General features: G+C 55.0%; 3 protein-coding genes across 3 annotated transcripts; 2 read left to right on the top strand and 1 right to left on the bottom strand.

Annotated features, from left to right (window-relative positions):
* Nucleotides 1-16381: 16381 nt before the first annotated feature.
* On the top strand, nucleotides 16382-80846 carry SAMD11 (sterile alpha motif domain containing 11; the record flags this gene model as incomplete). The annotated part of the gene is made up of 12 exons (XM_066340341.1): nucleotides 16382-16560; nucleotides 21259-21309; nucleotides 33682-33806; nucleotides 48504-48596; nucleotides 57784-57960; nucleotides 61793-61943; nucleotides 69625-69740; nucleotides 70030-70108; nucleotides 71026-71708; nucleotides 77006-77130; nucleotides 78654-78764; nucleotides 80595-80846. Coding segments are annotated over 12 exons (2121 nt in total), but the record flags the coding sequence as incomplete, so codon positions are not given.
* A 649-nt stretch (nucleotides 80847-81495) lies between these two features.
* Nucleotides 81496-113015, bottom strand: NOC2L (NOC2 like nucleolar associated transcriptional repressor). The gene is given in 24 exon segments (XM_066340339.1): nucleotides 81496-82983; nucleotides 84039-84179; nucleotides 85575-85710; nucleotides 88959-89036; nucleotides 89038-89073; nucleotides 90553-90599; nucleotides 90602-90695; nucleotides 96350-96420; nucleotides 96423-96450; nucleotides 96638-96751; nucleotides 99658-99772; nucleotides 102954-103090; nucleotides 105273-105464; nucleotides 106204-106317; nucleotides 107252-107362; nucleotides 108923-109001; nucleotides 109456-109546; nucleotides 110130-110181; nucleotides 110183-110248; nucleotides 110775-110897; nucleotides 111280-111386; nucleotides 111389-111450; nucleotides 111867-112043; nucleotides 112972-113015. Coding segments are annotated over 24 exon segments (2322 nt in total). The 5' UTR covers nucleotides 112992-113015; the 3' UTR covers nucleotides 81496-82852.
* An 11073-nt stretch (nucleotides 113016-124088) lies between these two features.
* On the top strand, nucleotides 124089-137570 carry KLHL17 (kelch like family member 17). The gene is made up of 11 exons (XM_066340340.1): nucleotides 124089-124332; nucleotides 125546-125667; nucleotides 126064-126285; nucleotides 127148-127264; nucleotides 129531-129744; nucleotides 130649-130793; nucleotides 132099-132266; nucleotides 132558-132646; nucleotides 134087-134160; nucleotides 135548-135729; nucleotides 137338-137570. The coding sequence occupies exons 1-11, from the start codon at nucleotides 124122-124124 to the stop codon at nucleotides 137564-137566; spliced, it is 1773 nt and encodes a 590-aa protein (XP_066196437.1). The 5' UTR covers nucleotides 124089-124121; the 3' UTR covers nucleotides 137567-137570.
* The last annotated feature ends 1075 nt before the right edge of the window (nucleotides 137571-138645 follow it).

Genomic DNA, 138645 nt, shown 5'->3' on the forward strand with positions numbered 1-138645 from the left:
TCCCATCCATCCCATCCCAACATCCCATCCCAACAATCCCATCCCATCCATCCATCCCATCCCATCCATTCCCATCCCATCAATCCCATTCCCATCCCATCAATCCTATCCCACCCCATCCCAGTCCCATCAATCCCATCCCATCCCATAATCCTATCCCACCCCACCCCATCCCATCCCATCCATCCCATCCCAATAAATCCTATCCCACCCCATCCCATCCCATCCCATCCATCCCATCCCACCCCATGAATCCCATCCCATCCCAACCCTGCCCCTGAGCCCTTTTATCCCGAGATGGATGGCAGAGATGCTGCTGGAGCTGCTGCTGCTGGGTTGCCAGGACAACCAGGGCTGGCCCCTGAAGACAGGAAAGGGCAAACATTCCTTTCTGCTCCAGTCTGGAGCATCAGTGATTGAATGAGATTAGATGGAATTAGATAATCCTGAAATTCGCAGTGATTTGACGCCAGGCTTTATTAAATAAGTAAAGTACCAGCCCTTATAATAAAAATGAATTCTTTTAGATCAATAACTTGCCCCGCTGCTCGTCACAGCTGTGATTCTTGAGATTTTTTATTTTTTTCCTGTGGCAGGGGGTGAACCACACCAACCTGCCTTTTTCTTTAATTTTATTTTATTTTTTCCCCCTCTCCCAGAGGGGACAATAATATCAAATCCTGTTTATTTCCCCCTTGTGATTCACACCACTTAACCCTAAAGCACCCTCGTGCTGCAAGGTTCTTCAGGGATGATTCAGTGCACTGGAATTTACAGCTCTGGGGTTACTCCAGCACTGCACACCATTGCTCTCAGGTATTAACAGTGTTTTAGAGTTAAAGAAAATATGTGAGAATACACCAGAGTGGCTGGGCAGTTTTTTATGGTTTAGAGTTTAAAAAAAATTGAAAATAGATGAAAATACACCAGGAGTGGCTGGGCAGTTTTTTTGTGTTCTAGAGTTAAAAAAATTGAAAATACATGAAAATACGCCATGAGTGGCTGGGTGGTTTTTTGTGTTCTGGAGTTAAAGAAAATGAAAATACATGAAAATATGCCATGAGGGGCTGAGTAATTTTTTGTGTTTTAGAACTGAAAAAAAATGAAAATACACCACGAGTGCTGGGTACTTTTTGTGGTTTAGAGTTTTAAAAAAATTGAAAATACATGAAAATAGCCATGAGTGTCAGGGTAATTTTTTGTGTTTTAGAACTAAAGAAAATGAACATACACCACGAGTGGCTGGTTAGTTTTCTGTTCCTTGTGTGTTCAGACTCTTGGGAGCTCATCCTGGTGTGGGCACAGAGGGACTGATACCATCAGTGTGATTTCTTAAAACATCTTCGTCTTGAAATTCAGGAGCTGCTCGTGCAGGTCTGGGCTGGGCTTGTTTGTATCAGAAATGTGGATCTGGGGTTTTTTTGGGTTGTTTTTTGAAGTCTCACCTCGCTGTGATGGAGTTCTCAGGAATAAGCTCAGTTCAGAGTCATTCCATCAGGCTGGGGGAACATTTCTGTCCCCTGGCGTGTGCAGGGGGCAGAAAATCATCCTCGCTTTGGAGGATTCAGTTCTGCCTTTGATGTGCCTCCTGTTGTCTTTAAATCCGCTGCAGGACCTGCAGAAAGGGTGTTTAAGGGATATTTGAAAGGATGTGCTCCGAGTTGCTGTGCTTTTCTTTGGCTGAAAAACTTCCATCCCGAGAGTCGTTCTGGCTCGTGGTGGGAACTCCTCCAAGCCCCTGCACTGATTCATGGCAAGCTCTGGAAAAAGGAGTGAAAATTCATGTTTTTTCCTCCCCATATCATAAGGAAATACTGACTTGGAGCAAAGGGGGAGAGAGGGAAGGACAGAGGAGGCTGAGGAATGGATCTGCTCTGGGAATAAGCCCACCCTCACCCAAGGAAACAGGACCAGTTGCTCACTTTTAGGATGCTGGAATCCTGATTTGGGTTGGAAGGCACCTTAAAGCCCTGAAATCTCCTGGTGGGAGGATCCAGGCAGAATTCTCCTTGGCACATTCAGAAAGTTGTGTGGCGTCAGGGCAAACGCCTCGCAGAAATCCGAGCACCACCACTATTGTCTCAGCAAAAAAAGAGATATATTGGTTTAACAATCTTTTCCATTAACAAGCTTTAATTTGCATAAATTATATCACCCTCTGTTAATTTATTATTACCTGTTCGGTTTTCCTCTATTTCATTCTTTCTCCTGGGGGTTATAAAAATTACTTGGATCGTTCTGCTTAAGCTTTTTTAAAATCCAATCCCAGGGCTGTGTTTGCCCACCTCTCTGCTGCCCCAGCTCTCCCTCTGTGCTCTGCTTTCCTCATTGGGAAGGAAATTTCCATTTCCAGGGTGAGCCCAGCTGGTTTGAGCTGGGCCAGGCTGTGCTCCTGCTGTGTCCCTGCAGCATCCTCAGCCTCCTTGGGAGTGTGCCCCGAGTGTCAGACAGGGCTGGGCTCGGGAGGGTGGGGATGTGGGGAATCTGAGCCCCATTTCCAGCAGGGAATTCCCTCCCTCCTGCCCTGCTCCTTCCCTTCCCTTCCCTTCCCAAACCTTCCCTTCCCTTCCCTTCCCTTCCCTTCCCTTCCCTTCCCAAACCTTCCCTTCCCTTCCCTTCCCAAACCTTCCCAAACCTTCCCTTCCCTTCCCTTCCCTTCCCTTCCCTTCCCTTCCCTTCCCTTCCCTTCCCAAACCTTCCCTTCCCTTCCCTTCCCAAACCTTCCCAAACCTTCCCTTCCCTTACCTTCCCTTCCCTTCCCAAACCTTCCCAAACCTTCCCAAACCTTCCCAAACCTTCCCAAACCTTCCATTCCCAAACCTTCCCTTCCCAAACCTTCCCTTCCAAACCTTCCCAAACCTTCCCAAACCTCCCCTCCTCGCTGTCCCAGCCGCTCTCCTGGGCTGGGAAGTGACACCCAGGACCCCACCGGGGCTGAATTTCCTTCCCCCTCAATTCCCACCCCGTGGCCTTGGTGAAAGAATCCGCAGCTCTTGGACCTTCACCTTGTGTTTATAAATCTGCTCCTGGTCTTGTGTTCACCTTCCCGAGCTGAGATGTGATTCCAGGGGGGATTTCTCCTGGAGCTGCAGCTGTCAGTGGTGTCCACACCGAGGAGGGCTGTGCCTGGTGTGTGCTGGGGCTGCTCTGCTCCTGCCGGGTTTGGGGAGAGCAGCCGAGCCTCTGGAGCGGTCTGCAGGGATTCCTCCTCTGATCCCTGTTGGTGTGAGTGGGGCATTTACCTCTCAGGAGCCCCTCAGGTCTGGTGCCTCCAGAACTGATGGGTGTAGGAGTTGGACCCTGATTTGATTGAAGCCTTATTGTGGCTGTTTGTGTCAGAATTTGGGTTTGGGCTGGGGTTTGCCTGTGCAGAGATCACCCTGGGGAGTTCAGGGGATGTTGTGCTTTGTGCTTTGAGCTGCAGTGGTGGAAATCTAGAGGAAGATTCCTGGAGCAGGATTTGTCCATGGCAGGGCTGTCCTGAATTGGGACAGGAATTCCTGGAGCAGGATTTGTCTTGAACTGAGGACAGGGATTCCTAGAGCAAGATTTATCTGTGACAGGAATGTTCTGAGCTGGGGACAGGAATTCCTGGAGCAGGATTTATCCTGAGCTGTGGGAACAGGAATTCTGGAGCAGGATTTATCCTGAACTGGATAGATTCCTGGAGCAGGATTTATCCCGAACTGGGACAGGAATTCCTGGAGCAGGATCAATCCTGGAGCAGTGTTCATCCATGGCAGGGCTCTCCTGAACTGGGACAGGAATTCCTGGAGCAGGATTTATCCTGAACTGGGACAGAAATTCCTGGAGCAGGATTTATCCCGAACTGGGACAGGAATTCCGGAGCAGGATCCCTCCTTGACCTTCCAGGCAGGTCTCACCTTGGGGCTGGGTGTGAGCAGGTGAAATCCAAAGGTGTGAATTGGAAGTGGCAGCTCCCGCAGGAGGAAAACTCGATGGAAAACCACTTCCCGGGTGGGATTTCACTTTCCCTCGGCCATTCTCTCCGTGCCGGTGCTCCCAGGGTGACCCAGAGCTGCTTAGCAGAGCACAAGAGGATCAGGGGGCCTCTGAGGAGTCTGTGTCTGCTGCAGCTGCAGGGGGGGAATTAGGATTGGCAGAGCTTGTGTTTGGCTCGGCTCTTTGTATTGTTTTTGTTTAAACAGGCCTGGAAAATCAGCAAGTAAATAATAAATCGGGGCTCAGCAAGTAATAATAAATGGGCACTCCGTGGAGTTTTGAAGGGGAAGTGCCACCTCTGGCCTCAAGGCTCCCCTCCTCAGCAGCCTCAGCACAGGTGTGTCCCACCTGAGTTTAGCCAGGTAGAATTCCCACCCAGGGATGGTCCAGCGCGGGCAGGAGCCGCAGCCTGGGGTGATTTACTCCTCCAGGAGGAACCCAGAGTGTCCACACTGAAACCTCCCCGGGTTTAGGTGGGTTTAGGTGGGTTTAGGTGGGTTTTAGATGAGTTTTAGCTGTGCTGTGTTTGGGCAGGGCACGGCAGCTGCAGAGTGGCCACCAGCAAAATCCGATTCTGCGGCTTTAGTTTTGGTTTAGAAAAAAACGAGACTGAGCCTTGGGGGGCTCTGGGTGGAGGGAGCAGCTGGGATTCCTTCAGGGCAGCTGGAATCCCATCAGGATCTGCTGGAATTCTGTCAGGAGCTGCTGGAATTCCTTAGGAACAGCTGGAATTCCACCAGGAGCTGCTGTGGTTCCTCAGGAGCTGCAGGGATTCCTTCAGGAGCTGCTGTGGTTCCTTCAGGAACAGCTGGAATCCCGTCAGGAGCTGCTGGAATTCCATCAGGAGAAGCTGTGGTTCCTTCAGGAGCTGCTGTGGTTCCTTCAGGAACAGCTGGAATTCTGTCAGGAGAAGCTGTGGTTCCTTCAGGAGAAGCTGTTCCTCAGGAGCTGCTGGAATTCCTTCAGGTGCTACTGGAATTCCATCAAGAGCTGCTGGAATTCCTTCAGGAACAGCTGTGGTTCCTTCAGGAGTTGTTGGGATTCCTCAGGAGCAGCTGGAATTCCCTCAAGAGCAGCTGGAATTCCCTCAGGAGCTGCTGGAATCCTCCAGGAGCTGCTGGAATCCTCCAGGAGCAGCTCTGTGGCACTGCTGGAGGCTGTGTCCATGGTGTCAGTGCTGCTGGAAGCCACCTCAGCCCCGTGGCCCAGCTCTTCCCCACCCTGGGAATTCCTCAGTCCTGAGAGGGGAAAGAAACAATTCCAGATAAAATGTTCCACCTCTGACCCTTCTCCTCAGTTTTCCTCCAATTAACTTTGCTTCTGGTTTTCATATAAATCTTTTTTTTTTCACCTTCTCAGAAAACTCTTCCCTCTGGCATTGCTTCTTTTCCTTTCTTCCCTTCCAGCTTCTTGTTTTTTCATTCTTTTGATGAATTATTTACCTCTCTTTGTTGTTTTTTGGGGTTTTTTTTCCTATTCTCTTTGTGTTTACCTTCAAAACACACAGCTCCCAGCACTCCCCTCATCCTCCCGTGCTCCTGGGGAGGCCACTGCCCTTTCTGCTCATTCATTTCCCAGTGTCATTGATAAACACAAATGTGGTAAATCCTGTGGTGTCACCTGCTGCTGCTCCCAAGGTGCTGAGCCAGCTGGGAGTGTGCTCCTGGTGTTTTTTGGATTCCAGAATTTTGGTTTTTGGAGTCCAGAATTTTGGTTGTTGGAGTCCAGAATTTATCATTTGCAGCTGGTTGTGTGTTCCTGGTGTTTTTTGGAGTCTAGGGGTTTATCCATTGCAGCTGGGAGTGTGTTCCTGGTGTTTTTTTGAGTCCAGAATTTATCCTTGGCAGCTGGGAGTGTGTTCCTGGTGGGGTTTTTGGGGTACAGGAGTTTATCCTTTGGGATTGTTGGTGCTCACAGTGTCAGGGATCTGTGCTTCTGGTGCAGGGAGTGACCCCAGCGCTGGCAGAACACACCTGAGGGTGTGCTGGGGCCAGGGTGTCCCCTCAGGTGTGTCCCTCCTCCCTGGAGCATCTGTCCCCTCAGGTGTGTCCCACCTCCCTGAGACTCTGTCCCCTCAGGTGTGTCCCTCCTCCCCGGGGCTCTCAGCACCCGCAGGTGCCAGGAGCACAGGATTTGGGGTTTGGGGTTTCTGTCCCCGCTGAGGGATGCACTGGGTGCTGCAGCTGGGAGCGGCCCCCAGCCCCGAGGAGCAGGGGAGCTTCGTGTTTTACTGGATTTGGGTCAGGCCGAGCCCAGCCCCAGGGCTGGCTGCAGATAATTGACTTTCTCTTCTGGGGACACCCTCCGTCAGACCCACCTGAGAAACCTCCTGGCCTCTGTCCCTGCCCCTGCCCCTGTCCCTGTCCCTGTCCCTGTCCCTGTCCCTGCCCCTGCCCCTGCCCCTGTCCCTGTCCCTGTCCCTGTCCCTGTCCCTGTCCCTGCCCCTGCCCCTGCCCCTGTCCCTGTCCCTGTCCCTGTCCGTGTCCCTGTCCCTGCCCCTGTCCCTGTCCGTGTCCCTGTCCCTGTCCCTGCCCCTGCCCCTGCCCCTGTCCCTGTCCCTGCCCTGTCCCTGCCCCTGTCCCTGTTCCTGTCCCTGTCCCTATCCCTGTCCCTGTCCCTGCCCCTGTCCCTGTCCCTGTCCGTGTCCCTGCCCCTGTCCCTGCCCCTGTCCCTGTCCGTGTCCCTGTCCCTGTCCGTGTCCCTGTCCCTGCCCCTGTCCCTGTCCCTGCCCCTGTCCCTGCCCCTGTCCCTGTTCCTGTCCCTGTCCCTGTCCCTGTCCCTGCCCTCTCTCCCTGTCCCTGTCCCTGTCCCTGTCCCTGTCCCTGGCTGGCTCAGCCATCGGGAGGAATTAAATCTGACAAAATTGAGCGTCCCCCCTCAGCCGTGGGGCTGTGTGACCCCTCGTGCACACAGACAGAGCGCAGAGGAGCTGAGCTTTGGAGCCTGCTGCAGCATTCCCACGTCCCTGGGGTCACCTGCAGGACGTGCTCCGGGCTCTGCCTCAGGTGCTCCCCTCCTGAGCGGGGCTGAGATGTGTTTTGGGTGCCAAACCTGCCATTCCTGCTCACAGATCACACCTCCTGGAAGCCTCCCTGCCTCCTCCTCCTCCTCTTCCCTCCAAAACAGCGGGCTCAGGGTGACAGGAGTGTCCCCAAAGGCTGTGCTGAGCAGGGGCTGCTGCCACCCAGCTGTCCCCTCTGTCCCCAGCTCCTTCCCCTGCCTTTGCTTGGCCTCGGGGCTGCCTGAATCTCTTTTAAAACAATTTATTCCCTTTATTCTGTAGAATTCCTGGGTCTGGTACCGACATTTGCTGCCTCTCTCTGTAGCCAGGGTAGGAATAAAAGCCCCAAACCCTCCAGTGGTGGTTTTGGAGCCCTTGGCCATCCATCAGCCAGGGGTCACAGGAACTGCAGCTCCTGTGCCCAGGCCCCCAAACCTGCGGGAGATCAGTCTTTGTTACACGTGAAATAAAGCAGTCTATGGGGAAAATAACCATAAATGTTCATTATTTGTACAGGAAAATCAATTTGTAGGCCAATTGACCAAATAAAGTAATACAATTTGCTGGGAAATCCCCCAGGTGTGGCAGGCAAATCGCAGAGCAGGGGTGGAGGCTGAGGTCTGGGTGGGAATGTGGGGTGGGTTTGGATAGGGGATGTGGGGTGGGTTTGGATAGGGGATGTGGGGTGGGTTTGGATAGGGGATGTGGGGTGGGTTTGGATAGGGGATGTGGGGTGGGTTTGGATAGGGGATGTGGGCTGGGTTTGGATAGGGGATGTGGGCTGGGTTTGGACAGGGGATGTGGGGTGGGAGGGACCTGAGGCTGAGAAAAGGAGTAAAACTGCAGAAAAGGGAGCAGCCCATGGGGGGGGAGAGGGGAAAATGTTTAAATGTTTGAGTTTTTTGGTGGGTTTTTTGTGGTTTTGCATCGTTCTGTGTGTGATACTGAGGAAGATGCTGTGGGGAGGGGATGGCAGGAGCACAGGGGCAGGGACAGGGGACAGGGACAGCTCTGGGAGTGAGGCAGGAGCACAGGGACAGGGACAGGGACAGCCCTGAGAGTGAGGCAGGAGCACAGGGACAGGGACACAGGGACAGCCCTGGGAATGAGGCAGGAGCACAGGGACAGGGACACAGGGACAGCCCTGAGAGTGAGGCAGGAGCACAGGGACAGGGACAGGGACAGCCCTGGGAGTGAGGCAGGAGCACAGGGACAGGGACAGGGACACAGGGACAGCCCTGGGAGTGAGGCAGGAGCACAGGGACAGGGACAGGGACAGGGACAGCCCTGGGAGTGAGGCAGGAGCACAGGGACAGGGACACAGGGACAGCCCTGGGAGTGAGGCAGGAGCACAGGGACAGGGACACAGGGACAGGGACAGCCCTGGGAGTGAGGCAGGAGCACAGGGACAGGGACAGGGACAGCCTTGGGAGCTGCTCTCCTGTTTTTCTGCCTCTGCAGAGGTGCAGCAGCGAGGTGTGGGAAGAGGAGGGGACACGTCTGAAAGCATCCACACCCTTTGCTCCTTCTCTTCACCTGAGAGGTGGAGCAGCCAAGGAAAGAAAAAAGGGGAAAATCTCCAAGTTTTGCCTTTGTTTGGGAGGCAGCAACAGCGTTCCTCTCTCGGCTGCTGTAAGTTGACTTCTGCTCCATCAGAAGTGACTTACATTGCCCGAGGACCTGGCCTCACATCTCTGCTGCCTCCTTTGCGACCTCAGGCTGAAAGGGCCAGGGTCATTTGATGTGGAAGCAGACACAGAAAACAGAGAGCGGGACACTTCTCAGCCTCCTTCCAAAGAGGTTTTGAAAACAGGCAGCTCCAAAGGCCTGATGGATTTTCTGTCTTACACCTACCTCCCTTCAAAGCCTGGAAATTCCAATTGGCTTTTCCCAGCAAAGCGTGCCTCTTGCTCTATTAACAAATTGTCCTTCGGGTTTTATCGCTCACTGAGAGATTCTAAATGGGAAATGTTCCCTTCTGTTCCCAGATCTTGTTCATCTGTTCCTTCAGAAGCGCGTTGTTAATATTGATGGGAAGAGCTGCAGCTTCACTTCTGGGCAACTTCCCTTTGGGTTAAAACTCCCCGATTTTCTTCAGTCGTTGCAGGACCCGATTTCTCAGCCTCCACTCGTCCTCCCCTGCCCCAAAGAGCTGGGACAAACCCCACAAAGAGCACCAGGGGCAGGAAATGTGTTGGTGATGGCTTTTGGAGCAGAAGGAGCTCCAGGGAGCTGTTCGGGATTTCTCAGGGGAGTTGTGATCAATGGAGATTTTCTTCTCTGCTGCATTTACAGATGAAATACCCCAAACTCCAGCTGGGCTCAGAACCAGCTGCTGCCAACCGAGACCATCACTGAGGGGTGGCTCTGGGGACAGCTGTCCCCAAGGTCTGCTGTCCCCAGGGTCTGCTGTCCCCAAAGTCTGCTGTCCCCAAGGTCTGCTGTCCCCTCCTTCCAGCTGTGGCACCTGAGCCCCATTTCTGTCCTTTCCCCCTCCTCAGGTCACTGCCAGAGCCTGTTCAAGCCCTTCCAAGGGCCTGCTGAAGGATGGGACAGTCCCCAAAAACCTGGCCAGAGTTCGTTTTGTGCCTGGCCATTGGGCTGTGGTGTCATTATCCCTCCCCTGCAGGGAGCCCGGCTGCTTTTCCCAGGAATCCTGCCTTTTGCAGCTGCCTTTGGAAAGTTCAGATCACTTGGGTGTGGTCTTTTGGGGTTATTTTTTGGTTGGTTTTGGTTTTTTGGTGGTGGCGATTTGTTTGTTTGTAGGGTGGTGTGTGTTTTTTTTTTTTTTTTTTTTTTTTTTTTTTTTTTTTTTTTTTGGTGTTTTGGTGGTTTTTTGGCTTTTTTTTCCCCAGAGAAGCCGTTATTATTCAATAATAGCTGTCTGTTCCCTGCTGCTCTCCCTCCCTTCGGGCCATCCCTGCTGGGCTGGGACACTCCCAGTGTGACACTGGTGTCCCTGGGAGCAGCTGATGGAGGATGAACCCATCCCCAGGCAGGTGACAATGCTGCCAGCAGGGGAGGGGACACCTGGGGAACTGTTTTATTCTATTTTTATTATTTATCCTATTTTATTATTTATTCTATTTTTATTTTATTTTATTTTATTTTATAACTATTTTATTTAGTCATGTGTGCTCATGACTAAACCCCGGTCCAGGAGATGGGCTGAGAACCTGAGCACCTCCTGCTGCCTGTGGGATCAGATCCTGCTGAGCCCAGGGCTGGGAGCAGCTAATGACAGCGCAGGGGATTATCCTGGAGGGAACCTGACCCTCTGCGAGGTGTTTGCACTAATCACGGCTGAAGGGAAATGCAAACTCGGCCGCTTTTCCCGCAGGGGATGTGTGGTCCCCGCTGCCCCGGGAGGATGGCCCTAATTAAAGCCATTCTGCCGGGTGGATTTATTTGGAAAAGCAAAAAGAAAAAAAACATCCCGTCCCCGAAACCTCCCCCTTTTCCTTTTCCTATCTTTATTATCAATAAAAAAAAAGGAAGGGAGAGAAAAATGCTGTCTGGGCTCGAGGATTTCCTTGACATCTGGAAGAGATTTTGGGTTCTCCTGCTGCCCCCAGCACTCCCTGGCTGCTCCCAGGTTCCTTCCCAGCCTTACCTGGGGAGGAGGAATCCACGGGCTGGGCGTTTTCCTGCAGGGGTTTTTAATCCAAAAGCAATTCTCCGTGGAGGGTTGAATCACAGGCACGTGAATCACCTTTGCAAACAGCTTTGATATTTTGAGGTGGGAGCAAATTCTTGGGGTGTTTCTGTGCCTTTTTTGGCGGCTCGGCTGCTGTGTGTCCTCAGGGATGCACCTGCTCCTCTGCTGGGGCCAGTTCCCACTGGGATCAGCTGTCCGGGCTTCCACTGGGATAAAACCTCTGCTTTCATCTGGGTTACTATGATTTTGGTTCTTTTTTTGCCTCGCACCTCTTGGCTGGGATCAATGAAATGCTCCCCCCAGGGATTGTCCCAGGCTGGGCTCTTCCCTTCCCTGGCTGCTCCGGGGGTCAGCCCGGGGTGTTCAGCTGCTCCCAGGGCAGGAAACTCCTTCCCTTCCCTTCCCTTCCCTTCCCTTCCCTTCCCTTCCCTTCCCTTCCCTTCCCTTCCCTTCCCTTCCCTTCCCTTCCCTTCCCTTCCCTTCCCTTCCCTTCCCTTCCCTTCCCTTCCCTTCCCAAACCTTCCCTTCCCAAACCTTCCCAAACCTTCCCTTCCCAAACCTTCCCAAACCTTCCCTTCCCAAACCTTCCCTTCCCTTCCCTTCCCTTCCCTTCCCTTCCCTTCCCTTCCCTTCCCTTCCCTTCCCTTCCCTTCCCTTCCCTTCCCTTCCCTTCCCTTCCCTTCCCTTCCCTTCCCAAACCTTCCCAAACCTTCCCAAACCTTCCCAAACCTTCCCAAACCTTCCCAAACCTTCCCAAACCTTCCCTTCCCTTCCCAAACCTTCCCAAACCTTCCCAAACCTTCCCAAACCTTCCCAACCCTTCCCTTCCCTTCCCTTCCCTTACCTTCCCTTCCCATACCTTCCCTTCCCTTCCCTTCCCTTCCCTTCCCTTCCCTTCCCAAACCTTCCCAAACCTTCCCTTCCCTTCCCAAACCTTCCCTTCCCTTCCCTTCCCTTCCCTTCCCTTCCCTTCCCTTCCCTTCCCTTCCCTTCCCTTCCCTTCCCTTCCCTTCCCTTCCCAAACCTTCCCAAACCTTCCCAAACCTTCCCAAACCTTCCCAAACCTTCCCAAACCTTCCCAAACCTTCCCAACCTTCCCTTCCCAAACCTTCCCTTCCCAAACCTTCCCAAACCTTCCCTTCCCAAACCTTCCCTTCCCAAACCTTCCCTTCCCAAACCTTCCCTTCCCAAACCTTCCCAAACCTTCCCAAACCTTCCCTTCCCAAACCTTCCCTTCCCAAACCTTCCCAAACCTTCCCAAACCTTCCCACCTTCCCTTCCCAAACCTTCCCAAACCTTCCCAAACCTTCCCTTCCCAAACCTTCCCTTCCCAAACCTTCCCAAACCTTCCCAAACCTTCCCTTCCCTTCCCAAACCTTCCCTTCCCTTCCCAAACCTTCCCTTCCCAAACCTTCCCAAACCTTCCCACCTTCCCTTCCCAAACCTTCCCAAACCTTCCCTTCCCAAACCTTCCCTTCCCAAACCTTCCCAAACCTTCCCTTCCCTTCCCAAACCTTCCCTTCCCTTCCCAAACCTTCCCTTCCCAAACCTTCCCAAACCTTCCCTTCCCTTCCCAAACCTTCCCAAACCTTCCCTTCCCTTCCCAAACCTTCCCTTCCCTTCCCAAACCTTCCCAAACCTTCCCAAACCTTCCCTTCCCTTCCCAAACCTTCCCAAACCTTCCCAAACCTTCCCAAACCTTCCCACCTTCCCCACTCCCAGAACCTGTTGCTGTTCCCAAGTTCTTGGTTCGTTGGGGTTTTTTTATTTTCTTTTTAAATTGCAGCTCCATTTCTGGACTTGGGTAACTTTAAATAATGCAATTTTTATTTTTTTCCCCCTAGGGAAAGGAAATATTCCTGGCTGTGATTTTTTTTTTCTTTTAAAAAAACCAAGCCACCCTCTACCCTGCCCATATTTTTAAGAAGCAATGAAAGCAGTTAGTGGTGTCAGAAGAGCCCCGGGAGGGTGGAGAGGCAGGAGCAGAGGGGGAATGTGGGGTGACAGACTCCAGCTCCGGCTGTGCTTCCTTAGCTACAACCAGAAACCACCAAATGACTCCTTAACGATTCATTTAGAAACACCTAAATAGGTGTGGAGAGAGCCCTGGGACACGGGGCTGTTCTGCAGAGCCCTCAGCCCTCACTGAGGTTCTGGAGATGCTTTTGTTATATTAATTAAAGAGGAAAAAAAAACCATTCTGCTCCCCATCACTGGGCTGGAGGAATTCCTTGTGTTGGGAGAGGAGGATTCACAACCTCCAGAAGGATTCACAACCTCCAGAAGAGAACCCAAATGTTCCCTGGGCTCAGTCAGTGCTGGGGATCTCCTCCAGGCCAGTTGTGGCCAGAGAATTGATGCTGGAGCAGGTTCTGGGCCAGGCTGCCTTTGTGCCTCGTTGGCCAGCGATGTGTGTTTGCTGCTGGGCTCCTCTAGACACATTAGAGAAGTGCAGTTGATTCCAAACGGGCTGTGGATGAATATAAAAGGCCAAAAAATTGATTGGCTCAGTCTGTGTTTTAATTTTCTGGCGACGGAGGGACGTGGTGAGTAAATAAATAAATGAGAAGTGCCCCAAAGCTGAGGGTAAAAATAAAAATGAAAACAGGAGTTGGAAAGTTGCTTTCTTAGGGCTGAAATTCTGGGTTTGAAGGAAGAGCCAGTCGTGGTTCTTCTCCCCTTTTTGGCTGAGTTTGCTCCTGTTCCTGAGCTGCCTTTGGGCAGAGGCTGCAGCTGGGTGTTAGAAATGTGTGTTAGAAAATGAGCCTTTTGCAAGATGTGTGCTGTGTGATTAATAACTTTGTAGTAAGAGATGTGAGGTTTTATTTCTGCTATTAGTAAAAAAAAAAAAAAATTAGATGTAGTAACAGTAGTTGGTATAGTAGTTGCTTGGACTGATTGTTTAGTCAAAATAACATGCAGTGAACATGTAAAAAAGAGCCTGGTGTTGATATAATATGATTTAAATTGTTTAATCAAAATAACATCCAGTGAACATGTAAAGAAGACCCTGGTGTTGATAAACCAAATATCAGCATCTACCATTTAAAAAAAAAAAAAATATGGACCAAAACCCTAGGGAAAAGTGATAATGAAGCTAAAATGAAGCCAAAATCCCCAGAAAGGCTCTAGAAAGGCAGACCCGAGGAGGGGCCGTGCAAAACAGCTCCTGGGGTATAAAAACTAGTTTATGGGAAAATAGGAATATTCAACAGATTGATGCAATGAAATGGGTATTTTTTAAAAGGCTCTGGAATAGCAGGGGGGGGGACTTAGCTGAATGTCGAGTCACCTGGCCTGACCATGCTTCCTTTCCTTCATTTGTGTCCTATTTGTCTTATTTTTATTAATTATTATTAATATATTATTATTATTATTATTACTATTGTTATTTTATTATTAAACCTATTTCTTAAAATGGACCAAGGAAGTGAACTCGGTTTTTCTCCCATGGGGCCCGTTCCCTGTGTGGAGGAGTGGAAAAGCCCCGGGAGGGTTTGAGGGCAGGAGATGCCCAAAGTGGCTCATTTCTGCCCAAATTTGCCCGTTTGAGGCCGTTTTTAGGCGCTGCTCCTGCCCGGGACCCGCAGCTCCAGGGAACGTGGATTTGGGTGATGCCTTCCAGATGTGCTCAGCTCGTTATCGCTGTGATTGGGGCTGCCCTTAACGAGCACAGCTGGAATTTATGGACGGGGAGAGAAGCTTTTGTTTGCTGTCGGTGGGAAAGTTCTTAATTAGGTTAATTAATGAAGCCTGGGCTGTGCTCTCAGCGCCCCTCCCCTGCGGAGAGCCGGGCCCAGGATTCTGCCTTTGCCAGGTGCCTTCGGAAAGGTAAAATCAGGGTGGTTTTTTTTTTTTTCAGAGAAGCTGAATTTATTATTTAGCTGTTCCTAAATAGTTGAAATCAGGTTTTTTTTTTTAGCGAGGTTGTTATTATTTTGGTGTTCTTAAACAGTTGAAATCAGGGGTTTTTTTTAGAGGAGCTGTTATTAGTTAGGTGTTCCTAAACCGTTGATGGAACAGTTGAAATCAGTTTTTTTTTTCAGAGAAGTTGTTATTATTTAGATGTTCCTAAATAATTGAAATCAGTTTTATTTTCAGAGAAGTTGTTACTATTTAGTTGTTCCTAAAGAGTTGAAATCAGGTGGGTTTTTTTTTTTTTTTAGAGGAGGAGTTATTATTTAGTTGCTCCTAACCATTTGAAATCAGGTTTTTTTTCACAGAAGTTTTTATTATTTAGGTGTTCCTAAACAGTTGAAATCAGTTTTATTTTCACAGAATTTTTTATTATTTAGTTGTTCCTAAATAGTTGAAATCAGTTTTATTTTCAGAGAAGTTGTTATTATTTGGGTGTTCCTAAACAGTTGAAATCAGGTTTTATTTTCACAGAAGCTGTTGCTATTCAGTTGTTCCTAAACAGTTGAAATCAGTTTGGTTTTTTTTTTTTTAGAGAAGTTTTTATTATTTAGTTGTTCCTAAACAGTTGAAATCAGTTTTTTTCCAGAGGAGCTGTAATTATTTAGATGTTCCTAAACAGTTGAAATCAGGGGGGTTTTTTTAGAGAAGTTGTTATTCTTTGGGTGTTCCTAAACAGTTGAAATCAGTTTTTTTTTTTTTTTTTCAGAGAAGTTGTTATTCTTTGGGTGCTCCTAAACCGTTGAAATCAGGTTTTTTATTTTCACAGAACCTGTTATCATTTAGTTATTCCTAAACAGTTGAAACCAGGTGTTTTTTCCAGAGGAGTTGTTATTTTTCAATTGTCCCTGTGCAGTTCCTGGCCCTGTTCCCTCCCTCCAGAGCTGTGGCCTCACTTTCCCTCTCTGCTCTTTTTTGGATTTTGGTGGCCAAAACTGGATCTGAGGGGCAGTGGCAGCGCAGCCCCTGGTCCTGGGGCATTTCCCTGAAATCCTGCACTGTGACCCCTGGCACAGCTTTAGTCCAGTGGGGACATGAAAATATTCGGTGGGAAATATTCTGGAGCTTCAGAGAAATATTCAGAAATTGGGGCCTGATTCTTCCTTTCCCTCTGGGAGGGGAGGAGGTGAAATGGGAGAGGCTGGAAATGCCTGGGTTGGTCAGAACTGGGGAGAAAATAAAATAAAATGAATATTAAATAAAATAAAATGAGAACTAGAAGTGCTGGAAAACCCCTTTGCAAAGTTTGAGCAGGACAAAGCCTGAGGCATGCAGGGACTGGCAGCTTTGACAGAGTGACCTTTTTTGACCGAGATAAACAAGGGATCTATTTCTAATATATATATATGTGTGTGTGTGTGTGTGTGTATATATAATCTATATAATATATATTATAAAAATTATATCTATTATAAAAATATATATTATATAAAATATATTATTTTATATATTATAAGAAGATACATATTTATAGAAAAAATATATTTATATATATTATAAAAATATTTTCTGTAGTATAAATATCTATATTTATATATAGATATATATTATATGTAAATATTTATAAAATATTTATATATGAGTATTTATAAAATACTTATATATTTTTAAATATTTAAATATTTAAAATATTTAAAAATAAATATATTTATATATAAATAAATATATTATATATAAATGTATATATTGTACATACATATATATATATAAAATATGTATATATTATATATATATATAATATGTATATATAATATATATATATATATTTGTGTGTGTGTGACAATACCGACCCTCCTCACCAAATAATTTGATTTTTTTGCCTTTTTTCCCCTGTGCCCTGGCAGAACCGGGGCCGCCTGGCGGAGAAGAGGAGCCTCCCGCTGCCCCCCGGCAGGGTCCCCAAGAAGGAGCTGAGCTGCGTGTCCCCGGCGGCAGGGGACGGCCACGAGGGCGGCCAGGGCCATGGGCAGCCCCCCGCCGTGAAGCAGGAGGACGATCTGCACATCAGTATCATGAAAAGAAGGTACCAGAGCCCCGCGGGGCGCTGAGCTCGCTCTGCACATGGCACAGGGCTCTGCTGTGGGGCTTCCTAAACAGCTGCAATCAGTTCTGATTCTTTTTTTTTTTTTTTTTTTATTATTATTATTATTATTATTATTATTATTATTTTATTTTATCTTTTGTTTTTGGTTTTTTGGGGGATTGTTGTTGGTGGTTTTTTTTTTATTTTGTTTTATTTTGGGGTGTGTTTGGTTTTGTTTTGGGGTTTTTTGGTGTGTTTTTTTTGGTGTGTGTTTGTTTTTTTGTTTGGTTTTTTTTGTTTGTTTGTTTTTGGGGTTTTTGTGTGTGTGTATTAGGGGTTTTTTTGTGGGTTTGTTTTTTTTCTTTTCAGAGAAGCTGTTGCTGTTTAGGTGTTTCTAAATAGTTGAAATCAGGTGGGTTTTTTTTTTTCAGATAAGCTGTTATTATTTAGGTGTTTCTAAAGAGTGGAAATCAGTTTTCTGGTTTGGTTTTTTTTTTTTAATTGGTTTTTTTTGGGTTTTTTGAGAAGCTGTTATTTGAGTGTTTCTAAGCTGACTTTGAGTTGTAGGATACTGAGTCTTAGTTACAATATAACCTGAAAACAATGGCCTGAAGGAGAATCCCTTTGGATTGAGCAGAAACTTTCTGCTGGCTGAGGGATCCAAAGGCCAATGGAGCAAACCAGAAGTCTAAAGAGCAGCTTTTAGAGTTTAAAATATAACACAGGATGGTGATATAGCAGTTCTTATAGGCTGGATGTAAATTCTATAGGATTTTGTGTCTTGTGTCGGTTGGTCACTGAAAATTAGAATATTCATCACAAAAGGAGATAGAATGGATTGTAACAAAGACCTTGCTCTCTTCCCCTTCCTCTTCCCCCTATTCTCACTCTCCTGCTCTCTCTCCCTTCTCTCTCAGCTCTCACCCCGCTGTTCTCTCCCTCTCTCTTTGGGATTTCCCTCCAGCAGAAGCTGGTGGCTGAAGGAAAATCCCTTTTACCCAAAACCCTTGCAATAAACCCACAATAAAATGTTCTGGAATATCCAGATTGGCAGAATTCCTTGTCCCAGCCTCTGTGGATTCTCCTACAAAAAGGGTGGAAAACTCCCACCCTGGGGACCCAGCAGAGGTCGGGGCTGGGAGTTTTGCTCTCTCCTGCTCTCTCCCCTGCCCTTTGCTCTCTCTCCTCTCTCTTTGGGATTTCCCTCCAGCAGAAGCTGGTGGCTGAAGGCAAATCCCTTTTACCCAAAACCCTTGCAATAAACCCACAATAAAACGTTCTGGAATATCCAGGCGGGCAGAATTCCTTGTCCCAGCCTCTGGATTCCCCTGCACAGCCCCAGGGATCTCAGAGACCCCTTTATGGAGCCCGAGCCCCTGGAGGCAGCTCAGGGCACCTCCTCGGGTGATGCTCAGAGCCCCAGACAAACCCCATCTCATCGCTTTTCTCCTGTTTTATGTGCTCCTCGGCTGGCAGCAGAGGAGCTGCTCCCTCCTTTTCCCTCCCACAGACCCCGTCCCCTCGGCAGCTCGGAGACAAAAGAGCAGCCAGCTCTTTGGCCATAAAACCCGCTGTAATTAAACTCCGGGTTTATCACTGCGGCTCTCCTGGAGCCTGGAAAAAAGGGAAAGGTGTTTTTGGGAATGCCCCTGGAGCCTCCCAACGCAGGGACCCCTCCCAGACAGGTTTGGTGAGCTGCCCTGCTCCTCCTGCCCCCTTTAATTAGGCTTTTAATGGCTCATTAGGAGGGAGAACAACGTGATAACTCCCTAATTGATAATGCTGGCCCCCCAAATACAAAGTGCTCTTATCTTAAATCTTTAATTAGTGTAATTGCTTTGCCTTGTTTATGAGGAAATGAAGGAGGAATGGGTGGCAGCTCTCAGGCAGCCAGCTCACCAAGGCTGTGCTCTCCAGAAATCCTCCAGCAGTTTTCTCTTTTTGATTTCCTTGGAGGGCAGCAGGATTCTCCCGGCTGCTTCAACCCAAAAGCTGGGTTTTTCTGGGAGCTGTGCTGCAGTGTTGGGGGGAAAACTGGGGCTGGTGGAGCAGGCAGAAATCCTGAGAGTGCAGGAATAAGGGGAAAAAACCAGGAATTCAGTGCCCAGGCAGGGAACATGTGCTGCTGCCACCAGCGTTCCCAAGCGTTTTATCCCTTGGACACAGAGATCCCCCAGCCCTGCTGGGCCACTGAGGGGACACTGGGCACCTCCTGCTGCTCCAGGGCCTCGAGTGGGCAGCAGCCTGTCCCCCTCCTGCTGGTCTTGGGGTGGTGGCAGTGGCAGCAAGACCAGCCTGGGGTGGCTCTGGGGTGGCTCTGGGGACAGCAACAGCAGCCTGTCCCCTTCCTGCTGGCCTGGGGGTGGTGGCAGTGGCAGCAGGATCAGCCTGGGGTGGCCCTGGGGACAGCAGGAGCAACCTGTCCCCCTTGTGCTGGCCTTTCAGGTGGCTCTGGGGACAGCAGGACCAGCCTGAGGTGGCTCTGGGGTGGCTCTGGGGACAGCAACAGCAGCCTGTCCCCTTCCTGCTGGCCCTGGGGGTGGCTCTGGGGGCAGCAGGAGCAGCCTGGGGTGGCTCTGGGGACAGCAGGAGCAGCCTGGGGTGGCTCTGGGGACAAAAGGAGCAACCTGTCCCCCTTCCTGCTGGCCCTGGGGGTGGTGGCAGTGGCAGCAGGAGCAGCCTGGGGTGGCTCTGGGGTGGCAGGCTTGGCTTTGCTGCCGCCCTCTGGCTTGTCCCAGGCCCCAAAGGAGGGAAGTGGGGCAGTCTCCATCCCTGGGGAGGCTCAGGGAACGCTCAGGTGTGGCACCTGGGGACGTGGTGTAGTGGTGAAGGTGGCAGTGCTGGGGTAAAAGCTGCCCCGGAGGAGCTTAGAGGACTTTTCCAGCCTCAATGATTCCAGAATTCCGAGCCAGACTCCCCAAATGCCGTGGCTGGGCAGTAGCTGGGGCAGTTTTAACTTTCCCCCAGCCCTGAGGAAGGCATGAGCTCAGCCTGCAGCTTTCCCACCCCGGGATGGTGTCAGGAGCCCCGGGCTGTTATCCCAGCACTCTCCGGGCAGAGGAAGGCTCAGCTCTAACAGCAGCATCCTCACACCCGGCTGGAGTTCAGCCCAGCGTTGTCTTGTGGGTTGATGCATTTAATTCCTGGTTTAAAGAGTGGCCTCTTGCCCTGGCCTGGAAGGAGGAGAACAGCAGAGACAGCGTCTGGGATGGAGCAGGGAGGGACAGCCACAGCCTTGGGCACAGCCCCAGCACTGGGATGGTGTCTGAGGGTGGGAGAGGCTCCAGCACCTGCTCCCAGCCCTGGGAAGGCGTCACTGACCCAATGAGGACGTGGATTTGAGGGAAAGAGAGGGGAGAGACCAGCCTCTGACCTCCCAGGGGTGCTGAGTATCCCAAACAGCCCCAAATCCCTCCCTGCCCGGGAAGGAGATGTGGGAGCAGCAGGGAAGGTGAAGTGGAGGAAGGGAGGGAAGGAGGTTTTGCCCCACAGGGGCTTTGGGCAGCTCTGCCCATGTCCCTGTGTCAGGGAGCTCTCCTTAGTGTGACCCTCACAGCAGCAGGAGCTGGGGATGAGATTCCCTGAGCCCCTGTTCGCTCCTGCTCAGCCTTCTGAGGGCTGGGGACCAGTTTGGATACTGGGGGCTGTGCAGGTTGGGACTGGGATAACTGGGAGGAGGAGCAGGGAGGATCCAGCTCTGCCCATCCGAGCAAAAAAACCCATAAAACCCTCCTAATTAAAGCTGCTCTGCTTTAATTCAGGTTATTGTCCACCCCAAAGCTGCTGCCTGTACCAGGCAGGGTGACAGAAAGGTGCTGGGTTAATATCTGAGGTGGGAATTGCTGATAATGAATTTCCAGCTGGGGAGGGAACACGGCACTGACACGTTTGGGGCTTCTGGCTGAAATGTCAGTGCTGAGCTCCTTCTGCCTCCTCTGAACGGGGCCTGGGGGCTGAGACAGCGCTCTGCTGGGGCAGGAGAGGGGCAGGATGGGGCAGGAGAGGGGCAGGATGGGGCAGGAGAGGATTTCCCAGTGTGGAGCAGCTCCTGGGTCCTGCTGTGGACACAGAGCTCCCAAGTGAGGCTGGATGGGGCAGGATTTGGGGCTGGGCAGGGCAGGATTTGGGGCTGGGCGGGGCAGGATTTGGGGCAGGATTTGGGGCTGGAGGGGGCAGGATTTGGGGCAGGATTTGGGGCTGGAGGAGGCAGGATTTGGGGCAGGATTTGGTGCTGGAGGGGGCAGGATTTGGGGCTGGAGGGGGCAGGATTTGGGGCAGGATTTGGTGCTGGAGGGGGCAGGATTTGGGGCAGGATTTGGGGCTGGAGGAGGCAGGATTTGGGGCAGGATTTGGTGCTGGAGGGGGCAGGACTTGGGGCAGGATTTGGGGCTGGGCAGGGCAGGATTTGGGGCAGGATTTGGGGCTGGAGGGGGCAGGATTTGGGGCAGGATTTGGGGCTGGAGGAGGCAGGATTTGGGGCAGGATTTGGGGCTGGAGGGGGCAGGATTTGGGGCAGGATTTGGGGCTGGGCAGGGCAGGATTTGGGGCAGGATTTGGTGCTGGAGGGGGCAGGATTTGGGGCAGGATTTGGGGCTGGGGGGCTCTGCGGGTCCCCAGGGTGGAGCAGGCTCGGAGGGGCAGGAGAGGAGCGCTCAGCCCGTGCCTCTGACCTGTCCTTTTGTTTTTTGTTTGTTGCAGGATTCACACCCACTGGGATTTAAACATCTCCTTCCGAGAGACCTCCTGCAGGTACCGCTTTGGGCACCTCTTTCTGTGGTGGGCTGAGAGTTTCTGCTTTTTCCTGGGGGCTGCTGGATGGAAATGAACGTTTTCTGTCAGTTCTGGGGGCTTTTTTTCCTTCCTTTGTTCCTCATTCTGCCCTTGCCACACACGCTCTCTTTTGGTTTTGTTTTGGGGGAAAATTGTGGGGATAAAAATCGATGAGACTCCTAAAGAAAGCCCAATTTTGATACGTTTACTCTGGTCCCAAGAAAGTGGAGATTCATAAATGGAAGATCTCCAGTTGCAAACGTGAATATCTGATCTCCTGGGTGTGGTGCATTATCTTCATGTCACAAACTCTTCTCATCCTTCAGCTCTCCAGCTGCAGAGATTTGCACTAAAAACTGGGATTTTTGAAAGGTCTCTTGTGTTCTGGGCTTGCCAGATCAGGATGCAGCCTTTGAGTTGTGGAGAACTCTTCAGGGTTTTCAGAATGAGAGAAATAAATCTGAGCAGCTGGGAAACTTCTCAAGGAGGAGAGGAGGGAGCAGAGAGAGGGTCTCAGGGTGCTCCAGCCCCTCCTGGGTGTGGGGAACTCAGGATCTGCTCCCTGGGATCTGCTGCCAAAGAGAGAAACCACAGAGCCCAGAGAGAAACTGGAGTTCTGCTGAAAGGAGTTTGGGATGTTGTGTGTGAACCTGTTCAGTTAGAGATGGAAAAATAAAAATAAAAAAGGGGGAAATCAGAGCACTGGTGGAGCAGAGGACAGTGTCCATGTCTGTGCCTGACAGGGAAAGGAAAAGAGGAGGAATAAACCGATTTTCCCAGCTGGAGGGAGCAGAGAGGCCTGAAAACCCCAATCTCTCTTTTAACTGAGAGGGAATTAAACCTTGGCCATGGGGATGAAGGTGGGGAATCCGTGTGGACTCATCCTGCACTCCAGGGAGGGCAGAGGAATTCTCTGAACCACAATTCCTCATTTTTCCAGAGGAATTTTCACAAACCCCAGGTTTTTCACAAACCCCACCCCAGGGTGAGCAGAAGGAGCCAGTGCAGCAGCTCAGGCATAAAAACAGGTTTTGGAAAGGCAGCCCTTAGAATAAACCCCTTTGGTTTGCTGCTCCAAGCTTTTGGGACTCTCAAATACAAAAGGATGGATTCTTTCCAGGCAGAGCCTTTCATGCTAAATTTCAGCCCAGAGCAGAGTTTAATGGCTGAGTTATAACCTCCTAAAAGGCAGAGGTTTGGGGTGGAAGTGCTGACAGTGCCTTAATTAATGGCCCTGTGAGCAATGATTCTGCACAATGGCAGCTGAGGGTGCCAACACCTTTGGAAATCAGAATCCCTGTCTTAAAAAAAGGAAAAATCTGAAAAAAAATCTGAACTTGTAACGTGTGGCTTGGTTTTTATGTCAAATATATTTCCTGGTCTTCCTCAACTCGACTGTTCCCTTCAGTTCAGCTCTGTCCTGGAAGAAAACTCAGTAATTCCCCTTGGGAACAGAAGTTTGGCTTCTCCTGAGGAGCCCAGCTGTCAAAAGCCCAGCTGTCAAAAGCTGCTCATCCAGCCCGTTTAGAAGGGGAAAAAAAAAAACAAAACCCAAATAGTTATGGTGTGTGGCAGAAGAAGGGTTTGTGGTTTATATGGAAAAGAATTTGGGGTTTCTATGGCAGGACAGAAGAAGGATTTGGGGTTTGTATGGCAGGACAGAGGAAGGATTTGGGGTTTCTATGGCAGGACAGAGGAAGGATTTGGGGTTTATATGGAGAAGGATTTGAGGTTTATATGGAGAAGGATTTGGGGTTTCTATGGCAGGACAGAGGAAGGATTTGGGGTTTATAATGGAGAAGGATTTGAGGTTTATATGGAGAAGGATTTGGGGTTTCTATGGCAGGACAGAGGAAGGATTTGGGGTTTCTGTGGCAGGACAGAAGAAGGATTTGGGGTTTATGTGGCAGGACAGATGAAGGATTTGGGGTTTCCATGGCAGGACAGAGGAAGGATTTGGGGTTTATATGGAGAAGGGTTTGGGGTTTATATGGAGAAGGATTTGGGGTTTATGTGGCAGGACAGAGGAAGGATCTGGGGTTTGTATGGAGAAGGTTTTGGGGTTTATATGGAGAAGGATTTGGGGTTTCTATGGCAGGACAGAAGGATTTCTCTCTGTGAGTGGCCCAGGTGGCCACAGAGCCCTGTGAGGGATCTCATCCCAGCCCGGGCTGGCAGGAGGCTCAGCTCAGCTCTCAGGGACTGCACCCTTGGGTGTGCTGCAGCTGCACCCTGGGAGCTGCCTGAAAAGGGGAATCCATCAGGGCAGGAGGAGGAAAAAAAAAAAAAGGCATAAATCAGGGTTGGGGGGGAAAGAGGAGATGAAAAACACCCGGGAAAGGAGACGGGAGAAGGGAACAAAATGGGAAATTCAGTGATTTAGCTCCTTCCCCTGGGAAGCCGGGCAGGAGGGGAGGGCAGGGCAGGGCAGGGTTGAGAAGCAGCTGCTGCTGGAGGTGTCAAGGCTGCTCCTGACTCAGCAGAGCTCCGCCGGGTGACACAGGGGACGTTATCGAGTGCCACCCGCTGCTGCTCTGCCCTTCCAGCAGGATGGAGGATGCCTGGGGGGGCTGGCTGGTTTTATTTATTTTATTTTATATTTTATTTTCATTATTTTTATTTTATTTTATTTTATTTTATAATTTTTATTTTATTTTATTTTTATTTTATTTCCCCTAGTAAGCTTTTCCATTCTAATCCCCGAGACCTGGAACAGGGGACTGAAAGGTCAGAAAGGAGTTTTCAGCAGGTGCTGGCAGAGCTGGGGACAGCCCTGCAGGGACACCAGGAGGGGCAGAGTGTCCCCAAAAGGGACCTGCCTTCCCCCTCTGGCACTCCTGGCTGCTCTCCTGCTCTTCCCCTCCCTTTTTCCTTTCCCTGGGGGATGATATTTTGGGAGGGGTGGATACCTGGGCAGAGGTGGGAGCTGAATTCTGTCAAATCCGTGCCTCAGAAGGACAGAGAAGGACCCAGAGGGGGTCTTTACCAATGGTAAAAAGTTCTAAAAGTTACCCAAAAGGCCGAGCAATAAAAACAGAATAGAAACACAATATAATCTACAATAATAATATTTAATAGAAATATATAATATATAACATGATATGAGCGAGAGACCCAGAGGGGTTTTTACCAGTGGTGAAGTTGTAAAAGTTACCCCAAAAGCTGAGCAATAAGAATAGAATATAAATCCAATATAATATATAATAGAACTATATAATATATAACATAATAAGTGTAATAGAAGCTGGACAAGGTGAGCTTTGCCCATCAGGTGAAGTCAGGGGAGATTCCAGCTGTGGGGGACTGCAGAGCTGTCCCCAAAACTCCTGGGCTCTCTGGGGGACAAATGTGCCTCCTGACTCTGTGGAAGACTCTCAGAGTCCCCAGTGAGAGCCCACAGATGTGTCAGCCACAGCAGGAAAAGGAGATTCCTTCAGCACCAGGCTGGATTCAGCCCATCCAGGTGATTCCTGCCCCGGCTTTGGGCAGTGGGCAGCTCAGGGGAACACCTCAGTCCTCATCCCGTGGTTTTAGGAGTCAGGAACCCGAGTGGCTTCTCCCTTTCCTGCAGGGACGAGGTTAAACCAGGAGAAAATTTGGAGAGATGAGAAGTATGACTTCATCTGAATTAATTCTGTCATCATCATTTAATTAGCAGCACTTTCTGCTCCTGCATTCGTCCCCAGGAAGATTGATGTGGCTGCAGGGGTGGGGTGGGGAAGGAAGACCCTTTATGGGCTAGAGATTCAGATGCTAAAGGGGAATGGGGAGCTGATAAACCAGTTTTAACTTTGTTTTTTAAAGCTAAAATTGCATTTTTGATAATGGTGAGAAGAGCTGTTAGATGCCTACAAGAAAAGGGGGAGAGTTCATTTGAAAAAGTTTATTATTTTTTATTCTGGCCATGTTGTTTCTTTGAGGATTGTGTGAAGTAAAAAAGTACCAGGAGTTCTTGATGCTCAGTTTATCCCAAGTCCCTTAGGGTCCATTTCTCTCATCTGAAAGCACCAATCCCCAAAGACAGAACCTGGAACTGGAGATTTCCTCCAGCCCTCCCTCCTCACACCCCTCTGTGGGATTGGGATTGGGGTTGGAGCAATTAATTTACATTGAAATGAGCTGAAATTCTGCCCTGGCTGCTGTGAGTGACTCCCGAGGATCCTCCCTCCCCTGCTGCCCTGATTAAAGCCGAGCAATTTAACATTTCATCAGCTCAGGGCTCAGTGAGGGGAGAAAACGAGGGGCTTGGGGATGTTTGAAGGGTCCTCAGCAGTGCCAGGCACACGCTGCTGTCACTGCCTCAGCAAAACATCTGTCCCCGTGTCCTGACAAACCCCAAACCTCCGGGATCTCTCTCCTCCCCATCTCTCAGGGTGCTGTAATCCCACTTGATTTTTTAAAATTTTATTTAGGAGCTTGCAGGGAGCTGAATGACAAAGGTGCAAACATCTTCATACTTATTGCCACCTGATTTGGGAGTCGCCAGCCCAACTGATCATTTTTATGAACTGTCATGAGCATTAATGAAATTTTATGGCCATTTTGCTGGGGACACTGCAGGATGATGGATTTGTTTTTCCAGCCTCAGTCTGCAGGGAGATTTAGGGCCCCGCTGCCCACGGCGTGGGGTGGGATTTTCAGGCCTCTCTGCTCCCTCCACTTGGGAAAATCTGTTTATTCCTCCTTTTTTTTTTTTTTTTTTTCCTTCATTTCTCCTTTTCCCTCTCTTTTTCCTGTGTCTGGGGGTGACATCTCAGAGGGGCAGAGTTCTCTCAAATCCGGGCCTCAGAAGGACAGAGAAGGACCCAGAGAGGTTTTTACCAATGGTAAAAAGTTCAAAAAGTTACCCAAAAGGCCGAGCAATAAAAATAGAATAGAAACACAATAGAATCTATAATAATAATAGATAATAGAAATATATAATATATAACGTAATATGTATAATCTATAATACATGACATATATAATATGTTATATAAAATATAAAATACAAAATACAGCTACATAATACATATAATCATATATGATATAATAGATAATAATATACAATATAGAATATATACTATAGAATATATACTATAGAATATATACTATAGAATATATACTATGATACTATAACATATCTAGTATATAATATAGTATATGATATATACTCTATGTAATATTCAATAAATATAATGTACAAATACATGATACATATATGCAATATAATATATAATATGCATACAGAATATATAGTATCTATTATATACTATATAATTGATAGTATATAATATAAAAATACATAAATATAAATGCACAATACATTTAATAACTGACAATATAATATATAATAGCACATATTTTAATCTAGAATATAAATATAAAGTATAAAATATAAATAAATATGTAGGTAATCAAAGTATACAAATATAATTTAAAAAAACAGTAATAAGAAGAGGTGGCCAGGTGGTAGCAGTGACAGTGACAGGGAGGTGCCAGGGGTGTGACAGAGGGGTGACAGGAGGGTGCCAGCTCCGGCCCAGGGTCACAGTGCTCTGTGCAGCCCCTCTGCTGTCCCCCCTGTCCCCAGGTGTCCCCGCAGATCCGTGACCCCAATCCCGTGCCCAGCCCAGGGCTGGGACAGAGGGGTGACAGGGACATGCCAGGGGTGTGACAGTGACAGGGAGGTGCCAGGGGTGTGACAGGGAGGTGCCAGCTCCGGCCCAGGGTCACAGTGCAGCCCCTCTGCTGTCCCCAGGTGTCCCCGCAGATCCGTGACCCCAATCCCGTGCCCAGAGGTGTGACAGTGACAGGGGTGTGACAGGGACATGCCAGGGGTGTGACAGGGAGGTGCCAGCTCCGGCCCAGGGTCACGGTGCTCTGTGCAGCCCCTCTGCTGTCCCCCCTGTCCCCCCTGTCCCCAGGTGTCCCCGCAGAGCCGTGACCCCAATCCCGTGCCCAGCCCAGGGCTGGGACAGAGGGGTGACAGGGCCATGCCAGGGGTGTGACAGTGACAGGGAGGTACCGGGGTGTGACAGGGAGGTGCCAGGTCTGGCCCAGGCTCACAGTGCTCTGTGCAGCCCCTCTGCTGTCCCCCCTGTCCCCAGGTGTCCCCAGGTGTCCCCGCAGAGCCGTGACCCCAATCCCGTGGCCCGGGCGCTCCGCAGGCTCCGGGGCTGTGGCCAAGGTGAGCAGCAGCAGCAGCAGCAGCAGCAGGAGGGGACAGCGGGGCTGAGCTCAGCCTTCCCTGAGCCTTTTGTGCTGACACAGTGACCCACGGTGGCTTTACTGGGGGGGTCAGCACCCTGACCTTGCCTGGCTGCTCAGGGCCAGGGCAGGGCACAGCCAGCCGGGGACAAAGTCCTGCCACAGGGGTCCCTGGCCTGGCGTCACTCCTGCCTCTGCTAGGGCTTAGTCCTTGGGTGGGGGCAGTCAGAGCTTGTGAACTTTTATTGCATTTTTTTATTATTATTAATTTATTGCAAGGAATGAGCCGAGGGGATCCATCAGTTCTTGGGAATGAGCAGGATTTTATTCCCAGAGCGCTGGGTTTGGCCTGGCCACGGTTGACAGGGGAGAGTCTCTGTTCCTACTGAGCACACACACACACACAACTCACACATTCATTCCTTATTATTATTTTTTTTTTCTTTTTTCTTGCCACCATTAACTGGGAGCACCAGGGGCTGATTTGCTGAGCAGGAGGTCAGAGCAGGGGGGTGGAACACTCCCTTCTGGGGCTGAAAAATCAATGAGGCTGTGATTAAATGGCCCACGGAGGGTGGACACTGCAGGCTGAGGGCAGAGATCTTCTTGGAGCTGCTTCATCTGGGGGCTGCAGCACGAATTGCTCTTGTAGGTCCTTCTACAACCCCCAGATTCATCAGAGGTTGGGGTTTGGGGATGTTTTTAGGGGGTTTTTTTGGTGCTGTTGTGGATTTTTGGGGTTGGTTGGGGTTTTTTTGGTTGGTTTTTTTGAGTTGGTGTGGGTTGTTTTTTTTTTTTTTTTTTTTTTTTTTTTTTGGTTGGTGGTGGTTGGGCATTTTTGGTTTGGTTTTTTTTTTGAGTTTTTTGGGTGGTTTTTTTTTTTGGTTTGGGTTTTTTGGGTTTTTTTTGTTTGGTTTTTTGGGGTTTTTTTTTTTTTTTTTTTTGGATTTGGGGTTTTTTGTTTGGTTTGGGGGGTGGGTTTTTGGTGTTTTTTTTGGTTTGGGTTTTTTGGGGTTTTTTGGTGTTTTTTTTGTTTTGGATCTTTTGGGATTTTTTTTCTGGGGAGAGGGTGTTCCAATTTTTTCCCAGGGGCTGGACTGGAGTGCTGATGTTTCTTTAGAAACCACTTCTTAGTTTGGTTTTTTTTTTTTAAAAAACCCCTCCTAACTAGGAACTGTGATCCCCCCGAGTGCCTGTGCTGCCCCAGCCCGGCCACCCCACGCTTCTGCTCTTACATCAGCTCCTTTCTCAGGGCTGTAAGGATGCAACAGCATTTATGGACCGATCTGGGCTCTCCTTTAATGGCTTCCATAAAAAGCTCATTATTCCCTGCCTGATTTACATCCCTCCCGACCCTGGGCGTGTGCTCCACTCCGGGCAGCCCTGAGCTCTGCTCCCGCGAAATCCTGCTTCCCAGGTCACCAGAGCCAAGCCTAGCCCTGCCCGTGTCCCCAAGGGCCACATGCCCACATCCCTGGCCAGGCTTTAGTCCCTTTTTTTTGGGTGGGAAATGTTCTCTGCTCTCTGATCTAACCGTCCCCTGGTGAAACTCGCGGCTGTTTCCTGCAGCAGCTGGTGGGACAAACTCCTGACAGCAGGGATTGGATTGCTGTGCTGCTGGGAATGACAGAAAAGGGACATTCCCTGGTGTTTCTGCAGCTCCTGGGGATGGTCTCGTCTCCTTGGGGCTTCTCTCTGCCACTCCTCAGGGAGGGGAAGGAGCTGGACCTGGCACCTGAGCCAGGTGAGACATCCTGGGTCTGTGCCATCCCCTGCTGAGTTCTGCACCCAGAGAGAGGGGCCAGAAAGGGCTGGGAGGGACTGGGATGGGAGAGAGAGAACTGGGATGGGGAACATGGAACTGGGATGGAGAACTGGGAATTGGGGCTGGAGAACAGGGACTGGGATGGAGAACTGGGAACTGGGATGGAGAACTGGGAATTGGGGCTGGAGAACAGGGACTGGGATGGAGAACTGGGAACTGGGATGGAGAACTGGGAACTGGGATGGAGAACATGGAACTGGGCTGGAGAACTGGGAACTGGGATGGGGAACATGGAACTGGGATGGAGAACTGGGAATTGGGGCTGGAGAAGAGGGAACTGGGATGGAGAACAGGGAATTGGGGCTGGAGAAGAGGGAACTGGACTGGAGAAGAGGGAACTGGGATAGAGAACAGGGAATTGGGGCTGGAGAACAGGAACTGGGCTGGAGAACAGGGGCTGGCAGCCCTGGGTGCAGCCTGGCAGCTCCCCTGCCCTGCCCTGTCACTGCCCTCCCCTGCAGGCCCTGACATCCCTCCTTTTGCATATTGGATTTTCCCTTTCTTTATTGGAGGGCTGGGCAGAGGGTCGGGACAGTTTTATGGCCGCTGTATTGATCAGTAAAATTTAATATAATCCCTGCACTTACTGGGGGATCATTAAGGGGTTGGAGAGCGGGTGAAATGTATTTTAAAAGAAATACTTTTCCGTCTTATTTCTTCCCTCTTTTACTTTCTGAGTCTCTCTTCTCTTCCAGTCTCCTGCTTTGCATCCCTTCAGAGATTTTTCCCTGTGTTTTGATTTGATTCAGTGTTAGGAGAAGTCTGGTGTGGTGCTGGAGCCATTCCCCTGCAGTTTCTGGGTCAGGGAATTTTGTGTCTGCTGGTTCAGGAGTCACTCAGGTTTTATCCCAGCTCTCCCTGGAGCTCCTGTCTGCAGGACCAGGTGGGCTGGAGGGTAAAGTGGGCAGAGCTGGAGAATAAAGTAGATATTTGTTAAAAGGCCTTTAGGGTACACCTTGGGCAGGACAAGAGCCTGGGAAGGGCTGCACCCAGGGTGGACCCAAAATGGGCACAAAGTGGGCACAAAATGGACCCAAATTTGACCCAAAATGGTCACAAAGTGGACAAAAGTTACCAGGTCTGACACTTTGATAAGTTTTGGTCATTTGCACATTGGGCTTGAATTGTCCAGTTCCAGATGCTGATGATGAGGTCCCATCAGTTTGTTTTCTGTCTTTAGCCCACCCCTGTTTGTGCTTTTGGGGCTGAAAACTGTAACCATTGTCCTTGGTGTGCAGCAGGAGAAGATTTGTTTTGTGTCCCTGCTGTGTGCAGAGCTCAGTGACACTGCCTGTGAGCCCTGGGCACCGCAGAACACGAAATACATGAAATGAAAACTTGAGGCATCCCCGTGAGCAGGAGGGGACACTCGGAGCCGGGTCACTGCTCAGTCCTGGGAGCTGCAGCAATCAGAAAGGCAGCCACGAGTGAAGATTATTGAAATTCGGACCAAAGTGCCTCGCTGCCCCTCCCCGCAGTGTGGGCAGGCGCCGGGCTGCCTGTGCCGCCTGCACAGCCCCGACACTGATTTATACTGCGCTTAATTGTCTCCAGCCATTAGTCTGCTCATCCCGCTCCTCGTTAAAGATGCGCTGGCTGCTGATGGCTCCGAGGGAGACCCGTGCAGGAGGAGGAGGAGGAGGCTCTGGGCACTGGGCTGTGACCTCGGGGACATCTGGCAGCACCTCTGTGCCCACTGTGGCTCCCAGGACAGCGGCCAGAGGGGTCTGGGGGCCTGTGTCCCATCCCCTGCTGGAGTTCTGCACCCCAGGGAGAGGGATCTGGGAGGGCTGGGATGGAGAACAGGGAACTGGGATGGAAAAATAGGGACTGGGATGGAGAATTGGGATGGAGGAATAGGAACTGGGATGGGGGAATAGGGGACTGGGAGAGAATAGGGACTGGGATGGAGAAGAGGGAACTGGATTTTCCCTGATTCCATGGGTGACCTGAGTGCAGTCAGAGCACTCAGTTCCCTGTGTTCCCTGAACCTGGATTTGCTGATGCACCTTTACACACCACGATGTTTGTTTTAAACCCGTGGAAAACCTCCTGAAAGGATTTTGGGGAGAAGGAGAACACCTCTGCTGGCGTGGGGATGTTTCCTTCATGGAGATCTCCTGGGTTCTGTTTTCCCTGGACATTTCACTGTTTTCCCTGGACATTTCACTCTTTTCCCTGGACATTTCACTCTTTTCCCTGGACATTTCACTCTTTTCCCTGGTGTTCTGCACTCTGGGTTTGGAGGAGCCTCTCCAGAGGGGTAGGAGCTGCATTTTCCCGGCGGATAAAACACTCCCTGCCCGTGGCTGAAGGTGTTTACCCCCAAGAGCCGCTCTGGCCTCCACTGGGATGCGAGGCACCGTGCAAAGGCAAAGATGTAATTATCCCATTTTTCTCTCCCCACTCCCTGCTCTCCTCCGCCCTTTCCGGGCCTTGTGCTGATGGCAGCGTTTATCTGCATTTGTCCTCTGTCCCTGACAGCCACTTATTGATTGGCATGATTAAAAAGAACTGATAATCACTTCACATTAATCCCATAAATGACTTAAGGCACCCAAATATTTGCATAATGCATCTTAAAGGTGGCAGCTAAAAGAGGATAAGACCCAAAAAGTGCTTGGCACAGGAGAAACGGGCTTCCCACTCACCTGTGGGGTGGCTTAAGTAATGAGCCTCGTGCTTGCATAAGGAGCACTCTTTAGGAGCAGGAGGAGGGGAGAGATGCTCAGAGGATTTGGGATCCCAACATCCCTCCTCCTGCTGATCCCCTTGAGGGGATCCTGGGGAGGGGCTTTTTGTGTCTGCAGCCTCTTTCCCCCCTCCCGAGGAAAAAAAAAAAAATCTGCAGCCCAGACGCCTGCTGAAAGTCCCTAAAGACTTTCTGTCATGACCTGATCTGATTAGCAGGGAGCTAGACAGGGCTGAGCCCCAGCTGCAGCCCGGGGGCCGGGGCGAGCAGCGCTGCGGGGATTTGGGGGGTATTTAAGGCAGATCAGTGCCAGGTAATTCTGCAGATAATGCACCCTCCGGGCTGCCCTGCTGGGCCCAGGTGAGGACACCCCTGGGTGGGAGCCGTGGCTGGGCAGGGAGGGCAGTATTCCTCATTTATTAGTATTTTATTTATTTTTTTCCCTCCAGTGTCTCTGTCTCAAATTCCCTTCAGAGACAGAGGGCAGGGAGGGCAATATTCCTAATTTATTTTTTTATTATTATTATTATTTTTCCCAGTGTTTCTGGCTCTGCTGGCTGTCAAATTCCCTTCAGAGACAGAGGGTAGGGAGGGCAATATTCCTAATTTATTATTCTTTTTTTTATTTTTTTCCCAGTGTCTCTGTCTCAAATTCCCTTCAGAGAGAGAGATTTCAGGGAGAAAAGTGGCTCAGTTTAGCTCGGGGTGAGCCCCTGCTGCTGGGGGGATTGGGGAGCTCAGCATCCCCTGCAAACCAACCAAAGGGACATTTCCCAGCTCCTGCCACGGGGATCCACCTTGTTCTTCCTCCTCACTCTTGGCAGATCATTTATTCGGGAATATTTTGCAGCTGGAGAGGGATTTGCCAGCAGAAGCACTGGCCACTGAGCTGCAGTATCTGCTACAGTGAATCGGGGTTTGTGTTTTTCCTCTCCACAGAAGGGGAAAAAATAGAAAAAAAAATAAAATAAAAGGACTAACCCAGCGTATTCAGCAGCAGTGGGATGCAAGGAGAACAGGCAAAATCATGCTGAATTGCTCTAACACAGTCTCTTTTCCCAGGAGGAAGAGCATTGTTTCAGGATCTCTTGGAGGGGAGAGTTGAAAATGGCTTTTTGTAAATAAATCTGTCCCCTCAGCTCGGAGTGACGCTGCTCGTGGTGGGTTTCTCTCCAAGGAGAAAAACCATCGTTCAATCAAACTCCAGCAGCCTTTTGTCCCAGCAGTGACGGAATGGAAAAACTCGGGATTTTAACAACAGAGGGGTGGCAGCTGATAGAAAACGATCAGTTATTTCAGTTCAAGTTTCCTCTTCATTCTGGAGCACATCTGCCAATCCTTGCACTTTTCAGGGTTGGGGTTTTTTTTTCAGTTTTTCCATGTGAGATGTGAGTCCTGGCCCATGCAAGTTGTATTTTGGCAGGGCTGGAACCAGGAGCTCTGGCAGCTGCAGGGTCCTTGCTGGGAAATGAGGCTTTGAAATCCCCCAGATTGAGGAGAGGTTACCTGGAATCCAGCTGTGCTGGAGCTCACAAAAACCCTCTCCCAGATGTGCTCACAGGGGTGGATAAAAAAAAATAAAAATCAATTCTTGTTGTGGGCAGATGGGATTTCCCTAACGTGGGGTTTGTGTGCTCTGCCGCAGCCGTGACAGTGACCTGGCCACCATCATCTCCAACCTGCACCAGAGCCGGCAGCTCGTTATGCCCGAGAGCCAGAGCCGCTGTGAGTTCAAGAGGAGCCCCCTGGACGTGGGGCTGGCAGCTGCAGGTGAGGGCTGGGCACCTCCTGCTGCCCCGGGATTGTGTTCTCCCTCCTTTCCCTTCTTCTCTCCTTTTCTTTCCTTTTCCCTCCTCTCCCTTTCCTTCCTCTCTCCCTTTTTCCTTCCTCTCTCCTTTTTTTCCTTCCTCTCTCCCTTTTTCCTTTCTCTCCCTTTTTCCCTCCTCTGCCTTTCCTTCCTTTCCTTTTCCCTCCTCTCCCTTTTCCCCTCCATCCCTTTTCTCTCCTATCCCTTTACCTCCTCTCCCCCTTTTTCCTTCCTCTCCCTTTTTCCTTCCTCTCCCTTTTTCCTTCCTCTCCCTTTTTCCTTCCTCTCCCTTTTTCCTTCCTCTCCCTTTTTCCTTCCTCTCCCTTTTTCCCTCCTCTGCCTTTCCCTCCATTCCTTTTCTCTCCTCTCCCTTTCCCTCCTCTCCTTTTTCCCCTCCTCTCTTCTTTTTCCCCTCTTCTCTCTTTCTCCCTCCTCTCTCCTTTTTTCCCTCCTCTCCTTTTTTCCTTCCTCCCCCTTTTCCCCTCCTCTCCCCTTTCCCGTCCTCTCCCCATCCCTTCCTTTTCCAGCTGTGGTTTTTTTTTTCCTTTCCTGTGTCACGTTTTAGCTGTAGGAAATCTTTGAATATTCTGGTTAAAAAAGATGAAGGTGGAAAAGGATTTCCCAGTGCTGGTGAAGCCCTTTCTGGAGGTCCCAGCCCCGTGTTGTTCCCAAATGCAGTGGTGTGTGTTAAAGGAGCTTGTGGCAGCAATGTCCCCAGGGCTGGTGCCAAGTGAAGCAGAAAGGCCTTGCAGAGAGCATGATTTGATTTGTAATTTCATTAATCAGAGGTTCCCCACGCTGCTGCTGGGCTGCCAGCCTCCTCTGGGAGCAGGAGTGTTTGGGTTCCTGCTGCTGCCTGGCAGCTTTGGGGTCACTGCCCTGGTTTCAGCCCTACCCAGAGGGATGCTGCCAGCCCTGGGGCTCCCTGGATGTCAGGGAGGGGTGACAAACCTGCAGGGGTCAGCGAGGGAGAGTCTGCAATAAATAAACCCTTGTTGATTGCAGGATTCTTCAATTATAAATACAAGTGGAGGGAAACTTGAGGTTTCTGTCAGGTTTTATACTAAGGGATGTGTGCCCTTCTAAACGAGAGCTGGATCTGTGTGTGGGGTTTCTGTCAGGTTTTGTGCTGAGGGATGTGTGCCCTTCCCAATGAGAGCTGGATCTGTGTGTGGGGTTTCTGTCAGGTTTTATACTGAGTGGTGTGTGCCCTTCTAAACGAGAGCTGGATCTGTGTGTGGGGTTTCTGTCAGGTTTTATACTAAGGGATGTGTGCCCTTCCCAACGAGAGCTGGATCTGTGTGTGGGGATTTCTGTCAGGTTTTACACTGGGTGATGTGTGCCCTTCCCAATGAGAGCTGGATCTGTGTGGGGATTCTGTCAGGGTTTATACTGAGTGGTGTGTGCCCTTCCAATGAGAGCTGGATCTGTGTGGGGTTTCTGTCAGGTTTTACACTGAGGGATGTGTGCCCTTCCAATGAGAGCTGGATCTGTGTGTGGGGATTTCTGTCAGGTTTTACACTGGGTGATGTGTGCCCTTCCCAATGAGAGCTGGATCTGTGTGTGGGGTTTCTGTCAGGTTTTGTGCTGAGGGATGTGTGCCCTTCCAATGAGAGCTGGATCTGTGTGTGGGGTTTCTGTCAGGTTTTGTGCTGAGGGATGTGTGCCCTTCCCAATGAGAGCTGGATCTGTGTGTGGGGATTTCTGTCAGGTTTTATACTAAGGGATGTGTGCCCTTCCAATGAGAGCTGGATCTGTGTGTGGGGATTTCTGTCAGGTTTTATACTAAGGGATGTGTGCCCTTCTAAACGAGAGCTGGATCTGTGTGTGGGGTTTCTGTCAGGGTTTATACTAAGGGATGTGTGCCCTTCCAATGAGAGCTGGATCTGTGTGTGGGGATTTCTGTCAGGTTTTACACTGGGTGATGTGTGCCCTTCCCAATGAGAGCTGGATCTGTGTGTGGGGTTTCTGTCAGGTTTTACACTGAGGGATGTGTGCCCTTCCAATGAGAGCTGGATCTGTGTGTGGGGTTTCTGTCAGGTTTTATACTAAGGGATGTGTGCCCTTCTAAACGAGAGCTGGATCTGTGTGTGGGGTTTCTGTCAGGGTTTATACTAAGGGATGTGTGCCCTTCCAATGAGAGCTGGATCTGTGTGTGGGGATTTCTGTCAGGTTTTACACTGGGTGATGTGTGCCCTTCCCAATGAGAGCTGGATCTGTGTGGGGATTTCTGTCAGGTTTTACACTGAGGGATGTGTGCCCTTCCAATGAGAGCTGGATCTGTGTGTGGGGTTTCTGTCAGGTTTTATACTAAGGGATGTGTGCCCTTCTAAACGAGAGCTGGATCTGTGTGTGGGGTTTCTGTCAGGTTTTGTGCTGAGGGATGTGTGCCCTTCCAATGAGAGCTGGATCTGTGTGTGGGGTTTCTGTCAGGTTTTATACTGAGGGATGTGTGCCCTTCCCAATGAGAGCTGGATCTGTGTGTGGGGTTTCTGTCAGGGTTTACACTGGGTGATGTGTGCCCTTCCCAATGAGAGCTGGATCTGTGTGGGGATTTCTGTCAGGTTTTATACTGAGTGGTGTGTGCCCTTCCCAATGAGAGCTGGATCTGTGTGTGCTCACTGAGCCTTCTCTGGAAATCTGCTTGTGCCTGTGTGTGTGTGAGTGAACCCCAAAGGCAGAGGGAACAGCCCCCCTGACCCCTTTGGGGCTGTCTTTGGAGGCTGAGAACCGAAATCACTCCCTCAGCCCCGTGTGTGCCCAGGAGGGATTGGTGCTGTGTGTGGAAATCAGCCCTGGCAGCTCCCAGCCCTCCCCTTTCCCTGCTCAATCTCCAAATGAACAATTTTCCAAAGGCCTTTTCCCTGCACAACCCCAAGAAGCCACCCTGGCCATAAATCCATTTTTTCCCCGTGACCCAGTGAGGCTCAGCTGACCCTGGGTGTCACAATGGCTTTCAGTATTGTTTGCTTTGCAGGGAAACTGCTGGGCTTTGATCAGCATTGCTGGAATTCCTGGAGACCTGGGGCATTCCAGAAATGCAAAAGGGTTCTTCTCATTCCCACCAGGAGAAAAGGATGTAAATCTCTGATTCCTGTTCCTTAATTGAGGTGCTCTGGTTTGTTTTATAAATGAAGGAACTGTAGGAAATGGTCTGGAGCTGTGCCAGGGGAGGTTTGGGTTCAAAATCAGGAGGAATTTCTGGAGGAAAACCTCTGGAAGAGGCTGCCCAGTGCAGGGGTGGGGACAGCACCCCTGGAGGTGCTCAGGTGAGGGATGTGGCACTTGGGGACAGTGGCTTTAGTGGTGCTGGCTGATCTTGGAGGTCTTCTCCAGCCTCAGTGATCCCATGGAACATTCCTGGAGCGAAAAGGAAGAGGCTGATGCACACCAGAGGCCACTGAACCAGGGACAAAGCTCTGGAGAACACACACAGCAGGTGTCCTGGGGTGTTCAGGTGGGGACAGGAGGCATCAGAGGGGACAGAGGTGGCTTTGTCACCTCTCCCCAGGGCCAGTTCCACGCTGGGCTTTGGGGCTGGGCTCTGCTGGGGCTGGTTTTGCTGGCAGGGCTCTGAGGGGAGCTGAACATCATCAATTGTTCCACACACAACTCCCAGAGGTGCTGCTGAAGGGTTGGTCGTTGCTGAAACCATTTTATTCCAACAAGGAGAGGAGCAGAACCTTGGCCCCAGCCGCCTGCCCACCTCTGTGTGCTGGGTCAGGACAAATCCCCCTGAAAAAGGCACCTGGAGATAACCAGAAATGAATCAAAGATGCTCAGAAAGTCCTGCCTGGGAGCTGCTGCTCTGAAACGTTCCTGCTGCTGCTTTCTGGCTGGGATTTGGTCCCAGGGAGGGCAGGAGGAGCTCCCTGGAGGCTCCTCACTGAGCTCAGAGTGCTGCAGCAGTGCCCGAGCTTCAGGGCAGGACTGGCGAGGAGACCAGCACAAATGCAGAGATGTGCTGATTGCCAGCCCGTGGGGGCAGCCAAAAGGCTGAGGCTGGCAGGGCTGGCTGCTTTGTGATTAATTCTGGCAGGGAATTCCTCCACTTGTTGTTAGGAGCAGGATTAGAGGCAGGGCTGTGGTTTGCAAACAGCACGAGCTGGAAAATCAGCGATGTTCTTGGAGCTTGGATGGCCTTTGAAACGCAAGAAGGGGCTGAAATGGATAAAAAAAATAATTGTGTGAGGTCTTGGGGCTTTTCTGACTGTGAGAGGGGAGGAAAGGGCTGTGCCTGGGGGTGATCCCTGTGCAGAGGAGGAGTCCCTGCTGTCCCCTCCTGCAGAGGGGAGTGCTCAGATGCTCTCCTTGGTGCTCACTGAGCTGCACCCGGGGATGGAGGAGAGGGAAAAGGCATGGAATGGGCTCAGAGGGTCTCAGGAGGTGCCTCCCCTCCCGTGTCTGTGTGCTTTGGGGCCTGCAGCAGCATTTCTGCACCACAGTCCTGGTCCTGAGGCTTTAATTCATTCCTTTCCTAAAAAAAAAACAACCAAAAAAACCCCAAAAAATCCTGTTAATCTCTCCTCTTTCTCTCCTCAAACGCCCTCTGTTCTGCAGTGCCACATTTCATGGGTTTCCAGTTGCAGTAGGACTATTTGCATGGATAGAAGTGGAGGATTCAGGCTCCCTCATGCTAGAGGAAGGTGGGTAGCTCTTCCCTCTCTTCCTTCTGCCCCTGGTGCCTGCAGGGACTTGCTTTGGAGATGCTCTGAGAGGGCCCAGAGTGGAGACAGAGCCTCAAAGAGGGACAGAAATCACTGAGTTCAGCAGAGAACGTTTGGGGCTGAGGTTGTGGAGTGGGCAGCAGCAGCAGGCAGCTCTCAGAGAGGGGTGTTCTGGGTCAGTGTGATGGGATTTCCTGGGCTTTTCCAGGGGAGTTTGGTCAGTGTGCTGGGAAGGACAAACCCCAATCCTTGGCCCCGTGGGGCAGCTGCAGGGATGATTCCTGTGGGAATTCCTGTGGGAATCCCCGTGCTGGGGACAGTGTGACACCTGTGTCCCCACCTCAGGAGCCTTTAGGGGTGCTTAATTCCTGGGGTTTTTGCAGCCCTGGGAGAGCAGAGTTCAGCCCCATGGCTCAAAACCACGCTGCTTTGGGGCCTGGAGCAGCATTTTTGCACCACAGTCCTGGTCCTGAGGCTTTAATTCATTCCTTTCCTGAAAAAAACCCCAAAAAATCCTGTTAATCTCTCCTCAAACGCCCTCTGTTTGGGCTCAAGCTGAGAGTTCTCTCCATGGGATGATTTATTCTGCACTCACCCTCTGGTCTTGTCTTCTCACCTGGTGCCCTGTTGGCTGAGCAAGGAGGAAGTTTTGGACTGTGAAAGAGATTCATCTGTCAGAATTTGGGGGATTTCATTCTCCAGGCAGTGCCTGTAACTCCCGGAGCATTGTGTGTCCCCACGAGGGCCACAGGGACCATGCAGTGACCTCATTTGGCTTTACAGAGCCAAGGAGGAGTTCATCTTTGGGCTGCCAAGGAGCTGGGCTCAGGGATGTTGCTGCCCCAGAAGGATCCCAACCCACGGGGAATGAGCTGGGCTCCGATGTGTTTGCATTTAACCAAACCAAAAAACAGGGAAAAAAAAACCACCCAGCAGCTTTTATTGGACTGCTGCCTTCAATTGAGCAGAAAATCAGCAGAAAATCAGCCCCAAGTGGGCACCAGGAGCTGCAAGGCCAGGCCCTGCTGGTGATGTGTTTTCTCTTGAAGGACAGTGGTTTGCATTGGCAGTGTGAGGGTCCAGGTTCTGCCACTGCTCTGCACCCTCTGGGCCTGGAGCTGGGGCACTGTCCCCTCTCTGTGCCCCAGGGAGGTTGGTTTTGACACCTCCTGAAGCCTGGCAGGGAGGTGAGCAAGGAGCAGAGCTCTTGGGAAGTGAGGGGGAAGTGGGAAAAGCCAACGTGGAAGTGTGTGGGATGTGGAAATGGGAACGTTTCCTGCCAGCACAGGTCACTGCAGGAGCTTTGGGTGATGTCCAGGTTTGCTTGGCTTTGCCAAGAGGACAGGGAGCTGAGGGTTCTGTTGCTGGAGCTCAGTTAAGGTTGGAGAGTCTCTGGGATCATCCAGGCCAAGCTGTGCAGGGCTGGGCTCCTGTAGGATGGCTCTGCAAACCCCTCTGGGCAGGTTTGGGCTCTCAGGGGGTGTCTCCCTCTCTTTGAGGGAATTTGATCCACCAAACCCACCCCAGCAGCAGCTTTGGAGCTGCAGCAGCCACTGCCTGCTGCTCCCTTTGCCTGCAGCTCTGGCACGAGCAAGATGCTGCCAGAAATAACCTCTCCACACCCCTGCCTCCACCTGCTTTGCCAGGTGCCTTCCCGGGGGCAGCTGGGAGCAGGTCCCTGGTGTGCTGTGTCACCTCCCCGGTGTCCTGTGTCACCTCCCTGGTGTGCTGTGTCACCTCCCTGGTGTGCTGTGACACCTCCCTGGTGTCCTGTGACACATCCTTGGTGTCCTGTGGCACCTCCCTAGTGTCCTGTGACACATCCCTGGTGTCCTGTGGCACCTGCCTTGCCCACCCTGGGTGGCACAGCTGGCAGAATGTCCCTGCCCTGGCGCTGGCACCAGGCTGGGAGCTGCTGCTCTGCCCCTGCTCCTGCCAGGGGTGCCCAGTGGGTGACAGGGGACACGGGGGGACAAGTCCTGCTGGAGGGAAAGGGCTGCCAGTGTTGGGGGACACTCATGGGAATGTTGTCCCAGGCTTTGGGATGGATAAACTCGAGAGAAATCCACCAGGAGAAGAGCCTCAGGGCAGTGAGAGCCTCAGGGCAGGGTGGGAGTGACCCTGGGGCAGGGTGTGAGTGACCCTGGGGCAGGGTGTGAGTGACCCTGGCACTGCCCCATGGCCCTCAGTGACCCTGGGGCAGGGTGGGAGTGACCCTGGGGCAGGGTGTGAGTGACCCTGGCACTGCCCCATGGCTCTGAGTGACCCTGGGGCAGGGTGGGAGTGACCCTGGCACTGCCCCATGGCCCTGAGTGACCCTGGCACTGCCCCATGGCCCTGAGTGACCCTGGCACTGCCCCATGGCTCTGAGTGACCCTGGGGCAGGGTGGGAGTGACCCTGGCACTGCCCAGGGCAGGGTGTGAGTGACCCTGGGGCAGGGTGGGAGTGACCCTGGCACTGCCCCAGGGCAGGGTGTGAGTGACCCTGGGGCAGGGTGTGAGTGACCCTGGCCCTGCCCCATGGCTCTGAGTGACCCTGGCCCTGCCCCATGGCCCTCAGTGACCCTGGCACTGCCCAGGGCAGGGTGTGATCCCTCCCTCAGCATCTCTGGTGGCTCTTGGCCGGTGCAGATGCAGGAGCTGGTGGGGATCTGCGGGGTTTAAGTGGGGCTGTGGGCTCTGGGCTGTGTCGTGCCGCTGTCCCAGGCAGGGCTGGGGGACTGTCCCTGCCCAGGGGTGAGCAGGCCTTTGTCAGCAGCCTGGGGAGGAGTTATTTCAGCACTGGCCACGGCGAGGGTTTTATTCATGATCTGCTGTGAGCAACAAGAGGCTCCGCTGCCTCTTCCAGTCATTTCTCAGCTCTGCACAACCTTTTTGTTCCCAAATCCGTTCCTTCCCTTTGCTTCTTTCCCTTTTCCCTGCTCTTTTCCTGGCATTTCTTTCTTCTCAAACCCTTTTTTTTTCCTCACTTCCTTTTCCATTCTTAATCCCCACCTCTCCCTCACAGACACACACATCCTTCTTCCTTCCCATCCCTCCTCCTCCTCCTCTCCAGTTCCTCGTGCTGCTCCTGGCCCAGCTCCTGGGGAAGGAGACAATTTGAAGGTTTTCCGCTCTGCTCTCAGCTGAGAGGCTCCTTCCCCTCGAGCCAATCAATGGGAGCCTTTCAGCCCCACCGGGCCTTGGCAAACACCAGATCAATAAGTTATTAGCACCATTCTGTCAGCTGTAATGTGGAGATTGATCGGGGCCGGGGCTGCTGCTCGCTGCCTGGCACTTCCCCAGCCTGATAAAGATGACAGATTAAGGGAATAAGAAAAAGGAATTAAGGAGTCTGGCTGTCAAAGCTGTCACGGGCTGGAGGAGCAGGGGTTTTTTTGGTTTTTTTTTAGTTTTTTTTTTTAGGGGCTGAATGAGTGCAATTGGACATTTAAATGGTGCTCAGGGGGTCCAGCACCACCAGCAGCTCTGCTGGAAATGGCTCTCCCCGTGCTCAGGAAAAGCTTTGGAAGGAGCAGCCAGCTCTGCTGGCTCCTGCAGGGGGACAGGGATGCTGTCCCTGCCTCACCTGGGTGACAGGTGACATCCCCAGGGCTCAGGGGGCATCTCAGTGCCAGGGCAGTGGTGCCAGTTCTCAGAGCTTGGTGGCACAGCTGGAGAAATCGGGGCCAAACAAAGATTTGTGGTCACAGAATCCCAGACTGAGGGGAACTTCAATATTTAAAATATTTATCAGAAATCAGTAAATTATCAATGCCACCCAGTGGCAGCCCTGCCATGGCAGGGACACCTCCCACTGTCCCAGGGGGCTCCAAGCCCCTCCAGCCTGCCCTTGGGGATGGAGAATTCATATTTTGTCTGCGCTTTAGGTCTCTGATTTATCAAACTTCCCCTTCCTCCTGCGTTTCCCAGTGGAACCTGCTCCTTTCCAGGCAGGAAAATGAGTCTCCAAAAGGCCTGGACTTCCAGCCTCCTCTCCCAGCTGCGTTCTTGAAACCTTTTCTGAAAGGAAAGTTGAGATTCACAAGTTTGTGATTGCTAAAAAGCCTCTCTGCAGCATATCAAATTAATTCAGATCTCTCTCTTAAGTGCAGTATATCCTTTCCATGAGTGGTTTTTTTTTCATACTATGAATATTTACCACCTTCCTGTGGCTTGGGTGCATGCTGTAAAAATGAATTTTGGAAGAACCTGGGAGCTGGGGAGGGAATGTTGGAGCACCTTCCCTCATAACCAGTTCCAGAAAGGCTCCAGCATCACCTGCACCTCCCTGTCCCTCTCCTTGGGATGGGAAATGTTGAGCCAGGAGGAGAAAACCCTTGGATTATTCGATGTTATTCAGTGAAGAGCCCATCCCTGTGTCCCCTCTCTCCCTCCTCCCCTTTGTTCCCTGTTTTCCTTCCCCTTTCCAGCAGTCTCCCGTGGCAGGAGCTGGAAGGGGGATGCTGAGGGAGGCTTCTCAGGCAGCCTGGGGACACTCCTGGGGCAGCAGTGTCACCGTGTCCTGCAGCCTGAGCTGCTCCTGCCCCGGGGCCAGCCAAAATCTGAGAGATGGCACAGAGCACACCGAGGTGTGGGGACAGTGACTGAGGCTGGAGCTGCTCCTGCCGTGTCCCAGCACCATTCCCTGAGCCACTGCTGCCTTGATTTTGGCTTCTCCAGAGTGCAGAGACCCAGCAATATTCCCTGTGCCCTCCTTCCAGGGATTCCTGCCTTTATTTTGGCATTCCCTGTGCTGAGACCCAGCAATATTCCCCATCCTCTCCTTCCTTGCTGCCCTGCTCTGGAATTGTTCCAGGATCCCAAATCCCAGGAGCTGGCTCCTTCCCTGCCCCCAGCTTCCCCAAGAATTATTTTTATTATTTTCCCCCCATTCTTGTTGCCCTCAGTGAAATTGTGGCCCGTTATTCCCATGACCTCGTGCTTCCCCCTGCCTTTGTTCCCGGGATTCCTGCTGGCTGGGGCTGGATCCTGCTCTCCCAGCTTTTGTTGGGAGCAGCTCTGGGCTTGCTGAGCCCCAGAGAGCTGGGGCAGCTCCTCACAAAGACCTGTGGCTGGGAAAGGGAGTCCCCAGAGTGTCCCCAGGGTGTCCCCAGGGTGTCCCCAGGGCTGCTGTGGTGGACACAGGGACAGGAGGATGGAGCCTGTCCATGCCACAGGAGCAGGGGAGATGCTGCCAGCACATCTCAGGCTGCCCATGGGGATGGTCATCCTCAGGGCTGGAGCTGAGAGCAGGAGGATGGAGCTGAGAGCAGGAGGATGGTGGGGCTGAGAGGAGGATGGAGCTGAGAGCAGGAGGATGGAGCTGAGAGCAGGAGGAGGATGGAGCTGAGAGCAGGAGGAGGATGGAGCTGAGAGCAGGAGGATGGAGCTGAGAGCAGGAGGAGGATGGAGCTGAGAGCAGGAGGAGGATGGAGCTGAGAGCAGGAGGAGGATGGAGCTGAGAGCAGGAGGAGGATGGAGCTGAGAGCAGGAGGATGGAGCTGAGAGCAGGAGGATGGAGCTGAGAGCAGGAGGAGGATGGAGCTGAGAGCAGGAGGATGGTGGGGCTGAGAGCAGGAGGATGGTGAGGCTGAGAGGAGGATGGAGCTGAGAGCAGGAGGAGGATGGAGCTGAGAGCAGGAGGAGGATGGAGCTGAGAGCAGGAGGAGGATGGAGCTGAGAGCAGAAGGATGGAGCTGAGAGCAGAAGGATGGAGCTGAGAGCAGCAGGAGGATGGAGCTGAGAGCAGGAGGAGGATGGTGGAGCTGAGAGCAGCAGGAGGATGGTGGGGCTGAGAGCAGCAGGATGGTTTTCCCTCTCTGAAATAAGGGGGAAGGAGGTGGGACAGGGGCTCTGCTCTGTTGGGGGCTGCCTGGCCCAGCCTGGGTGGTGGTTTCCTGTGGAAATTGTCTCCATTCTCTGTTTACTCAGGACTCGGTGGTCCAAAACCTGTCAGAGCAGCCCCGGGCTGTGCACGGGGAACGTGAGATGGGTCTGCATCTCCTCCCCTGCTGCACAGCCCCTGAAATTGGGACCCTTTGCAGCAAAACCCTCACTGATTTCCCGTCTGCAGGAGACCCCCAGGAGTGTCCCGGGTGCCCATTCCCTGTGGGGAGTGGGGTAAAGCCCCTCTGTGTCTTTGGGGAAGCCTGGGGATAGGTTTTCTAATCCCCCCAGCCTTAGGCTCCCGGGTGCTCTCCTGAAAGCTGATCAGGAGGCTTGAGGTTCTTAGATGTGCTGTAAGGATGACCCTTAAGCCAGGCAGCTCTGCTGAGTGCGGCCAGGCTGAGGATTAGAGCAGGGACAGGAGACAAAATAACCCCCCCAGGGCTGCCTGCCACACCAGCTGCTCCATGGGGCCGTGCCCACGTCCTTTCTCCTGCTGCTGCAGACCTGATCCCTGAGCAGGGCACACAGGGGCTGTGCTGCTCCAGCCCTGTCTCCAGGAGTGCAGCAGGTGAGTGCTGGACCTCCCATCAAAGAGGGAAGGGAAAAAAAAAAAAAAACAAAAAAACAAATCTGGTCTGATTTCTGCAGCTTTGGGGGGAATTGGCTCAGTGTTGCTGTGGGTCGCTGTGGGTCGGTGCCTGGGCTGCCCTGGCAGGGCAGCAGGAGCCTGGGGTGTGCTGGGGGCTCTGGGGGCTGTGTGGGACATCTGCCTGAGGGGTTTGTGCTGCACTGGTGCCTCTGGGTGCTGCCTCTGCCTCCCTTCCTGCTGCTATTGCCTGGCCTTGCCTTCCTAACTCCACACTTCCACTGCTAATGCCTTTCATTTTCAGCTGTAACATTCAAACCTGCCCCGGTTTGGCTTCCTTTCAGCTGCACTGCTTTGTCACAAGGCAGGGGAGAAGAGGCAAAAAAATTTGGGGAACAAAACCCCCCAACCATCCCTCCCCATCCCTTTGGGTGGACGTTGCCTTGTGCAGGGGCCGAGCAAAAATCTGCTTTTGGGCTTTGTGGTCCTTGAGCAGCAGGGCCCTGAGTGCACAGCCCGGCTCTGGGCGGCTGCCGAGGCACCGCGAGCTGCTCTGCCAGCTCATTTGCACAGCACATTTGGGTTTGCTGCTGCTGCTGCTGCTGCTGCTGCAGAGTCAGGGGGAGAGGGCTGCTCCATCTCGGTGGCCTCAGGGCACACAGGGGCTCTTGGGTGGGTGCAGGTGGGGATGCAGGGTCCTGGGGAGGAGCTGGATTGGGATTTCAGGGTCCTGGGGAATCTCTGTTGGGATTTCAGGGTCCTGGGGAATCTCTGTTGGGATTTCAGGCTCCTCTGGAGTCTCTGTTGGGATTTCAGGGTCCTCTGTTGGGCTGGCAGGTGCAGGTGGGGTGGCAGAGCTGTGCCCTGAGGTGCTGAGGAGGAGGAGGAGGATGGGTGCTGCAGCACCAACACCTCGGAGCTGGGAGTTAATTGAGTAATTAAAGCCAGGGACCTGCCTGGTCTCTGCCCTGCAGCTCAGGAAGCAAAGATGGGGTTTGCTCCTTAGAACACTGAGCTGGGACCCAGGAAACTGCTCTGCTCCTGCCTCGGTACCTTTGGGGTTGGTTGTCAGGTTTTGGTGCTGATCTTTGTGCTGCTCCTCGTCCCCTTTGCCTCACCTGCTGCATCTCGGTTCGTCCCCAGACTTGTGGGGGCCAGAGGCGCCTCTGCCCCACGGCGGGGCTCTGCCTCAGCTGGGGAAATGAGTGGGAAAAAAGAGGAAATGTTTCAGTCGGAAATGTCACAGGAAAACTGCTGGGAATGGCTGGGAATGGTATGGGAATATTTGGGAATGGCAGTGAATATCTGGGAATGGTATGGGAATATCTGGGAATGGCAGGCAATGGCTGGGAATAGGTGGGAATAGGGAATATCCAGGAATAGCTGGGAATAGGTGGGAATATCCGGCAATAGCTGGGAAAAGCGAATATCCAGGAATAGCTGGGAATAGGGAATATCCGGGAATAGGTGGGAAGAGCTGGGAACAGGGAATATCTGGGAATGGCATGGGAATGGCAGGCAATGGCAGGGAATATCTGGGAATAGGGAATATCCGGAATAGCTGGGAATAGGTGGGAATAGCAGGGAATATCTGGGAATCGGGAATATCCGGGAATATCTGGGAATATCCGGGAATAGCAGGGCCCCGAGCGAGTGCCTGCCGGCAGATGGGCCCGGGGGTGGGCGAGGAACAGCGGGAGGGAACAGGGACGGGGGGAACGAGGTGCCTTTGGCAGAGCTGTGAAAGGCAGGAATCTTCAGTGCTCCCATTCCAAGTGCTGTCACATGGAGCTGCTGTCACCAGCTCTTTTCCATGGAGACTCCTCTGCCTGCGGCCCTGCCCGGGCTGGGAGGGGCGACAGGAGCAGGGGGGGACTCGATTTTCATTCCAAAGCCACAAATGCTGGCTGGGGAGAGCCCTGAGGAGGGGCAGGATGCGGGATGTTGGCCTCCAGCACGACAGGAGGGTTTGCAGTGGCAGGGGGATGGAGCTTCCAGGAAAAGCAGCGGTGAGGGATGGAGAATTCCAGAGGGATGGAGCGTTCCAAAGGGCTCCTTGCCCCAGCTCCCTCCCAGTCTGGGAAGCTGAGAGGGGCCGGCAGGGGTAAACTGAGGCAGGAGGGGTGAGAACGTCCCCGTTGTGCGCTCGGGGTGAGGATGTGGAGTGCTCAGAGAGCTGTCCCCACTGCTCTTAGTGCTGTCCCCAGTCCCCTCTGCATCCCTGGCTCTGCACATCCCGAGGCTCTGTGCCAGCTCTGTGAAGGATTTGGGGACAAGCCGAGTTCAGAGACAACCCGTGCTCTTTGGAAGCCCTGCACTGCCACTCGCAGCAGAGGCAGAGGCACCTGGGGCTGCGATAAAGCCCTGCCCCGGGCTGTGCTCCCTGATAAAGCCCTGCCAAGGCACAACCTGCGCTGCTCGGCTGCACTCGGCTGATGGGGAGTGATGCTGAGCGCAGGGGACAGCCGCTTGGCTGGAAATGTCCCCTGCAAGAGCGAGAACGGTGTTGTTGTTGTTATAAATAAGACCGAGGGGTTTATAAAACCTCCCTGAACCCCCACGCTGGGAGGCAGCCTGGCTGTGTTTGGGCTCACAGGCAGATCCCATCCATCCTCACTCCAATCTGCCGCTTGTTTGTCAGAGGGTTTTTATTTATTTTTTATTATTATTTTAATTTTTAATTTTTTTTTTCCCCTTTAAGATGCTGCATCTTTAACAAGCCCTTGATAGATGAGGGTTTGATGCTCGCAGTGACAAACAGGCTCTTCCTTCCTGCCCATATGCACCATCATGCTTTCAGTTTCCCCGGCGTTATTAGGGGAGGATATTGATTGGAAATCTGCTCGGGGGACGCTGTAATTGTGTATTAGAGATTTGGTGGTGCTTCGGAGGGCTGCAGTAATGCAAAAGGCTTTTGAGTGTTTCCGTGCAATCCAGAGGGGGGAAGATTGCTGAGGACCTTGAGGTTTTGAAGGAGGAGGGGGGAAGGAGGGGGAGAGACTGAGAGAGAGAGGGAGAGAGACACAGATACTGTGGTAGGAAGATTCAGAGATCTGTTGTGCTTTTTTTTTTTTTTTTTTTTTTTTTCCCCTTTCTTTCTTTTTTTTTCCCTGTGCTGTTTTTATTTTATTTTTTTTCCAACCCTTCCTCTCCCCCAGTTGCTTTGCATCAGGGCATGAAAGGAGTGGAAACACCGGGGGGACAAAAGGCACCAGAGCAAATGATGAAACTCAGTAAGGAAATCAACTGGATTCAGAATTTATGGCTGGAAAACGTTGCATTGATCAGTGTATGAATAGTCATTATGTGCTTTTGGGCTGCGTGATTAGGAAAGCAGATCAAGGCTCTCGAGATGATGATTTTTCTTACTTTCATTTTTTTTTTTCTCTCTCTCTGCTTGTAATATCAGTGTGTCTGTGTGTGTGTGTGAGAGAGAGAGAGAACAGCAAAATACCAAAAGTCTCTCTGGTCGCTCCTGCAAAGAGGAAAGTGCAGCCTTCTCTGACACTCAGCTTCCTCATCTCTCTCTCTCCCAGATGAAATTTTAGGCAAGAGAAGAGTATGTTCTCCCAACAGCAGCAGTGAGTGTCCTTTAGAGAGCAAGAAAGCCCGAAGTGAGTCCCCAAAGGGTAAGTGCTGCTTCTCCCTCCCCCATCCCCTTCCCCTTTTCTTCTCCTTTCCCCTGAGTGGAACTTAATTGAAATTAAGGAGGGAGGGCTGGGAGCTGTGTCTGGCTCCGGGGGTGCAGGAGGAGGCGACCAAGGCTCTGTTTGTTCCTTTATCTCCTCGGAGGGCGACAGAGGGATTGCCTCTTAATTACAGTAATTGCTCGATGATTAAAAAAAAAAAAAAAGGCAAGCAGGCTGTAGCCTTCGAGGTGGATTTTTGGGGTGTTCTATATTTTTTTTTCAGGCAGAATTGTCTTGATTTTACACGTTTAAATATGAAAGGTACACACGGGGTTTATCGTGCTGGCATCTGCTCCTTTAAAGGGAAAAAAAAAAAAAAAAAAAACCACCCAGGAGCCTGTCAGGGAGAATGGGGCTACTGAGTTTTCTCTTATGCATTTATGGCACCGTTCCTATAGAGATGGAATCTGCAGAAGGTTTCTCTATTTAGGGGTTGGTTTGTTGTGTTCTTCTCTCTTTTTTTTCAATTTTTTTTTTTAAATCTCTTGCTTTGCTTTCCACTTCTTTCCTATAAACATGATTTTTAAACTTTCTTTACGACCTGCAAAGTGGGCTGGGTTAATGGAGCCTGCACTTAATGAGTTTGTCTCCAGGTTGAGTAAATGAGGGGTTTTTGCAGCCGTTTACTTAAAGGCTTTGTTGTTAATATCGGACTAATTAGCTGTCAGTGATACCCACCTCCATCCCCCCGTGCTTCAACCTGCACTTTCTGGCCACGAAAAATCCCAAATAGAGCAGCTGGGTCCTGCTCCAAGGCTTTGGAGTCCAGCTGAGGCTCTTCCAGGGCTGGATTCCCAATCACCCCGCCAGGGAATCTCAAAAAAAAAAAAAAAAAATCTCAAAAAAAATCTCAAAAAATCTCAAAAAATCTGGCAGCACTTTGTCCTGAAGCCTCTTTAAACCACGTCCTTTTTATTCTGCTTTTATAAAGATGCGTGGTGGGGATCTGTCCTGCAGGTGATTTCACAGAATTGTTCCTCTTTCTGCCCTCCCTGTGCCCAAACGTGCGTCTGAAGGCAGAATTCTCCGAGAGGATGTTGAGGGCTGGTGTCACTCTGTGCAAAATACTAAATCCTCTCTTGGTGTAACCCTTTCCTGCCCATTCACTAACAGCAGAAATGCCTCAGGTTTTACTGGGAACCCTTGGAGCTGCTCCTCTTTGTGTTTTCCTGTTTTTTTCCCCCCCCATCTGCTCTGTTCCTGTTGTCCCTGCCGTGTTCCTGCTGGTGGCTGTGCAGGTGTGCTGCAGATCCGTTTATGGACCCTTCCAGAGGCTCATAAACAGATTTGTTCCGTCGGCCTCCACGAGGCTCCTGGGACACGTTCTGGATTTTGCTGTCCCTGCTGAGGTTGTGCCCCTGGTGATTCCCAGTGTGTGACTGAGCACGGAGTCCGGGAGCAGCCCCTGTGTGACCTGGCTGGGAACGGGCTGAGCTTTAACCAGCCCCGGGAAACCAAGGGATTGCCTTGGGATTCACCCCCAGAGAGGTGCCTGGGCTGGCACAGGGGGATGTTTTTGGCACGGGGAGCATCAGGGGTCAAGTGACCTCGTTCTGTTCAGGGTGAGGAGCCCTTGGCTTTGCAGGAAGCACTCAGGACCCAAATCCTGCTCCTTGGCTCCGAAGTTCCAGCTTTCCCCAGCTGCAAACAGAGGGGAGAATTGGGATTCCCCCAGCTTTTTAACAGAGGGGTTCCCAGGAAGCCCCTGGATCGAGCAAAGTTTTATTTTCTACTCCCACTTGGAGGTGGGACAGAATGGAAATGGGGAGCTGGGGCTTTTGTTGACGTCCCACTGGTTTTTTTTATTAAATGCTTGGGATCTAATAGGAATCTCAGGCCAGGAATCTCAGGCCAGGCTCTGCTGATGCTGGAATTCCATTGGGACAGCGAGGGGCTGAGGTTTCTGTGCTTTGGGGCTGTTTGGGGTGGGGAAAAAGGAGGTGACAGGAGGGGCCCAGGGTTTGTGTGAGCTCCCGTCCTGCTGTGATTCCAGCAGCATCCCTGTGCCGTGGGGAAAACACAGTCCCCGTGTTCCCTGCTTGGAGACAGGAGGATGTACCTGGTGTGGCAAAGCATTCCCAAACTAATGGAGGCTCAGCTGGGCTTTGGGAGCTGCTGCTGTGGGGCTGTGGCACCCAGAGAGCACTTTGGGACTTGGGAGTGGGAAGGGAAGCGAGGACTGGCTGGAATTCAGGATCCCATCAGCCCCACGTGTCCTGCTGGGGCTCTCCTGGGACCCCTTTTCCTGCAGCCTGGTGTGGGTGCTGCTCCTGCACCTCCTGGTGATGGGCTCCAGGCAGGATCTGCTCCTCTCAAACCATCCCAGACAGGATCTGCTCCTCTCAAACCATCCCTGGGAAGATCTGCTCCTCTCCAAACCATCCCAGGCAGGATCTGCTCCTCTCCAAACCATCCCAGGCAGGATCTGCTCCTCTCCAAACCATCCCTGGGAATATCTGCTCCTCTCCAAACCATCCCTGGGAGGATCTGCTCCTCTCCAAACCATCCCTGGGAATATCTGCTCCTCTCCAAACCATCCCTGGCAGGATCTGCTCCTCTCCAAACCATCCCTGGGAGGATGTGCCCCTCTCCAAACCATCCCAGGCAGGATCTGCCCCTCTCCATCCTACACTGATCCTGGGAGCAGTTCTAACTTGGGCACAGCTGGTCTGGCTCTGGAGGAGCCTTTGGAAGAGGAGGAGGAGGAGGAGCCTCTGGAATAGGAGCCTGAGGAAGAGGAGCCCCTGGAAGAGGAACCTTTGAAAGAGGAGGAAGAGGAACCCTGAAAGAGGAGGAAGAGAGCCTCTGGAAGAGGAGCCTCTGGAAGAGGAGGAAGAGCAGCCCTGGCAGAGGAGGAAGAGGAAGGAGGAAGAGCAGCCCTGGCAGAGGAGGAAGAAGAAGGAGGAAGAGCAGCCCTGGCAGAGGAGGAAGGAGGAAGAGCAGCCCTGGCCAAGCAGCAGTGACCCCGTGGCTCAGCTCCCGCTGCCGTGGCTGTGCCAAGGGAATTGCTGCCACTGGCTGAACAAGAGCACACGTGTGGGGCTGGAAACCTTCCCGAGGGGCAGCAGCCCCCTGCCCTGGGCACAGCCCCCTGCCCTGGGCACAGCCCCCTGCCCTGGGCACAGCCCCCTGCCCTGGGCACAGCCCTCTGCCCATCCCTGCCCTGGGCACAGCCCTCTGCCCATCCCTGCCCTGGGCACAGCCCCCTGCCCTGGGCACAGCCCCCTGCCCATCCCTGCCCTGGGCACAGCCCCCTGCCCTGGGCACAGCCCCCTGCCCTGGGCACAGCCCCCTGCCCATCCCTGCCATGGGCACAGCCCCCTGCCCTGGGCACACAGAGGAGCAGCCGTGTCTGGGACGGGGTGGAGCAGAGCAGAGGATCCCTGTGCCATCGGAGTGCCCGGAGCTGATTCCTCAGTGGAATCCCCTCTCAGGTTTGTGTGCCCCAGGAGCGCCTCCAGGCCTGCCCTGGAAGGGAAAACAGGGAGCAGTGCTCCGGTTCCCCTTGGAGCAGCTGGAAAATCCGTCAGCTGGAGAGCAGGGCTGGATGGAGAGCTGGGAACCACAGGAACAGTGCCGGGCTCAGCCCTGGGCTGGGGATGAGCTCACAGGCTGCTGCTGCTCATCCTCCTTTCTGGGCGTTCCAACCAGCCCCAAACCTGCGTCCCTGGGGAACACGGGAGCCCAGAACTGGAGCTGAGTGATTGAGATCCAGCCTCTGTCCCTTTGTCCCTCTCCTTTGGAGGGGACATCCACGCGCTGGTGGCGCTGGCAGCTGTCCCAGTTAGGCCAGGGGAAGAAGAAATGAGGTTTTGGTTCTTGCTGACAGCATCACTGCCCCCCAAAGCCAGGCTGCTGGATGGGGCAGTGGGCACAGGAAAGGGAAAACCCCAAAAGCTGCTGGCCAAGCCCTGGCCTGGGCTTTGGGGACAGTGGGCACAGGAAAGGAAAACCCCAAAAGCTGCTGGCCAAGCCCTGGCCTGGGCTTTAGGGGAAATGGGTATAGGAAAGGAAAAACCCTAAATGTGTTGGCCAAGCCCTGGCCCAGGCTCTGGGCTGAGATGGGTTCGCTGCAGCTCCTTAGGCTCAGATTTGGGGTTGAATAAAGGGCACCTTGGCCCGTCAGGGGCTTGTTCTAGGACAGGAGGGCCAGGGCTGGCTGCTCCTGTGCTGCCTGGGGCTGTGGATGAGGCAGAGAAAATGTCATGGGGAGGCTGTGAAATGTCCTTGGCTCTGTGCAGGACCTGTGGCTGTGGGGCAGGAGCCCGGCAGGGGCTGGGGGGATCCGGGGGTCCCCAGGGGGATGTGGGGGTCCCCAGGGGGATGTGGGGGTCCCCGGGGGGATCTTGGGGTCCCCAGGGGGATGTGCTGGGGGTCCCCGGGGGGATCTTGGGGTCCCCAGGGGGATGTGCTGGGGGTCCCCAGGAGGATCTGGGGGTCCCCAGGGGGATGTGCTCGGGTCCCCAGGGGATTGTGGGGGTCCCCAGGGGGATGTGGGGGTCCCCAGGGGGTGTGCACAGAGCCCAGCAGATGCCGGGCTCGGCTCTGCCTCCCCGGGGCAATGCCAGAGTCCATTTCACACCTGGCGGCTGCAGGAGATTTGGCGAGCTCAGCCTCCCGCATTACCCCCGGTAATGACAAAAGCAGACAGCAAAGCTCCGGCAAAGCTGGAATTACTGCTGCCTGAGTCATGTGAAATCTTCCAAGTTCTCAGCGTGGAAATCCAGCCTTTCCCTGGATTCCTCCTTCCTTTCTGAGCCTCCCCTCGCCACCCCCATCCTCCCTCCCCTGCCTGCACCTGAAATCTGCTCTGCGGCTGATCCGATAGAGTTTATGGTAATTAAGTGTTATTAAATCCCCTCCCCCTCCCCCTTTTTTTTTTTTTTTAATTTTTTTCTCTCTCTCTCTAATGACACAGCTGTGGGGGGGAAAAAAAAATCGGTGTTTTTCTAGCTCAGGTCTGTGGCTTTGCTCCTTAGACCTTTGGGTAAGAGCATCAGGAGGGAACTGAAACCCTGAGCTGCTGCATCCCTGGAGGAGGAGGAGGAGGAGGAGGAGGAGGAGGAAGAGGAAGAGGAGGGACTCCTCCCTGGTGGGGATGAGACCTGGAAGGGAATTCTGCCCTCTGCTCCCTCCCCTGCTGCTCCAGGGTGTCCTGCCGGTTTTGGGGTGGGATTGAGGGTCAGCTGTGCCCAGAGCAGCCCCTGCCTTTGGGGGCTGATTTTTGGGGCTGGGGGACTGCTGGAGCCCCACTGCTGATCCCAGAGCAGGCTGCGGGGAGCAGATGTGTGTCACTGGGGCACCGCTGAGGCTGCAGGAATCCTTTCCTTTTGGCCTTGGAGCCGCGGCTGCAGCCCTTGGGTGTTGAAATGTTGTGTAGCTCAAACTCGATTACTATTATCATTATTATTATTATTATTATTATTATTATTATTATTATTATCCTCATCCTCATTATCGTCATTATTAACATTATTGTTATAATTATTTATTATCATCATAATTACTGTAATTACCGTCGTTATTACTGTCATCATCGCTACTCGTTATTCATTGCTATTTATTTGTACGCTCTATTTGATTATTGTTTTATTATTATTAGTGGGATGATGAGATGATGATGGGATGATGAGGAGGTTGAGGTGATGATGGTGATGATGATGATGATGATGTTTCCCTCCTGTATTTTGGGGAGTGGGCGGTTTCATGAACCCCTGGGAATGTTGCATCCCCCGAAGGCCCCGTGCTGGGCCGTGCCGTGCCTTTGGTGTCACACAAAACTGGTGTCACACAGAGGCAGCCCCAGCCCCGCCTCATGTCACAGCCCCACAGCCCCGGGGCTGTCGCTGCCTGCCCCACACTCACCTTGTCTCACCTGTCCCAGCCCCACAGCCCCTCCCAGCAGCGCTCCTGTGCGTGTCACAGGTGCCACCGCCATGGCTTTGGGGCCAGCCCTGGCACAGCATCACCTGCCCTGCTCCTCAGGGGTTTGGGGGAGGCTGGAGGGGCACCAGGGATGTGGGGCACACACGGGGGATGATCCTGTCCCTCCCCGGGGGTTTGGGGGAGCAGGGATGGGGATGTGGGGCACACACGGGAGGTGGTCCTGTCCCTCCCCAGGAGGAGGCTGAAGGAGGAGGAGGAGTGAAGTGGGGCACACCCAGGAGGTGGCCCTGTCCCTCCCCAGGGATTTGGATGAGGCTGGAGGAGCAGCAGGGATGTGGGGCACACCGGGGGGATGATCCTGTCCCTCCCCGGGGGTTTGGGGGAGCAGGGATGGGGATGTGGGTCACACACAGGAGGTGGCCCTGTCCCTTCCCAGAGGTTTGGGGGAGCAGCAGGGATGGGGATGTGGGGGTTTGGATGAGGCTGGAGCAGCAGGGCTGTGGATGTGGGGCACACCCGGGAGGTGGCCCTGTCCCCCCGAGCACCGCGGTGGCTCTGCCATCCTTTGCCCTCTGCCCGCCCGGACTCTGCGCCGGGGAGTTCTCGGCGATAATGAGGAGGTTTTGCCTGTGGGAAAGATCGCGGATAAAGCGGTGTGGGAGCGGCCCGGGCGGAGAGCAGCGATTACCCGAGCCGTGCTTACAGTAAACACAACGCCGTGCTTGTGGCCCTGTGCCGTGCCGGGCTGTGCTGGGCTGTGCTGTGCCGGGCTGTGCCGTGCCGTGCCGGGCTGTGCCGTGCCGTGCCGGGCTGTGCCGGGCTGTGCCGGGCCGGGCTGTGCCGGGCTGTGCCGGGCCGTGCTGTGCCGGGCTGTGCCGGGCTGTGCCGTGCCGGGCTGTGCCGGGCTGTGCCGTGCCGGGCTGTGCCGGGCTGTGCCGGGCTGTGCCGTGCCGGGCTGTGCCGTGCCGGGCTGTGCCGTGCCGGGCTGTGCCGGGCTGTGCCGGGCCGTGCCGGGCTGTGCCGTGCCGTGCTGTGCCGGGCCGTGCTGTGCCGGGCTGTGCCGGGCTGGGCTGTGCCGGGCTGTGCCGGGCTGTGCCGTGCCGGGCTGTGCCGTGCCGGGCTGTGCCGGGCTGTGCCGGGCTGTGCCGGGCTGTGCCGGGCTGTGCCGGGCTGTGCCGTGCCGGGCTGTGCCGGGCTGTGCCGGGCTGTGCCGGGCTGTGCCGGGCCGGGCTGTGCCGGGCTGGGCTGTGCCGGGCTGTGCCGGGCTGTGCCGGGCCGTGCCGGGCTGTGCCGTGCCGGGCTGTGCCGTGCCGGGCTGTGCCGGGCTGTGCCGTGCCGGGCTGTGCCGGGCTGTGCCGTGCCGGGCTGTGCCGGGCTGTGCCGTGCCGGGCTGTGCCGGGCTGTGCCGGGCTGTGCCGGGCTGTGCCGGGCCGTGCCGGGCTGTGCCGTGCCGGGCTGTGCCGTGCCGGGCCGTGCCGGGCTGTGCCGTGCCGTGCCGGGCTGTGCCGTGCCGGGCTGTGCCGGGCTGTGCCGGGCCGTGCCGGGCTGTGCCGTGCCGGGCTGTGCCGTGCCGTGCCGGGCTGTGCCGGGCTGTGCCGGGCTGTGCCGGGCTGTGCCGGGCCGTGCCGGGCCGTGCCGGGCTGTGCCGTGCCGGGCTGTGCCGTGCCGGGCTGTGCCGGGCTGTGCCGTGCCGGGCTGTGCCGGGATGTGCCGGGCTGTGCCGGGCTGTGCCGTGCCGGGCTGTGCCGTGCCGTGCCGTGCCGTGCCGGGCTGTGCCGTGCCGGGCTGTGCCGTGCCGTGCCGTGCTGTGCTGGGAACACGGACAGGGTTTGGGGTGGCCTCGGGGTGCCCGGCCATGGCTGCGGATGGGGAAGTGCCTGCGCTGGGTGTCTGGGCAGGTGGGTGTCACCGCTGTCCCCTGGGGTGTCACCATCCCTGCAGGTGTCACTGCTGTCCCCTGGGGTGCAGACTTTTCCTTGTGTGGAAATCTGGAGATTTTTTGGGTGCCCTGTTGTCATGGGAAAGGAATATTGTTTACACGAGGTTCTTTTGGGAAAAAAGTAAAAACTGTTGAGAAGTTCCCTTTGGGAAGAGCTCAGCAATTCTCAGGCTCAGAAAATATCAGATCCACAACCTTCGAGATCCTGGAGTCCAACCCAACCTCAAACACCTCAAACTAAACCATGGCCCCCAGTGCCACATCCAGCCTTGTTTTCAGGGATTAAATTACTGGAAGAGCTAAAAAATAATTTTATATAAATTTTATATTTTTATATGAAAATAATTTTATTTTTCCAGTATTTTATCACCCTGTTATGGGTTTGAGCCACACTCCTGAGGGTCCAGCCTGGCAGAAACGTGGCTGATGCTAATTAGTGAGAGAGCTTGATGGGGTGTGCTTTGGAAAATCAAAAAGGTTGTGTTAAAGAAGGAAAATAATACAAAGAACAAAAAGCTGAACACAGCACTGAGACAAACCTCCTGCTTGCCACAACACCTCCAAAACCGGGGAGTTTCTTTGTCCTCTCTTTAGCACTGAACAGCTTAGGTGGGATTTTTGGCCCAGGGAGAGGAATAACAAACTCAGAATTACATTCCTGCAGTCCAATCCACACTCCTGTGCTGGCCCCGAGCCAATCCCCAGGAGAAACCCCCAGAACCTTCCAGCAAAACTTCCTGACGGGGGTGGAAAGGTGAAGTGAGCCCCTTTTCCCTGTTGGGAAACACCCGCTGGAGGTGTGGGGACGTGTCACCCGTGGAGAAGGTCACACTCACACCTGTGGGAGGAGGAAGAAGGGAGTTTATTTTGGGGTTTGGAGTGATGGAGTGTTTGGGGTTTGCTCAGGGGTTGGGGGATGAGGTTGGCACCTCTGTGACCCCTCTGGTCAAACCTCAAGTCCATCAGTTCCCCGTGGAAGGAACGCACAATTCACAAACCATGGAAGTTCCACACTTCCAAACCTGAAGTTCCCCGTGGAAGGAGCACACAATTCACAAACCACGGCTCTTTGTTGATGGTCCAAAGCGCTGTGACAAGGCTCCAGCACAAACCCTAAACCATCAGAAAGCTGAAAAAAACCCCATCAGGGCGACAGGGGCTGCTTCACCACACCCTGTCTGTAAAAAACCAACCTTCTCCCCAACATCCAAGCTACATCCCCTGGGCGTGGGTGCCCCCTCCTGTGTCAGCTGCTGCCTGCAGAAGGAGCCCCGGCCCTGAGTGTCCCTTTGTGCCCCGCAGAGACCTCGCAGACGCTGGAGGAGGCGGCGGTGGCCCTGCAGATGACCCCCGAGGAGCACTACAGGCGCATGATGTCGGCCCTCAACGAGCACGGCTCCTTCGAGGAGCAGCAGCAGCAGCAGCAGCAGCAGCGCCTCTACCAACTGGCCAACAGCATGGCAGTGCCCAGCCACGGAGGTACGGGGGCACGGGGTGGGCACAGGGGGCTGCTGCCACCGGGGCTCAGCTGGGGGCTGTCCCTGAGCCCCTCGGGGGTCACTTGGGGTGGGGCTGGGGGGTGTTTCTGTGTTCTGGAGTCATCTGGTAGATGTCCTCGAGCTCTGGAGTCATTTGGGATGGGGCTGGGGGATGTCCCTGAGCCCCTCGGGAGTCATTTGGGATGGGGCTGGGGGATGTCCCCATGTCCTGGAGTCATTCGGAATGGGGCTAGGGGATGTCCCCTGAGCCCCGGAGTCATTTGAGATGGGGCTAGGGGATGTCTCCGTGTCCTGGAGTCATTTGGGATGAGGCTAGGGGATGTTCTTGTGTCCCAGAGTCATCTGGGAGATGTCCCCTGAGCCCTGGAGTCATTTGGGATGGGTCTAGGGGATATCTCCAAGCTCTGGAGTCATTTAGGAGATATCCCCAAGCCCTAGAGTCATTTGGGATGGGGCTGGGGGATGTCCCCAAGCCCTGGGGTCATTGGGGAGCTGTCCCCGAGCCCTGTTGCACAGGTGGAGCATCCCTGCTCAGGTACCTGCCCCTCACCTGCCCTCAGGTGAGCACAACCCGCTGGCCCTGGCCCAGTTTGGCCCCGAGCAGAGTCCTGCCCTGCAGGGGAAGGAGATGACTGTGCCACCTCGGGCAGGGCTGTGGCAGAGGTGCTGGAGCCAGGGTGTCCCCAAAGGGCAGGACCTGTCCCCGTGCTCCCCCTGCCCGAGGTGTGCGGGGCTCAGGAGCTGGGGCAGCCTCGGCAGAGCATCAGCCAGAGCTGCAGGAGAATCTCCGGTGTGGAGTGTGAATCCCCAGGGCTCCTCGTTAGGTTAATGAAGAGGCTGTCTTCTTTTCCACTCGCTTTGATTGGATTGGCTTCTCTGGGGGCACGGAGGCGATGCCTGTGGAGGAAGGATTTGCTTAGCAGCAGCAAAGGACCGGCACAAACCTGCCCTGGTGCCCGTGGGAGCGTGGCTCCGGCCTGTGGCACCTGCCCATGCACCTGCCCGGGGCGGTGCCAGCCACTGCAGAGCCCCTGCAAACTCACCTGGTGGCTTGAGGGGCACGGCCCAGTGTGCCACGGGGCTGGCACCAGAGGAACACGCCCAGAGGGTGACAAAAGGGTGGCACTGGAAGGTGTCTGGAGGCCAGCACACAGCCCAGGCCGTGGGTGTGAGCAGGGCTGTGACAGCCCTGGGTGGCTGCTGGACACAGGGACGTGTCCGTGTCCCCGCTGTGTGCTGGGGGACAGCTCTGTCACCCCCAGAGAGCCAGAAGAGCTCATGACCTTGAGTGTTTTAATGGTGATGATTCAATTGTCTCCTGAGCGTTATTTCTGGGAGGGGTCACACTGGTTTTCTGGGGGTGAGCAGGAGCCTGCACAGCCAGCCTCGCTCGGGGAACACTGACAAGACAAAACTTGGTGTATTTTTGGCTTGTCTCCACGCCACAGGCCTCTGGTTGGGATATAAATTATTAGTGCCAGTACAAAGCGCAGTTTATCTGCGGGCTCACATGGAGGCACCAATAACATTAATAATTTAAAAAATGTTAATAATTTAGAAATCTTTTTTTTTTTTTTAATTGCTTTTCAGCCTCCCCCCCTCTCCCCTCCTTCCCTCTCCTTCCCTCCACCCCCGTTCTCCCAGTGGCATTCATCCCACATTCTGAATTCAGTCTGTCTCCGTGCCTGGAACCTCCATCCGCCAGCGTCCCACTGTCAATCAATCTGATTTCCCAACTGTCAGAGCGCAGGATTGTAAATAGCAGATCCTCGGGGGGGTCTGGGCGGTGGGGAGGGGGCGCAGGGACAGGAGGAGGGGAAGGGAAGGGGAGAGGAGAGGGGGGTGTGTGCGGGGGGGTTGTTGCGGTCATTCAGGATCAATGCGGCTCCTGCCGCTGGCTGCACGCCAGCCTTCTAAATTACAGCGGCCCTGGCAATCAGGAGTGACCCCGGGTTTTTTTTTGCAGATAATTAATTTATAAACACTGGAAGGTTGCACGGTGTCCCCTGGCTCGGAGAATTCTCCGGGCTGGTGCTGGGATCTGATGGCGTTGGGCTGCTCTGTGCAGTTCAGAACGGCAGCCGCGGTGTTTGTCCCCTCGGCTGGGGGCTGTGGGGACAGGGACAGCAATTGGGGCACTGCTGTCCCCCTTCCTGCCAGCAGCAACAGCAGCAGTGGCGCTCCAGGCCTGACCATCACCAGAACGTTGGGTGCTGGGGCCGATGGAGCTGGGCACAGCTTTGTGCCTGGGATTTCCAGAGCTGAGGGAGAAGAGCCTGGTGGGGGAAAAAAACAGAAGATGCAGGGAGATGGGATTAGCAGGGCTGTGCAGTGCTCCCGCAGCAGTGTGGCTTTTCCAGCTGTGGGAAGAGCCAGATGTGCTGCTGGAGGTGCTGCTGGGTGCAGGTGAGGGCTCTGCAGGGTCGCTGGTGGAGGTGATGCTGCCCAAGGTGTGCTCAGGAGATGAATCCACCTCGGCTGCTCTCCCCAGCCGGGTTTTGGTTTCCTTTGGCGGGCTGGGGCAGGCTGGAGGTGTGAGGGGGCTTTGGGCTGCGGGGGATGTGTCCTGCCGTGGGCTGTGGGATGTGTGCAGGGGATTTCACACACACACCGGGACTGAGGGACAGAGCAGCCCCCTGGGGAAGCCTCGGCACACCTGGCACAGGTGTCCTGGTCACTGTTCCCTCAGCGCAGGGGCACGTGGACCTGCTTCACCTGTCCTTGGGGCTCCCTGGGGTGGTTCTGCACTGTCCGTGCCCAGGGGGCAGCCTGAGCCCCTGTACTGCACAGGTGTCACTGCACAGGTGTCACTGCACAGGTGTCACCGCACAGGTTTTCACTCACCGCCCAGGTGTCACCGCCCAGGTGTCACCGCACAGGTGTCACCGCACAGGTGTCACTCACCACCCAGGTGTCACCGCCCAGGTGTCACTCACCACCCAGGTGTCACTGCCCAGGTGTCCCCGTGGGGTGACACGGCTCACTGTGGCCGCAGTGCAGGCAGAGTGAGGGCGGTGCCTTTCCCTGTGCCGTTTTCTCCGGGCAGAGCTGTGCTCGGGCCGGGAGCAGTGTCCCTTCTGTGGCCCATCCTCAGCTGCTCCGGGCCCGGCCGTCCCCTGTCCCCGCCGTGTGCCCGGCAGGTGTGGCCCTGCAGAGCCCCGGCGGTGGCACAGGGGACACGGCGGGAGCGGGGCAGGTGCCAGCTCAGCACCGACCGGGAGAGGGAGTTTGGGGAATGCCTCTCCTCTCCTCCAGCCCTCCTCGCATCCATCCATCCATCCCTCCTGCCATCCTTCCCTCCCTTTCCTTTTTTTTTTTTTCTTTTTTTCCTTTTTTTTTTTTTTTCTTCTTCTTTTTTTTTTTTTTTTTTTTTTTTTTTTTTTCCGCTCCTTCCTCCCCTCCCCTCCTCCCTCGGGCAGGAAAGGCAATTAAACACACCAAATCCACCCCCCCCCTCCCGTTTTGCCGTAAGTTGCACAATTTCCTCCGCTGCCAAAAAACTCTCCCTGGGCGGGCGGGGGCGGATCGGAGCCTCCGGGGCCGGCTGAACGCCGGGGCCGCTGCTGCCGCCGCTCCCCGCCGGCCTGAGCCGCCACCCCGGCGTCCCCGAGCCGCGGGGACAGCGGGGACAGCCGCGGGGACAGCGGGGACAGCCGCGGGGACAGCCGCGGGGACAGCGGGGACAGCCGCGGGGACAGCGGGGACAGCTCTGTCTGTCCGTGTGTGTGTTGTGTGTGTGTCTGTCCGAGGAGCGCGGCAGCAGCAGCAGCAGCAGCTCCTCCTCATCCTCCCTCTCCCTGGGCTGTCCCCAGATCTGCTCCGGGCGCGACAGGAGGTGGCGGCGGCGGCGGCGGCGCGGACCCCGGGCGCGATGGAAGCGCACATCCCCTCTGCCGGGAACTCCTCCAGCCAGCGCAGGAAGCAGGGGCTGCCTCAGCACCGCGACAGCCACTTCCCCGACAGGTACCGAGCCCCGCGGCGCTGTCACGGCGCCCGGGGACACCCTGCGGCCCCTGGGGACACTCACGGGGGCGGCGGGGGGGATCCCGGGTCACGGGTGCCTGGAGGTGTTCAGAAGGTACCGGGGACACGGTTTGGTGGTGACCGCGGTCATGGGGGGGATTTGGTGATTTTTAAAGGGGTTTTCCAGCCTTTAGGATTGTGTCCTTTAGGATTGTGTCATTCCATGGGACAGGATTGTGTCCTTTAGGATTGTGTCCTTTAGGATTGTGTCATTCCACGGGACAGGATTGTGTCCTTTAGGATTGTGTCCTTTAGGATTGTGTCCTTTAGGATTGTGTCATTCCATGGGACAGGATCGTGTCCTTTAGGATTGTGTCCTTTAGGATTGTGTCATTCCATGGGACAGGGTGGCAGTGCCCGGGGCGAGGTGTGACCGGCTCCTTTGGGGGTTGTGCAGGTGTTGGGGATGTTCCTGCCACATCTGGGCTGTCTGTATGGGAAAGGGGATAAATCTGTGCCCGTGCACATCTGCATCACATCCTGGGGGGCCACTGCCAGGCCGGAGTGACCCTAAACCTGTGCTGGAGATGCCACTCTCACCTGTTCGGGGCACAGAGCCAGCGAAGGTGTTGAAGTTTGCATTTCGTAGCATCCCCAGAGAAGGAGAGAGAAGTGCTGAGATGGAACAGAAAGAGAAGTTTTCTTTGTTAGGAAAAGAGGCTCAGCTCGCCTCTCCCGCTGCCAGGAGTGCTGGAAAGCTGATCTCCCCCCACCCCCAGGAAATCCGAGCTCATTTATCTTGCTCTGTGCCACGAGCCATTCCCTCTGCAATCAAGAACTTCAGAGGGAAATTAAATTAAAGCTGCGTGCGTTCCTGACAGGCACTGGCGGGGACAGGAGGGGGCCGTGAGGATGCAAAGGCTTCGGATGTCACGGGCTGAGCAGCGAAAGGCTCCGGCATTCACACTTCTCTTGGCTTTTGTGCCGGCTTTTGTGGGGGCAGAGCAGGCTGCTCCATCCGCCCCGGAGCGTTCTCCTGTGCTGAGGCCGGAGTTTTCCCCAGCCCCTTTAGAGCCTCGGAGATCCCGTCTGCCTTTCCTCCCGTCCCGGCTGCAGCGTGGAAAACCCTCTCCTCCCACGGCGTGGACTTTGGCTAACCCAGCCCGAAAATGCGGGGCCCTGAGCGGAGCTGGGAGGAATGCAGGGGCTGCAGGAGCCTCCTGCAGCCGCTCTCAGGAACGTTTCCCCGGCGCTGTGTGGGCTGGAGAGGAGCCAGGCCGGCCCCAGGGCTGCTGCAGGAGCGTCCAGGGGAAGGTGGAGGCTGTGAGTGAGGAGGGCTGTGAGCGGGGAGATGCACGTCAAGCCCAGAGGGGTTGGTTTGGCAGCGGCGGGCAGGAGCTGGGCTGGGCCAGGAGCGGTTCCATGGCTTGGGAAGAGCACAGGGAAGGTGCTGGCTGGCTCAGGGGACACGGACTGAAGGCCACGAGGTGGCTCTTGGAGCTTTTCCTGCTGGGTCAGTTCTCCAGATAGCCTCAGGAGCAGTTGGATTGGCAGGAGAGGGACACACAAGGACACACAACCTGTCCTCGATGCTGAGAGGAATCCCCGTGGGAGCCAGGAGCCCCCCAGTGCCTCAGTTTCCCCTGCTGCAGTGGCTCTCAGGTTGAAAGGAGGTTGTGTTCAATGTTTGGGGAGGTTTAGCTGCAGGAGAGCAGAATGGAGTGTTTGATGGAGCAGGGCTTGGAATGAGGTGACCTTTAAGGTCCTTTCCAACCCAAACCAGTGTGGGATCAGCTCTCAGGATTGTTATTTGAGGTCTGCAGCCCCCTGAGCACCACTGAGGCTCAGTGTGTGTCCCTCTGCTCCCTGCCAGGAGTGACCTGGCTGGAGCTGCCCTGTGCCAGCTGTCCCTGCAGGTGTTTTTGGGAATGCCAGGAGGAGCTGTGGCCGTGTGCTGCAGAGCAGGGAAGTCCTGTGGGTGCATTCCCTGTGACCTTGGGTTTGTGCTCAGGGCAGCCTCATGCACCTTTTTCCTGGAGGAACAGACATTCCCAAAGGTCCAGGTGGGCACTGGCAGAGGAGGAGGAGGAGGAGGCAGGGGAGGAAGGTGCCTCACCTTCCCAGGCACACCCAGGTGGGTTCCTGGTGTCTCCCAGGAGCAGGAGAAACAGGGTGCAGGGGGGTGAGGAGTGTTCACATTCCAGCTCTGAGCCTTGTGGGCAGCCACAATCAGCTACTTCAGCCCTTGTGTGTGGCACAGGAGAGGGGAAAACTCCCACTGCTGACCCAGTTTTACCTGTCAGGTGTTTCTGCAAAGGCAGTGGGAGCTGTGCCTGCAGCTCTCCACTTCCCAGGTGGGAAGGGGCTGAGCTGACACTTGGGAAGGTGGCTTTGCTCAGATATTTGTTATTAATTAATTAATCATCATGTCTTTGCTGGTCCAAAAGAGGCTGGGAGGTTTGGCTTTGTGGGGATGAGGCACACAAACACAGGGATTTCCTTGGGCTGAGCTCCTGTGGTCCCTTCACCTCTTTGCTCCCTTCTCCATCTCTTGGAAGGAGTCACTGAAACTGAGACATCTTGCCAAAAGCAGCTTCCAGCCACAGTCTGGAGACTTCATTCTGTTTCATGGTTCTGGTTGCCTAGATCCTGGATTTGGAGATGGATTCAGCTCGGATGCTGGAGTGCCAGGGCCTGGTGGTGTGTTTGGGAAGACGAGTTTGGGGTTATAAAAAGACTTGGAAGAGGAGGAGGGTACAGCTGAAAGGTGTCACTGTAACTACTCCAGCCTGGAGCTCTTCCCATCCCCAAACTGCTGCCTCTCCTGCAGGGCTGGCAGGTGGCTGTTCCCTGCAGAGCTGCTTGCATCCTGCTCCTTGGCTGCTGCCAAATCCAGGATTTGTTGGCAGTCTTCTGCTGGGGTCCTTCAGCCTGGCGTCTTCTTCCCCCGAGGTGTTTCTCTCTCTGCGTGGAGCCTGGGGAAGATTTCCTCTGGAGGGAAAATCCTTGGTGCCCTGCACACAGAAAGGGTTGGAGAGGAGCTGAGGCAGGGCTGGGTGTGGGCAGTGGGGCGAAGCTTCTTGGCTGAGTTTGATGCATCAGTTTTGGGCTGGGAGTTGGTTTTTGTGCTGCAGGGTGAGGTGTGGGGTCTGGGGGCTCTGCCCGTGCCAGGGGAGAGGCAGAGCCAGGGCAGGAGCTGGGGAAGGTGTTGGTGGAGGCATTTAGGGGCTCTGTGCTGCCTGAGCTGGCACCAGGGGCACAGCTCATCCCCCAGGATGTGGGGCAGGCAGCAGGAATGCCGAGGGACACAGGGAATGCTGCCAGCCCGAGTGCCATCAGCACCAGCCCAGGGTCCTGGGGAGCTCAGCCCCTTGGCAGGAGGGAGCTGGGGGTGGGAGAGGCACCCACTGCCTCCCCTGCAGGAGCTGACAGACACCCTGTGCCAGCCAGAGGCTTCCTCTGAGCAGAGATGTGCCCAAAATACCCAGCCTGCCTTTTCGGATTCTCTGCTTCCCATCTGCTGTTGCTACGGTTTGTTCTTCATTCCTTCCCCTCCCTGCTTTGGGGAGGTTTTCCTTTTCCCTGCTGGCTGCTTGGGCACAGCTCCTGCCCTCCCTGGGCTCATCTCTTGCCCTCTGTGAGTTCATCTCCTGCCCTCTCTGGGCTCATCTCCCTCCTGCTCTTACCCAGCCCAGCCCTGTGTCCCCCTCTCCTCTCTGAAGGCTCTGATATTCTGATTTTTGCCCTCCCTGGTTCCCACCTGGCTGGATGTTCTGTAGAGCAAAGGCCAAGAAGAGCCTGACCCGATTTAACCAGTTTGGTTCCAGCAGCAGTCTGGATTTGGAGGGGGCAGCACAAACCAGCCCCTCTCAGTGGCCAGGTCTCGCTGCTGGGCAGTGGCAGCACGTGTTCTTTTCCTGCCTGGAAATCCCAAACACCATTTTTAGCGAGGCCTCTGATTTTATTTTATTTATTCTCCCCTGCTGGCAGTGTCTGGGGATGGCAGAGCAGCGAGGAGCTCTGTGCCTCCTGCCTGTTACCTCGGGTTTAAAGTGTCTCTTCCTATCAAACGCAGAGCAGAAGAAAGCAGAGCTTTCATGCATTCTTTTCCAACCTCCCCCCCTCTCCCTTCCCTCTTCTTCCATCCGTTCTAAATTTATTTCCATGCCTTGCCGGTTTCAATCTGCATTTCCTGACCCTCTCACATCTCCAGTCACAGCCTGTGCTCCGAGCCTTCCCCGGGAGCCTGCACTGAGCTCCAGGCCGGGGAGGACACGATGGGGTTAAAGTGAAAGCCTTGGTTTTAACAGTATAATGTGTAACCCCCATAATGACTTTAAATATTGATTATTTGAAGGCCATTAGCGCTTATTGTTAAAGAAAAGTCGATACTTTTTAAGCCTTGTGAAGCATTTGTCTCCTGTTAAAGGACATATCAAATTTAGCGGCGTGCAGTGCAAATCCCCTAATACCCGGCTCACAAGCCTCCAGCTGGCATTTTAGGGGGGCGAAAAGGGAAAAAAAAAAAGGGAGCAGGGGGGAGGAATGTGCAGCAACACAGAACTGCTCTCTGCAAGGTAAGGACAAGGCTTATCAGATGTAATTGCCGGGGGCTAAATTCACCTCCTCAGAGCAGGGGCACTGCAGTTGTGCCTCTGAGCCCGGGAGGAAGAGGAGGAAGGAATTTAATGGGGGATTCGGGGCTGGCAGGCACCTGGGAGAGGAGGAGGCAGGGGGCAGGGTTTGGTGCTCAGCTGTCTGAAAGCACAGCAGCCTTTGTTGGGGTTTCAGGGGCCTTTTTACTCTGGGGTTTGCCCAGTTCTCTCCCCGGCTGGTTGGGAAGTCAGGGCAGGGGCTGGTCCCCAAATATTTCTGAGCATCCCTGCTGAGGTCTCTGCTGAGCAGGAGTGGTGCAGTGTTTGGCCTTTTTTTGGCTCTTTTGGCCATCTGGCCTCCCTGCCGTGACCCCAGGGCTGTGACAGTGGCAGCTGAGGGACCTTGGGCAGCCCCTGCTCGCCAGCAGCAGCCTTGTGTGGGTGTTTGGGGAGCCCCAGGGCTCTCTGTGTCCTGCTGTGGCGGGCAGGCAGGTGACAGCGTGTGTCAGTGCGTGTCCCTGGGCTTCCTAAACCTTCAGGGGTGTGTGGGACTGATGTGTCCCGGCCAGCCCCTCTTCCTGCCACCTCCAGCCTGCTGTGCTCCCGGGGTCGGCTCCAGGGGTGGTGGCTTTGTCCTTGTCCCTTTGCTCCATCCCAGTGCTCAGCCCTGTGCCTGGCAGTGGGATCAGATCCAGGAGCGATGGCTTTGTCCCTTTTGCTCCAGGCCAGCCCAGAGCAGGCTCGGGAAGGCAGGGAAGCTCTGAGGGAACGAGCTGCAGCGTCTGGAGCAGATGTGAATTCCTCAGGGATCAAAGTCATGCCCGGTAGCACAACATGAAAGCCTAAAACCAGCCCGGGATGAGCACTGGGAGGGAGAACCTTTCCCTTCCCAGCGATCCCCATCCCACACTCCGCTTCCAGGGGCCCAGCCCGATGTCAATCCAGCGGCTGCTTTGTTTTTGAGCTGCCCACGGAGCTCCTGCGGGATGGGATCCCCTTTCCCCGCAGCATCCCCGGGGCGCGCACAGCAGCGCACGGCCACTCCACGGTTAACAACGACTTGATTTCCTAAATTGCTTCTTATAAAACGACCGGCGCGTCTGCCAGCCTCGTCTCCCCATGATTACAGCTAATTACGATCGAGCGGACACCTCGGAGCCCCCGTCACGCCGCTTTAATTGTCCCTTTTTCATCCTGGGGGCCAGCCCGGGTGGCAGCAGCACTTGGCAGCCCCCGACGACCGCGGCCCCGGCTAATTGCGAGGCCTCGGGGATTAGGGCAGGTGATTACACACTTCACGGTGTAATTACATAAGCATCGCTTGGCTGCTGCCCCGGCTCGGAGGCGAAGGTCGAGCGCGGCGTTACCTGAGATTAATTGGAGCTGCCAGCGGAGCGCGGCGCGGCGCACGGGCGGCATTAACATTTCAAGAGCCCCCCGATCGATCCGCGCCGCGCCTCCAGACACCGCCGGCTCCGCAATTAGCTGCGGGGAGAGAGAGAGAGCCGGGCCGGCCTGAGCAGGGGAAGGAGAGCCAAAGACGGGCACGGGAAACCGGCGGGCCGGGAGGGGAAGAGCAGCCGGGAGTGCGCGGAATGGGGAGAGGGCTGAGCTGGGAAGGGCTCTGCTCGCCCACTCTGTGCCCAGGGGTCCTGGGCTGGCTGTCCGTGAGCTGCTCCGTGCCCAGGAGGTGGTCCATTTCCATGAGCTGGTCCATGCCCAGGAGGTGATCCATTTCCATGACCTGCTCCATGGGCAGCAGTCCATGCCCATGAGGTGGTCCATTTCCATGAGCTGCTCCGTGGGGAGCAGTCCATGCCCATGAGGTGATCCATTTCCATGACCTGCTCCGTGGGGAGCAGTCCATGCCCATGAGGTGGTCCATGCCCATGAGTTGATCCCTGAGCTGATCTATGCCCATGAGCTGGTCCATTTCCTTGCCCACTTTGTGCCCAGGGGTCTTGGGCTGGCTTTCCATAACCTGCTCCATTTCCATGACCTGCTCCATTTCCATGGGCTGATCCACGCCCAAGACCTGCTCCATGCCCATGAGCTGCTCCATGGATGCCCAGGATGCTCCCATTGTTATCCCCCCTGAATGTGCTGCACTTGTTTCAAAGCCACAGGCACCTTGTGCCTCCCCCTCCCTTGCCCTGCAGCCTCTCCCGGAGCAGGTTTTGCCAGGGAGATAGTGTAAAATGAAAACAAACGGCCCTGCACTTGGCTCTGCCTCTGGATGCCCTGCTGAAGGTAATAATGTTGTAAGTGGCCATCAAAAGGAATTAAGAGACGTGCAGCCGGAAAGCAGATTTGCTTGCAGGCTCCCAGGGCAGATTTGACTAATGGAAGAGACCTTGGCTCTTATTCCCTTCCTGCCTTTTTTTTTTTTTTTTTTTTAATATTACTATTATTATTATTTCTGCCTTCCCTCCTGCTGCAAGTGCTCCTTGCCTCTTTTCCAGGCCTTTTGTCCCCTTCCTACCACCCAGTCCTGCCTCTCCCAGCTTCCCCTGGCATCTGCTCTGCCCATTCTGCCTGGCTTCACCCACCCCTTCTCCAGCAGCATTCCTCCCCACTGCCCTTCCTGCTCACATCTCTCTCCTGTATTTTCCTCTGCCTCACTTCCAGCTTTCCACGATTAAAGGTCATCCCTTAGCCCAGCTAGGACAGGGGTTTTTTTTTTTGTAAGGCAAGCCAGTGGTGCCCTCAAACCCACTCTGCAGCCCCCCAGACACTGAATTCCTCCTCGGGTGTGAGGTAGTTGAGGCAGAAACCCAAATGTGATAAGGGGAGGGGCAGATGGAGCATCTTCATTGTCCCCTTTGGGCTTTCACGGGCAGGGAAAATCCCTTTGGACTGAAAGGCTGCAGAAGGGAAGGTGGGAAATGTGTGGGACCTGTGGAGTCCTGGCTGCTTTCTTCCCCTTTTGGTTTTCCCTCCCCATTCCAGGAGCTCTGCATGAGGCTGAGGGGCAGAGAGCAGCCTCTGGGGCAGGCTGCAGCTCGTCTGCAGCCAAGGTGTTCTTCCTGAGGCAGGGCCTGGAGCCTGCAGGATTTCATCGTGGCTTTATTTTCTGTTCCCTGCAGGGAGATATCCCACCCGCCTCCTCTGCTGTCGCCCCAGAACGCTCCCCACATCGCCCTGGGGCCCCACTTGAGACCTCCCTTCCTCGGGGTGCCTTCGGCGCTGTGCCAGACGCCAGGTGAGTGCTCAGGTGACCCTTGGGACACCTGTGACAATGTGCCCTGCGGCCAGGCAGCCCGCACGCGTTTTCTGTGCCTCCCCACGACTGCTGCAGCCGATTGTGCGGGCGCAGGAGCAGATCCCTTGGGCTGTCCCCTCCTCCTCGCTGGCCCTGTGCTCTGGCGTGTGTCTGGCAGTGGGGGCTGCCTGGGCCCGGGGGCAGAAAGGCAGAGCTCAGGTGCCCTTTTCCCCGCTGGGGAGCGGGTCCTGGGGCAGAGATAATACCCACGGTGCTCTCCCTGCCCCAGGTTACGGCTTCCTGCAGCCGGCACAGGCAGAGATGTTCGCGCGGCAGCAGGAGATGCTGCGGAAACAGAACCTGGCCAGGTAAGGGCACAGAGGGCTGGCTTTGTCCTGCCGTGGGGTGACCCGGCCAGCTCTGTGGGGAGGCTGTGCAGGTGTGGAGCTGGCACCTGTAACGTGGAGCCATCCCCACACCGAACCTGGCTGTGTCCCCACACCGAACCCCCGCCGTGTCCCCACACCGAACCCTGCCGTGTCCCCACACCAAACCCCCACATCAAACCCCCACCGTGTCCCCACACTGAACCCCCAATGTGTCCCCACACCAAACCCCCGCTGTGTCCCCACACCAAACTCCACTGTGTCCCCACACCGAACCCCGCCGTGTCCCCACACCGAACCCCCACACCAAACCCCGCCGTGTCCCCACACCAAACCCCCACACCGAACCCTGCCGTGTCCCCACACCAAACCCCACCGTGTCCCCACACCAAACCCCACCGTGTCCCCACACCGAGCCCCGCCGTGTCCCCACACCAAACCACTGCCGTGTCCCCACACCGAACCTGGCTGTGTCCCCACACCGAGCCCCCACACCAAACCCCGCCGTGTCCCCACACCGAACCCTGCCGTGTCCCCACACCAAACCCCACCGTGTCCCCACACCAAACCCCACCGTGTCCCCACACCGAGCCCCGCCGTGTCCCCACACCAAACCCCCACACAAACCCCGCTGTGTCCCCACACCAAACCCCGCCGTGTCCCCATACAAACCCCGCCGTGTCCCCACACCAAACCCCGCCGTGTCCCCACACAAACCCTGCCGTGTCCCCACACCAAACCCCGCCGTGTCCCCACACAAACCCGGCCGTGTCCCCACACCAAACGCCCACACAAACCCCGCCATGTCCCCACACCAAACCCCCACACAAACCCCGCCGTGTCCCCATACAAACCCCGCCATGTCCCCACACCAAACCCCGCCGTGTCCCCCCTGGCAGGCTGGAGATGTCCGCCGAGCTGATCCGCCAGAAGGAGCTGGAGACCCTGCACCGGCAGCGGCTGCTGGCCGCCGACCCTCTGAGCCTCCACCCCGCTCTGCCCCCGGACCACCCTGCCCTGCGCAGCGTCCACGACGTCCCCGAGGGCCACGCGCTGCGCGACGAGCTGTCCCGCCGCAACGCCATGCTGGTGCTGCGCCACAACAACGCCCCGCTGCTGTCGCTGACCCCCGCTGGCCCCGCTGGCCCCGCGGCCACCAGCCCGCCCAAGGAGCAGCCCCGGCGGCCCGGCGGTGGCCGCAAACCCTGCCAGCCCCGCGCCGAGCCGCAGGAGGAGCCGCGGGCCAGGGACGGAGCGCAGCAGGACTGTAACGACGACGACATGAAGGACTCGGAGAGCGACGCCGAGGCCGCGGAGGAGAAAGGCGAGGGTGTGAAAGCGGACGGAGGCTCCGCGGCCGAGCTCAAGGAAGGCAAGGAGAGCTCGGGGAAGGCGTGCGACGGCGGAAAGGAGCCGGCAGAGGCGGCCGCCGGCAGCTCCTCCAGCGCCGAGTCCCCCAGCCACCTGCTGGGCGCCGGCATGGGCAAGGGCGAGGTGAAATACCTGCCTCCGGCCTCGCTGCCCGCGCCGCAGCCGCTGCCCTTCGGATTCCCCTACACCGTGAGCCCCTATTTCCACGCAGGTGAGGTGCCGGGGGCTGCGCTGGGCCGTGGGGTGGAGCTGGGAAAAGGTGTTTGGCTGGGAAAAGGGATCTCCTCCCTGCTCCCTGCCCTGCTGGGGGCTTGGTCAGCTCCTTCAGAAGGAGGAATTTGGGCCTGGGAGGGGCGGGCAGGCACTTGGAAGGTGGTGTCACCATCCTTGGAGGCGTGCAGAGGAGGATGGAGGTGGCACTCGGTGCTCTGCTGGAGAGGTGACCAAAGGTTGATGACCTTGGGCTTTTCCAGGCTGGTTGCCACTTGTCCCTGTCCGGGGACAGCCGGGCTCTGTGCCCGCCCTGTGCTGCATTTCTGTGTCACAGGCACTGGGACAGGGACAGGGAGCTCACTGCCAGCTCTCTTCTCTCTCTGGGGGTGGCACAAACCGGGTCTCAAACCCAGGAAATCCAGCCAAGATCCCAAATCTGCCCCAGCTAATTACCTGGCAGAGCAATTAGCGGCAGGCACACGAGGAGGGAGAAGGGGGAAGCTGTGCTCTGTGCTGCTCTCCACGCCAGGAGCTGCCTGTGAGCTCGGCTGCCCATCCCTCATTAGAGCTGCCTCCCGGGCAGGAAGGAGGAAGCGATTTTTCAGCGACAGGCAGGTGGCCAGGATGATAAATACTCTGCTGCCTTGGGCTGCCCAGGCTCCCTCGCAGGAGCCTTTTCCTCTGGCCATTAAGGAGGGGACGGGCTGAGCTCCGTGGTGCTCGTGGCTTGGGAGAGGCTCTGCAGGGAGCTCTGCGCTGGCGCTGCCTCCCCTCCCTTCCCCGGCAGTGCCTGAGTCGCTGTAATAGCCCATTTATTATGATCACTTTGGATTTATATCACCAGCACATCTCCAGGCTCCGGGCTGGGTTTCCCTGCCCCACTCTGCTGGTCTGTGCAGCCTGTGCCAGGGCTGCAGGGCTCCTGGCTGCCTTCACACCCCGCTGGGGCTGCTCTTCTGGGGCTCCAGGGCAAATCCTCCCGCCTGGAAAGCCTTGGGAGCACAGGGGCTGGTGCGGGATGCAGCGCCAGGGGCTGAGGTGGGAGTTGAGCAGCTGAAATATTGAGGCTTGTATCGATCCGAGGGCTGCAGCCGTCCTGGGGACAGTGAGAAATGTGTTCTGTGGCTCTGGGGGGGCACAGAGCACCCGGGGGTGGGCAGGCAGAGCTGCACCCTCCTCTGCCCCCGTGCCAGACAATTCCTGTACGCCCTTTTTGCACAGGGACTGCTCCCCAGAGAGGGGTGGGAGACTGGAATTATTAAATAACCAGTCTATATTATAACATAGCTCCAGTCCAGCCTGGAGACTGGAATTATTAAATAGCCCAGTCTATATTATAATATAACTCCAGTCTACCCTGGAAACTGGAATTATCAAATTACCCAGTCTATGTTATAACATAGCTCCAGTCCAGCCTGGAAACTGGAATTATTAAATAACCAGTCTATATTATAACATAACTCCAGTCTACCCCAGAGACTGGAATTAGAGAACACCCCGCAGCCGAGGCAGGTGAGCAGGAGGAGCAGCAGGGAGAAGAGGAGCAGGAGGAGGTTCCAGCCGGGCAGGAGCTGCTCTGGCCCCGCCGGAGCCTCATCGATGAGCCCGGGTCGATTCCCTGAGCCGCCTTCGGGGGCTGTGGCTCCATGACCTCATCTCCTCAAGGTTTCAGCCTCCTCCTCCTCCTCCCGCGCCGTCCTTTGGAAAAGGTGAAGGATGGAGTGTGCAGGAGGCTAAAATCCTTCTATTGATTGCAGTCTGGAGAGCAATTAACGGCAGCCTTGTGCTGCTGCTGACCCAGCCCTCGCCGGGGTGGGAGAGGGGAGTGGGGCTGGGGATGGGAACAGGGAATGGGAACAGGGAATGGGAACAGGGAATGGGGATGGGAACGGGGAATGGGGATAGGAATGGGAATGGGGATGGGAACAGGGAATGGGGATGGGGATGGGAACGGGGATGGGAACAGAGATGGGGAATGGGGCTGGGAACAGGGATGGGGAAGGGTTTAGGACGAACCTGACTGATCCCCGCGGTGAGCTGCCTGCTGTGGGTGGCACTGTGTCCCCAGGTGCCACCTGAGCTGTCCCCTGTGATGCCAGGAGCTGTCCCCTGTGGTGCCAGGGGCACAGACCTGGCCGTGCCCATACTGCAGACCTGCCTGCTGTGGGTGGCACTGTGTCCCCAGCTGCCACCTGAGCTGTCCCCTGTGGTGCCAGGGGCACAGACCTGGCCGTGCCCATACTGCAGACCTGCCTGCAGTGGGTGGCACTGTGTCCCCAGCTGTCCCCTGAGCTGTCCCCTGTGATGCCAGGAGCACAGACCTGGCCGTGCTGAGCCTGGAGCTGCTCTCCCCGGCTGGCAGGACCAGGAGCTTTGCTCTCCGTGGTCCCTCCAGCCGCTCTGGCTTCTCTCCCGGAGCAGCGGGGTGTGAGGAGGAGGAGGGACGGGAATTACAAATGGCTTGTGGCTGGGCTGTGCTGGGGACACCTGTCCCGGCCCGATGGATTCCTCTCAGCCCTGCAGCCGGGCCGCAGCTGCTGGAAGGCTCCCAATCCATTTCCAGCCTGCCGGCCCGTCATTTATCAGGAGGCGGCCGGGCAGGGAATGGCTGCTGCCCTTTGTGGCGCTGGCAGCCGCTGACAGGTCATTATTGGGATCGAAGGTGCGGCCCCTGCAGCCACTTGGCACCGATTTGTCCTCATTGTGCGGGCTGCCAGAGCAGGGGAGGGGACGCGGACACGGCAGCATCCTCCCGAGAAGGCGCAGGAGCCCCTCTGCTCCAGGGAGCTCAGATTTGGGGGGCGCCGAGCGAAGGGACCGTGCTGAGCTCCAGAAATCCTGCCCAGGGTCGTTCAGTGGTGGGATGCTGGAGACTTAGATTTAAGATTTTAGTCTATAGTAGTACATGTGAGTCAAGATGGAGGGTTTGGGCGTTGTCTGAGTCCTTCTTCATGGGTTGAGGTGGTTTTCTGTAATTAAAAATTACAGATGCTGAGGGGTGGCAGGGCTGGGCTGGGAGCAGAGGGGACACCTGGACACCAGCCCTGACTGACTGAAGGTGCCCAGGGTGGGGCTGGGAAAGGTCTGCCGAGTGTCCTGAGGGCTCTGGGCTGGAGCAAAGCCCTGGCAGGGAGGGTCAGGAGAGAGGAGCAGCCCTGAGCCAGCTCCAGAGGGACGGGCAGAGGCAGCGGCCAGCACAGAACCCGAGTAAGGCTCAGGTTGGAGGGACCACTGCAGCTCCTCTGCTCCAGCCCCTCTTCCAGAATCTCCTAAAAGCCTCCTGTGGATTGTGGAGAGCCTTGGAGAGCTCCAGCCCAGACATCCTGCCCCTGCTGTGTTTGCTCTGCCTGTGGCACGGACTCACCCTGAGGTCTGGAGCTGCTGCTCCCCGTGGCTCCTCTCCTCCAGGAGCGATCCCAGACCCCAGGGAGCTGCTCCTGGGCTCCCTGCAGCAGTGGCTGTGACAGCCAGGACTGTCCCCTGCCCAGACTCGGGGGTGCAGCTGCAGGAACAGCGAGGGGGAACAGGAAATTGGGAAGGGCAATGTGTGGAGATGATTCCAGAGCCTCTGCCCGCTCCCTGTGCGGGCTCTGCTGCTTTAAAGCATCTCACTGGCAGTTCCTGGGCAGATCCTGAGCTTTTCCTGCTTCCCTGGGTGTGCTGGAGCCTTTGCAGGGAGCGTGTGAGGTCCTGCTGCGTGGCTCTGCTCCCTTCCCTCAGCCCTGGGGTATTCCCCAGGGAATTGGCTGTTCTTGGCCTCTCGGCCTCTGCTCCCCACCCTGCTTTTGTTTTACCCATTTTTCTCTTGCCCATTCCGTGTGGAAATGCTGTCCCGGCTGCTGGGGGCAGGAGCAAGGGTTAGATCCATCACATCCACCAGGGAAAAGCCCCAGGCCCACAGGACAGATCATTTTATCCTGACAGGCTCCTGGGAGAAATATTTTTCTCCTGGTAATTCCGTTCTCCGTGCCCTGAGCTCACAGCCCTCATCAGCTCCTTCTGCTGCCTGAGAACCCGGGATGTTTTCATCCCTGTAAACCTCCTGGTGCTCTCCTGCTCCAACCCCCCCAGCAGCGAGTTCCAGGGGGGAATACTGGTGTTCCAGGGGGGAATATTGGTGTTCCAGGGGGGAATATTGGTGTTCCAGGGGGAATATTGGTGTTCCCCCACCCGAAAGAGGTGCTTTGTGTGGGATTCTGTGTCCTCCCTTTCCCCCCACAGCAGGTCTGAGTCACCGGGGCTGTTCCCTCTCTCCGTTTCCATTCCCTGCTCCTCCCTGGCTCCCGGTGGGAATTCTCTGAGTGCTCGGTCAGGCTGCAGGGCCGGGGGCTGCCCCAGCCCCTGGGAGCCTGTCACCTCTGGGTGACAGGGCTGGACCCCTCTGTGTGACAGGGACAACACCCCCAGTGTGACAGGGCTGGACCCCTCGGGTGACAGGGACAACATCCGCAATGTGACAGAGATGGCACCCTCAGTGTGACAGGGGTGGCACCTCCCGGGTGACAGGTGTGGCACCTCCCGGGTGACAGGGGTGGCACCCCTTGGGTGACGGGGGTGGCACCGCAGCCACTGTTGCGTTTCAGGGAAGTGACAACGGCTCCATCCCATCAGGGCTGGCGGGGACAGGGCAGGGACAGGGCAGGGACAGCAGGGCCAGGATGGGGACAGCAGAGCCAGGATGGGGACAGGGCAGGGACAGCAGGGACAGGATGGGGACAGCAGAGCCAGGACAGAGCCAGAATGGGGACATCAGAGCCAGGATGGGGACAGCAGGGCCAGGACAGGGCCAGGACAGGGCCAGCCCCAGGTCCCAGGGCCGGGCAGGGTGGACGGGCAGCCCGGGGAGGGCAGGAGCAGCCGCTCCCGGCGGTTCCCGTTGTCATTCCCAGCACGTTCCCGGAGCGGGGCTGCCGGAGGAGCCCAGAGGGCAGGCGGAGTTTTCCTCTTTGTGGTGTGTGTGTGTGTGTGCAGAAACTCCTCCAGGCTTTGCTGCTCTCCCTTCCCTCCCCCTCTGCTTCCCCCGCAGCTGAAGAACATTAAACACATGAAATGCATTAGCTCGGATTTTTCCTTCCCCCCTTTGCCCCCCTTCCCCAGCCGGGGACCTCCAGGAGGAAGAGGCCTGTGAATTGACCCTGCCCAACGCTTTAATTGACAGGTCATTAAAGATGAATGTGTGGCTAGAGAAAAATATTCAGATTGCGAGGCCGCTTGTTGTCCGTGTGGGATTTTAATGATTTATGTTCCTTTCTCCTCCCCGCCTTTCCCACTCTCCCCTGACTCCAAACAATCCAGGCACCATGGGAGGTCTGTTCCTGGACGGGGAGGAGAGCCCTGCGCTGGAAGACATCAGCAAATGGACAGTGGAGGACGTTTGCAGCTTCGTGTCCAACTTGTCTGGCTGCACTGAGTACACTCAGGTAAAGCCACGGCCCCCGGCTCAGGGGACATCCAACATTCCCAAGAGCATCCCTCCCTGCTGGCGGCTCCATCCCGGAGCCCTGCAGGGCCTCTCTGCCTTGATTTCCTTCTGAACTTGCTGCCAGCCGAGGCGTGGGATGAGTGTGGGGCAGAAATAAGCAGGGAGATGAGCAGGAGGGGATGGGGTGAGGACTGAGCCTGAGCTCAGGTAGATCAGGGTTGGTTAAACCCAGCCTGGCTCTGGAGCAGACGGCTCCAGAGGGGGACTGAGGGTTTGTTCCGGAGGTTTGGGGCAGGGAGCCTTCCCCAGGGGCACTGCCCGGGGTTTAGGATGTGCCTGGGAGGGGATCAGCCTCTGATCGAGGTGAGATCTGGGTAAAAGGAGATGGATTCTGGGTGTTTATGTCTCTGTGTGTGCAGGAGCTGGGTTTGGTGAGGATGAGGATGGTCCAGGACTGTGATGTGTGAGCTGATGAGAGCTCAGGAAAAAGGCTCTAAACCCCAAATCCCGGCTCCTCTCATTCCCACCCTGCAGCCTTTGCATTCCTGCCCTGGGGAATGACCACGGGCATCGCCTGGGAGCTCCTGAAACGTGCAGGAACCAGCAGTGGGGCTGAGCTGCTCCCTTCCCAGAGCATCCCAGGCAGCCCCCGGCCCTGCCCAGTCCTGAGGGGCTTTAGGGGATCAGGGCTCTGGAACAGGGGGGCTTTAATGGGGTTTTTTACTGTGTGAAAATGCCGGAGCTCCAAGGCTCTGCCTGTTCCCTGCTCCAAGCCCACAGCTGCCAGGGAGGTCTGGCACTGCTCAGCCCCTGCTCCTGCCAGGAAAGGGCTGCAAAATTCCCTGGAATGCTGACTCCAGAACCAGGAAAGGGCTGCAGGCTTCTCTGGAATGCTGATTCCAGAACCAGGAAAGGGCCTGCAAAATTCCCTGCAATGCTGATTCCAGAACCAGGAAAGGGCTGCAGGCTTCTCTGGAATGCTGATTCCAGAACCAGGAAAGGCCTGTGGAATTCCCTGGACTGCTGTGATTCCAGAACCAGGAGAGCCCTGTGGAATTCCCTGGAATGCTCTGCATCCAGAACCACGGCTCAGGCAAACCAGGGAACTTCAGCACAACTAAAACCGGCCCCAGCCTGGCCAGGATTCAGCTTTGTGTCTGCACCAGAGCTGGGGACACCCCAGGAGAGGCTTTTCCCAGGTCGAGGATTTTTGTGGAGTGTTTCAGGGAGGGTTTTGGCTCCTGGCCCTGCTGGCTGCAGAGGAGGGGGAAGGAACGGGTGCAGTGAGTTGTGCAGCTCCTGCTGCAGCCCTGGGAAATAAAAATAAACCCCACTCTCCAAAATAACCCCCCACTCTCCAAAATAAACCCCCAGTCTCCAAAGGGACGGCTCCAGGCTGTGGGTTCAGGACTGGGAACAGCCCTGGTGGGGAAATCCAGGCTGAGGGTTTGGGAGCTCACCTTTGCCAGGGCAGCACAGGTGGCCCAGGTGTGTCACTGAGCCCTGGGCGTGTCCCCTCAGGTATTCCGGGAGCAGGCCATCGATGGGGAGACCCTGCCCCTCCTGACAGAGGAGCACCTGCTCAACAACATGGGCCTCAAGCTGGGACCCGCCCTGAAGATCAGGTCACAGGTAGGAAAATCTCCTCCCCCAGAACAAGTGACACCATTTAAAGCTGTCCCTGGGGCTGTCCACAAACGTGGTTTATCAAATATCATTTATTGAGCAGCAATGTCATTGAAATTGTTTCCAGAACAGCTTGGTCTGGCCTTGAAAATGCTCCACAGCCTCACCTGAAACCTGTCCCAGGTCTTTAAGGGGGAAATCCTCACCTGAAACCTGTCCCAGGGGTTTGGGGGGGAAATCCTCACCTGAAACCTGTCCCAGGGGTTTGAGGGAGAAGCCCCTGCCAGAATTCAGTGCCCAGGGACAGGAATAACCAGTCCAGGCTGAGTGCTGGCTGGGAATAACAGGGATACAGTGGGAAGCTCTTAACATGAGCTCATTCCAGCCTCAGCAGCTCCCTTCCTCTTGCCCAGAACATCTCTGTGGATTCTTTCCCCACTGAGTGCTTGGGAAAAAAATCTCTCCTGCCACATTTAAAGCTGTGTCCCCTGGGGAATTGTGCCCTGGCTCTGGCTGTCCCTGCACATCCCTGGGCCCAGGGACAGCCCCAGCCCAAACCCACGCTGTTTGTGCTGGAACAATAAGAGCAATTTTAGTGCTTTCCCTGCAGCCCTCCCTGTTTATGAGGGGGCTCATAAAAAAGGTTCTGTGGGCAATTGTTCCCCGTGGGTCAATTCGGGAGGAAATAAAACTCTTTATGTTCCTTAAAAAACAAGAGAGCCCTGAGCAGCTCAGGGATGGGGCTTGGGGTGGGGGGAATGTGAGATAGGGGCTGGAGCTCGAGAAATTCCTGCCATTTAATCAAGAGTGTTTAAAGTCCTGTGAGGAGGCAGGGCTGGGGGGTGGATGGGGGGTGGGAGCAGAGCCCTGCTGCTGCTCCCTGAATAATGTCCCACTTGTCTGGGTCCAGCAGCAGCCCCTGGTTTTGTTTAAGCTCAAATGGGAAGCAGCTGTGGAGGTGCTGGGAGGCAGGAGCTGCTGCAGGACAGCTTCAGGCTCCTTCCAGCAGCAGTTTTATTTTCCCCCTCCCTGCCTTGGCCTTTTTGGGAGCAGTTCCCTGGCACACTTCTTCTTGATGTCCCTCTGCTCTGAGCAATGGCAGTGAAGAGGTTTTGCCTTTTCAGTCGAATTGGTCTGTGTAGAATAGTATAAAATAGTATAAACCAGTGTAGCCCTGGTTCTGCTCCTGAGGTGTTTTGGGTTTTCTGGAATTCCTTCCCCAGGGAATTTTCTGTGAGCAGGAGAAATGTTTTTATAACTGTGCCTTTGTTATTTATTCTGTTTTTTTAGGAGGGACTTCTCCTTGGTGTCCCTCTGCTCTGAGCAATGGCAGTGAAGAGCTTTTGCCTTTTCAATTGAATTGGTCTTTGTGAAATGGTATAAAAGGGATATAATAGTATAAAATAGTATAAAATAGTATAAAACAGTATAAAATAGTATAAACCAGTGTAGCTCTGGCTTTGCTCCTGAGGAGTTTTGGGTTTCTGGAATTCCTTCCCCAGGGAATTTTCTGTGAGCAGGAGGAATGTTTTTGTGGCTGTCACTTTGTTCTCCATCCCTTTCCCCAGGAGGGACTTCTCCTTGGTGTCCCTCTGCTCTGAGCAATGGCAGCGAAGAGCTTTTTTTACCTTTGTGTCACCATTACAACCGATCTGTGTGAAACGCTATAAAAGGGAGACACAGCCCCAAAACCACAATCGTCATTTAACATTTTCAACCTCGCAGCCCGCATCTCCGCGGCGTAACAACAGCATCCCTGGGGGATTTAATGTTTTGCTGTCATGCCCGCCTTCCCCCACGCCCCACCTGATGCGGTTTTTCTCCCTGTCCCTGCAGGTGGCCAGGAGGCTGGGCAGGGTGCTGTGCATGGCCGGGTTCCCGGTGGCGCTGCCGGGGCTGCGGGCGGCCGAGCGGGAGGCGCCGGGGGAGCTGGGCCCGGGGCCCACGGGCAGCACTGGAGGGGTCTCCCCTTTGGTGGGCACCGTGCAGCCCTGCAGAGCCTCCCCCAAACAGGAGAACGGCAACGCTTCTTCCCTGCTCAGCGACACCACCAAACCTCCCTCCTAACTCGGGCACAGCCCGGGGGACGCCCGGGAGCCTCTCCGCCCAACGCAGGAAGGGTTTTTATTTTCTTCTTTAGTTTTTTTTTTAATTTTTTTTTTTTTAATTTGGGGAAAAATTGAAAAGGAAAAACCCCACGGAGAAGATTTCTGAACTGTCAAATAAGAAAAATTTTAAAAAAAAGTTTTTCAAGGGAAGGAAGGAAAATGATCCAAAGATGTCGTCGTGGGAGGACGGCGAGGGAAGGGAAGGATGCTGGAGGATGGAGGCGGCATTCCTGTTCCCTTCCACACTCCTGGGTGGAGATGGAGAGCCCTGCACTGGGATCATGGACAGGCTGCTCTTGGCCTGCAGGAACTCCGGGCTGAGACTCCACAGGGAGGGGAAAGGGCTCTGCTCCTCCCACCGGTACTTCGAGCAAAAAACCACAAACGAACAACCCAACAAACCCATCCACACCCAGCCCAGCCACCTTCCAGCCCTCTCCTCCTCCTCCTCCTCCCTGGAACCTGGGCTCAGCTCCTCATTCAGGTGTTCTATGCATCTCTAGCGACTTTGAAAACAATACCAAAGACAGACAAAAAAAAAAAAAAAAAAAGCATAAAAAGACAAACGAACAAAAAAAAAAAAAAAAAAAAAAGGACAAAAAGCCCCCTAAAAAAGGCAAGTTCCCGTCCATGTTTACTTGGTCAGATGGTACAGAGCCAGCCTGCCCTGGCACAGGGCCCTGCTCTGGTGGTTTTAGCCCCGGGGCTGTTGCATTTCCAGCAGCAGTGATGCTCTGGCTGCGCCCAGACTCCCTCCTGCAGCTGGGGCAGGGTGGATTTATCGATTTGGGTTGGTCTGGGTGGGGTTCCAGAGGTGGATGTATTGCACACTCTGGCCTGCTGTGGAGCACCAGAGCCCTGGCACAGGCTGAAAACAAAGGGGCAGAGTTTTTACTACTGTGAATGAGCTGGGAACTGCTGGGGGCGACCTCCTGTGACTTGTACAGTCGTGAACAACAATCACATGTGGTACTTTTCTCTCTCTCTCTCCCCCAATCCCTTTTTTTTTTTTTTTTTTTTTTTTTTGGGTTTTTATGTTTAAACGTTGCACGTGCTGCCGTTTTTTTCTTACAGAATAGCTTTGGTGGTACTTTAGCTTCTTTATATTGTAAAAAAAAAAAAAAAGGAAAAAAAACCAAACCTCATTATCCATCACGTCACGATAAAAAAAATGCTTTCCAGCAATCAATTTAAATAAAAAAGAAAAACACTTAATTTACAAATGGTACCTGGCTTTACCCAAGCAGTCTGTGTCCTTCCTTTCCTGTTCCTGCCTGGAATCAATCCCAGGCTTGGTTCCCAGCTGGCAGAAGGCAGCCAGCACCTTGCCCAGCCAAGACAGAGCCAGGAGAAAAAGGGAATTCCTTTCTCTTTGGGAAGAACAGGTAAGTTAAATCTTCTACAAAGTGAAAAAATCTTCTCTTTAGAGTTCAGGTGGTGCAGTTTTCACCTGGCCACTGTTTCCTACGTGATCAATTTTGCCTTTTTTTATTCCTTCGTGCCAGTACAACGTCCCCAGCCCAAGAAACTTTTAAAGTTTCCTTCTGCAGCACTCTTGGAGCCAGCTTGAACTGATCAAGGCTTCCACGGGAGCTACAAAGCTCTGGAAGAGTCTGTGGAATCCTCAAGGGGTTTTTTTGGGTGCCAGGGAGGGTTTGGTGAGCTAAATCTGGGGTGTTTGGTGGAGCAGAGAGGAGAAACCTTGGAGAAATCCTCGTCCTTCCCTTGCTCAGCTCACTGAGCAGGAGCTGGAGGTGAACCCTGTGCTATTGAAAGCAGCAGCTTTTAATGAGGGGCTTTAATTCCCTCTGCTGAGCAGTTTTTACTGGCCTCGACTCGGCCACGGTTTTATTGGTACCAAAAACAGAACCGAATAGAAAAAAAAAAAGCTGGAAAAGTCCGAGCTGAGTTGAAAAGGCGCGGGTTGTGTCACCTGAGGCTGGTCCCAGCTGTGCTGCTGCAGGTCGGGACAGGGGCTGCGGCTGCTCAGTCCTCGTCAGAGAAGTGCAGGTCCTGCACCACGTCGTCCCCGCCCTGTGCCAGCTGCTGCAGGTCGGATGGGGACAGCCCCTGAGGGCGGCGGCTCCTCCTCTGCCGGGAATTCCCGGCTCCTTCCTCTGCTGGGGGAAGGCAGAGTCAATTAACCACCCTCATTAACGCCTCCCCCAGAGCGCTGCGGGGCTGGGCACAGCAGCCCAAAGTGCCCCGCCCGTGGCTGAGGCTGGAGGGGAAATTTGGGGACGTGGGGAAATTTGGGGACAGGCAGTGCTGCCAGCAGGGGGTGGGCACTGCTTGGGCAGCTCTCCAGCAAGGAAAGGGTTAACCCCGTGTCACCTGCAGTGTCCCTGTGCCCCAGGCAGGGCTCAGAAGGAAGGTGAGGACACCCTGGCAGTGTCACCTGCAGAGTGTCACCTGCAGAGTGTCCCCTGTGCCCCAGGCAGGGCTCAGAAGGAAGGTGAGGACACCCTGGCAGTGTCACCTGCACAGTGTCACCTGCACAGTGTCCCCTGTGCCCCAGGCAGGGCTCAGATGAAACGTGAGGACACCCTGGTAGTGTCACCTGCAGTGTTCCTATGCCCCAGGCAGGTGAAAGGTGAGGGCAGCCTGGCAGTGCCACCTGTAGTGTCACCTGCGGTGTCCCTATGCTCCAGGCAGGGCTTAGAAGGAACGTGAGGACACCCTGGCAGTGTCACCTGCAGTGTGTCAGCTGCAGTGTCCCTGTGCCCCAGGCAGGGCTCAGATGAAAGGTGAGGGCAGCCTGGCAGTGCCACCTGCACAGTGTCACCTGCAGAGTGTCCCCTGTGCCCCAGGCAGGGCTCAGATGAAACGTGAGGACACCCTGGTAGTGTCACCTGCAGTGTTCCTATGCCCCAGGCAGGTGAAAGGTGAGGGCACCCTGGCAGTGTCACCTGCAGTGTCACCTGCAGTGTCCCCCTGTTGCCCCAAGCAGGTGAAAGGTGAGGGCAGCCTGGCAGTGTCACCTGCAGTGTCACCTGCGGTGTCCCTATGCTCCAGGCAGGGCTCAGATGAAAGGTGAGGACACCCTGGCAGTGTCACCTGCAGACTGTCATCTGCGGTGTCCCTGTGCCCCAGGCAGGGCTCCCTGTCCCCGCTGGGCTGCAGGAGGCCCCTGAGATGAGATAAAAGGGGCTGTCAGGAATTCCTCACTCACCCTCGGACTCGCTGTCCTCTTCCAGTTCTTCCTCATCCTCCTCCACTTCGTAATTTCCTTCCTCGTCGTCGTCCTCGTCCCCAAACTCCTTGCTGCTGGCCTCGGAGCTGTCATCTGAGGCCTGCCCGCCTCTGCCCTGCCCTGGGAAGGTTCAGGGGGTCAGTGGAACAGCAGCAGCACAGCTCAGGGGCAGAGAGCTCAGGATTCCACATTCCCCAGCAGTATCCCCCCCAAAAGCCAGCTCCCTTTGCTCCACCAGAGGCCCAGCACCTCTTCCTGAGCTGTTCCTCATTCCCAGCTCTCCCCTCCGGCCAGAAAGGCAGCTGGATAAACACAGGAGTGCAGCTCCTGGCTCCTTGCTGCTCATGGATTCCCAAACTGGATTGTCTCCCCTCCCCAGCCCTTGCAGAGACCCCAGCCAGGGATTCTTTCCTGCCTGACAAACATTTCCCATTCCAGGGGAGAGCTCATCCTCGGTGTGCTGGAATTCTCTGCCTCCAGCACTTTTCCTGCTGCCCTGGGATGATTCTGGGGATGTGATCCTGCTGGAATTCCTGCACCAAGGAGCAGGAAATCTCCCCTGGACCCACAGCACCAAGCAGAGCCTGCAGCTTCCCTTCCCTTCCTGCTGCACACACCCAGGACATGCCAAACACTGCAGATGGCAGAGGGAACACCCAGATTTATCCCCAAACTCTGCTGGAGACCTTCCCAGGCAAGGCTGCACAATTTGCTGTGGCCCTCTCGTGGTCACAGCCCAGGTGACATCACCCCCCTGCTCTCCAGGATTTTTTTTGGCTTGGAACATCAGCCAGGATGAAAGAAATAAAAATCAGAAGTGCGGCAAGGACAGGATCAGAGATCCCTGTGCTGCACAGGGCTCTGTCCAGCCCGGCACCCCCTGGTTTTTGGGGTCTGACCTGGTGGGTGACAAAAGGAAGGTGCCCAGGGAAAGAACCACAGGGCTGAGGCTTTTCAAAGAGCTGGACTGAGAGGGAGAGGAAGATAAAACCACCCCAAACACCTCCAGTGCCACTTCCTCCCGTGCTCTCCCTCCTGAGCAGGGAATCTTTTGAACCCAACGTGGTCAGCATGAAACCCCTTAGGGCAGGGCCAAACTGACCTCTGCCACATGGAATTGTGGACTAGGAAAATGGGGCTGTGGACAAGGGAAATGGGGCTGGGGACAAGGGAAATGGGGCTGGGGACAAGGGAAATGGGATTGGGGACAAGGGAAATGGGATTGGGGACACCGGAAATGGGATTGGGGACAATGGAAATGGGGTTGTGGACAATGGAAATGGAATTGTGGACTAGGAAAATGGGTCTGTGGACAAGGGAACTGGGTCTGTGGACAAGGGAAATGGGGTTGGGGACAAGGGAAATGGGGTTGGGGACAAGGGAAATGGGGTTGGGGACAAGGGAAATGGGATTGGGGACAAGGGAAATGGGGCTGGGGACAGTGAAAATGGGGTTGTAGATCAGGGAAATGGAATTGCAGACAAGGAGAAGGCAATCCCAGCCCCAGCCCTGTACCTTTCACAGAGAATCCACCATCCTCCTCCTCAGAGTCACTGTCCAGCTCAAAGAGATCCTTGAATTCCTTCTTATCCTCCTCCTTTCTCTCCTCCTGCCTCCTGCGCTTGATTTCTGGGAAGTTCAAGTCCTCGAGCTGGAAAGAAACAAACCCCAATCAGTCAGAACTGCCCTGGTTTGTGCTTTTCCAGGGTCAGAGGCTGTGTTTAAAGGCAGAACTCGGCTTTGGCCTGCCCAGAGCAGCTGGGTCTGTGTGCTGCCAGCCCCACACGGGTGAGGGGTGTTGGGGGTCAGAGACACACACACACAGAGCTCTGCACATCCATCTGCCCCTCATCTGGCACTTCCTGAGCCATTCCCTGGGGTTGGGGGCAGATTTCAGGGGTTTGGGTGCTGATTTCAGGATTTGGGGGGGCAGATTTCAGGATTTAGGGTGCAGATTTGGGGGCAGATTGCAGGATTTCAGGGGCAGATTGCAGGATATGGGGGCAGATTTCAGGATTTTCAGGGGGCAGATTTCAGGATTTCAGGGGGCAGATTTCAGGATTTCAGGGGGCAGATTTTGGGATTTCGGGTGCATATTGCCGAATTTGGGGTGCAGATTTCAGAGGCAGATTTGGGGTGCAGATTTCAGGATTTGGGGTGCAGATTTTGGGATTTGGGGTGCAGATTTCGGGATTTGGGGTGCTGAGGATGCTCGAGGTCTGTGCACACCCCTCCCTGATGGAGATCAATGGGCCAGGAGCCCCCGGAGCAGGCAGCCAATATCAATGCCATTAGTCCTCTCAATTGACACACCTCAGTGCTCTTTACACCTCTCCGGAGGGGGATTAGGGCAGGATTTACTCGGGCCAGCAGGGCACAGATAATCAGAATGCAAATGCAATCCCAAGTGCTCCCTGAGCATCAGCTGCCCCTGCCCTGCCTGGCTGCAGGAAAGGACCCCAAATCTCCTCCAGTTCTCTGGGCAGGGACACCTTCCAGTGCCCAGAGCTCCTCCAGCCTGGCCTGGGACACTTCCAGGGAGCCTGGGGCAGCCTCAGCACGGAGTGAAAGCATTTCCATCATTCCCATCTCCATTCCCATCATTTCTGGGGGTTCTGGCAGCAGGACAGGGCTGTTAGTTGGGGTTCTACATCCCCACAGTGCCCAGAGGAAAAAAAAAAATCCCCTTTTCACTTTTGGGTGACCCAAAACCCAAACTGTGGTTTGGAGAGCCCAGAGGAGCCTCAAAATATCCCAAACCTGCTGTGGAGTGATCCCAAAGGGCTGAGATTTGCCCTTGGCACAGCCCACAGCCCCTGTGCTCATCACACACAAGCACTAATTAGCTAATTTGGGGGCCAGCCTTTTAATCCCCAGCTAGAGGGGTTCCTATCTGCTGAGTCTCACCAAGCTGATTAGTCCCCATCCCATTAAAAACCATTGGGGAAAAAAAAAGCAAATGGAATGGGCAGAAAGGGTCAGAGCTGTTGTGTAAGGCAAAGCTGCAGCTCCCGCCAGGCTGGCTTTCTTTTTTTTCCTTTTTTTTTTCCTCTGTTATTACCTTTTTCCCCCCCAATGGCTTGCTAATGGGACATGGATTTTCCCAGCCCTAATGGGCCTCATGGTGTTCCCTCTCCTGCTGGGGCTCACAAAGCTGCATCATTAAACCACCAGTCCCCACTGAGCCACACAACAGCCCCAATTCACCAGCAGAGCTGCCAGCAAACCCCAATTCTGCCTCTCTGAACAGAGCAAACCCCAATTCTGCCTCTCTCTTAACAGAGCAAAACCCCAAATCTGCCCTCTGAGCACAGCAAACCCAAATCTGCCTCTCTGTGCTGAGAGAAACCCCAAATCTGCCTCTCTTTGTACAGAGCAAACCCCAAATCTGCCTCTCTCTGAACAGAGCAAACCCAAATCTGCCTCTCTGAACACAGCAAACCCCAATTCTGCCTCTCTCTGAACAGAGCAAACCCCAATCTGCCTCTCTGAACAGAGCAAACCCCAAATCTGCCTCTCTGTGCTGAGAGAAACCCCAAATCTGCCTCTCTCTGAACAGAGCAAACCCCAAATCTGCCTCTCTGTGCTGAGAGAAACCCCAAATCTGCCTCTCTGAACAGAGCAAACCCCAATCTTGCCTCTCTGAACAGAGCAAACCCCCAAATCTGCCTCTCTGAACAGAGCAAACCCCAAATCTGCCTCTCTCTGAACAGAGCAAACCCCAAATCTGCCTCTCTGTGCTGAGAGCAAACCCCAAATCTGCCTCTCTGTACAGAGAAAACCCCATTCTTCTGCCTCTCTGTGCTGAGAGAAAACCCCAATTCTGCCTCTCTGTGCTGAGAGGAAAACCCCAAATCTGCCTCTCTCTGAACAGAGCAACCCCAAATCTGCCTCTCTGTGCTGAGAGAAACCCCAAATCTGCCTCTCTTTGTACAGAGCAAACCCCAAATCTGCCTCTCTCTGAACAGAGCAAACCCTAAACCTCTCTGCTGAGGAAAAAAAAAACCCCAAATCTGCCCCTCTCTGCAGAGAGCTGCCCTTAGCAGCAGGGCAGTGTCTCACACAGCAGCAGGCCAGGAGCTTGGCCCCACTGTGTCCCCCTGTCCCCATGCCCTGTCCCCACTCCCCACATGTTTTTTGCCCTCCCTGTGCTCTGTCCCCTCTGCCCTGGGCAATGCCAGCCCTGGGTGATGTCCCTGTCCCTGTCCTGTGCCAGGCTCTGGGACCAGCTCTCCTCCTCCTGTGCCAGGGATGATCCAGCCACTGTGGGATCTGTCCCTGGGCCTGCCCAGGCACTCTGCCTGCACTGGGTGAGACAATCCAGAACCAGAACCAAAACCAGAACCAGGATCAGGATCAGAACCAGGATCACCAGGCTGGAAGAGGACCTCTGAGATCATCGAGTCCAACCCAGCCCTGACACCTCAACTAAACCCTGTCCCCCGAGTGCCACATCCAGTGTTTAAACACACCTAGGGATGGTGACTCCAGCACTCCCTGGGCAGACAATTCAGTGTTTATCACCTTTCTGTAAAACACTTGTCCTGATCCAGCTGGAATTCCCCCTGGTGCAGTTTAAGGCTGTGTTCCTCTCCTGTCAGTGCTGCCTGGAGAAAGACCAACCCCACCTGAGCACAGCCACAAACTCCTGCAAATCCTGGACCCCGGATTTCCTCCTTTCAGGGAGCTCTAGAGGGTGATAAGGTCACCCCTGAGTCTCCTTTTCTCCCTCGGTGCAGCTCCTGGAGTGGCCACGGAGCATTCCCTGGGCCAGGAGATGTGCCAAGCGACAGCCCTGGCCATCTGTGGGGCACACACCAAGTGCCAGCACCACGCTGGGTGTCACCAGGGTGTCACTCTGCTCTCCCCACAAGGCTCAGGCTCAGATTTGGTACTCACTCTTTCCTTGCCACTGATTTCCAGCTGGATCTCCTTCTCTCTCAGCTTCTTCCACTGAGTGTAATATTTGCTCAGGGGGTGTCCCCTCCTCCTTCACCTGCTTCTCCCACTGCTCCTGTGGAGAAAAGGGGACAAATTCAAGGTTTTCCAGGCAGTTTTTCCAATGAACACAGGGAGTCAAGGGCACAGGTGAAGACCCTTTCCCCAGCCACATTTTCCCAGCTCCTGGGCAGAAATTGGCAACCACAGCTCGGAGGTAAAGCAGGATTAAATGAATTTAGGCTCAGTAATTTCAGCAGCTGCTGAGTCAGGAGTGGTGGGACTGAGGAGTCTCCTCAGGCCAAGCAAAGGCTGGGCACTGCAGGGAAAACAGAGCCAAAAGCTGGAGGGGAAAGTGGAAAATGCAATTCCTGTGATGCCAAAGGCACTGAGGGGCTGCACAAAGCAGAGTCTTTGGGGTCTGGAGGGTGCTTCAGCTCATGGCAGATCCCCAAAGGATCTCAGCACTGAAATGGGAGCTCCCAGATGCCAATTCCTGCCTGCTGGAAAAGGTCTGGGTCTCAGAGCTATTCCCAGTTTCTGTCCCTCTCCCCAGGCTGTACCAGTGTCCTCAGTCCCTGTCCCCAGACTGTATTGGTGTCCCAGTCCCTGTCCCCGGGCTGTGTCAGTGTCCCCAGTCCCAGTCCCCAGGCTGTAGCAGTGTCCCCGGCTGTGTCAGTGTCCCCTGTCCCTGGGCTGTGTCCCTGTCCCCAGGCTGTCTCAGTGTCCCCAGGCCATGTCCCAGTCCCCAGTCCCAGTCCCAAGGCTGTGTCCCTGTCCCCAGGCAGTGCCAGTGTCCCCAGTCCCTGTCCCCAGGCTGTATCAGTGTCCCCAGGCTGTGTCCCTGTCCCCTGTCCCCAGTCCCTGTCCCCAGGCTGTATCCGGGTCCCTGTCCCTATCCCCAGTCCGTGTCCCTGTCCCCCAGTCCCCAGGCTGTATCAGTGTCCCCAGTCCGTGTCCCTGTCCCCCCAGTCCCAGTCCTCAGGCTGTATCAGTGTCCCCAGCCCCTGTCCCCAGTCCCTGTCCCCAGGCTGTATCAGTGTCCCCAGGCTGTATCCGTGTCCCCGGTCCCTGTCCCCAGGCCATGTCCCTGTCCCCTGTCCCAGTCCCCAGGCTGTGTCCCTGTCCCCAGGCTGTATCAGTGTCCCCAGGCCATGTCCCAGTCCCCAGTCCCAGTCCCAAGGCTGTGTCCCTGTCCCCAGGCAGTGCCAGTGTCCCCAGTCCCTGTCCCCAGGCTGTATCAGTGTCCCCAGGCTGTGTCCCTGTCCCCTGTCCCCAGTCCCTGTCCCCCAGGCTGTATCAGTGTCCCCAGTCCGTGGCCCCAGTCCCAGTCCCCAGGCTGTGTCCCTGTCCCCTGTCCCCTGTCCCCAGGCTGTATCAGTGTCCCCAGGCTGTATCAGTGTCCCCAGTCCCTGTCCCCAGGCCATGTCCCTGTCCCCTGTCCCAGTCCCCAGGCTGTATCCGTGTCCCCTGTCCCTATCCCAGGCTGTGTCCCCTGTCCCCAGGCTGTCTCAGTGTCCCCAGCCCCTGTCCCCTGTCCCAGTCCCAGTCTCACCACGGCCCCAGCACTGGCCACCCCGAACGCCGCTCGCTGCCGCCGCCGGCGATGTGGGCCGAGTTCTCCTGCACCTTCTCCAGCAGCTGCCTCATGGGCCTGCAGTAGTTGGCCACCTTGCAGTGCTTCAGGAAGGACTTCAGCTGCCAGGAGGGAAAGGAGAGGGGACAATGGGAGCCTGGGAGGGTCCCATAAACATCCCGGGGGAAAAAACGTGTCTCCCACCCTCCGAGAGCAACGGCAGCTGGAGCTCACCCCACACTGCCACGGGGTTTGTCACCCCACACTGCCACGGGGTTTGTCACCCCACACTGCCACGGGGTTTGTCACCCCACACTGCCACGGGATTTGTCACCCCACACTGCCACGGGATTTGTCACCCCACACTGCCACGGGGTTTGTCACCCCCACACTGCCACGGGATTTGTCACCCCGCACTGCCACGGGATTTGTCACCCCACACTGCCACGGGATTTGTCACCCACACTGCCATGGGATTTGTCACCCCACACTGCCACGGGATGTGTCACCCCACACTGCCACGGGATGTGTCACCCACACTGCCACGGGGTTTGTCACCCGCACTGCCACGGGGTTTTGTCACCCCGCACTGCCACGGGGTTTGTCACCCCACACTGCCACGGGATTGTCACCCCACACTGCCACGGGATTTGTCACCCAGCCAGCCTGGGGATCCTCATCCCCTGGGCTGGGAGGATGCAAAAGCTGCAGCTTGCCCCAGAGCAGCTCAGTTTGCCCAGAGCAGCTGCAGTTTGCCCAAACCAGCTGCAGCTTGCCCAAAAACCAGCTGCAGCTTGCCCAAAACCAGCTGCAGCTTGCCCCAAACCAGCTGCAGGCTTGCCCAAAACCAGCTCAGTTTGCCCCAAGCAGCTGCACCTTGCCCCAAAGCAGCCCTTTAACACTGCTTTGCCCTGGAAAAGATGCATCAGTGCAGGAAAAGCTCTGTGCTCCTGGGGCCCTCGGCTGCCACAGTGCCTGAGTGCAGCTCCAACTGCCCAGGCAGGTAAAGAGGAGGACTGTGGAGCTCCTGAAGACCAGGGATACCAGTGGATCCACGTGGATGTTCCACGGCCAGGACCGCAGGGAAGGCCATGGGAATGAGGGGAGTGTCTGGGGGTTAAGGCTGTGGAACATCACTTGGGATTGGGGTGGGAATATCCCTCACAGGGGAACGATGGCTGGGACTGAAGGCAGGCTTGAGAAGAGATCTAAAACTGGTGTGGAGGTGTCTGTGGACTGGGAATGAGGGGCTTTGCTTCAGTGGGGAAAACCTAGTGCTGCTCCAGGGTCAGGATGAAGCCAGCAGGGTGAGGTTTGCTCCAGCTGGCACCTCTGGATGCCTCAAATCCACACCAAAAAATGACAAAATTAAACTCTCCAGCAGCACCACCCTGCTGTGGCACCTCCAGACCAAGAACTGAGGCAGCACTGGATGCTCCCTTGGTGACGGAGGAAGGATGGAGGTGTCCAGGTTGATTCATGGCTCAAATCCCAGCTCTGCCCAGCCCCAGGAGTGCTGCCTGAACCTGCAGGCCAAGCTCTTTTTTTGTTTTTTGCTGGAGCCATAATAAACACACAAACACCTCCCAGACGTTTGATTTAGAGAAGAGACCCAAGAAGGCAGGAGAAAAAAGCTGGTTAAACCACGGTGGAGCCTTGCCCTCAGTGGGCCCAGGAGATGCTATCAGGAGGGAGATAAAGGGTTTGCAGGCAGCAGCTCCATCACTGCCTGCTCCCGAGGTTCTGGGGAAGGAAGGAGATGTTTCCTTGCTGTCCATTGCATGTGGGGAAGTGTTTTTGCTCATCAAGAGGTGGCAGTGGCAGCCAGCCCCTCTCCCTGCCAGGACTCTGCTCTCTGAGGGGTGTTTTGCTGCAGGATTTCCCCATCCAGCAGCTCCAGGGGCTTCCCTTGGCCCTCTCCCTCCTGCACACCCCAAAAAAATGACAATTCAATGCAGCCAGGCCTTCCCTGCTTCCCCCAAAGCCAAAGAAAAACCTCAGCACAACAATTCTGCTGCTGCTGAAGCCTGGTCACTGCCCTCACCACCTCCCTTTCCTAAAATATTTATTTTTTATTAGGTGCTGCATATTTATCTCCACTGAGAGATGCGTTTGTCGTTCCATTTATCTCACTTGATCCCCCCAGCTGCAGCCCCAGATCCATTCCATCCTCTGCCACATACATAATATCATGTTTTCTTCCCTTGCACAAGTGTCACCCAGAAAATCCGTGCAAAAAATCCTGGGCTCTGTCAGTGCCGTCTGGAGCTGCGTGCTCCCTCCTCACACAGCCCCCAAAAATCTGCCTCAGATATTAATGAAAACCTCACGAGGTCTCAGCCCTGGCTGGAAGGCAGGGAGAGAAAAGAAGACAAAGGATAGAGAAAGGAAAAAAACAAGGTTTGTGTGTGCTTTTCCCTACCCTGCTGAACAGAACGACCAGATTTGCAGAATAAAAGCATCAGAACGCAGTGTGTGTGTGTGTGTGGATGTGGCAGTCAGGCCTCATCACAGCCCTGTCATTACTGGTGCTGCTCCTGTCCCTCGCCAGCCCCCAACACACCACGGGTTCCTCCCAGCAGAGACACCACAGGCAAAACCCCAAAACCACAGCTCCTCTTACTGGACGTGATGCAGGGGCAGCCAAACCCCAGCCCTGTGCCCTGCTCCCAGCAGGGAACACTTCACTGGGGACACGGGGAGCAGCAGCAGTGGTGCTGGTGAGGAGGCAGCACCTCCTGCCCTTTCTGGCTGCAAACTGAGCCTGGCTCCTGCCTCAGCTCTTCCCCTCCAACCTCCTCCTCCTCCTCCTGCTGCTGCCTGCCAGGGGGAAGGGGCTCCCCTCTGAGCCCCTGCAGGCAGTGACCACCACGGGGTCAGCCCTGGGCCAGCAGCAGCAGCAGCTTTGAAGTGTCATCCCCACTGGCTCTCTCCTCTCCTTTCATCTGCCGCCTGCTTCCTGCCTTCCAAGCAGAGAAATCTGGGAAGCTGAGCCTGGAAAGCTCAGCCCTGGAGCTGCTGACCAGAGCAGGAGCAGGAGGAGGAGGAGGAGGAGGAGGAGGGACACAGCCCCTGCCAGCTGGAACAGCCTTGCCACGGCGCTGGGAGAGGCGTGAGCTCAGCAGGGAGGGACAGATGGATCTCCAGAGCGGGCTGGAAGAGCTCCAGGAGAAAAGCCTCTCCCCACACGCCTTCCCCAGCTTTTGGGAAGCCAAGGGCAGCCCAGCAGACGCCAGGAGGCTGCAGAGGCAGCGGCAGCCAGGCAGGAAACCCGAGAGCAGCAATCCCCTGTAGGATTCCAGCCCAGGCTGGGGTGGGAAGGCACAGGGACGTCAGCAGCTCCTCATTCCAGCCCCACACGGGCTCTGAGAGCTGCTGGCTGCCAGCTCAGGGCCCCTGTGCTGCCAAAACGGGGCAGCAGGGCCAGGCACAGGCACAGGAGCTGCTGCCTGCACACACACACAGAGGGGCTGGCAGCAGCCCCTGTGCCAGCCGGGGGACACTGCCAAGAGCTCTGTGCCCTGCAGATGCCAGCCCCTGGCAGGGACACGGAGCTGTGTGCCACCAACAGCCTGGGGGGGCAGAGCCAGGGCTGCCCCAGCAGCCAGTGAAACCCCAAAACGTCTGTGGGGCACAGCCAGGGAAACCCCAAAATGTCTGTGGGGCACAGCCAGGGCTCCCCCAGCAGCCAAGGAAACCCCAAAATGTCTGTGGGGCACAGCCAGGAAACCCCAAAACGTCTGTGGGGCACAGCCAGGGAAACCCCAGCAGCCAGTGAAACCCCAAAATGTCTGTGGGGCACAGCCAGGGAAACCCCAAAATGTCTGTGGGGCACAGCCAGGGCTCCCCCAGCAGCCAGGAAACCCCAAAATGTCTGTGGGGCACAGCCAGAGCTGCCCCAGCAGCCAGTGAAACCTCAAATGTCTGAGGGGCACAGCCAGGGAAACCCCAAATGTCTGTGGGGCACAGCCAGAGCTCATCCAGCAGCCAGTGAAACCCCAAAATGTCTGTGGGGCACAGCCAGGGCTCCCCAGCAGCCAAGGAAACCCCAAAATGTCTGTGGGGCACAGCCAGAGCTGCCCCAGCAGCCAGTGAAACCTCAAAATGTCTGTGGGGCACAGCCAGAGCTCATCCAGCAGCCAGTGAAACCCCAAAATGTCTGTGGGGCACAGCCAGGGCTCCCCCAGCAGCCAAGGAAACCCCAAAATGTCTGTGGGGCAGCCAGGGAAACCCCAGCAGCCAGTGAAACCCCAAAATGTCTGTGGGGCACAGCCAGGGAAACCCCAAAATGTCTGTGGGGCACAGCCAGAGCTCATCCAGCAGCCAGTGAAACCCCAAAATGTCTGTGGGGCACAGCCAGGGCTGCCCCAGCAGCCAAGGAAACCCCAAAATGTCTGTGGGGCACAGCCAGAGCTGCCCCAGCAGCCAAGGAAACCCCACAATGTCTGTGGGGCACAGCCAGGGCTGCCCCAGCAGCCAGTGAACCCCAAAATGTCTGTGGGGCACAGCCAGGAAACCCCAAAATGTCTGGGGCACAGCCAGGGCTGCCCCAGCAGCCAGTGAAACCCCAAAATGTCTGTGGGGCACAGCCAGGGCTGCCCCAGCAGCCAAGGAAACCCCAAAATGTCTGTGGGGCACAGCCAGAGCTCATCCAGCAGCCAGTGAAACCCCAAAATGTCTGTGGGGCACAGCCAGGGAAACCCCAAAATGTCTGTGGGGCACAGCCAGGGAAACCCCAAAATGTCTGTGGGGCACAGCCAGGGAAACCCCAAAATGTCTGTGGGGCACAGCCAGGGAAACCCCAGCAGCCAGTGAAACCCCAAAATGTCTGTGGGGCACAGCCAGAGCTGCCCCAGCAGCCAGTGAAACCTCAAAATGTCTGTGGGCACAGCCAGAGCTCATCCAGCAGCCAGTGAAACCCCAAAATGTCTGTGGGGCACAGCCAGGGCTCCCCCAGCAGCCAAGGAAACCCCAAAATGTCTGGGGCACAGCCAGGGAAACCCCAGCAGCCAAGGAAACCCCAAAATGTCTGTGGGGCACAGCCAGGGTACCCCCAGCAGCCAAGGAAACCCCAAAATGTCGTGGGGCACAGCCAGGGCCACCCCAAGGTGTGCAGGGGCTCGTGGCATGCACCAGGACAAGCCAAGGTTCGTGTCCCCACAGGAGGGTGACAGCAGCCATTCCTGAGATAGAAACAGAGGGCTGGGAATGAGGGGACACGTTCCAAAACTGTCACACTGAGCTGTGCTGTCTGCAGCTCCACATGAGGGAGCCTGAGAAGGGAGGGGAAAGGGAAAACTGGGGAAGGGAAAACTGGGAAAGATGAGAGGGAAAACTGGGGAGAAAAGACTGGAAAGGAAGATTGGGGAAGGGAAGATTGGAGAGGAAAGACTGGAAAGGAAGACTGGGGAAGGAAGACTGGGAGGGAAGATTGCCATCTTGTGGAGAGCACCTCGGGGAGGCTGAGGACAAGGAAAATCTGGGCTCAGAGCTCTGCTCCAAGACCCCACAGCAGCTGGGACACCTCTGAGTCCCCAAGAACTCACCTTAGCTCACCATCCCAGAGCAGTTCTGCAGCTCTGCTCCACTCTGCCTCCCAACAGATGGCAAACTCTAGAGCCACTTTCCCCCTAATTAGATGGGAGCCTCTGTTCCTCCCCAACAACTCCCCAAAACACAAATCAAAATTAAAATTAAGCAAAGGAAAATGGCTCTTGCCTCATTTAGAGGATTCACTGTTAACTTACCCACTCTGTGCACACTCATGGCCCCTTACCTGGATGACAGTGGGGAGGACCAGCTCTGGGAAGCCAATGCTGTGGGCTTGGCCATGGAGATATTCCAAATCAGGTCATAGAGCTGGTCAATGAGTCCATCCTGAGCAGGAGAAACACAGATCAAGGGACTGGGTATGATCTAAACCCTACAGATTTCCTACAGCACCCAAACCTTACAGATTTAAACCCTATGGATTTCCCAGACTGGGAAAAGTGTCCCCAGCTTTTGGGGACAGGGACACAGAGCACAGTCCTTGTCACAGGGCACTGCTGGAGGTCCCACTCACCCTGAAGGCCTTTTCCTGCAGGTTGGCATTGGAGAGTTTCAGGATCACAGCAAAGTTGATGGGTTTGGAACTCATCCGTCCTGGCTTCTTGTTGAAATCCACTTGTTGGAAAACCTGGAAGAGGAAAAAAAAAAAATCAGTGTGAAGGTGACCACAGCACAAATCAACCACCAAAGGACTCAGCCAGGAGTGTGCAGGTGATGGCAGAGCCAAGAAAACAACCCAAAAACCCCAAATCCTGATCCCTGCCCCACAGCTTTCCTAATATCCCGGCCAGGGATAAGGAGGAGCAAACTCCTGAAGCTCTGGAGACCTGGTGTGAAAGGTGCTGTGGTGTGAGGAGGAAACCAACACAAGCCAGAGCACCAGGAACTGAGGTTTGTTCCTCAGCCCCACTTTCCTCGTGGTCACCTCAAAGCTGGGGTGGGTTTTGGAGCTGTCCCTGAAGGAGACAAGAGTTCCAAAGCAGGACTAAGTGTTTGCTCACACCAAATCCACTGTTGTCACTGAAATCAGTGTCCCACCTGCTCAAACCACTGGCTCTGAGGCAGATCCCACCAGAGGATCCCACGTGGTGACCGAGGGAAGCTTCAATCCCATTTAAACAAAAACCAAAAGCCACCCACGGGATGAGACCTGCACATCTGATGGCACCCACAGAGGGGTGAGGAACACCTCCTGCTCACCCACACCCTGCAGCAGCCCCAGCTCCTCCCTCCCTGTGCCCAAACACCTCCAGACTGCTCAGGAGAGCAGGAAATCATTCCCTCTTCCCTCTGTGCAGCAGCAGCACATCCATCAGCAGCCCAGGGGAGCAGGGGAGAAGCTGCTCAGGTCACAGCAGTGCCCTCAGGCCACAGAAGCAGGAGACTGTTATTGATTCCTTACATTTTATTTGTCAATCCAGGCTCTCTGGAATGGGGGAGGAGCGTGGGGGGCCTTGTGCAAACAAAGAGCCCTGGCCCGGGGAATCGATGCCATAAACCTCGTTATGCACAGTTATTTCTTTGGCCCAAACAGAGCTATTGATCCCCCAGGTCAGACACATTAAAGGCACTGGGGGCTCCCTGGGATCCTCCCAGGACTCCAGGCAGGCAGGGAAGTGCAGCCACAGGCTCTGGAATTTGCCCAGGAGGTGGCAGGGACTTTGGGAAGGGGAGGAAGCTTGTCGCTGTAGGTCACGAAAGAAAGATTCTAAGTATTTCAGAAGGCAAAGAGCATAGAAAAAAAGGCTTTATTTCCTAATTCTTACTACCTTTTATAAGTGTTTTGATACAGCCTTAACATGACTGGGTGAATAGGAACAACACCTTTCTAATCCCATATTTTAAACTAGAGAAACAGCAAAACACCACTGGAAAAAAGATTATTTTGAGAGAGCTGTTTGCTGAGATTGTTTTGAGAAGAAACCCTCTTGCAATACTTTTTCTTGGGGAATAGTCAGCGGCTGCTAGGCAGGCTAAGAATCTCTCAGGGCCAGAAATATCAGGCCCCCAGAGCCCAGCTGAGGGCTGACAGCCAGGCTGAGGAGGCCTGCCTCATGTCCAGGGATTCCTTGGGGCGGGCTGGGAAGGGATAATGAGGGGGCAGAGGGCCACAGCACGTCACAAGGCAGCAGTGTGGCTGGAGGGAAAACCACTGGCAGACAGAGGAGAGGGCAGGCAGGAAGGGAGGGGGATTTTTGGCTCTCCCAGTTCCCACGTGGGAACAGGAAGGGAGCTGGGATCTGCAGCTCCCACTGCCAGAGTGCAAAGCAGCTCTGCCCCACAGCACCAGCCCTCCCTGCCCAAGGCAGGGGGGAATTCCTGTTGCCTTGGAATTCCCTGTGCCCCTGGGAGTGCACAGACACTCCGTCTGTGTCCCCTGAGGCAGCAGCAGCCACGGCGCAGGAGGGGAATTCAGAATTTCAGTCACTCCTTCCACCAGCACAGAAACCTGGTCCTGCAGAGCCCTGGCCAAAACCTGCCCAGAACAGGTCACAGGCAACACCTGAGGGTGCTCAGGAGACTGGGTGACAACACCTGAGGGTGACCCTGGCACAGTGGGAACACCTGGGGGTGCTGAGGTGCTCCTGGAACACCTCTTTGGGGCCTGACACCCAGCTCAGGCCAAGGTGTCAGAGCCAGAATGCCAAGAGAGGGGAAGGCTCTGAGTTTTCTCTCTTACAGCACTAAAAAACAAAAAGAATCCTCCCCCTGAGTGCCACGAGCCCAGAGGGGAGATGCCTCTGTCCCAAAATCTGGCTGGCAGGGTTTCAGACACACAGAGGAGAAGAGGAAGGAAGCAGGGGAACAGCAGAGCCACCCCAGCCAGGGAGCAGGAGCTTTATAACCATCCCACAGGCTGAGGATGTGGTTTGCAGGGGACCTTTACAACAACCCCAAACCACAACAGCCTCTGCTTCAAGAGAGCTGGGTTAGTCAGCCTGATTCAGCAGTGGGTGTCCTTCCTCCTCAGCGCCAGCCTCATGCCAAGCTCCAATCCTCACAGACATCTTCCAAAATATTTGTTTGGTTTTTTTTTGGTTTTTTTTTTTTGGTTTTTTTTTTTTCTTCCATTTCCCATTGTCTGCAGTCAGGAACCACTCTGCCTTCTCCAAGCAATGAGCACAGGCAGAAGGATGGGAACTTGGGGAGTTCCTGCAGTCAGGAACATCTCTGCCTTCCCCAAACAGTGAGCACAACCAGCAGGATGGGAACTTGGGGAGTTCCTGCAGTCAGGAACATCTCTGCCTTCTCCAGGATGGAGCTGGGGGAATTCCTGCAGTCAGGAACATCTCTGCCTTCTCCAGGAGCTGACCATACCCAGCAGAATGTGAACCTGGGCAGCTCCTGCAGCCAGCTGCAGCTCTGAGCTCCCCTGGGCCCACCCAGCTGCAGCAGCCCAAGCCCCTGGAGATGCATTTCTGCACCTGGGTTTAACCCAAGTCCAATCCCATTTTCTCCCCAGCTCTGGTGCTGCGTGCCAGGGATTTTGGGGAGCAAAGGGGAACCCCTGGTGGGTGCTCAGGAGGGACAAACCCACTCGAGGATGAAGGGCAGCACGGGGATGAAGGTCCTGGTGCTCTGGGACAGCAGGGTCAGGGCACGGATGCAGTGCATGCGCAGGGGGTAGAACCGGGACGTTGGCACCAGCCTGGGCAGGGGGGGAAAATCAATGAAAAAAAGGAATGAAAATGAATATAAAAGGAATAAAAATAAATATAGATAAAAATATAGAAATAAATGAGATGAAATCGAAAAAAATTAAGTATAAAGAAATAGAAAAAAGATAAATGAGGATATAAATAAAATTAAATAGAAATAAATAAAATAGAAATAAATACATATATAGGTATAAATACAGGTAGAAATACAGGTAGAAATACAGGTACAAATACAGTACAAATACAGGTAAAATACAGGTAGAAATACAGGTACAAATACAGGTACAAATACAGGTACAAATATAGGTAAATAAAATGAATATGAATATAAATATAAAAATGAATAAAATCTATAAATAAATAAGAATAAATATAAGAAAATTAAATAAATATAAGTAAAACAAATACAAAGAAAATTAAAGAAAATTAAAGAAAAAATAAATTATTTTAGACCAAATTTCTAGAGGCACTGCACCTGCAGCTTTCAGTGATGCAGGAAAACATCTCCTACTCTGCTGAAGAAATCTGCTCAGCAGCTTGTGCTGCTGGAGCCACCCCATAGCTGGGAATAAAATCTCACAGGAGGAGGGAGGAAGAGCCCTGACTTTTACTCATATTTTAAATAATAAGGTAATTAAGATCAGAGTTGAGCCAATTCCCAGTCAGGCGGATGGAGCAGAATCATCTCCTCAGGAGCAGGGAGAGAATGGAGAGCAACCCCAAAAACCCATTTCTGTCAGTGACCTGAAGTCACACAAGTGTCCAGCATTAAAACGTTGATGTTTTTAAGCCACAGCTCTCAGGTGACAGAGCCAAGCTGAAAAATGAACCCTCCCCAAAGGATTTGCTGAGCAATCCAGGAAGAGCCCAGGAAATAAAAACGTTTGACCAGGCGCCATAAATCAGCTGCATCCCCCTTCCAAATAGTGAAATAATTATCACTGGGCCCAGTGCAGGAATCAATCTGCTGTGCACCCCTGCTCTGGCACCTCTGGAGATGACCCAAGCCATTCCCAGGGATTAATTGATGGAGGAATAAAGCTGTTAAGTGTATGGATTTACTGTAAACCAAACCCATTCGTTTCAGAGGGTTCCACGTCCTGGGAATGCCAAACCCAGCTGGGACCAGCTCAGGGAGCTCCAGGTGTCCCCAGAGTGACTCCCTTCACCTCCCTGGGGAGTCCCCAAGTGCCTTCCCATCTCTTGGAATGGCTCCTGTCCTTCTCCAGGCTTGGTTTGGTTTGGCACAGCCCTGGTGGCCACAGGGGACAGGGACATCTCCTCTCTGCTCCAGGTCACCTGCTCAGGGACACTAAAGCTGGAATGTCACAGGCACCAAAAATCCTCATTTAACCACAAACACCAGGGACAGCTTGGTTTTTACAGCCCAGACTGGGAGCAGGGCACAAATCCCAGCAGACAAAGCCAGGAAAAGTATTTGGGGAAAAAAGAGGGGTACAGGAACAGGAGCTTCAGCTGCTAAAAACAACCAGCAGAGTGGAGAGGGGCCAGCTCAGGGAGCAGGGACAGGGACACTGTGACACTGTGACACTGTCCTTGTGCTGGAGCCAGGCGCCACCTCCCGGCACAGGGGACAGCAGGGGACAGCAGGGACACTCCTGCCATCCACCCCTGGGGACAAACCCCACTGCACACCTGGAGCAGCACAAAGAAAGGGCTGCAGAGGTCACAGTGTCCTGTCCCACGGAGCCACAGCACTCCTGCACCTGCCAAGCGCCTCCTTTATATGTATAATATATAAAAATACATCTTATATATATATATGATATATGCATAGTATGTTTTATATTTTATCAATATGTTATATATATAATTTATATATATCTATAGACATTTGTTATATATATGTGTGTGTTATATATACATTTATATATATATTTATATATGTGTATATATTTATTAATATTTTATATTTATGTAATTTTTTCATATTTACACTTTATATATATTTATTTCTATTTTATATTTTATATTTATCATTTATATTGATACATATTATCTGTATATTGCTCCCAGCCTGGCTCAGGGAGGAATCCAGGTGGGCTCTGATTCTGTTTTCCCAACGCTGGAATCACAGAATCATGGAATGGTTTGGGTTGGAAGGGAGTTAAAGCCTCCAGTGCCATGGCAGAGAAACCTTCCACCACCCCAGGGTGCTCCAAGTTCTGGCCCTGGACATTTTCCAAGCACAGCTTCTCTGGGAAATCTAATCCAGGGCCTCACCACCTTTAGGAGGAGGAATTTTTTCCCTGATACCTCATGTGAAGCCACCCTCTCTCTGTTTGAAGCCCTTCCCTGTGTCCTGTCCCTCCATCCTTTGGGAAATCCTCTCTCCATCTCTCCTGTAACTCCTTCAGGTCCACAGTGAGGTCACCCCAAACTGATCTCTGGGGCTTCCCAAACCTCAAAAACCTCTCCAGGCAGTGCCAAAGCTGCTAAAAACACTGCTGAGCCTAACCCCATTCTCCTCTCCTGTGCCCAGACCCCTGCTGATCCGCTGGGAGCTGCTAGGATCCATCCCCAGGAGCAGTGGGGGATGCCAGGAGGGATGTTTGCACCCTCTGATCCCATATCCTTGAAATCTGCTTATCTTCAGCAGCGCTGGGGAGTTTTTTCCAGAGCCGGGTTTTAAAGCTGAGAAATCTGGTTACCAGAGCTAACAGGATTTGGGAGATCACCAGAGATCCCCAAATTCCCTCAATGCTCCTTGTTAATAGGCACCTCAGAGCACAGACATCTCATCCAAACACAAAACTGGCACGAGGAGGGAATTCTCAGCAGCCACCCTGAAACAACAACTGTGTGTCCCACTTCTCCAAATCCCAACCAACAGGCCCCAAAAAATGCAGCTCCTAAAGGTATTTACAGAGCTGGGGATGAGGATTTTCTGAAGCAGGAGCAGATCGTTTTCCTTGCAGTCCCAAGGATCATCTGCCCAGGTTATTCAGACTGAGACTCTCCTTACACAAAGAGGAAAGAACAACCCCACACACGACTCTGTCACCACCTCACAGCTGCTCACACACACCTTGGGCTGGCAAAATTTCAATTAAATGTGAGCTTTGAGACCATTCGTGGTTAAATCCGGATCACAGAGCTGTAAAAGGACAAAACAAAGCAGAGCAAGAAGAATGGAAGGGTTCTACTCACTTGATACAGCCAATAATGACCTGTGTCAGGGGGTAGATGAGGGGCTCCAAGACCTCACTGGGGTGGATGGTGCTGAGAACTCGACACCAGAAGTACAGGCAGTGGATGTACTGCCAGTTATAGACTGACTGGAAGTTCTCCTGCAGGAAAAGGGCGAAAAAAAAATATAATTAAAATGTGGTATTTGATAAGTGCTCACCCTGCTTCTTGCTGAGGGAGGAAAGACACACTGGAGCTGCCATCCCCAGGGTACCAGTCACTGCCTGAAGGAGAAAAAAGGGAAATAAAAGGAGAAAAAAGGGAATAAAAAACAGTCTGGTGTGGCTCAGTTGGGCTCATGGAGAAGACAAGTCCCCAGCCTCACAGCAGGCACTGGGATGAGGCCAAGCACAGGGAAATCCTGCAGCAAACTTTTGGGAGAGACACCACCCAGGACAGCTTCATTTTATTTTGGTAGCTGCAGGGTGGAAGTGGCAGGCAGCAGAGCAAAGCTGCAGCTCTGGTTACCAGCAAAACCCTGCAGGAGTCCAGCAGTGACAGTTATATATATAATTTTTACTTTTTTTTATGTGTGTATATATATATTTGACAGCAGGGACAGTGACCCAGCCTGGCTCAGCAGCCTTGCACCAGGCCAGGACATCATTTTCAAGACTCTGGGCAGGTGCTGCAGCAGTTTTTTTGGTGTTTTTTTTTGTGTTTTTTTTTTTTTTTTTTTTTTTTTTTTTTTTTTTTTTTATTAAATAAAAGATTCTCAATTCTAGACTGACTAAAAGCTCAGCTGGAGCAGGAGCCCTTGAAAAGAAACCCTTCCCAAAAAGTTCTGTAGCTCTGCAGGTAGTGCCCAAACCCACAGCAGACTGCACTCACAGGCTGAGTTGTGGGTTTTTCCCCCAGATTTCTGAGGCCCCGCTCATTTCCCCATGGAAAATCAGGATGCACAAGGCCTGAGACAGGCACAGAACCCTTAAACTGCACCTCTGGGCCAAACCTTGCAGCAGGGAGTTAAACCAGGCACGCAGGGCTGTGCCACCTCTGCCCAGGCAGAGATGTTCCACAAAGCTTTCCTCAGCTCCTCCTGCACAGGGGCAGACAGGAACAATGTGCTCTGCTCATCACCACGCCTGCTCCATGTGAACAGGCTCAGAGCTGGCACTGGGACGTTTTTGGTGGTGCCATTGCCATCTGACCCTGCCCAGCTGTGAAATCAAGTGGATTTAACTCCTCGTCTGGGCCACAACTGAGGGTGTAAGGAGCCAGTGCAATCCAATTAGGGGATCTGCAGCCCAGACTTCATTTATCTCTGCTTATTTATCCCATGTCTGCCCAGCCAGGAGATTTAGCCTGGGCACTGACCCTGCCCTGTTTGGGGGCAGATGAACAATTTAATCTGTGGGGTCTGTTTTTGCTAAACAGAACTAAATCCAGGATTAGCAATCTGACTGAGATTTCCCAGGTCAGACTGAAACCAGGGCTGCTCCCCAAAGGTCTGAGCAGCTTTGTTCAGTTAAATCCTTTAAACAGGACTTTGCTGGGGAGCTGCAACACCCCGGGGTGGCTCCTTAAGCTGCTTTACCTGCAGGTTTTGGAACAGAGGCTGCAAACAGCAGCCTCAGAGTGCAAAAAGGGTGTCCAAGGTGGAAAGTGCAGCACAAACTCTTGTTGAGTAGGGAGAGAAAAGCAACTCCCACCCTGCAGGAGGGTTTGGGTTCAAAGGGACCTTAGAGATCATCCATGGGCAGGGAGAGCTTCCACCAGCCCAGGCTGCTCTGGGAAACACATTCCAGGGTCTCCTCATCCTCACAGAAGGAAGGATTGTCTCCTGGTATCCAAGCTATCCCTCCTGTCAGTGTGAATCCATTCCCGCCCATCCTGCCACTGGAAAACAGCTGGACAGAGACTTTCTCAGAGCTTCCTTTCTGGTCCTGAAGGCCTCTATTAGCTCACCCCAAACTTCCATTTTTTTTCCTCCTTCCTGCTGAAATTTTAGCAGACACCTCCTAGGAGCTCCAAAACTGGGCGAGACACCACCCAAACCTGAAGAGCTCACGGCAATTCCTCCTCTCACACATTTCCTCCTATGAGAGAAGGGAGAAAACCCTCTTTCCCCACCCAGGAGGGGTGCCCATTCCCAAAACTTCCATTTTTTTCTCCTTCCTGGCTGAAATTCTAGCACAGACACCTCTCAGGTCCTCCTAGGAGCTCCAAAACTGGGCGAGACACCACCCAAACCTGAAGCCCTCACGGCAATTCCTCCTCTCCACACATTTCCTCCACGAGAAGGGAGACAAAACCCTCTTTCCCCAGCCAGGAGGGTGCCCACCTTCTCCTGAGGGTGATGGCACTGCGCAGGTGGATGGCCAGCTGGCGGATGTAGATGAAGGCGTGCTGGTAGGAGCTCTGGGTGTCCAGGGCCAGCATCTCCGTCAGCGTGCGCTGCATGAAGTTGATCATGGGCAGAGCGTTGGGAGAGGTGAACCTGGAGTTCTTCACAAAGGCAATGTACATTTGCTGCCGGGGGGGAAGAGGAGAAAGAAATCAGCGTGTAAAACAGAGTAAAAGTGTTATTGGGTCACTCCTGGGTGTGTCTAAACCAGGGTTGAAGTGTTGCTTTTGTCAGGAAAAAAAAAAGGATCCAAACCAGGTTTGAGGTGTTGCTTTTGTCAGAGAAAGGAAGAATCCAAACCAGGTTTGAAAGTGTTGCTTTTATCAGAAAAGGAAGAATCCAAACCAGGTTTGAGGTGTTGCTTTGTCAGAAAAAGGAAGAATCCAACCAGGTTTAGGTGTTGCTTTTACCAGAAAAGGAAGGATCCAAACCAGGTTGAGGTGTTGCTTTTGTCAGAGAAAGGAAGAATCCAGCCCTGCTCCTCCTCTAGGGACACAGGAGTGTGTTCAGCCTGGAGCTGTCCCCCAGCAGAGCTGGGCAGCAGACAAGGCTGCAGGAGGGTCTGAGCTGGGCACAGCTTCCCCTGCCCAGGTGCCACCGTGGCAGGAAAACACACCTGGGGATTCAGCTGAAAGGGCAGAGCAGCTCAGGAGGATGGCAGATGATATTCACCAGGCACCACAGACCTGCCCTGAGCCCCCAGCAGGAAAGGCAGCAGTGGCAACAGCAACCTGACAGAATTTCTGCCCTCTCTGCTTTTCTGGGGCTGCCAGCATCACCTGCTCACATGCAGCTCGAGGCTCTGAGGTGTTTGCACACAACATGAGGAAGGAAGGTGCAGATCTGAGCATGAGCCAGGCTTACCTTGAGCAGGGGGCTGAGGTAAACCTCCTTCTTGTACCTGCAGATCTTGTTCAGCACCAGGAAGGCCAGGACTCTGACTGTCTCCTCCCCTGTGCTCCACAGAGTGATGCTTTGCTGGGATCAAACACAGAGGGCAGGTGAGAGAAGGGACAAAGAGCTCCTGGCTGGCCACAGACAGGCCTGAACCTCCCCCTTTTCCCTGCAGAAAGGTGACCAGGAGGCAGGTGGCATGGAGGTGGCACAGAGGTGGCACAATGTGCTGTCAGGAAGCCCTCCTGTCCTCACACTCTCACACAACAGCCAAGGCTGACGTCCCCATGGTCAATAAAAGCAACCTGTGCCAAACCAGCACCTCTAAAAAAACCACACAGCTTTTATCCCTGAGCTTAAACACTCGTTTGAGCTCTCCTGAGGGACTCCATCTCCCCCAGGTTCACCTGGTGCCCCCCAAAACCACTCACCTGCACCAACAAAGTGCACAGCACAGAGAGAGGGCTGGGAAAGCCTTCTCAGAAATGCCTCCCACCCTTCAGCTGAGAGGTGTCCCAGCCTCCTCCAGAGTCATTTCCACCTTCTGAGGCTTCCCTGCCTCCCCACAGAGCTGCCTGGCAGTTCCCATTCAGCTGCACCCTGCTGCCCTGGGTGTCTCCCCCACACCTCCTGTGTTGTTGTTCACACTCAGCAGTTGTGACTGAGCTGAGGCCACAGAAATATTCCACCCCCAGCTCCTCGAGTAGAGAGGAGAGAGGCAGCACAGACATTCCCAGGGCCTGGTAGCCAATTTTCCTCCATCTGGGGAGGAAGGAAGCAGCTTTTCCCCAAAAAACAGCTCCCTGAGGGGGAGCAGCAGCTACAAAACAGAGGCACCCACACGTTCATCTGAGGCTGGCATCACCCCCTGGCACCTGAGGAGAGGCAGGAATCCTCTCAGCACAGCAAGGGAACACCACAGAGCACTGAACTGCTAGGAATCCAGCCCAGATTCCACAAAAGGTCAGCTAAAATGGAGAAAAAAAGCCTTAGAGGTGCCCATGGCACATCCCCTTACCTTGAGCAGGGCCCTGCACTGCTTTGGGAAGGACAGGTAATATGGGACTGTGGAGTTCACGTGCTGCAGGACTGCTGCACTCACTGAGGCCTCTGTCAGGCAGGACAGCAGCTGTGGGGAACACAACACCCTCAGTCCACGGGCAGAACTCATCACCTCTCCTTCCCCAGCTCCATTTTGCTGGTTCCTCAAAGGAGGAGCTCACAGAAACCCCAAGAGCTGGATCAGGGCAGCAGCAGACACGGGCAGGTGAAAAGGGCTGAAAGGGCTGAAAAGGGCTGAAAAGGGCTGAAAAGGGCTGAAAATGGGGCTCAGGATGCTGCACCTGCGTGGCTGACGGTCCCTGAGCTCACCACGAGGCACCTCCCTCGTGGACACTGCAAAAAAATCTGTTTATCTGCAGTGCAGGACACCAAAATGTCACCTCAGTGCAAACCCACCCTCAGGCTGCACGAGGAGACATCACCTGAGCTGGCTGACAGCACCCTGGGCTCCTGAAACTCCCAGCAACTCGTCCTGAGGGTGGAATTCCCAGGATTTCTCAGGGGGAAGCTGGGACACTTTGGGTATTTGGGTGAAGTGTCCCAAAACTGACATTTTGTCCAAAGGCTTTGACAAAATGTGCAGAACCAAATCTTTGTGTCTTGTCCAGTTCAGCTGACTGCAGGCAAAGCCAAGGTGAGCTCCAGGCTGCTCTGAGAGAGGCTCTGCAAACAGCACAGGCATTTTGTCCACATTTCATTGCCTCCTCCTCGATCTGCAAAGATTCTGGGCTCTGCCAAGTCTGCTCACACACCAAAAAGAGGAGGTTTTGTTCAGAAATTGTGCCAGAAAATCCACCGTGGTGAAGGTTGGCACTGAGGGCTCTCAGCAGTGAGCCCAGGAGCTGGGATTGCTCCCAGGGACTGCATTCCCAGCTTTTCCTGGGCTGCAATCCTCTGCTGCTGGAGAGAGGCACCACAGCTTGAAGGAAAAAAAAAAAAAAAAAGAGAAAGCTCTCCTGATCAAATTGCTCTTTCTGCTAAGTCATTGTGCCAGCTGCCAGCTGAGGGACAGCAGCTCTTGGGTTCTCTCTCCTCGTATCCTTCCCTCAGCTGCTGAAAAATCAGCGTCTCAGTTTTTAACACTCCAATTTGGGGATGCTAATGAGGCAATCTCAAGCAAACTAACAAAAAAAAATTAAGTGGGGGCAGGAGTTTCCTTCAGAAACAATCCACAAATTGTCCCTGAAACAGCAGGGATTTTTGGATGGATGGGATGAGATGTTCTCACAGTCAGAGATGCCACATGTGAGGTCACCAGCTGAACATCTCAGTGTTTACCTCCAGTGGAGAGATCACAGCACCAAAAAAAATGAATTAGTGATGCAGAATGCAGCAACACAGACTGCAAACTACTTTAAAGCCTATTAAATATTAATCTGCCACACAAATTAAACACAGAGAGCTGCCAGAATGTTAATTCACCCTTCTTCACTGCCTTATACCCATCCTGATCCAAGCATCCTCCAAATTGGTAACTGGACCAAATAATTCCAAATAATCCCCAAACAACAGAGGGAAACAACGAGCACAAATCCCAGAGGGGCAAACCCCATCTGCCTCACTCCAAAATACAAAAATAAAAAGGCACAGGCTGAGCCCACAAACAGCAAATGATGATTTTTCTTACTTGTATGGTACAGCCAAGATAAACTTTGATGTCCAGCCGTAGCTTTCCCCAGAGAGGGCTGGTGGAAGGGAGAACCATTCTGGAAAGGAGCAAGAGGTGGGTTTAGCTTTAAAAAAAAAAACCCAAACAAACCAGATTTCAGCAGCAAAATGAGCAGTGAGATCAATTCCTTGCACCAACAACTGTCAGGCACGAGGTGCTGGATGGAATGGGGTCACACTGAGGGGACACAGCAGAAAGGTTGGTCCCTTCCCCTAAAAAACAATTTCCAGAGCCTGAACTGTCCCCTGAGGGCAAACACAGGCAATTCCTGAAGCCACACACCCTCTGCAAACACCTGGAGTTTGATATTGGAGGGGACACAATGAGGGGGAGGAAGAAAAGGAGAACCCTGTGAGCACCCTCAGGCACTCAGTGTTTGGGAAGGGCTGGCACCTCTGCCCCAGGCTCAAAGGCACCTCTGAAAACCCCCAGCAGCTTTCCTGAGGGTCCCAAACCCCCCTGAGGGTCCCAAACCCCCCTCCAGCACTTACTTGAGTTTGTTCTTGGGGGCTTTGGGGAGCAGCAGCTTGTGCAGGTGCTGGAAAAGGTCCCGGATACAGAAGGACACCAGGGCATTGAACACTGGGTAAAACAAACCAGGAAAGCATTTGTAAGGGATTTCCCATGGATTCCTGGTTTTCCCAACAGGAAAAGAGCTCCTGAAGTCTGTAATTTCCATGGTAGAACTCCTGCATTTCCTTCTGGAAACCCCCAGTTTGCCTTATATCCAAAGTTTTTTAATCTAAGACTTCCAGAGGCTGCTTCTCCAGGAAAAACCCAGCCCTGAAAGCAAAGATCCCAGAGCAGAACTCCTGCATTTCCTTCTGGAAACTCCCAGTTTGCCTTATACCCAAATTTTTTTTAATTTAAGATTTCCAGGGGTTGCTTCTCCAAGGAAAACCCAGCCCTGAAAGCAAAGCTCCAGAGCAGAACTCCTGCATTTCCTGCTGGAAACCCCCAGTTTGCCTTACACCCAAAATTTTTAATTTAAGATTTCCAGGGGTTGCTTCTCCAAGGAAAAACCCAGCCCTGAAAGCAAAGCTCCCAGAGCAGCACAGCCAGAGAAGCTCCTCAGTGAAGTGAAAGGGTGAATTAACTCCTGCCTGTGCCCATCTCCCCTCTCTCCCACAGCTCAGTTTCCCCCAGGTGATCCCCCTTCCCTCACCTGCAGTGTCAGTCACCTGGAACTTGCTGGGGTCCCCACCACTGTCACCTTTGGGTGGTGGCCACGGCTGCCTTGTAGGCTTGGGTGATCTCATGGAAGAGTTTTGGGGTGAGATTCCTCTGGGGAAAGAAGAAAAGGGGTTGTTGAGGATCTGCTGGGACTCTGCAGCTCCTGGCTGGACAGGAGTGCTGGAATTCACTGGACTTTGATGTGGCAAAAGAGCTCCAGCCTCAGGACAGGGTTAACAAACTTAGTGGCCTTCACCTCCCCTAAAACTGGCTTTTATTGCTGAGGCTTGAGAAGGAATTAATTAGCTGCAAGTAGTTTCCAGTTTGAGCTTCTTTCCCCTCAGCTACTCCATCATTACTGAATATGTGGCTAAGAAAGCTCCTGGAGCTGCCAAAAATATCCAAATTCGATCATTCTGGCCTCCTCTGAGCCACATTCCTGCAGCTCCTCCCTGATGTGGAATGGAAGCACTGAAATCATGGAGCCCAAGAGATGACAAAGCCATGCTGAAGGCACAAAGAGCTCAGGGGGCTTGGGATATAAATTTTTGTGCCAGATTAACACATCCCAAATCGGTTTTTCACAGGCAGGGAGGAAAAACTCTCCAGTGCTTGTGTGTTCCAACTCCCTGCTCACCTGGGCAGCTTCCTTCCAGCCCTCCACCATCTTCAGGCTCACGTGGATGAAGGAAACTTTCTTCTTTTTGGCTTTTTCTTGCTCATCGTCATCATCATCATCATCTTCTTCATCACTGGCTTCCTAAAGAGATCAGCAGGAGGGAGTGAGGGAAGGTTTCCACAACTCCTGCCTGGCCCCAGCTCTTTCCCTGGGCAGCTGCTGAGGAGAAAGGGCTGGTTTATTAAACCCTGTGGAAAGCAGGAATGGTTTAGGTGGGATATTGGGAATAAACTCCTCTCTGTGAGGGTGGGGAGGCCCTGACACAAGGTGCCCTGTGGCTGTTCCATCCCTGGAAGTGTCCCAGGCCAGGCTGGACAGGGTTTGGAGCAGCCTGGGACAGTGGAAGGTGTTTGGGATTGGAACTGGATGAGTTTAAGGTCCTTTCTGACCCAAATCACTCAGGACTGGCCCAGGAGCACAAACACTGCCCAGGGAATTGAGCTCAGCAGTCCCCAGCAGGTACCTCGAGGGTGTCAGGGGGTCTGTGCACAGCCTCCTCCTCCTCAGAGCTGTCTGAGGCATCAAAATCCAGCAGCCTGCGGTCGTTCTCCTCCAGGAACTTATAAAACTCGGATCCCTGTCCTTCAGCCTGGAGAGCTGATCCTTGTGCTCAGATGCCTTTCCCTTCTTCCTGCTGGGAGAGGGTGAATTTATTCACTATTCATTGTTTATTCACTGCTCAAAGTCCTGCTGAGGCTGTAACAAAAAAAACCATTTCGTTAAGGATTAAGAAATCTCGATGGCCAGATACCAGATTGAGCTGGGACAGATGGAAACACCTGGAAAAACCACTCCAAGTTCATTTCTCAGCTCCTCAGGATTTCTCCAGGGATGGGGACAGCACCACCTCCCTGGGCAGCTAATTCCAAAGCCTGACCACCCTTTCCATGGAGAAATTCCTGCTGATGTGCAACCTGAGCGCAACCGAGGCCTGGAATGGAGCAGAGCCCCACCTGGGGCTGTCCCCTCCTGGCAGGGAGATGTGGAAAGCAAAAAGCTCCTTTTCTCCAGGCTGAGAATCCCACCCAGCTCCTTCAGGGCTCCCCTCACCTGCCCAGCCGTGCCTGCAGCCCCGGGGCCGCCTTCCCGCCCGGCCGCTGCCTCACAGCGCCGTGAAGGGCCCGGCCGCCTTCCTCCTCCTCCTCCTCCTCCTCCTCCCAGCCGCCGTCATGCTCCGAGTCCGAGCCGGCAGCCAGGAACTCGTCCACGCTCAGATCCTCCAGCTTCCTGCGGGGAGAGAAAAGGGAATGTGAGGGGAAAGGTGAGTGTGAGGGGGAAAGGAGCGTGTGAGGGGGAAAGGAGCGTGTGAGGGGGAAAGGAGCGTGTGAGGGGGAAAGGAGCGTGTGAGGGGGAAAGCAGCGTGTGAGGGGGAAAGCAGCGTGTGAGGGGGAAAGCAGCGTGTGAGGGGGAAAGCAGCGTGTGAGGGGGAAAGCAGCGTGTGAGGGGAAAGGAGCGTGTGAGGGGGAAAGGAGCGTGTGAGGGGGAAAGGAGCGTGTGAGGGGAAAGGAGCGTGTGAGGGGAAAGGAGCGTGTGAGGGGGAAATCAGCGTGTGAGGGGGAAATCAGCGTGTGAAGGGAAGGCAGGCTGTGAGAGGGAAAGGAGCGTGTGAAGGGAAAACAGGCTGTGAGGGAAAGGAGCGTGTGAGGGGGAAAGGAGCGTGTAAGGGGAAGGCAGGCTGTGAGAGGGAAATCAGCGTGTGAGGGGAAGGCAGGCAGTGAGGGGGAAATCAGCGTGTGAGGGGAAGGCAGGCAGTGAGAGGGAAAAGAGCGTGTGAGGGGAAGGCAGGCTGTGAGGGGAAATCAGCGTGTGAGGGGAAGGCAGGCAGTGAGAGGGAAAAGAGCGTGTGAGGGGAAGGCAGGCTGTGAGGGGAAATCAGCGTGTGAGGGGAAGGCAGGCAGTGAGAGGGAAAAGAGCGTGTGAAGGGAAGGCAGGCTGTGAGAGGGAAATCAGCGTGTGAGGGGAAGGCATGCTGTGAGGGGGAAATCAGCGTGTGAGGGGAAGGCAGGCTGTAGGGGGGAAATCAGCGTGTGAGGGGAAGGCAGGCTGTGAGGGGGGAAATCAGCGTGTGAGGGGAAGGCAGGCTGTGAGAGGGAAAGCAGGCTGTGAGGGGAAGGCAGGCTGTGAGGGGAAAGCCCGTCCCGGCGCGGGCGCTCACCTCCTCCCGGGGGCCGCCATGCTGCCTCCTTCACGCGGCCGCCACTTCCGCTCCCGGCGTGTAGCGCGGCGGAGAGACCACGCCCACTATTATGCAAATTACCTCATGCCGTGTTTAGCCACTCCCCACAACACCGCTGACCCCGCCCCTCGGCGTTGGCCCCGCCCCGCCCCGCCCCGGCCGGCCGGTCCATCGGTCCCGGTCATTCCCGGCCGGAATGGGGAATAGCGCGGCCGGCGGGCTCGGGACGGGATTGTGTCCCTTCTCCGCAGTGCAGAGGCCGTGCCTCCAGGGGTCTGTCCCCTCCTGGGCCGATCAGTGCGGGGAAGGGCGTTTGGGGTGCCACAGTGGGGTCCACTGGAAGGGCATTGAGGGGCTGCAGTGTGTCCCTGGGAAGGATATTGGGGTTCAATGTGTCCACTGGAAGGATGCTGGGGTTTACTGTGTCCACTGGGAGGACATTCAGAGGCTGCAGTGTGTCCCAGGAAGGGGAATGAAGCTGGGGAAGGGTCTGCACCACACAGAGTGAGCAGCAGCCTAAGGAGCTGAGCCTGGAGAAAAGGAGGCTCAGGAGGGACCTTCTCCCTCTCCACAAAAACCAGACAGGAGGCTGTACCAAGGCAGTGCCCGGTCTCTTCTTCCACGTAACAGCGACAGGACACGAGGACAGAGTTTCCAGCTGTGCCAAGGGTGTTTGAGGTCGGACATCAGGAGGAATTTCTCCATGGAAAGGGTGACCAGGCCTCGGAAAGGGCTGCACAGCGAGGTGTTGGAGTGCCAAGGAGGTGTAAAGCAACTCCTGGAGGTGTCACCTCACTGCTCTGGGCTGTGACAAGGTGGAGATCATTCCCAGCACGGCTTCCATGATCCCAAAACTCTTTCCCTGCCTAAATGATTTTTTTGCCACCCCTCAGGCCACGCCCACCAGCATTAACCACGCCCCCACTATAGCCCCGCCCCTCACCCTTTGTGCGGCGCGCAGCCCGGGGCGTGGCCATGCGCACAGACCACGCCCTCTCTCCCCTTAGCCCCGCCCCCGCGCCGTGGCCACGCCCCCGGTGCCGGTACCGGTGCCGGGCCCTCAGCGGGGCCGGTGCCGCCGGGATCGCTGCGCTGGGCCCGTACACGGACACACGTGCGGGGCCGCGCCTCTCCGCGGGGTTATTCCGGGTGACGGAGGAAGCCGCAGCCGCGGGCCCGCCCCGGCTCCAGGAGGAGCGGCCGCCGCCGCCGCCGCCGTGCACCTGCCCGCCCCCGGGCCGCCCCGAATCGCCGGCGGTAGCGGTGCGGCTGTAGCGGCCACGGCCGCAGCATCCCCCCGGCTTGGGCCGTGGCCGCCCCGGAGCCGTGAGTACCGCCGGGCACGGCCCTGCCGCCCGCACCTCCTCTTCTCTTCTCTTCCTCTCCGGCTGCCTCTTCTTCCTCTCTGCCTCTTCTTCCTCTCTGCCTCTTCTTCCTCTCTGCCTCTTCTTCCTCTCTGCCTCTTCTTCCTCCTCTCTCTCTCCTTGTCCCTCTTCCCGGCGGGGCCGGGCCCATCAGACCCGCGGGGGATAACGGCATGGGGGGACACCGCAGGGGTCACGGGGATGGGGACACACCGCAGGGTCACCGGGGATGGGGACACACCGCAGGGGTCACCGGGGGATGGGGACACACCGCAGGGGTGACCGGGGGATGCTGGGGGGACCCCCGGAGGAGCTGCCGCTCCATCCCTCCCGGCGCCGCTCCTGCGCATCCCTCCTCAAGAGAACAAGTTTGCTCTCGGGGTACCCCGCAGCACGTCCCGGGGGGAGCCACCGGCGCCGTTTCCGAAGGTTTTGGCACAACTGGTGTCGTTCCCAAACCTTTGCGGAGGTTTGGAGCGGCCGGTGCCTTTCCCAGCCTCTGTGGCCGTTCTCTCTGCATCATCCCCGGGGCCGGCAGCATCCCTGTGCCCTCCTTCCCCGTCCTCTGCCAAGTCCTGGCCACATCCCGTCGGAAAAGGGAAAAGCCGCAGCTCCGGAGCCCCGGGAGGCGCCGCAGAGCGGGGCTGTCCCTGTCCCTGTCCCTGTCCCTGTCCCTCTCCTCGGTGCTGCACACGGGGCTCGGTGAAGGGCACGGGGAGGAAGCATCACCTCGGGTTTTCTGCAAACTTGTGAGGGCCCTGGGATGCAGCTTTTTGGGTTTTTTTTTGGTGGCCTCTGCAGTGGCTGTCAGGGGCCCAGGGCTCTCTCCTTGAGCCACAGCAGCGCTCTGGAGCTGGAGCTGGTCCCAGCAGCCTGGGCCAGGCTGGTTCTGCTGCCTGAGCAAACCCTCCTTCTCCGGGGAGCAGAGCCCTGACCTCGGCAAGGCAGGAGAAGGTGCCTGTCCCTGTCCTGTCCCTGTCCCTGTCCCTGTCCCTGCCCTGTCCCTTCTGTCCCTGTCCCTGTCCCTGTCCCTCCCCGTCCCTTCCCTGTCCCTCCCCGTCCCTTCCCTGTCCCTTCTGTCCCTGTCCTCAGGAGCAGTGGCCTTGCTCTGGAGGCTCTGTGTGCAGGATCCCAGCCCTGCTGTGACTTCTGTGCCTGCTGTCCCACAGCATTGTCCCCGGGGGCTCTGCCCTGCTGGAGCTGATCCTGGAGTGATTCAGCAACACGTGGATGTTCCTGGGTGCCTTTTAGCACCGACATGTGCTGCTTTGTTCCAGGTCTGGTGTTTTGGGGCTCGCTGACCCCTCGGTATCCAGGGACCTTTTGTGCTTCATCCCAGCAGCCAAAGCAAACCCCTCTTTGCAATCCCTTCCCTCTGCACCCCGAGTTTCTCTCCCTGACCCGTGAACATCTGCTGGAAACCCTTTTTTGTTCAGCACAGCAGTGAGTAAGACTCAGGGAGATGTTGGGTGTAAGAGATCTGACTTTCCTTCCTGAGCACTGAGTGATTAATGAATCACAGCGAAGAGCAGCTAATTCAGAGCACACCAGGAGCTGGCAGGCAGAACAGGCACCTGCTCTCTTGGCTCTGGAGCCCAGCATCCCAAATGGAGCTGCTCCTGAGCATCTCGGGGGGGCTGGGATGGGCCCTGCGGCCTCCTGCCAGCTCAGGTCGGCTCGCTGGGGGTGGCAGGGGGACGTCTTTGTTCTCCAGAGCCTCCTCCAGCCCCTCTCTGCCAGGCACAGACAGCGACCATCTGCCCCTCAGCCAGCCTGGCTCTCTGGAGATGGAGTGGAGATGAAAGCAGGACTCCTCTGAAGGCTGGGGATCTGCTGGGGAGGCTGGGGATCTGCTGGGGATCTGCTGGGGAGGCTGGGGATCTGCTGGAGAGGTTGGAAATCTGCTGGGGAGGCTGGAGATCTGCTGGGGATCTGCTGGGGAGGCTGGGGATCTGCTGGAGAGGCTGAGGATCTGCTGGGGATCTGCTGGGGAGGCTGGGGATCTGCTGGAGAGGCTGAGGATCTGCTGGGGATCTGCTGGGGAGGCTGGGGATCTGCTGGAGAGGCTGAGGATCTGCTGGGGATCTGCTGGAGAGGCTGGAGATTTGCTGGAGAGGCTGGGGATCTGCTGGGGAGGCTGGAGATCTGCTGGGGAGGCTGGAGATTTGCTGGAGAGGCTGGAGATCTGCTGGAGAGGCTGCTCTGGGTCCTTGCTTTGCTGCATTTCGGGCTCAGCAGCTCCCAAACTGAAGTCCTGGTGCTGCCTGCTGGATGTCCTCAGGAGCTGGAGCCTCCCAGTCCTGGAGCAGGCTGGCCTTGGCAGGGCTGAGAGGCTCCATCTGCTCGGCCTGGCCTGCTGCAAACCATCCCCAAAGGATGTGGCTCCTCGGGGACAGCAATTCGAGCTCCTCCAGCTGCAATTCCCAGGGTCTGGGACCTGCTGCCCTTGGCACTGTGCCACTGAGCTCAGGGCCGTGGTGCCACATGCCCCTCAGTGCCCGGGGACGTGGCCTGTGCTGCTGTCAGCCACGAGATGTGAGGGAATTCTTTTGTTTCCTGGCTGGGAAAGACTTTCCCAGTGCTCCACTGGAGCTTGTTCAGAGCAGGAGTGCAGAGCTGGTGTGCTGTGTGTGGGCACAGAGGGGCTGGGGGAGGCTTTGGGAACCATCCCCGTGGTGCTGAGCCAGGCAATGCCCACTGGTGACCTCCTGCTCTGCAGAGAAAGCAGAATTACTTCACGTCCTGCCCATCTGTAAAAGATCCCTTTGCCTGTTTGCAGCCAGCAGATGCTGAGTGCCTTTTTTTCCTGCTCTCCCTGCTGCTGCTGCTCCATCTCATGGAGTTATCCTTCCCTTTGGAAGCCAAGGGCTGTCTCCTGCTGAGTGTCCCCGAATTCATCGCTGTCCTGTGACACCAGGGCACTGCTGGGCAGTTGGGAAGTGCTTCCTGGCGCTTCATGTGAGGCTCAGAACCTCCCTGAGCAGCACAAAAAATCTGAAAAAACACGAAGGCTGAGCCAAAAGGCGTCGTGGTGACCCGCTCTGAGCTGGCCACTGTCACCTGGAGCCACCAGCAGAGAGGGGAGGGACACAGTCCTTCCCTCTTTGGGCCAAGGACGCTGCAGAGAGGCAGGTCTGGGGGCCAGGAGTGTGGCTGTGAGCACTGCCATGGCCTGAGCTCTCTCCCCTTGGTGCTCACAGGTCTGAAAATCCAGCTGGGGACACAGATTCTGTCCCAGGGCGGAGCAGGAGCTTCGTGTGACGAGGTTTGGCACAGCCCAGGCTGTGACAGAGCCTCCTCTGCCGTGGCTGCTGGGGACACTGGGGAGGGGAATCAGGACATGACCCACATTTCCAGCTGCTGCCAGAGCCACAGGGCTGCTCTTGCACAGATTTTGCTGTGCTTTGGGCAGTGGGAGCTGCAGCCCAGCCCCAGTGCAGCAAAACCTGCACGCTCTGCTGAGCATCCCAAGGCAGGAATCCATCTCCAGCCCTCGGGAATTGAGCAGTCCCAAACCTCCTCCAGCCCTGACCCCCAGAATGACCCGAATATTGCTGCAGATGCCTGGGGATCCCTCAGCCGTGGAGTTCTGCTTGGAGCTGCAAACCACGGGAGACAAGAGCTGAGTTTGGAGGTGTCTGAAGGGAGAGGTGCTGCTGTGGGAGGGGAGGAGGAGATGAGGGTGTTCTTCATCCCCTCTGAGATGTGGGCATGCCCCAGGGCAGCCAGTGCTCCTCCTTCCTCTCACTTTTTTGGGCTAAGAACAACACGGACCTTCCAAACAGAAGTGCCCCAGCGGTAAGGAGGCTTTAATTAGGAGAGTCGTGCAGGTTGGTGTGTGCACCAGAACGCTCTGAGGCAGTGCAGGGAAGGGCTGGGAGGCTGTGCCCTGCTCGGTGTGCCCTTCTTGCCTGCAGCCAGCTCTGTCTCTGTGTGCCTGGAGCTGGCAAGAGAGTGCAGCTTTTCCCTGTCCTCCCCATCCCCCTTTTGCCGAGGCTCCACATCCTCCCTGGCAGCTTGTCACTTCTCTGCAGATGTCTAGACGGGAGGATTCAGTGCGTGTCAGTTATGCCTAATTCATTAAAAAAAAAAAAAAAAAAAAAAAGGGAAAAAAAAAAATAAAAAAAGCCCCAACCCTCCTGGGAGCTCGGGGATTCTCAGTCCTGCAGACTCAGCGCTGTCTGCTCTGCCTTGAGGCTCCCTCGCAGCAGATTCATCCCAGGGAGCTGCAGCAGCAGCAGGGGCTCGGTTAGGGGAAGGCAGGGGCACAGGGAAGGATTTATTTTTAGGGCTGGGCTGTGCTCCTTGTCCCCACTGCTCACCCCATCTGTGCCCTGCCGTGTCCCCACCGAGGGGTTCCAGCCCCCCCTGGCACTGCCAGCTCCCCAATTCCTGCGGGCAGGGGCTGGTGCCAGCAGGGAACGGCTGCCTGGGTGCCACATTCCCATCCCAAACCCCATCCCAAGCCCTGTGTGGGTACAAAACCCAGCCCCGAGGAGCTGAGCTCTCCCTGCCAGCGCCGGCTCCTCCAGCCTGAGCACACAATGGAGCTGCTGATGTGAACGGGAGCTGCTGCAGCCTGTCAGCGCCTGTCTGAGCTCCCAGAGCGGCCACAGCCTCCTCTGCACAGGGCTCAGAAATAAAAAACACCCCCGAGCGTTTTGGGGTTTTTTTTTTTTCTGTGCTGGTGACGCTGCTGTGCCACGTCCTGGCAGGGATTGACTCCTGCCTTGGGTTTAGTGGCTGCTTTGCATCTGGGTCCTGGGCAGGCACAGCTGAGTGCTTCCCATCCCCTCTGCTGCTGGCCGAGGTGGGGATGCAGTTTATTTTGTGGTTGGCCCTCTGAGAGAAGGAATAATTCAGGATATCCGAGTTTTGGGCGGTAAGGGCAGTGCAGATCTGCTGTAGCTGTGGAAAAAAAAAAATAACAACCAGCCTTAGCATTTGATTATTGACAAAAAACCTGCTGCTCCACTGTGATCCTCTCCCTCCCCAGGGATCCCAGGCTTTTTGCTCCATCCCAGGGGGAGTTTGGCTGTGCCATTTGCAGCCCTGGAAGGTCACCACGGTGTCACCTGCTTTGTGCTGCTGTGACACCCTTGGGCTGGAGGGCAGTGCCAGCCCTTTGTGCCTTCCCCAAAGGCAGCAGTGCTGTGGGAGAGGGCAGAGCTGAGCACAAACAGCTGCTCTTTCCAGGAGAGAGGCGCTCAGGGACGTGGCACAAAGGGATGGGGACACATGGGTTGAAGCTTGGCTGCCTGGCAGGGCCTGAGGGCACAGGGCTGTCCCCTGTCCCCAGCTCCCCTGTCCCCAGCAGGAGCAGCTGCACAGGATGTGTGTCCCTGCTGCCTCCCAGCCCTCCTGCCAGACACAAAATCCCCATCCAGGCTGTCAGCAACAAAAACACCCCTCATTCTCCAGGGCCTTCCTGGGGGAAAGGGCAGGCTGGGAACTTCTCCCTGGAGGATGCTCTGTTCCCTGTTTATAGCTCAGCACACTTCTTTTCACTCCCAGCAAAATATGGGGTTTTTTTGTGCTCAGAGAACAGGCCTCCCTTTGGGCAGGGATCATTTGCATTAATTAACAGAGCTGTTATGCATGGCCACGCTCTGGCGCAGAGAAGCCAAACAAACGCCTCTTTTTTAATGTTTTTGGGGTTTTTTTTGAGGGTTTTTTTGGTGCCACAACCTCCGAGTTTATTCCGAGGGAGAAGCACATCCCGACACATCCCGTGGGGACACGTGCGGTGCTGCTGCCCACAAAAGTGGCCTTGTGCTTCCTTCCCCACCTCTGGAGCTGTGCACACTGCTGCCCTGTGTGCCGTGCTGCAGGCATTAGTGTTCCCCCATTAATCACAGCCCCCTCGTTTCCTGGGCGGCAGGTTGGAGCCAGGAAATGAGGAATGTTTGGTGGAGGGAGCAGCTCTGGGGGGTTCCAGCCCTCTTCCCACACTGGGTTTGTTCTGTTCGAGCAGAAGAGATCTGATGGGGACAAGTTCTTGTGGGGTGGAGGGGACAGGGGGACTGATGGGGACAAGTTCTTGTGGGGTGGAGGGGACAGTGACACTGGTGGGGACAAGTTCTTGTGGGGTGGAGGGGACAGGGAGAGTGATGGGGACAAGTTCTTGTGGGGTGGAGGGGACAGTGACACTGATGGGGACAAGTTCTTGTGGGGTGGAGGGGACAGGGGACTGATGGGGACAAGTTCTTGTGGGGTGGAGGGGACAGGGAGAGTGATGGGGACAAGTTCTTGTGAGGTGGAGGGGACAGTGGCACTGAAAGGGACAGGGGGACTTGGGCTGTCCCCAAGGTTTCACCCAGCCCCATGCCAGGGCTCCGGGAGGGTGACACTGTCCCCTGCTTTGGGGACACCCCTGGAGCACAGTGGCACTGTAGTGGCTGCGGTGACACCTCCCTCTTTGTCCTGGCTGGGTGACACTGTGGTGGTGTCACTCAGGGTGGGTGGCACAGTCCTGTGCCAGCCCTGGGACCAGGGACAGAGGGCACTGAGCTCTGCCTGCTGGCCATGGGGTCACTGCAGTGTCACAGTGTCACTTGTCACTGGCCCAGGGCCACATAATAATAATAATAATAATAATAATAATAATAATAATAATAATAACAATAATAACAATAATAATAATGAAAAAACCTCCTTTCTGGGGTGCAGTGGGCTGTGGAATAACCCAGGAATAACGTTGGAATCAATATGACTCCAACAGAAGTTGTTCATTATTGACATGACGTGATCCCAGGTCTGCTCTCCACGTGGGCACACATTTTTGGGGTTGACCAAACTGCTTCTTCCTCCTGAGGCAGGCACACATCCTTCAGGACATCCACTTGGGCCATCCTCACCTTTTTCCTCCCTTTCCCAGCGTTTACATTTTTTGCAGAGATTTTCTCGGGCTTTCTCTTCTCGTTTTTGACCCCGTTGTTCCCTCGGTAACCTCGATGGATCCCTGAGAGCTCTGACAACAAAACTGCCAGCAGTTTAATGATATTTCTCCCCTCCAGTTTGGCTGGTGCATCAGAAGGGCCTCCTACAGAGAAATATCACTGCACTGGGGGCATCTCCCCCAGCAGATGTCACTTAGGAGCTGGGGATGTCCCAGGGATGCTGCAGCTTCCAAAATGTGGGAGGATGAGGCCGAATTCCCGGGTTTTTCCTTGCAGCTGAGGGCACGGTGACACGGTGACACGGTGACATGGAGAGCACCAGCAGAGCTGTCAGGGCCAGGAGGCCCTGGGGGATGTGAATAGAAAAGGGCATCGCAGGCTTCTCCCCGCTCAGGAAACATGTTTATTCATCTTTTCTTCTTTTTTTTTTTTTTTCCCACCCTCCCCCAGAACTCTGGTACGTGTTACAACTGCTCTTTAAAAAAGGAATGAACAAAAAAAAAAAAAAAAAACAGGGAAGAAAGAGGTGGCTGAGCAGGCACAGGATGCTGGGCTGCTATTTTTAGGCTGATGTGGAGGTGTGCTGAGGAGGAGCTGAGGGGATTCTCTCGCCGAGGGGATGCGGGGGCAGCAAAATCCCGTGTTTTGATTTCCAGCTGCCTTTTTCCCCTGCTGCTGCTGCCTCCTCCTCCTTCCTCCCGCTGCTCACTCAGCCCCTCCTCGCCCTCTCCAGCTCTCCCTCGGGTGCTGCTGGCTCAGAGGAAGCCAAAAAGGGTTTTTTGGAGCAGGCTGGATGCAAACAGCACTGGGAGGGGAGGAAAGCTCTGCATGAATAAATGTTCCTTGATCACGCAGGTTTTGTTTTCCTGGAATCACAGAATGGTTTGGGGTTGGAAAGGACTGTGAAAATCAGCTGGGTGCAGTGGCAGGGACACTTTCCACTATCTCAGGGTGCTCTGAGCTCCATCCAGCCTGGCCTGGGACACTTCCAGGGATCCAGGGGGAGCCACAGCTTCTCTGGGAAATCCATCCCAGGGCCTCCCCACCCTCCCAGGGGAGAATTCCTTCCCCATATTGAACCTGAATTTCCCCTCTTTGTTTGAACCGAGGGGCATTTCCCCAGCAGGACCTGCTCAGAGGGTCACTGTCAGCACAGTGTTGGAGCCGTGGTGGCTCCCACAGGGATAAAACCTGGATTGAGGCCTTCGGTTTCAGCTTTCACGTTTTTCCAGATTCTGCACTGCATTGGGGCATAACTCTGAATTTCATATGAAGTGTTAGCAAGTCCTAATCACAGCTCAGTCAGACAAAACAATCCTTCTCCAGCCCCAGGACCAAGGACACTGCTGCAGCTTCAGGCCCAAAAAGTGCAAAAAACAGCCAAATTGAGGGGAGCAAACTGGGAGGATGGGACTGCATCACCTGGAGCTGGAATTGGACAATTACCCCAACGTGTAAATGGACCAAAGCTTATAAAAGTGTGAAAACTCGTGACTGGTTGTCCACCTTGGGTAGAGCCATGGCCAGGCTCTTGTACTGCCCAAGGTGTATCCTGTAAAGTATACAATAATAATCCTTTTAATAAATACAGGATTATTCACAGAATTCACAGAATCACCAGGCTGGAAAAGACTTCCAAGGTCATTGAGTCCAACCCAGTCCCAACATCTCAACTAAACCCTGGCCCCAGTGCCACATCCAGTTCTGCTTTAAACACACCCAGGGACGGTGACACCACCTGGGCAGGACATTCCAGTACTTTATCATCCCTCCTGGAAAAAGCTTTTTCCTAATATCCAACTTGAATTCCCCTGGTGCAGCTCGAGGCTGTGTCCTGTCAGTGCTGCCTGGAGAAAGAGCCCAGCCCCACCTGGGCACAGGCACCTTCCAGGGACTTGTGGAGAGTGATGGGCTCACCCCTGAGCCTCCTTTTCTCCAGGATAAACAGCCCCAGCTCCTCAGCCCTTCCTCACAGGGTTTGTGTTCCAGCCCCTCACCAGCCTCAGTGTCCATCCTGAACTGAGATCCCAAACTGGACACAGCACTCAGTGTCCATCCTGAACTGAGATCCCAAACTGGACACAGCACTCAGTGTCCATCCCACACTGGACACAGCACTCAGTGTCCATCCTGAACTGAGATCCCAGAGCTGGACACAGCACTCAGTGTCCATCCTGAACTGAGATCCCAGAGCTGGACACAGCACACTCAGTGTCCATCCTGAACTGAGATCCCAGAGCTGGACACAGCACTCAGTGTCCATCCCAAACTGGACACAGCACTCAGTGTCCATCCCAAACTGAGATCCCAGAGCTGGACACAGCCCTCAGTGTCCATCCTAAACTGGACACAGCACTCAGTGTCCATCCTGAACTGAGATCCCACACTGGACCCAGCACCCAGTGTCCATCCTAAACTGGGACACCCAGAGCTGGACACAGCACTCAGTGTCCATCCCAAACCGGACACAGCACTCAGTGTCCATCCCAAACTGGACACAGCACTCAGTGTCCACCCCAAACCGAGGGGCCAGTCCAGTAGCAGGTGGCAGGAGCCATCCCAGGGGCACTCAGTGTCCAGAACTGGACACAGCACTGGAGGTGTGGCCTCAGCAGTGCCCAGTCCAGGGGCAGAGTGACCTCCCTGTCCTGCTGGCCACCCCATTCCTGATCCATCCCTTGTCCTTCTGGACCACCAGGGCACCCTGCAGCCCCGTTTAGCCGGCTGTCTTCCTTTAACACATGCACACTGCCCCTTCACTGTGTCCCAGGCGGTCTCTTTAGACATCACACTAACCATTTCCATTTCTCCCCGGTTTTCCAGAGGCGGTGGGAAGGGGCAGTCCCCTTCCCTGCCCACCGCAGCCATGGAAGGAGCTGTGCAGCTGCTGAACCGCGACGGGCACAGCATCTCGCACAACTCCAAGCGCCACTACCACGACGCCTTCGTCTGCATGAACCGCATGCGACAGCGCGGGCTGCTCTGCGACATCGTGCTGCACGTCGCCACCAAGGAGATCAAGGCCCACAAGGTGGTGCTGGCGTCCTGCAGCCCCTACTTCCACGCCATGTTCACAAGCAAGTAGAGTCCTCTCTTCCCCAGGGGTTCGGGCTGGTCCTGCCCCAGCCCTCCCCTTCTCCAAAAAATCCTTTTCCCCGTCCTCTGCTTTGGAAATCGAAGTTCTTTTCCAAATGCTCTGTGCCCTGTTCTCGCCGCCCTGCCCTTTCGTGTGTGATTTCTGGGAGTGAGAGCAGGAATATTCCTCCTTTCATTGCCTTCCCTGATTCCCTTTGCCCCTGTGCGGGATCCTGGTGTTCCCATCCTGCACAGGATCCTGGTGTTCCCATCCTGCTCAGGATCCTGGTGTTCCCATCCTGCAGACCTGGTCCCCAATCCCTAGAGCTGGGCAGAAAAAAGCTGTTTGTTCCAAAAACCAAACCATTTGTTCCATACATGGTTAAATCATCTCCATTTCCCTCCCTTCCCTGATTCCCTTTGCCCATCACAAGATCCTGGTGTCCCCGTCCTGCACAGGATCCTGGTGTCCTCCTCCTTCACAGGATCCTGGTGTCCTCCTCCTTCACAGGATCCTGGTGTCCTCCTCCTGCTCAGGATCCTGTCCCCCAGTCCCTAGAGCTGGGCAGAGAACCTTCCAAAACCAAACCACTTGTTCCATGCGTGGTTAAATCCTGCATTTCCCTCCCTTCCCTGACTCCTTTTGCCCATCACAGGATCCCGGTGTCCTCCTCCTTCACAGGATCCTGGTGTCCCCCTCCTGCTCAGGATCCTGGTGTCCTCCTCCTGCTCAGGATCCTGGTGTCCCCATCCTGCAGACCTGGTCCCCAATCCCTAGAGCTGGGCAGGAAACCTTCCAAAACCAAACCACTTGTTCCATACACGATTAACTCACCTCCATTTCCCTCCCTTCCCTGATTCCCTTTGCCCACAGCTCCCTGCACAAGGATCCTGGTGTCCTTTCTCCAGTCCTGGCCTCCAATCCCTACAGCTTCTCCTCACTCAGATCTGGGCAGAAAACCTCCCTGGGCTGTGGTGTGGAGGTGCATGCAGCTCATTCCTTGCATGATTAAATCCTCCATTCCCCTGATTCCCTTTGCCCTCAGCCCCCAGGGCACAGGATCCCTCCTCCAGGGTTCCCACTCCCCAGAGCTGCACAGAAAACCTCCCTGGGCTGGGATGTGGAGGAGGATTCAGCTCGTCCCACGCCTCCTCCCGTGGGGAAGCAGCCCTGCTGAGGGGGGTTTTGTTGATTTTTGGTGTCCTTTGCCCCAGATGAGATGAGTGAGAGCCGCCAGACCCATGTGACACTGCATGACATCGACCCCCAGGCGCTGGAGCAGCTGGTGCAATACGCCTACACGGCTGAGATCGTGGTGGGAGAGGGGAATGTGCAGGTAGGAGCTTTTCCCCGAAGCTCCCTTTCCCCACAAAGCTGTTCTGTGCCACATCCACCTCCTGGGGACTCCTGTCTCCTTCGCTGCCAGCTGTTCCTGTGGATCTGGCCGTGGTCAGGGGGTTTAGCTGCTGCTCTTCCTCAAAGCACTGTGCAGTTCCCAGCTCTGTTCCTGAGCACCTGCCGTTCTCCTGGCCCCTGGGGGTGTTACAGGTGTCCTTCCCAGCTGTTCTTCACCTCACAAACCAGGAGTGCTCTGTCCTTTCTGTGCTTCTGTGCCTGGAGGTGCTCACTAAACCTGCTCTGCTCGTCACTCACAGCGGGACGAGGGTGAAAAATCGTTCCCCTTTGCCCTGGAAAATCCCTTTTTCCTCCCCGTTCTTTTCCACCCTGCCAGACCCTTCTTCCTGCTGCCAGCCTGCTTCAGCTCAATGGTGTGAGGGATGCTTGCTGCAAGTTCCTGCTCAGCCAGCTCGACCCCTCCAACTGCCTGGGCATCCGGGGCTTTGCTGACACCCACTCCTGCAGTGACCTCCTCAAGTCTGCCCACAAGTACGTCCTCCAGCACTTCGTGGAGGTGTCCAAGACAGAGGAGTTCATGTTGCTGCCCCTCAAACAGGTGAGGCCCCGCTGGCAGAGTGGAGGTCTGGGTGCAGCAAAGCTTTTCCTGCTCTGTCTGGGGGTGAAGAGCCCGAGGGGTCTGTGCTGAGGGGCTGGGCTTTGGCAGGGGGGTTGGAGCCAGGTTCTGGGCTTTGGCCCCTCTCTGTTCAGGCTGTGGGAAGAGCTTTGTCAGCAGGCTGAATCCCACGGGAAATACGGATGGGAGGGTAGGACAGGGGGTGATTTTGGCCACGTGAGCTCTGAGCACACTGCCCTGGCTCTGGGAGCACAGCCCAGCTCCTGGCTGCACGTGGCTGGGATGTTTAAATCAGCTCAGCTAACGTTTCTTGCTGGTCATCGTGTGGTGCCAGTGTGGCTCATCTCCCTGGGCAGGAGCAATTCCCAGTCCTTGCCCTGCATCCCCCATCTGTGTGCCCCCTCAGCAGGATCAGACACCTCCCTTCACCCATCCCCGGGGCAGAGGGAGGGTGGCAGTGAGGGGAGGGTCCACATCTCCCCCTGCTGCAGCTCTGCAGCCCTTGGCAGGGGAAAGGACAGCTCTGGGAGCAGCCAGGGCTCCTGGGTCTGTCCCAGGAAATACGGGATGAAATCCAGCAGAGCCATCTCGCTGATGCCACTGACGGTGACGGGATTTGTCCGGCATTGCAGCAGCCTCGGCCACAGCAGGGGGGTCAGAGATGTCCCCATCAAGCTGCACCTGTTGCTTTTGTGTCACCCAGTTACTGTTTGGAAGCCCCAGCATCTCCAGGAGGCAGAGCTCTGCCTCTGGCACTGCTGGAGCCACGGGCTGGGAGCTGGGAATGTCTCCTTCCTTCCCAGTCCAGCCCAACCAGCAGTGCCCTCCCCACCTCACCCTGCAGGTGCTGGACCTCATTTCCAGTGACAGCCTCAACGTGCCCTCGGAGGAGGAGGTGTACAGGGCTGTGCTCAGCTGGGTCAAACACGACGTGGACAGCAGGAGACAGCACGTGCCCAGGGTGAGAGCGCTGGGAAGGGGCTGAGAGTGGGCTGGGAGAGAGGTGACAGTGCTGGGAAAAGGGGCCTGGTTCTGCTCACCGTCTCCCAGTGCCTGGGCTGGGTGGGCACGTGGCTGGAGGAAGCTGCAGGAACAGCAGGTCCCTGTCCCACCACTTCCAGTCCAGGTTGGAAAGGAGCTTAAATCCCATCTCATTCCACCCCCTGCCATGGGCAGGGACACCTTCCACTACTTCAGGTTACTCCAACCTGGCCTTGAATGCTTCCAGGGATGGGGCAGCCTCAGGACAACCTGTGCCAAGGCCCCACCACCCTCTGAGTGAAGAGTTTCTCCCTGATCTCCAACCTCAGTCCATCCCCTTTTAGTCTAACCCTGTCCCCTCATGCCGTGTCCCAAGGGCTGCTCTGCTGTCCCCCCCCGTTGCAGGAGCCCTCTTGTTAGAGGGTAAAAATGAGCCGAGACACAGAATTCTTGTCAAACACAGCATAAAAAGGCTCCTGGTTTATTCCTCTTCATGGCTTTGTCATCCTAATTCCAACCATTCACTGACACTGGTTGCAGCAGCTCCTGCTGTGGGTTTCCCTTGCAGCCTCTGCCTGCTGGTTATTTCCTGTAAACTCTGACTTCAGGGATTGGTGTGCAGACTGTGACTGCAGGGATTGGTGTGCACACTGTGACTGCAGGGATTGGTGTGACTGTGACTGCAGGGATTGGTGTGCACACTGTGACTGCAGGGATTGGGGTGACACTGTGACTGCAGAGATTGGTGTGACTGTGACTGCAGCGATTGGGGTGACACTGTGACTGCAGGGATTGGGGTGACACTGTGACTGCAGGGATTGGGGTGCAGACTGTGACTGCAGGGATTGGTGTGCAGACTGTGAGTGCAGGGATTGGGGTGACTGTGAGTGCAGGGATTGGGGTGACACTGTGACTGCAGGGATTGGTGTGCACACTGTGACTGCAGGGATTGGGGTGACACTGTGACTGCAGGGATTGGTGTGACACTGTGACTGCAGGGATTGGTGTGCACACTGTGACTGCAGGGATTGGGGTGACACTGTGACTGCAGGGATTGGTGTGACACTGTGACTGCAGGGATCGGTGTGACACTGTGACTGCAGGGATTGGGGTGACACTGTGACTGCAGGGATTGGTGTGCAGACTGTGACTGCAGGGATTGGGGTGACACTGTGACTGCAGGGATTGGTGTGCAGACTGTGAGTGCAGGGATTGGTGACACTGTGACTGCAGGGATTGGTGTGACTGTGACTGCAGGGATTGGTGTGCAGACTGTGAGTGCAGGGATTGGTGACACTGTGACTGCAGGGATTGGGGTGACTGTGACTGCAGGGATTGGTGTGCAGACTGTGACTGCAGGGATTGGTGTGCAGACTCTGACTGCAGACTTTTACCCAGCTAGACTCTGAATGCAGCTTTTACCCAGGTAGACCGTGACTACAGGTATCAGTTTGCAGACTGTGACTGCAGGCTTTCTCCCAGCCAGGCTATGGCTGCTAAACTATGACTGCATGTATCAGTTTACAGACTCTGACTGCAGACTTTGACCTAGCTAGTTTATAATTACAGGTTCCAACAACAAGCTCAAACTGCAGACCCAGACTGACCTCACAGCACTGAATCTCTCTCACCAGGATCCTTCTTCTTCATGATTCTCTCCACTCTCCTCAAGGTTCCTTTTCCATGATGATCCTCCCCAGCTCACCCCCTCTTTTCCCTCACTCACCCTTGTTGGATACGGCTGTTACTCATCAGGGGCCAGGCTGAATTGGTTAATTAACACATCAGTTAGTCACCAGGGGTGAGGTCACCTGTACCCCTTTCTGAAGCACTCCTCCGCAGCCCCCCGGGGCTAGCTCTGTTTCTTGGGAGGCTTTGGGGGAAATGCTTCGAGGGGACCAGGGCAAAAGATTCCAAAAGAGGCTCTTACCCCCAGGGTTGATCCAAGACGTTTATTCCATGCGGGGAGGCGAAGGCAGGAGGGCCAAGAGGCAAGGGCCCAGAGGGTAGGAGGCAGGGCCCCAGGAGGCAAGAGGGGACCCCAGGAAGTAAGAGGGGACCCCAGGAAGTAAGAGAACGAGAAGAGGAAGAGCAGGACCTTATCAAGGCTCCTGCCAAGGGGGATGGCTGGAACTCAGCCAATTAGGTCCAGAAAGGAAGGAAGGGTCAAACTACAGGGTTGCAAGCTCCAGGGGCTCTGGGGAAAAAACCATTCCCCAGAGAAATACAACACCTTTCCCCCCCAGCTCATGAAGTGCGTGCGGCTGCCGCTGCTGAGCCGCGATTTCCTCATGAGCAACGTGGACACGGAGCTGCTGGTGCGGCACCACTCGGAGTGCAAGGACCTGCTCATCGAGGCCCTCAAGTACCACCTGATGCCCGAGCAGAGAGGGGTCCTGGGCAACAGCCGCACGCGGCCGCGGCGCTGCGAAGGAGCCAGCACCGTGCTCTTCGCTGTGGGTAAGGCCCTGCTGCCCCCTGAGCCCCAAAACACCATCCCACGGGGTGTTTTTTGGGCTGGGGTTGCTCCGTTGAGTGGTGGTGCTCCTCAGGGGTCGGTGCTCTGATCAGTGTTTTTATTGATGGTATGGATGAGGGTGTTGAGTATTTAATTAGTAAATTTGTGGATAATGCTAAGGTGGGAGCTTGATGTGTTGATGTGTTGGAAGGGAGAAAGGCTCTGCAGAGAGACCTGGAAGGGCTGGATGGATGGGCAGAGTCCAATAGGATGGAGTTTAATAAGTGCAAATGCTGAGTCCTGTATTTTAGCCACAAAATCCCCCTGGAGCAGGCTGGGGACGGTGAGGCTGGACAGTGCCCAGGCAGAAAGGGACCTGGGGGTGACAGCAGGCTGAGCATGAGGCAGCAGTGTGCCCTGGTGGCCAAGAGGGCCAATGGCACCTGGCCTGGGTCAGGAATGGTGTGGCCAGCAGGGAGGTCATTCTTCCCCTGTACTGGGCACTGGTGAGGCTGCACACTGAGTGCTGTGTCCAGTTTGGGATGGACACTGAGTGCTGTGTCCAGCTCTGGGATCTCAGTTCAGAATGGACACTGAGTGCTGTGTCCAGTGTGGGATGGACACTGAGTGCTCTGTCCAGCTCTGGGTGACTTAGTTTGGGATGGACACTGAGTGTTGTGTCCAGTTTAGGATGGACACTGAGTGCTGTGTCCAGCTCTGGGTTCTCAGTTTGGGATGGACACTGAGTGCTGTGTCCAGCGCTGGGATCTCAGTTTAGGAAGGACACTGAGTGTTGTGTCCAGTTTGGGATGGACACTGAGTGCTGTGTCCAGCTCTGGGATCTCAGTTCAGGATGGACATTGAGGCCCGTGTGCCCGTGTGGCTCTCCTTGCCCTCCCCGAGCAGGTGGAGGGAGCCTGTTTGCCATCCACGGTGACTGTGAGGCCTATGACACACGCACGGACCGCTGGCACATGGTGGCCTCCATGTCCACGCGCCGCGCACGCGTCGGCGTCGCCGCCATCGGGAACAAGCTCTACGCCGTGGGCGGGTAAGGGGACACGGGGTGGGACAGGGGACAGCCAGGGAGGGTGGCACGGGGCTGGGGGAACATGGGACTGTGACCCCTCCCTGGGGTCAGCACGGTCTGTGGGGCAGCCACATGTCACTGTCGCCGTAGGACATGAAATGAAGGACACGCACGAAAAGAGGGAGTTTAATTTTTTGATTTTGACTTCTATAGATTTTTGGACAATGACTACAAGTTGGACAATGAGGTTGACTCCTCTCTAACCATGCTGGTCAAACTAGAAGCCTAGGACTAGAATTAGTTCTAGAATTATTAGAATTAGAACTAGTCTAGAACTAGAATTGTTCCTCCTCAAGAGAGGAACCATAAACAAGGAGGACAGTTTACAAAACATCGCTTTTTTTAATGTGAAAATCTGTGAGAAACTTCACTACAAAAGGCTGAAAAAGATCAGGGTGACATGTCACAATAGGACACGATGTAAAGGTGTGTGACTGCAGTCAGGAGGCAGCAGAAATCAGAATGTAACCCTGGTTTCATGCTTCAGATGCTTTGGTTTTCTGAAATTCCTTTCCCAGGGAATTTTCTGTGAACAGGAGAAATGTTTTTGTGAACTGTACCTATCCTTTCTTTTCCCCAGGAGGGACTTCTCCGTGATGTCCCTCTGCTCTGACCAATGGGAGTGAAGAGATTTGGCTTCTTGTCACCAATCAGATTGGTCTGTGTAGAGTAGTGTAAAAGGGAGACACATCCCAGAAATAAAGGAGTCATTTTCAGCCTTCTGAATCTTGGAGTCCTGTGTTGTTGTGGTGTCAAACAGCATCATCAGAAGGTTTATTTACAATTCATTCAGCCCTTTTATAACACGCTGGGCTAAAATCACATTATTGGTCCACAGGGCTGACACCTCTGCCACTGGCGCAGGAACAGAAATAGCAACAGAGAAGGGAAAGAAAACAGAGTTGTCATGGGAAAGGAATATTGTTAACACGAGGTTGTTTGGGGAAAAAGAAAAAGCTGTTGAGAAGTTTCCTTTGGGAAGAGCTCAGCGATTCTCAGGCTCAGGGAATGTCGGGTCATGCCTGGTCTCTGGGGCAGCCATGGAACAGCTCTGGGGGCTCCCTCTGCCTCCTGAGGGCATTTCCCTCCCCTTTCTCTTAGAATCCCAGACTGGTTTGGGCCAGAACCTTAAAGCCCATCTCATCCCACCCCCTGCCATCCTGCCACCTCCCACCATCCCAGCTTGCTCCAAACCCCATCCAGCTCGGCCATTCCCAGGGATGGGGCAGCCACAGCCTCTCTGAGCAGCCTCTTCTCTCCCTGCAGCTACGATGGGACCTCTGACCTGGCCACGGTGGAGTCCTACGACCCTGTCACCAACTCCTGGCAGCCCGAGGTGTCCATGGGCACCAGGAGGAGCTGCCTGGGCGTGGCAGCCCTCCACGGGCTCCTCTACGCTGCCGGGGGCTACGATGGGGCCTCGTGCCTCAACAGGTAAGGGACTGCCTTGCTGCAGCCCTCCCTGCTCCTGCATGCTCTGTCCTTGGAGCTGGCAGCCCTGCTCCTGCCCCTTCAGGGGCGGTTCTGCAGCCCAGCTCCTTCTCCCAGGACAAAAAACAAAAAAACCCCACTTTTTAGCCCTCTGCCCCAACAGAACCTGTGTCAGCTCCCTGCTCCGTTCTCCCCTGTCTATCCCCAGCTCCCTTGGGGGCTGCGTGTCCGAGGGCTGTGACCTGGGCATTCGCAGTGTCCCACCTTTTGTCCCTGTGTCCCCGCCTGCTGCAGTGCAGAGAGGTACGACCCCCTGACGGGCACCTGGACCTCCATCGCTGCCATGAGCACCCGCAGACGCTACGTCCGTGTGGCCACCTTAGGTGGGTGCTGCCTGGGGGGGCCGGGGTGGTCCTGGGCAGGCTCTGCTGCGCTGCTGGGGGGTTCCTTTGGCTGCTCTGCTCCGGGTCCTGCCCCGTCCTGGTGTGCTTCTTACCTCTGCTCTGCTCTTTTTATTAATTACTGGGATTTGTCACACTCCTGGGGGACAGCTCCTGAGGGGGTCCACGGATTGTTCCCTTCTGGTTTGGGGCTGTGGGTGATCCCCTGGCCCTGGAGAGGAAGGGACAGGCTGATTAGGGCTGTGGGAGCAGGAGAGTCCTTTCAGTGATGATCCCAGCCCTGCTCTCCCCCAGCAGGAGCTGGATCCCCCCGGGATGTTCCCCACCTGTCCCCGTGTCCCCGTGCCTGTCCCCTGCCCTGCTCTCTGCTTTCAGCTCTCAGTGCTGCCTCTGAGCTCCCGTCCCCTCCATCCCCAGCCCCCTGGGAGCCTGCCACAGCCGAGCCTGGCATTCCCCTGCTCCAGCCTCTGCTAAAAATACCGCGGGGCTCTGGCGGGGAGCACGGGCAGCGTGGGACCAGGTCAGGAAACAGCAGGAGCTTCTCTGGGACACCTCACACAGGAGCTGCCTGGGGCATATGTCACCACTCCTGCTGGAGGGGGAGAGAGCCGGGCCACCCGTGCTGGGAGGGGTGCCTGGGGCAGGGGAGGGTCACCTGGACCTGTGTGAGCACCTCAGTGTCACCTGTGCTGAGGCTCACCTGGACCTGTGTGACCACCTCAGGAGTGTCACCTGTGCTGAGGCTCACCTGGACCTGTGTGACCACCTCAGAGTGTCACCTGTGGTGAGGCTCAGCCCAGTCCTGTGTGACCACCTCAGAGTGTCACCTGTGCTGAGGCTCACCTGGAGCTGTGTGACCACCTCAGAGTGTCACCTGTGCTGAGGCTCACCTGGACCTGTGTGAGCACCTCAGTGTCACCTGTGCTGAGGCTCACCTGGACCTGTGTGACCACCTCAGTGTCACCTGTGGTGAGGCTCAGCACAGACCTGTGTGACCACGTCAGAGTGTCACCTGTGCTGAGGCTCACCTGGACCTGTGTGACCACCTCAGGAGTGTCACCTGTGGTGAGGCTCAGCCCAGATCTGTGTGACCACCTCAGTGTCACCTGTGGTTCAGGCTCAGCCCAGACCTGTGTGACCACCTCAGAGTGTCACCTGTGGTGAAGCTCACCTGGAGCTGTGTGAGCACCTCAGAGTGTCACCTGTGCTGAGGCTCAGCCCAGTCCTGTGTGACCACCTCAGTGTCACCTGTGCTGAGGCTCACCTGGAGCTGTGTGACCACCTCAGAGTGTCACCTGTGGTTCAGGCTCACCTGGAGCTGTGTGAGCACCTCAGAAGTGACACATGTGACGTCGTGAGGGGCTGTGGTGGCACAGGGAGGTGACTTTAGCTCACCCCTGTCCTCTCTGGGTGTCTTTGCAGAAGGTAACCTCTATGCAGTCGGGGGCTACGACAGCTCGTCACACTTAGCCACGGTGGAGAAGTACGAGCCCCAGGTAAACAAAAAGGGGAGATTTGGGTGATTCTCCTGCCCCTGCCCTCTTCAGGGCTGCCTGGAACCCACCGTGCATGGCTCTGAGAGGGAGGGGGTCAGCAGGGACACAGCATCCAGGGTAAAATCCCGAGCAAAGTGATCCAGAGCTGCTCCCCGTGGGCTTTTGGCCACCCTCTGTCCCCACATCCTGTATTCCTGAGGAAAGCAGGGATCCTCTCCATGCCCTGAGCTCTTCCCAGCTCCCTGAGCTGCTGCCAGCGCGGTGAGCAGGGAGTGTGGCAGGCTGGGGACATGTGTTGTGCCCAGGGACACACAGCTCTGCTCCAGCAGCGTCAGTCACCGCAGAGAGATCAAAGACAAGGTCCTGGAGGCTTTTTCACGAGCTGCAAAGCCCCAGCTGCACTCACACAGATTGGAAATAGATACAGCTCAGCCCCCGTTGGGCTGGCAGTCAGCAGGGACACAACTGGTGGCCTGGCACGGGGATGTGTGTGCCCCTGGGATGGCTCCTGCCAGCTGCCACTGGGGCCTCGGTTTGGGATGGACACAGTGCTGTGTCCAGTGTGGGATGGACACTGAGTGCTGTCTCCAGTTTGGGATCTCAGTTCAGGATGGACACTGAGTGCTGTGTCCAGTTCAGGATGGACACTGAGTGCTGTGTCCAGTTTGGGATGGACACTGAGGCTGTGTCCAGTTCAGGATGGACACTGAGTGCTGTGTCCAGTGTGGGATGGACACTGAGTGCTGTGTCCAGCTCTGGGGTCTCAGTTTGGGATGGACACTGAGTGCTGTGTCCAGTTTGGGATGGACACTGAGTGCTGTGTCCAGTTTGGGATCTCAGTTCAGGATGGACACTGAGTGCTGTGTCCAGTTTGGGATGGACACTGAGTGCTGTGTCCAGCTCTGGGATCTCAGTTCAGGATGGACACTGAGTGCTGTGTCCAGTTCAGGATGGACACTGAGTGCTGTGTCCAGTTTGGGATCTCAGTTTGGGATGGACACTGAGTGCTGTGTCCAGTTCAGGATGGACACTGAGTGCTGTGTCCAGTTTGGGATCTCAGTTCAGGATGGACACTGAGGCTGGTGAGGGGCTGGAACACAAACCCTGTGAGGAAGGGCTGAGGAGCTGGGGCTGTTTATCCTGGAGAAAAGGAGGCTCAGGGGTGACCCCATCACTCTCCACAAGTCCTCTCTACCCCGGTGCTCTCCTGAGCCCAGAGATTCCTGCTGGGAATCACAACGAGCAAACAACCGAGACCCCCTAAAAAAAAAAAAAAAAGATTTTCACACCAGGATCTGCACGATCAGGACTGCCCCCACAGCGCTGCCGTGGCAGGGAAGGTGTGAGAAACGCCCCACACAGTGTCTGGTGTGTTCCCTGTGCCCAGATCAACACCTGGAGCCCCATTGCCAACATGCTGAGCCGCCGCAGCAGCGCGGGCGTGGCCGTGCTCGAGGGGATGCTTTATGTGGCCGGAGGCAACGATGGCACCAGCTGCCTTAACTCTGTGGAGCGTTACAACCCCAAATCCAACACCTGGGAGAGCGTGGCCCCCATGAACATCCGCAGGTAAGGGGCTCGTGGTGCTGTCTGACACCACAGTGACACGGAGCCCGAGATTCAAAAAGCTAAAAATGACCTTTTATTTCTGGGCCGTGTCTCCCTTTTCTGCCATTTCACACAGACCAATCCCATGGGGACACAAAGGCAAAAGCTCTTCACTGCCATTGCTCAGAGCAGAGGGACACCAAGGAGAAGTCCCTCCTGGGGAAAGGGATGGAGAACAAAGTGACAGCCACAAAAACATTCCTCCTGCTCCCAGAAAATTCCCTGGGGAAGGAATTCCAGAAACCCAAAATACCTCAGGAGCAGAACCAGGGCTACACTGGTTTATACTATTTTATACTGTTTTATACTGTTTTATACTATTTTATACTATTATATCCCCTTTATACTCTTCTACACAGACCAATTTGACTAAAAAGGCAAAACCTCTTCACTCCCATTGGTCAGAGCAGAGGGACACCAAGGAGAAATCCCTCCTAAAAAAAGAATAAATAACAAAGTGACAGCTACAAAAACATTCCTCCTGTTCACAGAAAATTCCCTGGGGAAGAAATTCCAGAAAACCAAAACTCCTCAGGAGCAGAAGCAGGATTCTGCCTCCACTCTGCAGCCTCAGGAGTGGGGGTCCCACCCTAAACCAGAGGCACATCAGGGAGGTTTTAGGGTCCGTGGGTGGCTCAGCACACCCCTGCTGTGCTGACAGGGTGGCAGGCTGTGCCAGGAGGGATTTTCAGCACAGGGATTTATCCTCAGCAGTTTGTGTGGCCACAAAGAGCCAGGCTTGAGCTGGCTGAGCCCACGGAGGTGCCCCTGGGCTGTGGGAGGAATTAAGGCTTGCAAAGGTGAGGATTTGGGGCTCAGGGAGTTTGGTATTTATGAGGTTTGGACGAGAGTGTCAGAGGGAAGGGGGAGATCTGTGGCTCTGTGCTGCTCTCTGCCTCTTTGTGCCCCAAAAGTTCATTTTCACAGGGTTTTTATGAGATCCTGGAGCTCTGGGCAGCTCCCTGTGATGCTGTACCCCAAAAGTTCATTTTCACAGGGTTTTTATGGGATCCTGGAGCTCCGGGCAGGTCCCTGTTGTGCTGTACCCCAAAAGTTCATTTTCACGGGGTTTTTTATGGGATTCTGAAGCCCTGGGCAGCTCCCTGCCTCTTTATGTCCCAACGATTCATTTTCACAGGGTTTTTATGGGATTCTGGAACTCTGGGCAGATCCCTGCCTCTTTGTATCCCAACAATTCATTTTCACAGGGTTTTTATGGGATCCTGGAGCCCTGGGCAGCTCCCTGTGATGCTGTACCCAAATACTTCATTTTCACTTTTTACTTTTTTTTTTTTTTTTTTTTTTTTTTTTTTTTTTTTTTTTTTTTTTTTTTTTTTTATGGCACCCTGGAGCCCTGGGCAGATCCCTGCCTCTTTGTGTCCCAACAACTAATTTTTATTTTTTTTTTTAATGAGATTCTGGAGCCCTGGGCAGCTCCCTGTGATGCTGTACCCAAATACTTCATTTTCACAGGGTTTTTATGAGATCCTGGAGCCCTGAGCAGCTCCCTGCCGCTCCAATCTCCCCCCCATCCTCACCCCCCGTTCTCCCTTCCCTCTCCCGCACCAGGAGCACCCACGACCTGGTGGCCATGGACGGGTGGCTTTACGCCGTGGGCGGCAACGACGGCAGCTCCAGCCTGAACTCCATCGAGAAATACAACCCGCGCACCAACAAGTGGGTGGCGGCGTCGTGCATGTTCACCCGCCGCAGCAGCGTCGGGGTGGCCGTGCTGGAGCTGCTCAACTTCCCCCCGCCCTCCTCGCCCACCCTCTCGGTGTCCTCCACCAGCCTTTGACAGCCTGGGGACAGCCTGGGGACAGCCTGGGGACAGCCTGGGGACAGCCAGGGGACAGCCCCCGGAGCGGGGGACAGCGCTGCCGGCTGCTGGATGTGATGGGGATGGTGCAAAAGGCGACCTGGACTGTTCTAGGGGGGGGTTTGGGGACATTCAGTAGGTCACCGAGGCCACCGGTTGTGTTTTGGAGTGGAGGGAGGGTTCTTGCTCTGGTCAGAGTCGTTCAGCATCTGCTGTCCCCCAAAAACAGGCTGCTTTGGGAAAAAGGGGGGACCCCAAATCATTGCTGCTTGTGGGATTGTCCTGTGCTCTGGTTGTGCCACCGGGCAATGCCACCCTGCTGGGGACACTGCTGGGGACATGGCCAGGGGACACGGCCACCCTGCCAGGGACACAGCCAGGGGACACAGCCACCCTGCTGGGGTCACTGCCAGGGACACGGCCACCCTGCTGGGGGACATGGCCAGCTCTCCCAGGGGACATGGCCACCCTTGTCAGGGGACATGGCCACCCTGCCAGCCCCATCAGGGGACATGGCCAGCTCTCCCAGGGGACATGGCCACCCTTGTCAGGGGACATGGCCAGCCCTCCCAGAGGACATGGCCACCCTGCCAGCCCCATCAGGGGACATGGCCAGCTCTCCCAGAGGACAGGGCCACCCTGCCAGGGGACAGGGCCACCCCCCAGCCCCGCCACTCCCAATGTCACTGTCGGCCAGCCAAACCCGTGTGCACTGTCCTGGACTCTGGGGCCACCGAGGAGCCTCTGAGGGTGTCTCTGCTGCCTTAAACACAGCCAGGGGAGGCCCTGCGGGCTGGGACAGCGAGCTGGGAGCAGCGTCCCCAGCCCTGCAGCGCTCCCTGACCCTGAGGTGCCACCTGGGTGTGCCTCTGGCCAGTGGCCAGCCGGGCAGGTGGCCCCGGAGGGGACCTTGGTGGCCTCGGGGCCGTGGCTGGGCCCTGGGGACAGCCCAGCCTCTGCTGCTCCCCTCTCTGCAGAGCAGATCCTGGCTTTTTGTGGAAAGGAATCAGTTCTTCTGAACGAGGAGCATTGCCTGGCATTAATGACTTTTTTTGAGC

This window comes from Sylvia atricapilla, unplaced genomic scaffold (genome assembly GCF_009819655.1).
Source record: "Sylvia atricapilla isolate bSylAtr1 unplaced genomic scaffold, bSylAtr1.pri scaffold_67_arrow_ctg1, whole genome shotgun sequence".
Lineage (NCBI taxonomy): Eukaryota > Metazoa > Chordata > Aves > Passeriformes > Sylviidae > Sylvia > Sylvia atricapilla.

Bases quoted from the DNA above. Each gene is read 5' to 3' on its own strand.
- KLHL17 (XM_066340340.1), top strand. From the start codon at position 124,122: ATGGAAGGAGCTGTGCAGCTGCTGAACCGCGACGGGCACAGCATCTCG. The intron at 124,333-125,545 runs GCAAGTAGAGTC...CCTTTGCCCCAG, and splicing joins CTTCCACGCCATGTTCACAA to ATGAGATGAGTGAGAGCCGC. The intron at 127,265-129,530 runs GTGAGAGCGCTG...TTTCCCCCCCAG, and splicing joins GGAGACAGCACGTGCCCAGG to CTCATGAAGTGCGTGCGGCT.